The 144,179-nt window shown below is 41.6% G+C and overlaps 2 protein-coding genes and 1 pseudogene across 2 annotated transcripts; all 3 read right to left on the bottom strand.

The window, feature by feature from the left end:
- Positions 1-45,452: 45,452 nt before the first annotated feature.
- Positions 45,453-110,999, bottom strand: LOC132515427 (leucine-rich repeat-containing protein 37A3-like; the record flags this gene model as incomplete). Its single annotated transcript, XM_060141848.1, is given in 18 exon segments — positions 45,453-46,110; positions 46,441-46,553; positions 54,705-54,769; positions 96,375-96,423; positions 96,426-96,445; positions 96,990-97,061; positions 103,232-103,312; positions 103,944-104,015; positions 106,649-106,838; positions 106,872-107,410; positions 107,528-107,886; positions 107,889-108,056; positions 108,105-108,377; positions 109,212-109,322; positions 109,429-109,994; positions 110,100-110,394; positions 110,508-110,627; positions 110,718-110,999. Coding segments are annotated over 18 exon segments (3,480 nt in total), but the record flags the coding sequence as incomplete, so codon positions are not given.
- On the bottom strand, positions 110,998-123,064 carry LOC132515426 (leucine-rich repeat-containing protein 37A3-like). The gene is given in 8 exon segments (XM_060141847.1): positions 110,998-111,157; positions 112,666-112,715; positions 117,161-117,265; positions 117,690-119,226; positions 119,228-119,369; positions 119,372-119,482; positions 121,495-121,617; positions 122,851-123,064. Coding segments are annotated over 8 exon segments (2,442 nt in total).
- A 706-nt stretch (positions 123,065-123,770) lies between these two features.
- Positions 123,771-132,954, bottom strand: LOC132515866 (RAD52 motif-containing protein 1-like; annotated as a pseudogene).
- Between the last annotated feature and the right edge of the window lie 11,225 nt (positions 132,955-144,179).

Raw genomic sequence — 144,179 nt, 5'->3', positions numbered from 1 at the left:
GATATCTGTCTTTCGGTTTCTTTCTTACTTCAAGTAGGGTGATTATCTCTAGATCCTTCTATGGTGGTACCAACGGCATTGTTCCATGCTTTTCCATGGCTAATATTCCATTGTGTGCATGGACGACTTCTTTGTGCATTTTTCTGTTGATGGACATTTTGGTTTCTTCCAGGTCTTTGCTATGGTACATGTTGCTGCAGTGAAGGATTGCCAGCCTGTGTCTTTTTGATTCTGGTCTAGTCAGGTGATAGGCCCATCAGTGGGCCTACCAGATCACATGGTAGCTCAATTTTTACCTTTAAGCACACCTCCATTCTGTTCTCAGTACTGGCTCTTACCAGGTTACATCCCACCAGAAGCTAGAGGGTACACAGTTCTCTTAAACCCCTTCATCATTTATACTTTATAGAATTTTTTGCTGATGATCATTCTGACAGCTGTGAGGTGAACGTTCTTGTAGACTTGATTTGCATGTTTTATGTTGAGCGTTTTTCCATGCCCCTTTTTTAACAAAAAAAAAGAAAGAAAGAAAAAGAGAATACAAAATGTGCGTAAAATATACCTCTTGAAATTATCGTTTTGAAATATACACGTCTTCTGAGATTTTTGCTCGATTTACGACCCAAGGATTTGTTTTGAGGGCAGGTGTCATTTACAGGCCTGCAATTATTTTGAATATCAAGTAACCATTAGTGTTGGGTTTAGAGCTGCTGTTGTGTGAAACGGCCAGAAGGCAGCAGCAGTTCTCCTTTACCAAATCTGGTTACTAGGGCAACAGAGCCTCAATGGAAGTCGTGTTCTAGGTTGTAAATTAGAATGGAGTGTGCCAGGAAAAAGCCCCTTAAGTTTATATCTCACTACTTCTTGTTCGTTTTTTAAACTTAATTTTCAGTTTTTATCACAGCAAGTTTGATTACAATGTTTTGCTTGTTCTAGGTGTGCAAGATGTGGTTGTTTTACACATATACATATATCTATAGTTCTTTGGATCCTTTTCCCATGTAGGTTATGATACAATGTTGAGTAGTCTTCTCTTGGTATTCCGTAGGTCTTTGGTGATTATATACTTCACCTGTGTTTGTATATCTCTGTTAACCCCAACATCCTAATGTATCCAATCCTCACACCTTTCAGTTGGTGAACCATACGTTTGTTTAATGAATTTGTGATTGCCTTTCTCAGTGGAAATATCTTCAGTGGTATCAATTATTAGGTAACACCTATAAGTGATATCATCGGATATGTGTCTTTCACTTTCTGACTTACAAGTTGCGTGATTACTTCTAGACTCATCTACGGTGCTGCAAATGGCACTGTGTCACTTTTTTCCTTGGCTAATATTCCATCTGTACATATACCGGTTCTTCTTTGTCCACTCTTCTCTTGATGGACATTTTCGTTGCTTCCATGTCTTGGCTATTGTAATACTTCTACAGTGCAGATTTTCCTGCCTGTGTCTTTCCACTTCTGTCTTCTTAGGATATAGCCTGAGGAGTGGGCCTCCTGGATCATATAGTAGATCAAGGTTTACCTTTTAAAGGCACCTCCATTCTGTTCCCATTAGTGGCTCTTACCAGGTTACGTCCCACTTCAAATGGAGGGTATGCATTTCTCCACAACGTCTTCAGCATTGATCATTTGTAGTTTTTTTGCTGATGGTTATTCTGAGTGGTGTGATCTGATACCTCTTTGTGGTTGGATTTGCATGTGCCTCATACTCCCTTGAAATTGAGCTTTCAGGCATGTCCTTTTATTGTTCAAACTGTTATTACAGCTGACTTCTTCAAATTGTTTTCTTGAAGTATGTGCCACATTTTGAAATTTTTTGGCCTTTACCTGCATCAAGACATTTTAAGGGCAGGTTTCATTTGCAGCCCTGTAGTACTTGTGCATATGAAGTGCGCATTAGCACAGATTTCAAAGCTGCTGTTGCAGGTATTGGCCAGAAGGTGGCAGCATTTCTACGTTCCCCACTCTGGTACCTAGGGAAACAGACCTTCCTGCCAGTGGATTTCCTCAGTTATAAATTAGAGTGCAATGTGCCCTGATACACCCCCAAAAGCTTACGTCTCCTTACTTATGTTTGTTTTTTAAATTTAATTTATATATTTTATTGGAGTAATATTCCATTGTGTACATGGACCACTTCTTTGTGCACTCCTCTGTTGATGGTCCTTTTCATTGCTTCCAAGTGTTGCCTCTGGTAAATATTGCTGGAGTGCAGTATTGCCAGCCTGTGACTTTTGATTCTCATTTCCTCAGGTGATAGGCCCAACAGTGGGTATGATTCATTGACTGGTAGCTCAATGTTTACCTTTTCAAAGCATTTCCATTGTGTTTTCATTAATGGCTCTTACCACGTCCCAATTAACACCGAGGGTACGCATTTTTCCACAACCCCTTCAGCATCTATTGTTTGAAGAATGTTTGCTCATGGCCATTTTGACTGGTGTGAGCTGATAGGTTTTTGTAATTTGGTTTTGCATGTCTTTAATAATTCCTAATATTCAGCATTTTCCCACACCTTTCACTTTTCTTTAGAAAAAAAAAGTGTGAGTATAATATACCTGTTGAAATTGTCTTCTTGGAAGGTTGCACTCTTTTGAATTTTGTGGTCGATTTTCAACCCCAGGATTTGTTTTTGAGAGGAGGTGTCCTTTATATGCCTACAATGATTGTGACTATTTAGTGACCATTAATGAGTGTGAATATTTAGTGACCATTAGCACTGGGTTTAAAGCTGCTGTGTGGGAAACGGCCACAAGGCGGCAGCATTTCTCCATTCCCAAATCTGGTTACTAGGGCAGCACAGCCATTCTAGAAGTCGTGTTCCCAGGTTGTAAATTAGAATGGAATGTGCCAGGAAAAAGCCCCTGAAGTTTATTTCTCATTACTTCTTGTTCGTTGTTTTAATTGTTTTAATTGGGGTAATGATTAGAATACAGTTTGTCCTAGGTGTACACAGTCTGCTTCATTCGTACATCATATATATCTATTCATGTAAAGATCCTTTTCCCATGTAAAGGATTACAGAGTGTTCTGTACACCTCCCTTGCTATGTGCTCGGGCTTTTTGATATATGTAATTAATCTGTATTTGTATAGGTAAGGTAAACCTAATCTTAATTTATCCATTGCCACCACCTTTCCTTTTAGATACACACAGTTTATTTTTTAAGTCTGTGTGTGTCTTTCTCTGTGGAAATATGTCCATTTTTGTCAGTTGTTAGGTAACACCTATAAGTTATCATAGGATATATGTCTTTTGCTTTCCAACTTACCTCATGTTCTGTGATTATCTCTAGGCTCATCTATGGTACCTCAAAGAGCAGTGTTTCATTGTTCTCCGTGGCTAATATTCCATTGTGTACATGGACCATTTCTTCTTTATCCATTCATCTGTGGATGGACATTTTTCTTGCTTCCCTGTCTTGGCTATTGTGAATAAGGCTGCAGTGCAGTTTTTGCAGCCTGTGTCTTCTGGATTCCGGTCTTCTCAGGTGAGAGGCACAGCAGTGGGCCTGCTGCATCGAATGGTAGCTCAATTTTTACTTTTAAATGCAGCTCCTTTCTGTTCTCATTATTGGCTGTTACCACTTTACATCTCACCAGCAGCTAGAGGGTACACAGTTCTCAGAAACCACTTCAGCATTCATTATTTGTAGACTTTCTGCTGATGGTTAGTCGAACTGTGTGAGTTGAAACCTTTTTGTAGGTTAGAGTTGCATGAGTGTAATAATTCATGAGGTTGAGCTTTTATCCAGTTTCCTTTTTTTTAAAAGATAGTAAGTAAAGCTTACGCCTTCATACTATCTTCTTGAAAAATTGCCTGTTTTGATTTTTTTTGGCCATTCCCTACCTCAGCACAATTTTTTAGGGTAGGTGTCCTTTACAGCCCTGAGTCCTTGTGAATATTAAGTGACCATTAGCTGTGGGTTTAAAGCTGCTCTTGCGGGAAAGAGCCACAAGGCGGCAGCATTTCTACATTTCCAACTCTGAGTTTTTGGGCAGCAGAGCCTTCCTGGAAATCATGTTAGTAGGCTTCAAATTAGAGTGGAATATGCCAGTGAAAACCCTCAAGAGGCTTATATCTCCTTACTTGCTGTTTGTTTTTAAATTAATTTTTATTCGGTATTAGAGCAAATTTGATAAAAATGTTGTTTCTCCTAGGTGTACAGAATCTGGTTCATCATATCAATGTATCTGTCTATTCGTCTTTGGATCCTTTCCCATGTAGGTTATTACAGAGTGTTGAGTAGTTCTCTCTTGGTATTTCATATGTATTTTGCGATTATATATTTCATATGTGTTAGTACATGTCTGTTAACCCCCATATCGTAATTCATTCATTCCTTACAACTTTCCATTTCATTAAACATCATTTTATTTTTTTAATCCATGATTTCCCTTCTCTTGGAATTAAGTTCATGGACAATAATTTTTAGGTAACACCTAGAAGTGATGTCATAGGATATCTTTCAGGTTCTTTCTTACTTCAAGTAGGGTGATTATCTCTAGATCCTTCTGTGGTGGTGCCAACGGCACTGTTTCATTATTTTCCATAGCTAATATTCCATTGTGTACATGGACCATTTCTTCTTGGTGCAATTTTCTGTTCATGGACATTTTGGTTTCTTCCAAGTCTTGGCTATGTTAAATGTTCCTGCAGTGCAGGATTGCCAGCCTGTTTCTTTTCCATTCTGCTCTGCACAGTTGATAGGCACATCAAAGGACCTACCAGATCACATGGTAGCTCAATTTTTACCTTTAAACGCACCTCCATTATATTCTCACTACTGACTGTTACCAGTTTACATCCCCCCAGCAGCTAGAGGGTACACAGTTCTCTAAATGCCCTTCAGCATTTATTCTTTGTAGACTTTTTGCTGATGGTCAGTCGACTAGTGTGAGTTGAAACCTTTTTGTAGATAGGATTTGCATGAGTCTAATAATTCCTGAGGTTGAGCTTCTATCCATTTTCTTTCTTTTAACAAGAGAGTAAGTCAAAATACCTCTTCATACTACCTTTTTGAAAATTTTGCCTTTATTGAATTTTTTTGGCCATTCCTCACCTCAGGACATTTTTTTGAGGGCAGGTGTCCTTTACAGCCCTGAGTCCTTGTGAATGTTAAGTGACCATTAGCTGTGGGTTTAAAGCCGCTCTTGCGGTAAACGACCACAAGGTGGCAGCATTTCTACATTTCCAACTCTGGGTTTTTGGGGCAACAAAGCCCTCCTGGAAATCGTGTTAGTAGGCTGCAAATTAAAGTGGAATGTGCCAGGGCACACTCCTAAGAGCTTATATCTCCTTACTTCTTGTTTGTTTTTTAAATTTAATTTTTATTTATTATCAGAGCAAATTTGATGAAAATGTTGTGTTTGTTCTAGGTGTACAGAATCTGGTTCATTATATCTATGTATCTATCTATTCATCTTTGGTTCCTTTCCCGTGTAGGTTATTACAGAGTGATGAGCTCAATTTTTAACTTTAAACGCAGCGGCATTCTCTTCTCACTACTGGCTGTTACCATTTTACGTCCTACCAGCAGCTAGAGGGTACACTGTTCTGTAAAACCCTTTCAGCATTCATGTTTTGTAGACTATTTTGCTGATGATCATTCTGATGGTGGTAAGGTGAACGTTTTTGTAGATTGAATTTTCATGGCTTTATTATTTCCTGATATTGAGCATTATTCCATGCTCTTTTTTAAACAAAAAGAAAAAGAAAAAAAAATGTGCGTAAAATATGCCTCTTAATATTGTCTTTTTGAAATGTTGACATCTTTTGAATTTTCTGGTCGATTTATAACCCCAGGAATTTTCTGAGGCCCGGTGGCCTTTACAGTCCTGCACATATTTTGAAAATTAAGTGACCATTAGCGCTTGGTTTAAAGCTGCTGTTGTGTGAAAAAGCAACAAGGTGGCAGCATTTCTCCTTTACCAAATCTGGTTACCAGGGCAACAGAGCCTTAATGGAAGTCCTGTTCTAGGTTGTAAATTAGAATGGAATGTGCCAGGAAAAATTCCTTTAGGTTTGTCTCATTATTTCTTGTTTATATTTTTAATTTAATTTTTATTTTTTATCACAGGAAATTTGATTAAATTGTCTTGATTGTTCTAGGTGTGCAAGATGTGGTTCTTTTACACATATACATATATCTATAGTTCCTTGGATCCTTTTCCCATGTAGGTTATGACACAATGTTGAGTAGTCTTCTCTTGGTATTCTGTAGGTCTTTGGTGATTATATACTTCACCTGTGTTTGTATATCTCTGTTAACCCCAACATCCTAATGTATCCAATCCTCACACCTTTCAGTTGGTGAACCATACGTTTGTTTCATGGATCTGTGATTGCCTTTCTCTGTGGAAATATCTTCATTGGTATCAATTTTTAGGTAACACCTATAAGTGATATCATACGATAGGTGTCTCGATTTCTCACTTACTACAAATTGCGTGATTACCTCTAGACTCATCTATGGTGCTGCAAATGGCATTGTGTCAGTTTTTTCCTTGGCTAATATTCCATCTATACACGTAGCAGTTCTTCTTTGTCCACCCATCTGTTGATGGACTTTTGGTTGTTTCCATGTCTTGGCTATTGTAATACTGCTGCAGAGCAGATTTGCCTGCCTGTGTCTTTCCAATTCTGTCTTCTTAGGTTATAGGCCTAGGAGTCGGCCTCCTGGATCATATAGTTGCTCAAAGTTTACCTTTTAAAGGCACCTCCGTTCTGTTCCCATTAGTGGCTCTTACCAGGTTACGTCCCACTTCAAATGGAGGGTATGCATTTCTCCACAACCTCTTCAGCATTGATCATTTGTAGTTTCTTTTCTGATGGTTATTCTTAGTGGTGTGAACTGATACCTCTGTGTGGTTGGATTTGCATGTGTCTCATAATCCCTTGAAATTGAGCTTTCAGGCATGTCCTTTTAATTTTCAAACTGTTATTACAGCTTATTTCTTCAAATGGTTTTCTTGAAATATGGGCCACATTTTGAAATATTTTGGCCTTTACTTCCCTCAAGATATTATGAGGGCAGGTTTCCTATACAGCCCTGCAGTCCTTGTTCATATGAAGTAACCATTAGCACAGGTTTTAAAGCTGCTTTTGCAGGTAATGGCCAGAGTGTGGCAACATTTCATAATTCTATGAAATGTAATTAACCACACTATATATATATTTTTCTTTTAAATCTCCATTGTTATTTTATAAAGTACAATTATAATTCAAGTTCTTTGTAACAAGTGAAATTTAAAAATATTAAAGGAAAAGATAATATCTTACCACTTACCATCCTTTCCCATTCCCTGAGACGACCAGCATAATGTGTAGATTTCTCATTTTATCCAGGTGTTCTATACATCTGGAATATCATGTTTTTCACTGTATAAAAATAGATTTAGCTCTCAGACTTTTTATAGGCTACAAAAGAGTCCATAGGACAGAAGTACCAAGTATTTCCGACTTAGCTTTTTGAGGGACAATCAGGTTTCTTTCTGTTTTATTTTGTTGTTCTGCTAATTTGTTTAAACCTCAGAAAAATATTTTTTAAAGTACAAAAAGATTAAGTTAGGGGTAAGGATTAGGGTTTAGCTTATGGGTTAGGGTGTGGGTTATGGTTAGGATATGTGTTAGACTTAGTGTATGGGTTACCTTTAGGGTACGGGCTAGTGTTAGTGTACGAGTTAGGGTTTGGGTACGCGTTAGGGTTAGGGTATTTGTTAAACCTCTCCAACTCTCCAGATATCACTTAGCAGGGAAAGGAATATTATTTGGGGTCCAGCCATGGAGAAGACTTCAGACACTAGGATAAGACAAAGAACACACACATTATAAATAAATCACGTTAGGATTTTTTTTTAAGCTCTACATTAAAACACTAGTGCTTAGGACATCTAATGGAGGCAGAAGCAGTAAAGGGTAGTTTTATGGGAATAACATCATAGATTTTCTGTAGAATACACAAATTTTGACTGGTTAGAAAGTCAAGGAGGAATGTTTTTGTTTTGAAGATATAAACCCTCTTGTAAATTGAGCTGTCATTGGAAGTTAGAAATTTTTTGTTGCTGTTGTATTCCTTTGTGTTTTCATGATTATTCTTGCATCTCCCTTGTTAAACTTTTGATTTGGGGAAGAGTGCCATTACTGGAAATGAGTTTACAGAATTATTCTCAAAGCAGAAGGAAATGGTTCTCACCTAAATATTAAGAAATAATGTCTATACTGGTGTACTAACAGAATTATGATTCAGGGATAATAATTCTATGAAACGTAATTAAGTACACAATATATATATATTGTCTTTTAAATTTCCATTGTCACTTTTTAAAAGTACAATTATAATTCAAGTACTTTGTAACAAGTGAAATTTAAAAAGATTAAAGGAAAAGAAAATATTTTACCACTTGCCATCCTTTCCCATTCCCTGTAACGACCAGCATAATATGTAGCTTTCTCATTTTATCCAGGTGTTCGTTACATCTGGAACATCATGTTTCTGACTGTAGAAAAACAGATTTAGCTCTCACACTTTTAATAGGCTACATAACAGTCCATAGAACAGAAGTACCAAGTATTTCAGATTTAGCTTTTCGAGGGACACTGGGTTAGTTTCTGTTTTATTTTGTTGTTCTGCTAATTTGTTTTAACCCCAGAAAAGTGTTTTTTAAAATACCCCCCCCCCCCCAAAAATTAAGTTGGGGGTATGGATTAGGGTTTCGGGCACAGGTTAGCATACAGGTTAGGGTACGGGTTAGGGTTAGGATACAGGTTAGTGTAAGGGTATGCATTAGGGTTAGGGTACGGGTTAGGGATAGGTTTAGGTTTAGGGTTAGTGTACAGTTTAGGATACAGGATAGTGTATGGCTAAGGGTTAGGGTTAGGATAGGGGTTAGGGTACGGTTTATTGTTATGGTATGGGTTAGGATTAGGGTACAGGTTAGGGTACGGGTTAGGGTACGGTTTATGGTTAGAGTACGGGTTAGGTTTAGGGTACAGTTTAGTGTATGGCTACGGTTTAGGGTTAGGGTACGGGTTAGTGTTAGGACACGGTTTAGGATTAGGGTATGGGTTACGGTAGGGTTTAGGGTTAGGGTTAGGGTTAGCGTACAGGATACGTTTTGGGTACAGTTTAGGGTATGGCGACAGGTTAGGGTATGGGTTAGTGTTAGTGTATGGGTTAGGATTAGGGTACGGGTTAGGGTAAGGGTTACGGTTGGGGTTAGGGCATGGGTACGGTTTAGAGTACAGGTTAGGGTATGCCAACTGGTTAGGGTTAGGGTACATTTTAGGGTATGGCTACGGTGTACGGTTAGGGTACGTGTTAGGGTAAGGGTTAGTGTTAGGTTATGTGTTAGGATTAGGGTATGGGTTAGGGTATGGTTTAAGGTTAGGGTTAAGGTATGGGTTAGGGTTAGGGTACAGTTTAGGTTATGACTAAGGGTTAGGGGTAGGGTACGAGTTAGGTTTAGGGTTAGTGTCAGGGCACGGGTTAGGATTAGTGTACGGGCTAGGGCATAGTTTAGGGTTTGGGTTAGGTTTAGAGTTAGTGTAGGGGTTAGGGTTAGGGTAAGGGTTAGGGTTAGGGTATTGTTTACAGTTACAGTACAGGTTAGGGTTACGGTACACTTTAGCGTTAGGGTATTTATTAAACCTCTCCCACTCTCCAGATATCACTTAGCACGTAAAGGAATATTATTTGTGGTCCAGCCATGGAGAAAACTTTAGACAATAGGATAAGACAAAGAACACACACATTATAAATAAATCACATTAGAATTTTTTTTAACCTCTACATTAAAACACTAGTGCTTAGGACATCTAATGGAGGCAGAAGCAGTAAAAGGTAGTTTTATGGGAATAACATCACAGATTTTCTGTAGAATATACAGATTTTGACTGTTTAGAAAGTTAAGGAGGAATGCTTTTGTTCTGAAGATATAAACTCTCTTGTAAATTGAGCTGTTATTGGAGGTTAGAAATTTTTTGTTGCTGTTTTATTGCTTTGTGTTTTCATGATTATTCTGCTTGCAGCTCCCTTGTTAAACCTTTGATTTGGGGAAGAGTGCCATTACTGGAAATGAGTTTACAGAATTATTCTCAAAAACAGAAGGAAATGGTTCTCACCTAAATATTAAGAAACAATCTCTATACTGGTGTACTAACAGAATTATGATTCAGGGATAAAAATTCTATGAAATGTAATTAAACACACAATATATATATATTGTCTTTGAAATTTCCATTGTTACTTTTTAAAAGTACAATTATAATTCAAGTACTTTGTAACAAGTGAAATTTAAAAAGTTTAAAGAAAAGAAAATATTTTACCGCTTGCTATCCTTTCCCACTCCTTGAAACGACCAACACAATGTGTAGCTTTCTCATTTTAACCAGGTGTTCCTTACATCTGGAACATCATGTTTCTCACTGTAGGAAAACAGATTTAGCTCTCACAATTTTTATAGGCTACATAACAGTCCATAGAACAGAAGTACCAAGTATTTCAGACTTAGATTTTTGAGGGAGACTCAGGTGAGTTTCTGTTTTATTTTGTTTTTCTGCTAATTTGTTTTAACCCCAGGAAAATATTTTTTAAAATACAAAAAACAAAATAAGTTAGTTGTAAGGATTAGGGTTTCGGGTGCGGGTTAGGGTACGGGTTAGGTTTAGGGTACGGGTTAGGGTTAAGGTTAGGGTATGGGTTAGCATTAGGTTTAGCGTTAGGGAATGGGTTAGTGTCAGGTTTAGAGTTATGGCTTAGGGTACAGGTGAGGGTACGGCTACAGGTTAGTTGTAGGTTACGGGTCAGGGTATGGTTTAGTGTTAGGGTAAGGGTTAGTAGTAGGGTACAGGTTAGGGTATGGGTTAGGGTTAGGGTTAGGGTATGGGTTAGGGTTAGGGTAAAGTTTAGTGTATGGATACGGTTTGGGTTACTGTATGAGTTAGGGTACGTGTTAGTGTTAGGGTATGGGTTAGGATTAAGGTACAGGTTAGGGTACGGTTTAGGATTAGGTTTAGGGTTATGGTTAGGGTACAGTTTAGGGTATGGCTACGGTTAGGGTTAGGGTAAGTGTTAGGGTATGGGTTAGTGTTAGTGTATGGGTTAGGATTAGGGTACTGGTTAGGGTAAGTGTTAGGGTTAGGGCATGGGTATGGTTTAGGGTACAGGTTAGGGTACGGCAATGTGTTAGGGTTAGGGTATGTGTTAGGTTATGGGTTAGGATAAGGCTACGGTTTAGGATATGGGTACAGGGTAGGGTTAGGGTATGGGTTAGTGTTAGGGTACAGTTTAGGGTATGGCTACTGTTTACGGTTAGGGTACGGGTTAGTGTTAGGGTATGGGTTAGGGTATGGGTTAGGGTACAGGTTAGGGTTAGGGTACAGTTTAGGGTATGGGTACGGGTTACTGTTAGGGTACGTGTTAGGGTACAGGTTAGTGTTAGTGTACGGGTTAGGATTAGGGTACAGGTAGGGTAAGTGTTAGGGTTAGGGTGAGGGTTAGGGCATGGGCACAGTTTAGGATACAGGTTAGGGTACAGCAGCGGCTTGTGGTTAGGTTACGTGTTATGGGACGGGTTAGTGTTAGGTTACAGTTTAGGTTTAGGGTACGTTTTATAGTACGGGTTAGGCTTAGAGTTAGGGTTAAAGTACCAGTTACGGTTAGGGTACAGTTTAGGGTACGGCTATGGTTTATGTTTAGCGTATTGGTTAGGAGTAGGATACGGGTTAGGGTACAGTTTAGGGTTAGGGTTAGGGTTCGTGTATGGGATAGGGTTAGGGTACAGTTTAGGGTATGGGTATGGGTTAGGGTTAGGGTATGTGTTAGGGTACGGGTTAGTGTTAGTGTACGGATTAGGATTAGCCTATGGGTTAGGGTAAGGTTTAGGGTTAGGGTTAGTGTACTCTTTAGGGTTAGCGTATTTTTTAAACCTCTCCCACACATCCAATATCACTTAACATGTAAAGGAATATTATTTGGGGTCCAGCCATGGAGAAGACTTTAGACACTAGGATAAGACAAAGAACACACACATTTTAAATAAGTCACATTAGGATTTTGTTTTTAACCTCTATATTAAAACACTAGTGCTTAGGAAATCTGATGGAGGCAGAAGCAGTAAAGGGTAGTTTTATGGGAATAACAACACATATTTTCTGTAGAATACATAGATTTTGACTGGTTAGAAAGTCAAGGAGGAAAGCTTTTGTTCTGAAGATATAAACCCACTTGTAATATGAGCTGCTATTGGAAGTTAGAAAATTTTTGTTACTGTTTTATTGCTTTGTGTTTTCATGATTATTCTGCTTGCAGCTCCCTTGTTAAACCTTTGATTTGGGGAAGAGTGCCATTACTGGAAATGAGTTTACAGAATTATTCTCAAAAACAGAAGGAAATGGTTCTCACCTAAATATTAAGAAACAATCTCTATACTGGTGTACTAACAGAATTATGATTCAGGGATAAAAATTCTATGAAATGTAATTAAACACACTATATATATATTTTTTTTCTTTTAAATTTCCATTGTTACTCTTTAAAAGTACAATTATAATTCAAGTACTTTGTAACAAGTGAAATTTGAAAGGTTAAAGGAAAAGAAAATATTTTACCACTTGCCATCCTTTCCCATTCCCTGAAACGACCAGCATAATGTGTAGCTTTCTCATTTTATCCAGGTGCTCCCTACATCTGGAACATCATGTTTCTGACTGTAGAAAAACAGATTTAACTCTCACACTTTTTACAGGCTACATAACAGTCCATAGAACAGAAGTACCAAGTATTTAAGACTTAGCATTTTGAGGGACAGTCAGGTTAGCTTCTGATTTATTTTGTTGTTCTGCTAATTTGTTTAAATCCCAGAAAAATATTTTCTTAAATACAAAAAAATATAAATTAAGTTAGGGGTAAGGATTAGGGTTTGGGTTACGGGTTAGGGTATGGGTTAGGATTAGGGTACAGGTTAGTGTTAGGGTACAGTTCAGGGCTAGGGTATGGGTTAGGGTTAAGGTTAGGGTTTGTGTTACGGTTAGGGTTAGGTTTAGGTTTAGTGGGAGGTTTAGGGTACAGGTGAGGGTAAGGCTACGGGTTAGGATTAGGATACAGGTTAAGGCATGGTTTAGTGTTAGGGTACGGGTTAGTAGTAGGGTACAGTTTAGGGTATGGTTTCAGGTTAGGGTTAGGGTACAGTTAAGGGTATGTCTAGCTTTAGGGTTAGGGTACGTGTTAGGGTTAGGGTATGGGTTAGGGTAAGGGTAGGGTTGAGGGTATGGTTTAGGGTTAGGGTATGGGATAGGTTTAGTGTACAGTTTAGGGTATGGCTATGGTTTAAGTTTAGGGTACGTGTTAGGGTATGGGTTAGTTTTAGTGTATGGGTTAGTATTAGGGTACAGGTTACAGTAAGTGTTAGGGTTAGGGTTATGGAACGGGTATGGTTTAGGGTACAGGTTAGGGTACGACAATGGTGTAGGATTAGAGTACGTGTTAGGGTATGAGTTAGTTTTAGTGTACGGGTTAGGATTAGGGTATGGATTAGGGTAAGACATCGGGTAAGGATTAGGGTATGGATTAGGGTAAGACATCAGGTAAGGATTAGGGTTAGGGTTAGGGTTATGGTTAGGGAACGGGTATTGTTTAGGGTACAGGTGAAGGTACAACAACGGTTTAGGGTTAGCGTACGTGTTAAGGAATAGGTTAGTGTTAGTGTACCGGTTAGGATTAGGGTACGGGTTAGGGTAACGCTTTGGGTATGGGTTAGGGTTAGTGTTAGGGAACGGGTACGGTTTAGGGTACAAGTTAGGGTACGACAACTGTTATGGATTAGCGTACGCGTGAAGGTATGTGTTAGTGTTAGTGTATGGATTAGGATTACGATACGGGTTAGGGTAAACCGTCGGGTAAGGGTTTCGGTTAGGGTTAGGGTTAGGGAACGGGTACGGTTTAGGGTACAGGATAGGGTACGACAACGGTTTAGGGTTAGCTTACATGTTAGGGTACGGGCTAGTGTTAGTGTATGGGTTAGGATTATGGTACGGGATAGGGTAAGGTTTTGGGTAAGGGTTAGGGTTAGGGTTAGGGAATGGGTAAGGTTTAGGGTACAGCTTAGGGTACGACAACGGTTTAGGGTTAGAGTACGTGTTAGGTTATGGGTTAGTTTTAGTGTACGGGTTAGAACTAGGTTATGGATTAGGGTAAGACATCGGGTAAGGGTTAGGGTTATGGTTAGGGAATGGGCATGGTTTAGGGTATAGGTGAAGGTACGACAACGGTTTAGGTTTAGCGAACGTGTTAACGTATGGGTTAGTGTTAGTGTACCAGTTAGGATTAGGGTACGGGTTAGGGTAAGGCTTCAGGTAAGGGTTAGGGTTAGGGAATGGGTACGGTTTAGGGTACAAGTTATGGTACAACAACAGTTTAGGGTTACCGTATGAGTTAGGGTACAGGTTAGTGTTAGTGTATGGGTTAGGATTATGGTACGGGTTACGTTAATGCTTAGGGTAAGGGTTAGTGTTATGGTTAACGTTAGGGAACAGGTACGGTTTAGGGTACAGGTTAGGGTATGACAGCGGTTTAGTGTTAGTGTATGTGTTAGGGTACGGGTTAGTGTTAGTGTATGGGTTAGGATTACAGTTCGGGATAGTGTAAGGCTTCAGGTAAGGGTTTGGTTTAGGGTTAGGGTAAGGGTTAGCATTAGGAAACGGGTATGGTTTAGGGTACAGGTTAGGGTATGACAACGGTTTAGGGTTAGCTTATATGTTAGAGCATGGGTTAGTGTCAGTGTACGGGTTAGGATTAGGGTATGGGTTATGGTAACGCTTCGGGTAAGGGTTAGGGTTAGGATTAGGGAACGGGTACGATTTAGGGTACAGCTTAGGGTACGGCAACTGTTTAGGGTTAGCGTACATGTTAGTGAATGGGTAAGTGTTAGTGTATGGTTTAGGATTAGGATACGGTTTAGGGTAAGGCTTCAGGAAAGGTTTAGGGTTAAGGTTAGGGTTAGGGTTAGTGTTAGGGAATGGTTACAGCTTAGGGTACAGGTTAGGGAACTAAAAATGTTTAGGGTTAGTGTACATGGTAGAGTACGGGATAGTGTTAACATACGGTTTAGGATTACGGTACAGGATAGGGTAATGCTTCGGGTAAGGGTTAGGATTAGGGTTATGGTTAGGTTTAGGGAAATGCTATGGTTTAGTGTACATGTTAGGGTACGACAAAGGTTTAGGGTTAGCGTATGTGTTATTGTATGGGTAAGTGTTAGTGTACAGATTAGGATCAGGGTACGGGTTAGCGTAAGGCTTAAGGTAGGGTTAGTGTTAGGGTTAGGGTTAAGGAACGGGTACAGATTAGCGTACAGGATAGGGTACGACTACGGTTTACGGTTAGTGTACGTGGTAGGGTAATGTTTAGTGTTAGTGTAAGGGTTAGGATTATGGTACGGGTTAGGAAAAGGCTTCGAGTAAGGGTTAGGGTTAGGGTTAGCTTTAGGGATCAGGTACGGTGTAGGGTACAGGTTAGGGTACGACAAACCTTTAGGGTTAGTGAACGTGTTAGTGTATGGGTAAGTGTTAGTGTATGGTTTAGGATTAGGGTAAGGGTTAGGGTAAGGCTTCAGGTAAGGGTTAGAGTTAGGGTTAGTGTTAGGGTTAGGCATAGGGAATGGGTACAGTTTAGGGTACGGCTTAGGGTATGACGACAGTTTAGGGTTAGGGTTAGGTTTAGTGTTTCGGTTATGGAACAGATATTGTTTAAGGTACAGGTTAGTGTACGACAACGGTTTAGGGTTAGCGTACGTGTTATGGTACGAGTTAGTGTACGGGTTAGGATTACGTTACGATTTAGGGTAAGGCTTCGGGTAAGGGTTAGGGTTAGGGTAAGGGTTAGGTTTAGGGAATGGGTATGGTTTAGGGTACAGTTTATTATATGAGAACGGTTTAGGCTTAGTGTAAATATTAGGTTACGGGATAGTGTTAGTGTACGGGTTAGGATTAGGGAACGGGTTAGGGTAAGGCTTTGGGAAAGAGTTAGGGTTAGGGTTAGTGTTAGAGAATGAGTACGGTTTAGTGTACAGTTTAGTGTACGACAACGGTTTAGGTTTAGCGTACATGTTAGGGTACGTGTTAGTGTCAGTGTATGGGTTAGGATTCCTGTACAGGTTATGGTAAGGCTTCGGGTAACGTTTATGTTTAGGGTTAGGCTTCGGGTTAGGCTTAGGGAAAGGGTAAGGTTTAGGGTAGAGGTTAGGGTACAACAACGGTTCAGGTTTAGCGTACCTATTAGGGTACGGGTTAGTGTTGGTGTACGGGTTAGAATTAGGGAACCAGTTAGTGTAATGCTTCGTGTGTAAGGGTTAGGGTTAGTGTTAGAGAATGGGTACGGTTTAGGGTATAGGTTAGGGTACAACAACAGTTTAGTTTTAGCGTACGTGTTAGGGTAGGTGTTACTGTTAGTGTGCCGGTTAGGTTTATGGTATGGGTTAGGGTAAAGCTTTGGGTAAGTGTTAGGGTTAGGGTTGGGGTTAGGGTTAGGGAATGGGTATGGTTTAAGGAACAGATTAGGGTACGACAATGTTTTAGGGTTAGAATATGTGTTAGAGTATGGGTTAGTTTTAGTGTATGGGTTAGGATAAGGGTACGGATTAGGATAAGGCATTGGGTAAGGGTTACGGTTAGGGTTACGGTTAAGGAACAGGCATGGTTTAGGGTACAGGTTAGGTAATGACAACGGTTTAGTGTTAGTGTACGGGTTAGGATTAGGGTACGGGTTAGGGTAAAGCTTCGGTTAAGTATTAGGGTTAGGGTTAGGGGACGGGTATGGTTTAAGGTACAGGTTAGGGTACGACAACAATTTAGGGTTAGCATACGTGTTAAGTTACGGTTTAGTGTTAGTGTTCGGGTTAGGGTAAGGCATCGGGTAAGGATTAGGGATAGGGTTAGGTTTAGGGTTAGGGTTAGGGAACGGGGATGGTTTAGGGTACAAGTTAGGGTACGACAATGGTTTAGGGTTAGCGTACATGTTAGGGTATGGGTAAGTGTTAGTGTACGGGTTAGGATTAGGGTACGCGTTAGGGTAAGGCTTTGGGTAAACGTTAGGGTTAGTGTTATGGTTAAGGAATGGGGGCGGTTTAGGGTACATGTTAGGGTACGACAATGGTTTAGGGTTAGCCTACGTGTTTGGGTACGGGTTAGTGTTAGTGTACGGGTTAGGATTAGGGTACGGGTTAGCCTAAGGCTTCAGGTAAGGGTTAGGGTTAGGGTTAGGGAACGGGGATGGTTTAGGATACAGGTTAGGGTACAACAAAGGTTTAGCATTAGCGTATTTGTTAGGGTACGGGTTAGTGTTATTGTATGGGTTAGGATTAGGGTACGGGTTAGGGTAAGGCTTCGGGTAAGGTTTAGGTTTAGGGTTAGGGTTAGGGAACGAGGACGGTTTAGGGTACAGTTTAGGGTATGACAAAGGTTTAGTGTTAGCGTACGTGTTAGGGTATGGGTAGGTATTAGGTTACGGGTTAGGGTAAGGTTTCAGTTAAGGGTTAGGGTTAGGGTTAGGGAATGGGGATGGTTTAGGGTACAGGTTAGGGTACGACAATGGTTTAGGGTTAATGTACGGATTAGGGTACGTGTTAGGGTTAGTGTACGGGTTAGTATTAGGGTACAGGTTAGTGTAAGGCTTCGGGTAAGGGTTAGGGTTAGTGTTAGGGTTAGGGAACGGGGATGGTTTAGGGTACATGTTAGGGTACGACCACAGTTTAGGGTAAGTGTACGTGTTAGGGTTCAGTTTAGTGTTAGTGTACAGGTTAGGATTAGGGTATGGGTCAGTGTAAGGCTTCACGTAAAAGTTAGGGTTAGGGTTAGTTTTAGGGTTAGTGTTAGGGAATGGGGACTGTTCAGGGTACAGGTTAGGGTACGACGACGGTTTAGGGTTCACTTACGTGTTAGGGTACGGGTTAGTGTTAGTGTATGGATTAGGATTTTGGTATGGGTTTGGGTAAGGCCTCGGGTAAGGGTTAGGGTTAGGGAACCGGGACGGTTTAGGGTACAGGTTAGGGTACAACAACGGTTTAGTGTTAGCCTACCTGTTAGGGTATGGGTTAGTGGTGGTGTACGGGTTAGCATTAGGGTACGGTTTAGTGTAAGGCTTCGGGTAAGGGTTAGAATTGCGGTTATGGTTAGTGTTAGTGAACGGGGACGGTTTAAGGTATAGGTTAGGGTTTGTTAAAGGTTAGGGTTAGCGTACATGTTAGGGTACGGCTTAGTGTTAGTGTATGGGTTGGGTTTAGGGTACGGGTTAGGCGAAGCCTTCGGGTAAGGGTTAGAGTTAGGTTAGGGAACGGGGACGGTTTAGGGTACAGGTTAGGGTACGATAATGGTTTAGGGTTAGCGCACATGTTAGGATACAGGTTAGTGTCAGTGTAACGGTTAGGTTTATGGTACGTGTTAGGGTAAGGCTTCGGGTAAGGGTTAGGGTTAGGTTTAGGGTTAGGGTTAGGGAACGGGGACAGTTTAGGGTACAGGTTAGGTTACGACAACGGTATAGCATTAGCATACATGTTAGGGTATGGGTTAGTGTTAGTGTACGGGTTAGGGTTAGGCTTCGGGTTAGGGTTAGGGAACGGGGATGGTTTAGAGTACAAGTTACGGTATGACAACGGTTTATGGTTAGCGTACATGTTAGGGTACTGGTTAGTGTTTGTGTATGGGTTAGAATTAGGGTACAGGTTAGTTTAAGACTTCAGGTAAGTGTTAGGGTTAGGGTTAGTCTTAGGGTTAGGGAACGGGGACGGTTTAGGGTACAGGTTATGGTATGACAACAGTTTAGTGTTAGCGTACGTTTTAGGGTACAGGTTAGTGTTAGTGTATGGGTTACGATTATGGTACGGTTTAGGGTAAGGCTTCAGGTTAGAGTTAGGTTTAGGTTTAGGGTTAGGGTTAGGCAATGGGGACGGTTTAGGGTACAGTTTAGGGTACGACAATGGTTTAGGGTGAGCGTACGTGTTAGGGTACGGGTTAGGATTAGGGGATGGGTTAGGGTAAGGCTTCGGGCAAGGGTTAGGGTTAGGTTTAGGGTTAGGGTTAGGGGATGGGGACGGTTTAGGATACAGGTTAGGGTACGACAACGGTTTAGGGTGAGCGTATGTGTGAGGGTACAGGTTAGTGTTATTGTACGGGTTAGGATTAGGGGACGGGTTAGGGTAAGGCTTAGGGTAAGGGTTAGTGTTAGAGTTAGAGTTAGGGGACGGGGATGGGGACGGTTTAAGGTACAGGTTAGGGTACGACCACGGTTTAGGGTGAGCGTACGTGTTAGGGTACGGGTTAGTGTTAGCGTACGCTTTAGGATTAGGGGACGGGTTAGGGTAAGGCTTTGGGTAAGGGTTAGGTTTAGGGTTAGGGTTAGCGTTAGGGGACTGGGATGGTTTAGGGTACAGGTTAGGGTACGACAACAGTTTAGGGTGAGTGTACGTGTTAGGGTATGGGTTAGTGTTAGCGTACGGGTTAGTGTCAGCGTACGGGTTAGGATTAGGGGACGGGTTAGGGTAAGGCTTCAGTAAGGGTTAAGGTTAGGGTTAGGGGACGAGGCTGGGGCCGGGGACGGTTTAGGGTACAGGTTAGTGTACGACAACAGTTTAGGGTGAGTGTATGTGTTAGGGTACGGGTTAGTGTTAGCGTACGGGTCAGGACTAGGGGACGGGTTTGGGTAAGGCTTCGGGTAAGGTTTAGGGTTAGGGTTAGGGGACGGGGATGGTTTAGGGTACAGGTTAGCGTACGAAAACGGTTTAGGGTGAGCGTACGTGTTAGGGTACAGGTTAGTGTTAGCGTATGGGTTAGGATTAGGGGACAGGTTAGGGTAAGGCTGCGGGTAAGTGTTAGGGTAAGCGTTAGGTTTGGGGTTAGGTTTAGGGGATGGGAATGGTTTAGGGTACAGGTTAGGGTAGGACAACGGTTTAGGGTGAGCGTACATGTTAGGGTATGGGTTAGTGTTAGGGGATGGGTTAGAATTAGGGGACGGGTTAGGGTAAGGTTTCGGGTAAGGGTTAGGGTTAGGGTTAGGGGACGGGGATGGTTTAGGATACAGGTTAGGATATGACAATGGTTTAGTGTGAGCGTACGTGTTAGGGTACAGGTTACTGTTAGCGTATGGGTTAGGATTAGGGGACGGGTTAGGGTATGGCTTCGGGTAAGGGTTAGGGTTAGGGTTAGGGGACGGGGATGGTTTAGGGTACAGGTTAGGGTACGACAACGTTTTAGGGTGAGCGTACGTGTTAGGGTATGGGATAGTGTTAGCGTACAGGTTAGGATTAGGGGACGGGTTAGGGTAAGGCTTCGGGTAAGTGTTAGGGTTAGGTTTAGGGTTAAAGTTAGAGTTAGGGGACGGGGACTGTTTAGGTTACAAGTTAGGGTACGAAAACTGTTTAGGGTGAGCGTACGTGTTAGGGTACGGATTAGTGTTAGCGTACGGTTTAGGATTAGGTGACGGGTTAGGTTAAGGCTTTGGTTAAGGGTTAGGGTTAGGGCTAGGGTTAGGGGACGGGGACTGTTTAGGGTACAAGTTAGGGTATGAAAACTGTTTAGGGTGAGCGTACGTGTTAGGGTATGGATTAGTGTTAGCGTACGGTTTAGGATTAGGTGACGGGTTAGGTTAAGGCTTTGGTTAAGGGTTAGGGTTAGGGCTAGGGTTAGGGGACGGGGACTGTTTAGGGTACAGGTTAGGGTACGGCAACGATTTAGGGTGAGTGTATGTCTTAGGGTATGGGTTAGTGTTTACATACGGGTTAGGATTAGGGGACGGATTAGAGTAAGGCTACGGGTAAGATATAGGGTTAGGGTTAGGGTTAGTGATGGGGAGAGGGTTAGGGGTCGGGGATGGTTTAGGGTACAGGTTAGTGTATGACAATGCTTCTGGGTGAGCGTACGTGTTAGGGTACGGGTTAGGATTAGGGGATGGGTCAGGTTAAGGCTCCGGGTAAGGGTTAGGGTTATGTTTAGGTTTAAGGTTTAGGGGACAGGGACAGTTTTGGGTACAGGTTAGGGTACGACAACGGTTTAGGGTGAGCATATGTGTTAGGGTATGGGTTAGTGTTAGCGTACGGGTTAGGATTAGGGGACGGGTTAGGGTAAGGCTTCGGGTAAGGGTTAGGGTTAGGGTTAGGGAACGGGGATGGTTTAGAGTACAGGTTAGGGTATGAAATGGTTTAGGGTGAGCGTACATGTCAGGGTACGGGTTAGTGGTAGCTTACGGGTTAGGATTATGGGACGGGTTAGGGTAAGGCTTCGGGTAAGGGTTAGGGTTAGGGTTAGGGGATGCGGACGGTTTAGGGTACAGGTTAGGTTATGACAAAGGTTTAGGGTGGGCGTACATGTTAGGGTATGGTTTAGTGTTAGCGTACAGGTTAGGATTAGGGTACAGATTAGGGTAAGGCTTGGGGTAAGGGTTAGCATTAGGGTTAGGGGACGGGGATGGGGACGGTTTAGGGTACAGATTAGTGTATGTCAACAGTTTAGGGTGAGCATACGTGTTAGGGTACAGGTTAGTGTTAGCGTACGGTTTAGGATTAGGGGATGGGTTAGGGTAAAGCTTCGGGTAAGGGTTAGGGTTAGTGTTAGGGTTAGGGGTAGGGTTAGGGGACGGGGACGGTTTAGGGTACAGGTTAGGGTACGACAATGGTTTAGGGTGAGCGTACGTGTTAGGTTACATGTTAGTGTTAGCGTACGGGTTAGAATTAGGGGTCGTGTTAGGGTAAGGCTTCAGGTAAGATATAGAGTTAGAGTTAGTGTTAGGGTTATGGGACAGGGATGGGGATGGTTTAGGGTACAGGTTAGGGTACGACAACGGTTTAGGGTGAGCGTACGTGTTAGGGTACGGGTTAGCGTTACCGTACGGGATAGGATTAGAGGACGGGTTAGGGTAAGGCTTCGGGTAAGGTTTAGGGTTACTGTTAGGGTTAGGATTAGGGTTAGGGGACGAGGACAGTTTAGGGTACAGGTTAGGGTACGACAACGGTTTTGGGTGAACGTACGTGTTAGGGTACAGGTTAGTGTTAGCGTACGTGTAGGATTAGGGGACCGGTTAGGTTAAGGCTTCGGGTAAGGGTTACGGTTAGGGTTAGGTTTAGGGTTAGGGTTAGGAAACGTGGACGGTTTAGGGTACAGGTTAGGGTACGACAATGTTTTTGGGTGAGCGTATGTGGTAGGGTACGGTTTAGTGTTAGCGTACGGGTTAGGATTAGGGGACGGGTTAGGATAAGGCTTCAGGTAAGGGTTAGGGTTAGGGGACGGGGACGGTTTAGGGTACAGGTTAGGCTATGACAACGGTTTAGGGTGAGTGTACGTGTTAGGGTACAGGTTAGTGTTAGCCTACGGGTTAGGATTAGCGGACGGGTTAGGGTAAGGCTTTGGGTAAGGTTCAGGTTTAGGGTTAGGGTTAGGGGACGGGGATGGTTTAGGGTACAGGTTACGGTACGACAACGGTTTAGGGTGAGCGTATGTGTTAGGGTACGGGTTAGTGTTAGCGTACGGGTTAGGATTAGGGGACGGGTTAGTGTAAGGCTTCGCGTTACGGTTAGGGTCAGGGGACGGGGATGGTTTAGGGTACGGGTTCAGGTACGACAACGGTTTAGGATGAGCACGGTCCCCCAGCTTTGCAATGAGGACGCTTGTTGTGTGGGGGCTGCTGGCTGAATGGGAGACGATTCCCCACCACTGACCAACTTCAGAATTGTTTACAACTGGAGCAAGTGCCCTGATACGGTTTTCCTCTGTGTAACTGGTGGGTTCAGTTTTTTTTTTTTTTTCGTTTTTGGTTCAAGGTAGATTTTATTCCTCTTTTTTGCATTTACAGATATAAGCATGGAAATAATTTATTCATATAAATACATGTATGTGAAGGGAAGAATTTTTTTTCTGTTTTACTTTTTTTAATTTTATTTTTTTAATTTTTAATTTAATTTTTTTTTCATACAGCAGGTTCTTATTTGTTATCTATTTTATACATATAAACGTATACATGCCAATCCCAATCTCTCAATTCCTCCCACCACCACCCCTCCAACAGCTTTCCACCCTTGGTGTCCATATATTTGTTGTCTACATCTGTTGCTCTATTTCTGCCTTGCAAAACGGTTCATCTGTACAATTTTTCTAGGTTCCACATATATGCATTAATATACAAGATTTGCTTTTCTCTTTCTGACTCACTTCACTCTGTAGGACAGTCTCTAGATCCACCGACGTCTCTACAAATGACCCAATTTCATTCCTTTTTATGGCTTAGTAATATTCCATTTTATATATGTACCACTTCTTTATGTATTCGTCTGTCTGTGGGCATTTAGGTTGCTTCCATTACCTGGATACTGTAAATAGTGATGCAATGAACATTGCGGTGAATGTCTCTTTTTGATTTATGGTTTTGTCTGGGTATATGCCCAGTACTGGGATTGCTGTATCATATGATAATTCTATTGTTAGTTTTTTAAGAAACTCCATATTGTTCTCCACAGTGACTGTATCAGTTTACTTTCCCAACAATAGTGGAAGAGGGTTCCTTTTCTCCACACCCTTTCCAGCATTTGTTGTTTGTAGGTTTTCTGATGATGCCCATTCTAACAGGTGTGAGGTGATACCTCATGGTTGAGTCCATTTCGTTGAGCAAGGGGTAGGTCTTGTCTATTACATATTTGGCTTATGGAACGGTATCTGTGCTAATTTCAATCTCTGGTTTAATACAGCACCCCAACTCACCTTCCCTCTTAAGCAAGCATAAGTTTTTTATCTAAATGTGAGACTCTCTTTGGTTTTGTAATTCAGTTAATGTGTAGCCAAGTTTACACCCTCTATTAGTGATATGTAATGATAATTATCTTTCTCTGTGTGACATATTTCTCTTAGAATCATCGTACTTAAATCCACTCAATTTGCTGCTACAGGCCTGATGACACTGATTTCATTGCTGAGTGATATTCCATTGTACGTAAGTAGCACAACTTCTTTATCCATTTTTTTCTTTCTGGGATATTTAACTTGTACCTTAGACGAGGTTTTTGTAAACAGAGCCGTCCCAAACTTTGGGGTGGCTGTGTCTTTTTGATTTTAATTTCCCTAAGCTATAGGACCATAAGTGGAAATGCCCTAGGCTCTGTAGCTTTGTTTTTTAGATGTTTCAGGAAACACCATACACTTCTCCAGAGTGGCTGTTGGCAATTTACATCCCGCCCATCAGCATAACAAGGCTCCCAGTTCTCCTATGGCCTGTCCTGCCTTTCTGGATTTTACACTTTTTTCAGATGGCCCATTTGACCGGGGGGAAGTGAGACTTCATTGTAGTGCGGATTTCCATTGCATGCTTGCTTGGTTGGCCAAAAGGGACGTATGCGTTTCTTCCTGAATCAGGAAGAAACGCATACGCCCCTTTTGGCCAAGTGCATCATTGTCGACGTTCTGCCTCTTTTCCTCTGCTTTAAATGCAATTCCAGTCTACCTCCTGAAATCGGTTTCCTGCAATTCTGCCCCGCTTTCAAGTCCTCTTGGCAGCCTTACTTCAATATATTTTTGGACGATAGCTGTCATTTATAACTCTGCAGGTTTGTGAATTACTGTGCCCCTGAGCTCCATTTTTCAGCTCTTATTTTTGTGATCTGGCCTCATAACCGCAGGATTGCTTCAGGGCCTGCTCTTGTTCTGGGGCGCCTTGCTGTGCCTTTGGTTAGTTCTTCCTGATGTGAATTTGGAGGGACATGTGCCCATCAAAACCCCTACCGCTTGTTTCTCGCTGGTTTCCCCTCTTCCCGTTCATCCTCTGCACTAACTGCAGACTCTGCGATACAGGAACTTAAAGGCATTGACTCTCCAGGTGGGGATATTGTTAGTAAAGCAGCTGGAATGTCGATCCGGAGCCCCAGGAGAGGAAAAATGAGGTGCGTTTTAGAAACCTTTCCCGATCACATGGTATACCATCCGCTGGGTTTCCCATGCATGGTTTAGCTGTAGGAAGATTTCCTTCAACCTGGAGTGTTGGGACCCTTGGAATGAGTAGCATGAAGTATTGCATTAAAGGTTCGGCAGTTGCTCACCAAAGCTCACCAATCCTCTCAGCCGCAAGTGTCCAGCCTTATCTCTTATCCAGCTGTGGGTTTATATGTGGTCAATCCAGGTTGCATCACAGCCCCTGAGCGAATTTTGTAAGAATTTTTCTCTCTTTCATTGTTTCTGCGTTTTGGTTTTAAAATTTATTTCTATGATGGGGTTTAGCTCATTTTCACGTCTGTGTTTGTGCCGCTCGGCACACACTTGATTCCCTTATGGAGATATATCAATACATGGGTTTTAAGATTCTTATTACTCAGATATATTTCTCTGCAGTGTATAGGGTGTGTTGAGGCCAGTTCATTGAGCAAGGTGTAGATCTTGTCTAATACCTATTTGGTTTATTGAACGGTATCTGTGCTAATTTCAAACTCTGGTTTTATGCATCACCCCACCTCTCCTTTCCCCTTAAGCTGACATAAGTGTGTTTTCTAAATGTGAGACACTGTTCTGTTTTGTAATTCATTTTTTGTGCAGCCATATTTACACTCCCTCTATAAGTGATATCTTATGATATGTTTCTTTTTCTGTTTGACTTATTTCAAGTAGTATTATCGGACCTAAATCCACTCTTTATCCTTCTACTAGCCTTATTACATTGACTTCATGGTGAAGAGATATTCCATTGTACATAAGTACCACATCTTCTTTATCCATTGTTCTCTTTCCTGGATATTTAAGGTGTACTGAAGTCGAGGTTCTTGTAAACAGAGCAGCCCTAAACTGTGGTGTGCTTGTGTCTTGTTGATTTTTAGACTTCCCTAGATATACTCCCGTGATTGGAAGTGCCCTATGCTCTGTAGCTCTGTTTTTTAGATGATTTAGGAACCACCATACACTTCTCCAGAGTGGCTCTCGGCAGTTCACACACTGTCCATCAGCGTATAAAGGCTCCCTGTTCTCCATGGCCTGTCCTGCATTTCTGGTTTTTACAATTTTTTCGGATGGCCCTTTTGACCGGTGGGGAATGAGACTTCTTTGTTGTGCGCATTTGCATTGCTTGCTCGCTTGGTTGCCCATAAAGTGCGTATGCGTTTTTTCCTGGATATATTCAGGAAACAACACATACGCCCTTTTTGGCCAACTACATCATTGTCGAAATTCTGCCACTTTTCATGTGCTTTAAAGACGAGTCCAATCTATCTCTTGAAATCTGTTTCTTGCAATTCTGTCTTGCATTCAGATCCTCTTCTTTGCCTTACCTCAACATAGTTTTGGACGTTAGTTTTCATTTATAACTCTGCAGGTTTGTGAATTGCAGTGACCCTGAGCTCCATTTTTTAAGTTGCTCTTTTGTGAGCTGGCCTCAAAACTGCAGGATTGCTTCAGGTCCTATTTTGGCTCCAGCGAGGTGGGCTGAGCCTTTTTTTAATTCTTATTCTTAATGGGAAATTAGAGTGTCATGTACCCGTCCAAACCCCTACAACTATTCGGTCATTGGTTCCCCCTCTTCCTATTCATCCTCCTCACAATTTGCAAAATGTGCGAAACAGAAGTTTAAATGTGCTGATTCTCCAAGTGGGGAGATTCTAAGTAACGTGGCTGGAATGGTGAACAGGAGCACCAGGAGAGGGTAAATGAGGTACATTTTAGACACATCTCCCGATCACATGGTGTACAGTCCTCTGGGTTTTCCATGCATGTTTTAGCTGTAGGAAGATCCCTTGAACCTGCAGATTTGGGACCCATTGAATGGGTACCAGGTAGTATTACTTTAAAGGGTGTGCATTTCCTCATCCAACCTCACATTTCTCTTAGCGCGAACAGTTTCCAGCCTTATGTCTCATCCTGCTGTGGGTCTAGATGTGTTCAATCCATGTTGTGTCACCGTCCCTGAGGAAAAGTTGTAAGAGGTTTTCTGTGTCTCTCTGTCGTTTATTTTTTTCAATTTATTACTATATTGGTTACAGCTGATTTTCAAAGCTCTGTTTCTTGCTGCTGTACATCCACTTGATTCACGTACAGAGAGACATCAATAAATTCTTTTTCAGATTCTTACTAGTCGTATATATTCTTTTCCGGTGACTTGAGTGTGCTGAGTGCAGTTCTTTTAGCTACCGTGTAGGCCTTGTTGATTATCAATTTGGTATTTGGAATGGTATCTTTGCTAATTTCAACCTCCTGGATAATGCCTCACCCCTCCCCACCTTTCCCGTTTAGCAGCCTTATGTGAGTTTTCTACATATCTGACTATGTTTTCGTTTTGTGATTTATTTCATGTGTCGCCATTTTGGATTCCACCTTTAAGTGATATCTTATGATATGTGTCTTTTTCTTTTTGAATTATGTCACTTAGAATGATCATACGTAACTCCTCCGGAGTTGTTACAACTGGCCATATTTCATTGATTTCCAGGCTGAGTAATATTCCACTCTACGTAAGCACCACATCTCTATCAATTTTTTCCCTCCAGAGACATTTAAGTTATATCCTAGTCGAGGATCTTTTAAACAGAGAGGCGGTAAACATTGGGGTGCCTGTGTCCTCTCGAGTTTTGTTTTTCCCAAGATATACGCCCATGAGTGCAAGTGCCCTATGCTCTGTAGCTCATTTTTTAGATGCTTTAGTAAACACAATACACTTCTCCAGAGTGGCCATTGGCAACTTACATTTCCACTATAAGCCTCACAGGGCTCCCTTTTCTCCTTGCCCTGTCCTGCATTTCTGGTGTTTACACTTCATGAGGACGGCTCTTCTGACTGATGCGAAGTGATATCTTTCGTAGTATTGATTTTCAGTACCCACCTGTTTGGTTGGCTAAAAAAGTGTATGCCCTTTTCTTGAATATATACAGAAAAAAACGCATACGCCCTTTTTAGCCAACTGCAATGTTGGCAATGTTCAGCCCCTTTTCTTGTGCTTAATGGCGAGTCCTTTCTACCTCCTCAAATCCCTTTCCTGCCATTCTCCCTTGCTTACCAATCCTTTTCTCTGACTTTCCTCAAGACATTTTTCAGTGATAGATATTTTCAACTCTGCAGTTTCGTGAATTTTACTGCCCCTGAGTTCCATTGTTCAACTTGTGTTTATGGGAACTGGCCACAAAGCAGTGGGATTTCCTCAAGCCCTATACTGTTTCCATGGGCAACCCTAGCCTTTGGTCAATTCGTCTCCCTGATTGGAAATTAGAGTGACATGTGCCTGTCTGAACACCTAGGACTTGTCTCTCATTGTTCCTCATCCTTCCGCTTCATCCTCTGGACAAATTCCAAACTGTATGCAACAGGATATTGACAGTGCTGACATCTCCAAGTGGGGAGACTGTTAGTAAAGACGCTGGAGGGGTGAACCCGAGCACCAGGAGATGAGGAGATGAGATGCCTTTTCCAAACTCTTCCCGATCAGACAGTATACCATCCTCTGGGTGTGACAGACATGTTTTAGTAGTAGGAAGGGTCCCATTCATGTAAGGAGAACACCAGGGCTTTTTCAAAATCAGTGTCTGGGGACACTGGGGAATTCCCCCAAACTGGGGAATTTTTTAAGCTACGGCTACACATATGTTCATTAAGGACCTTGGGAAGTAGGCAGAGTCCAAACTTTAGATGATTGAAGTCTTCAGGGTCAGAAGCACTCACCACCGGCTTCCCTTAGGTTACACTTTAACTGTCATTGATAGATGATGTCAATAAAAATATCTATTCTTTTTCAGATTATTTCCCCTTATAGGTTATTGCAAAATATTGAGTGTAGTTCCCTGTGCTATACAGTAGTTCCTTGTTGATGACCTATTTTATACATAGCAGTGTGTATGTGTTAATCCCAAACTGTTAATTTATCCCTCCTCCCACCTTTCCCCTTTGGTAATAATAAATTATAAGATTTTATACTTCTCAGAAATGGGGGAGCTGAAAGAGAGGTATCATTTTCAATGGAAAAGCATTTAAAACAAGATTGAAGCTTTAACCAAGATTATTAGATGTACATCCTTGGAAAGAAATCACTTCATTTCTCTAATATTGACCTGACAAATAAGACAAACCTTTTCACTGAACTTGCTTGTAATAAAGTGATGGAAATATCAAATGGAAGTGTTAGAAACATCTTATTTTACCCGAGCCTTATACACTGCTCTATGTTAATTACAGTTTGACTCACACATCTGTTCATTGAAGTTACAATAGTCTCAATTTCTGTTACTGATCCTCCAGAGTGGACCCCAACAGTGTCCCCCTGCCCAGTGTCATTGGAGCCAACAGATCGAGACTGAGTTTGGTTCAGAAGCAAAGGAAACTTTATATTTTGATCAGAGAATGGAGAGGTGAGAGTGAGCGCTCCCCCGCGGGCTGTGGGCTGGGCTGCTGTGTAGGGATCCTGTCAGTGTCAGCAGGAGGGAGGGGGCGGAGCTCTCGAGGGCCGGGTTGGCTGCAGCTCAGGCTCTATATCTCGGAGTCTGCACTGGGCCCCAGGAGCTGAGGTGTCGATCCAGCCATTCTGCACTAGGAAATCTGGTCTGAAGTGCCGGGTGTGGAACCTCTGCATGCGGGACCCTAGGAGCACGTGAAATTAGACAAAGCACAAAGGAAAAAAAGGTTAGACTTTATTTTATTGCCCAGATTCTATTTTTATCTCCCAGGGATTTTAAATGGGCTTTGCTGGGGACAAACCCCTCCTCTGCCTTTTGTCCCGTTCCTCATTCTTGGGGTGCTGAGGGTGCAGACCCTTCTTCTGTAACTGCTGAGTGCTGAGTTGGGAGCCCTCATACCCGGGGACGAGGGTCAGAACTTCTCCCCAGCAGCCTCCAGGTGACGTTGATTGTCCCCAGGCCTCCTGCCTCCCTGCTCGTCCGCCTGAGCACCAGCATTGGAAGTGTTATAGATTCTAATGACCTTTAAGGGTCCAGGAAAGAGATGTGCAGAGACGCTGTGGGGTCCAGTTTCACCCCGCCCCACATTTGTTCGGCCACCTTAGGCTGGCCGTTTCTGCCAGCCTAGATGCTCTGACCAGTAGTCTGCTCTTTCTTCAATTAGGCCCCTGAATTAACGTAAAAACAGCACCAGGTGTCAGAGCCCTGCCCGCTCAACTCCCAGACAGTCCAGGGTCAGTGGTGATCAAGGACCATGATGGCCACTGAGTCAACAGCCTTTTGAAGTAAACAGGAGTCCAGCCGGTCTTATTGGCCACCATCATCACGGTGTCTGTAGGCTTTTCCATGGTGACAGCGTGATATACGGTTCCCCCGCCAAGATTATTAGCTCCCCTCCGGGTGCAGTAAGTCCTGCAAGCAGTAGTCTAGTCTTTTGGGACACACCCTTGTTGTTCTATGAGAGAAACTCCAGGTCAAGTGATGGTCACACGAGTCGTTATGGTGCCCCGTTGCCCCCGGTTATCTCTCTGGATGTTGGAGTTGGAGGGCCTCCTCGCTCGAGGTTGGTGTGCCCATGGAGCGAACCCTGCAACTTCAGGGCATGGTTGGTGGTTAGGATCACCACGTGGGGTCCTTTTCCCTTAGGAGGGAGGTGGCCTTTTGGGCTGCTGATTTCCAGGTTTTTAGATACCGCCAGTATCTTGGCCAGATGTGGCAGTGGGCCAAGCCCCTTGGTGACCGTAGTTTATCCTACCTGGATGGCATTCTTGCGTTGTTCCATTTCAAGTGGTCCCAGGTTTTGCACTAATTCTCCAGTGGCGATTCACCTTTCACCGGGAATGTAAAGGTCAAAGGGTTTAGCTCAATTAGGGAGTTCCAGGGCAAGGGTCTGTATTGACTGCTCTTTCCATTCTTGAAAGGCCACTTCTGGATTCTATTCAAAAGGATCATCATCTTTTCCTTTCAGTGTTTCATATAGAGGCCCAGCTAGTAGACTGTAGTTAGGGATCCAGAAGCAGCAAACCCTGGCCTCCCCAGGAACCCCTAAGCTGTCTTCTAGTTTTAGAAAGGGGTAAGGCTGCAAATGGCTTCTTCCCTTTCCTGGGATGGGCTTCTCCGACCTTCTGTGAGAATGAAGCCCAGGCAGGTCACCGCAGTTTGTGATATTTGAGCTTTTTCTTGGACAACTTCTATCCTTTATTGGCTTGGTAGTTCAGAGGCCTCCTTAGTAGGGCTGGCGATGAGAGTGTCGTCTGCATATTGAAGGAGGGTTTCCTTTTCCAGAGGTAGAACTTTTCGGTCTTTAGCTAAGCTTTCCCCAAAGATGGTGTGGGAATTTTTGAACCCTTGGGGCAAGATGGCCCGGAAGTATTGTTTTAGTTGTATGTTGACTTCTGCCACTCACAAGCCAAAATTTCTTGTGACTCTGGGACTAATGGAATACAGAAGAAGGCATCATTGAAGACTAATACAGAATACCATGTCCTGGTGGTTGGTAGAATGACCAGCAGGGTGTAGGAATTAGGAACAACTGGAGGTATATCCTCGGTGGCTTCACTGACTGTCCTGACATCCTTTACCATGTCCCCAGCAGCCCATGGGGCTCTCGTGGTCAGGCCAATCCCAGGATATGGAGCTCACCTGGGCAGGTACCCCACCCCCACCCCAGCCCACGGGGCTCTCGTGGTCTGGCCCCTCCCAGGACACAGAGCTACCCTTGCAGGTACCGTGGCAGGGCTGGGCACACAGGAACCGTGCACATAGCCCTCATTGCAGAGCACCCCCAGCTCACCTGTCGCTCAGAGCTGACACAGAGCACCTCAGAGCAGGACTTGAACTAACAAACAGCAGCTCCGACAGGTCTGTGACCCTGGGCATCATTCTGTGTGGCCTCCCTCCACCTGGTCTTCTGGAGACTTCCACTGCACCCGGGGCACCAGGCCTCTGTCTCCAACCACCACCCACCCCTCCTCTCCCTGACTCCTGGGTTCCTCTCATTAGGAGAGGGTTTTCTTGAAGTTGTCTCCCACTCATGGGCCAGATAAAATGATTAGAAAACAAGCCAAAGCTGCAGCCCCTTGTCTATCCTGACTCTCAGGAGCCCACACCTGTTCCTTGGACCTGGCCGGTTCAGCAAGTTCCATTTTCTGCAACTGTGAGCCCCTGAGGGGTGATGATTGGCTGACCTGGGCAGCCTTACCGTGCCGGCCAGCCCTCTCCAGGTGTGCCTGGGTTGAGATCAATATAAACACCGCTCCAGGCAGCAAGAGCCCCTGCAGCTGTGCCTGACGCCATTTTCTCTGCCCTGTCAGCAGTCTCGGGACTGGGCTGGTGGGAGGGAGTGAGAGGCCATGGCTTTGTGGGTGGCCCAGTGTGAGTGGGGCTCTGCTGGACTTTCTGCAGCAGTTGCCAGGCTGCCACCTGCTAAAGAAGAGGATGTGTCACCCATACCTGCCGCTGGAATTTCTCCCTGGGCAGAGGTGAGGAGGGAAAAAAGCAGTGGGGGCCGGGAGAGGAGGGGTATCTCAGGCAGGGAAATGGAAATCTTCCAGAAGAGCACCCAGGGCCAGGACCATCCTGGCTGGCCTGCAGGCACCAAGTCGGCCGGCATGCTGTCACTCGTGTGGCTCCATGGCCCTTCCTCTAGGCTTTCAAGTCCTTGTATATATTCAGGTGTTTTACCTGGGAAGGGTGGGAACAGTTCAGCAGCAACTGGCCTGGGGCTCAGCTCACGTTTACTCACAGATGCCTCGGCACGGTGTCCCAGCTTTGCAATCAGGACGCTTGTTGCGTGGGGGCTGCTGGCTGAATGGGAGATGATTCCCCACCACTGACCAACTTCAGAATTGTTTACAACTGGAGCAACTGCCCTGATACGGTTTTCCTCTGTGTAACTGGTGGGTTCTGTTTTTTTTTTTCTTTTTTTCGTTTTTGGTTCAAGGTAGATTTTATTCCTCTTTTTTGTATTTACAGATATAAGCATGGAAATAATTTATTCATATAAATACATGTATGTGAAGGGAAGAATTTTTTTTCTGTTTTACTTTTTTTAATTTTATTTTTTTAAATTTTGAATTTAATTTTATTTTTTTATACAGTAGGTTCTTATTGGTCATCTGTTTTGTACATATAAATGTATACATGCCAATACCAATCTCTCAACTCCTCCCACCACCACCCCTCCAACAGCTTTCCACCCTTGGTGTCCATATATTTGTTGTCTACATCTGTTGCTCTATTTATGCCTTGCAAAACGGTTCATCTGTACAATTTTTCTAGGTTGCACATATATGCATTAATATACAAGATTTGTTTTTCTCTTTCTGACTTACTTCACTCTGTATGACAGTCTCTAGATCCATCGACGTCTCTACAATTGACCCAATTTCATTCCTTTTTATGGCTTAGTAATATTCCATTTTATATATGTACCACTTCTCTATGCATTCGTCTGTCTGTGGGCATTTAGGTTGCTTCCATTACCTGGATATTGTAAATAGTGATGCAATGAACATTGCAGTGAATGTCTCTTTTTGATTTATGGTTTTGTCTGGGTATATGCGCAGTAGTGGGATTGCTGTATCATATGGTAATTCTATTGTTAGTTTTTTAAGAAACTCCATATTGTTCTCCACAGTGACTGTATCAATTTACATTCCCAACAATAGTGGAAGAGGGTTCCTTTTCTCCACACCGTTTCCAGCATTTGTTGTTTGTAGATTTTCTGATGATGCCCATTCTAACATGTGTGAGGTGATATGATACCTCATTGTTGAGTCCATTTCGTTGAGCAAGGGGTAGGTCTTGTCTATTACATATTTGGCTTATGGAACGGTATCTGTGCTAATTTCAATCTCTGGTTTTATGCAGCACCCCAACTCAACTTTCCCCTTAAGCAAGCATAAGTTTTTTATCCAAATGTGAGACTCTGTTCTGTTTTGTAATTCAGTTCATGTGTAGCCAAGTTTACACTCCCTCTATTAGTGATATGTAATGATAATTATCTTTCTCTGTGTGACATATTTCTCTTAGAATCATCGTACTTAAATCCACTCAATTTGCTGCTACAGGCCTGATGACATTGATTTCATTGCTGAGTGATACTCCATTGTACATAAGTAGCACAACTTCTTTATCCACTTTTTTCTTTCTGGGATATTTAACTTGTACCGTAAACGAGGTTCTTGTAAACAGAGCCGTCCCAAACTTTGGGGTGGCTGTGTCTTTTTGATTTTAATTTCCGTAAGCTATAGGACCATAAGTGGAAGTGCCCTAGGCTCTGTAGCTTTGTTTTTTAGATGTTTCAAGAAACACCATACACTTCTCCAGAGTGGCTGTTGGCAATTTACATCCCGCCCATCAGCATAACAAGGCTCCCTGTTCTCCATGGCCTGTCCTGCCTTTCTGGTTTTTACACTTTTTTCAGATGGCCCTTTTGACAGGTGGGAAGTGAGACTTCATTGTAGTGCGGATTTCCATTGCACGCTTGCTTGGTTGGCCAAAAAGGGCATATGCGTTTTTTCCTGAATATATTTAGGAAAAAACGCATATGCCCTTTTTGACCAAGTGCATCACTGTCAAAGATCTGCCGCTTTTCATATGCTTTAAATGCAATTCCAGTCTACCTCTTGAAATCTGATTCCTGCAATTCTGCCTCGCTTTCAAGTCCTCTTCGCAGCCTTACTTCAATATAGTTTTGGACAATAGCTGTCATTTATAACTCTGCAGGTTTGTGAATTACAGTGCCCCTGAGCTCCTTTCTTCAACTCGCTTTCTTGTGAGCTGGCCGCAAAACCACAGGATTGCTTCAGGCCCTAATCTGGTTGTGGCCCGGCACTCTGAACCTTTGGTTAATTCCTCTTCCTGGTGGGAAATTAAAGTTAAATGTGCCCGTCCAGACACCTACAGCTAGTCTCTCATTGGTTTTCCCTATTCCTGTTCATCTTCCGCAGAAATTGCAAACTGGGCCAAACAGGAGTTTAAAGGCACTGACTCTCCAAGTGTGGAGAGTGTTAGTAAAGCGTCTGGAATGAGAAACCCGAGTACCAGGGTCGAAAACTTAGATGCATTTAAAAACGGTTCCCGATCACACGGTGGACTATATACTCTGGGTTCTCCATGCATGTTTTAGGTGAAGGGAGAATCCCTTAAACATGGAGAGTTGGGTCCCATGGAATGGGTACCATTCCGTATGACTTGAAAGGGTGTGCATTTGCTCACCGAACGTCACTAATGCTATCAGCCCGAAGTGTCAAGCCTTATGTCTTACCCAGCTGTGGGTGTAGGTGTGGTAAGTAGAGGTTTCATCAGTAGCCATGAATGAATTATTTAAGAATTGCTCTCTATTTCACTGTCATTGTGTTTTGTTTCTGAAATTTGTTTTTATAATGGCATTTAGCTGATTTTCACTGCTGTGTTTATGCTGCTCTAGAGACAGTGGATTTTGTTACGGAGACATATAAATACATAGGTTTTTTTTTTTAATATCTGTATTGGGGTATAATTGCTTTACAATGGTGTGTTCGTTTTTGCTTTATAACCAAGTGAATCAGTTATACATATACATATGTGTCCATGTCTGTTCCCTCTTGTGTCTCCCTTCCTTCCACCCTCCCTATCCCAGCTCTGCAGGTGGTCACAAAGCACCGAGCCGATATCCCTCTGTGTTGCGGCTGTGTTTCCCTAGCTGTGTACCTTACGTTTGTTAGTGTATATATGTCCATGTCTCTCTCTCACCCTGTGAAAACTCACCCTTCCCCCTCTTCGTATCCTCAAGTCCATTCTGCAGTAGGTTTGTGTCTTTATTGTTGTGTTACCCGTAGGTTTTCATATTTTTTTAAAATTCCATATATATGTGTTAGCATACGGTATTTGTGTTTTTCTTTCTGACGTACTTCACTCTTTATGACAGACTGTAGGTCTATCTACCTCATTACAAATAGCTCAATTTCGTTTCTTTTTATGACTGAGTAATATTTCATTGTATATATGTGCTACATCTTCTTTATCTATTTATATGATGATGTGCACTTAGGTTTCCATCTGCAGGCTATTTTAAATAGAGCTGCAATGAACATTTTGGTACATGAGTCTTTTTTAATTTTGGATTTCTCAGGGTATGCCTAGTCGTGGGATTGTTGGGTAATATGGTAGTTTTATTAGTAGTTTTTTAAGGAACCTCCATACTGTTCTCCATAGTGGTTGAACCAATTGCCATTCCCACCAGCAGTGGAAGAGTGTTACCTTTTCACCACACCCTCTGCAGCATTTATTGTTTCTAGATTTTTTGATGATGGTCATTTTGAGTGGTGTGAGAGGATACCTGATTGTAGTTTTGATTTGCATTTCCCTAATGATTAATGATGTTGAGCATTCTTTCATGTGTTTGTTGGAAGTCTGTATATGTTTGGAGATATGTCTATTTAGGTCTTCTGCCCATTGTTGGATTGGTTTTTTTTTTTTTTTTGGTTATTCAGCAGCATGAGCTGCTTATAAATTTTGGAGATTAATTTTTTGTCAGTTGCTTCATTTCCAAATATTTTCTTCGATTGTGAGGGTTGTCTTTTGGTCTTGTTTATGGTTTCCTTTGCTGTGCAAAAGCTTTGACGTCTTATTAGGCCTCGCTTTGTTTTAAATTTCCATTTCTCTAGGAGGTGGGTCAGAAAGGATTTTGGTGTGATTTATGTCATACAGTGTTCTGCGTATGTTTTGTTCTAAGAATTTGAGAGTTTCTGGTCTTATATGTAGGTGTTTAATGCGTTTTGAGCTTATTTTTGTGTATGGTGTTATGGAGTGATCTAATCTCATACTTTTGCATGTATCTGTCCAGGTTTCCTAGCACCACTTATTGAAGAGGCTGTCCTTTCTCCTTTGTACATTCCTGCCAGCTTTATCAAAGATAAGGTGTTCATATGTGCGTGGGTTTATCTCTGGGCTTTTTATCTTGTTCCATTGATGTATCTTTCTGTTGTTGTACTAGTACCATACTGTCTTGATTACTGTAGCTTTGTAGTATAGTGTTTAGTTTGGGAACCTGATTCCTCCAGCTCCGTTTTTCATTTGCAAGATTGCTTTGGGTATTCGGGGTGTTGTGTGTTGCCATACAAATTGTGAAAATTTTTTTTCTAGTTCTGTGAAAAATGCTAGTGGTAGTTCGATAGGGATTGCATTGAATGTATAGATTGCTTTGGGTAGTAGAGTCATTTTCACAGTGTTGATTTTTTCAGTCGAAGAACATGGTATATGTCTCCATCTATTTGTATCATGTTTAATTTCTTTCATCAGTGTCTTATAAGTTTTCATACAGGTCTTTTGTCTCCTTAGGTAGGTTTATTCCTAGATATTTTATTCTTGTTGTTGCAGTGGTAAATGGGAGTGTTTTTTTGATTTCAGTTTAAGATTTTTCATCATTAGTATATAGGAGTGGCAGAGATTTTTGTGCATTAATTTTATATCCTGCTTCTTTATGAAATTCATTGAGTAGCTGTAGTAGTTTTCTGGCAGCATGTTTAGGATTCTCTATGCATAGTATCATGTCACTTGTAAACAGTGACAGTTTTATTTCTTCTTTTCCAATATGGATTTTTTAATTACCTTTTCTTCTCTGATTGCTGTGGCTAAAACTTTCAAAACTATGTTGAATAAGAGTGGTGAGAGTGGGCAACCTTGTTGTGTTTCTGATATTAGTGGAAATGGTTTCAGGTTTTCTTCATTGAGAATGATGTTGTCTGTGGGCTTTTCATATATGGCCTTTATGATGTTGAGGAAAGTTCCCTGTTTGCCTACTTTCTGCAGGGTTTTTATCATAAATGGGTGTTGAATTTTGTCAAAAGCAAACGGTTTCTGTGCATGTATTGAGATGATTATATGGTTTTTGTCCTTCAATTTGTTAATATGTTTTATCACATTGATAGATTTGCATATATTGAAGAATGCTTGTATTCCTGGAATTAACCCCACTTGATCATGGTGTATGATCCTTTTAATGTGCTGTTGGATAGTGTTTGTTAGTATTTTGTTGAGGATTTTTGCATGTGTGTTCATCAGTGATATTGGTGTGTAGTTTTCTTTTTTTGTGACGTCCTTGTCTGGTTTTGGTATCAAGGTTATGATGGCTTCGTAGAAGGAATTTGGGAGTGTTCCTCCCTCTGCTATATTTTGGAAGAGTTTGAGAAGGATAGGTGTTAGCTCTTCTGTAAATGTTTGAGGGAATTCGCCTGTGAAGCCATCTGGTCCTGGGCTTTTGTTTGTTGGAAGATTTTTAATCACAGTTTCTATTTTAGTGCTTGTGGTTGGTCTGTTCATGTTTTCTATTTCTTCCTGATTCGGTGTTGGCAGGTTGTGCATTTCTAAGAATTTGTGCATTTATTCCAGATTGTCTGTTTTATTGGCGTAGAGTTGCTTGTAGTAATCTCTCATGATATTTTTTAGTTCTGTAGTGTCAGTTGTTACTTCTCCTTTTTTATTTCTGATTGTATTGATTTGAGATTTCTCCGTTTTTTTTTTTTTTGATGAGTCTGGCTAATGGTTTACCTATTTTGGTTTTCTTCTCAAAGAAGCAGCTTTTAGTTGTATTGATATTTGGTATTGTTTCCTTCATTTGTTTTTCAGTTATTTTTGATCTGAGTGTTATGATTTGTTCCCTTTTGTTAGCTTTGGGATTTTTTTGTTTTTCTTTCTCTAATTGCTTGAGGTGCAAGGCTAGGTTGTTTATTTGAGATGTTTCCTGTTGCTTAAGGTGGGCTTGTATTGCTATAAACTTACTCGTTAGAACTGCTTTTGCTGTATCCTATAGGTTTTGGGTCGTTGTGTCTCCATTGTCATTTGTTTCTAGGTGTTTGTTCAGTTTCTGTTTGATTTCTTCAGTGATGACTTCATTATTAAGTTGTACATTGTTTAGTGTCCATGTGTTTGTATTTTTTACAGATATTTTCCTGTAATTGATATCTAGTCTTATGGCGTTGTGGCTGGAAAAGATCCTTGATACAATTTCAATTTTGTTAAATTTACGAAGGTGTGATATGTGACCCAAGATATGATGTATCCTGGAGAATGTTCCATGAGCACTTGAGAAAAATGTGTATTCTGTCGTTTTTGGATGGAGTGTCCTATAAATATCAATGAAGTCCATGTTGTTTAATGTATCTTTTAAAGCTTGTGTTTGCTTTTTTATTTTCATTTTGGGTTATCTGTACATGGGTGAAAGTCGGGTGTTAAAGTCCCCTACTATGAATGTGTTACTGTTGATTTACTGTTTTATGGCTGGTAGTATTTGCCTTATGTATTGAGGTGCTCCTATGTTGGGTGCATAAATATTTATAATTGTTATATGTGCTTCTTGGATCGGTCCCTTGATCATTATGTAGTGTTCTTCTTTGTCTGTTCTAACAGTGTTTATTTTCAAGTCTATTTTGTGTCATATGAGAATTGGTAGTTCAGGTTTCTTTTGGTTTCCATTTGCATGGAATATCTTTTTCCGTCTGCTTATTTTCAGTCTGTGTGTGTCTCTAGGTCTGAAGTTGGTGTGTTGTAGACAGCATATATAAGGTAGTTGTTTTTGTATCCATTTAGCCAATCTGTGTCTTTTGGTGGGAGCATGTAGTAAATTTACATTTAAGGTAATTATTGATATGTTTGTTCCTATTCCCATTTTGTATATTGTTTTGGTTTTGTTATTATAGGTCTTTTCCTTCTCTTGTGTTTCTTGTGTAGAGAAGTTTCTTTAGCAGTTGTTGTAAAGGTGGTTTGGTGGTACTGAACTCTCTCAGCTTTTGCTTGTTTGTAAAGGTTTTAATTTCTCCATCAGATCTGAATGAGGTTCTTGCTGGGTTGAGTAGTCTTGGTTGTAGGTTTTTCCTTAATCACTTTTAGTATGTTCTGCCACTCCCTTCTGGCTTGCGGGGTTTCTGCTGAGAGATCAGCTGTTAACTTTATGGGGATTCCCATGTGTGTTATTTGTTGATTTTCCGTTTCTGCTTTTATTATGCTTTTTGTATTTAATTTTTGACAGTTTGATTAATATGTGTCTTGGTGTATTTGTCCTTGTATTTATTCTGTATGGGACTCTGTGTGCTTCCTGGAGTTGATTAACTATTTCTTTTTTCATATTAGGGAAGTTTTCAAGTATAATGTCTTTAAATGTTTTCTCAGTTCCTTTCTTTTGTCTCTTCTTCTTCTGGAAGCTGTATAATTTGTATGCGTTTAATGTTGTCCCAGAGGTTTAATGTTGTTCTTACATTGTGTTTCATGTTGTCCCAGAGGTCTGTGAGACTGTCGTCCTTTCTTTTCATTCTTTTTTCTTTATTGTTGTTTGTAGTAGTTATTTCCCGTATTTAATATTTCAGGTCACTTATCCGTTTTTCTGCCTCAGTTACTCTGCTAGTGATCTCATCTATCATGTTTTCAATTTCATTTATTGTGTTGTTCATCATTGCTTGTTTCCTCTTTAGTTCTTCTAGGTCCTTGTTAAATGTTTCTTGTATTTTCTATATTCTATTTCCAAGATTTTGGATCATGTTTACTATCATTATTCTGAATTCTTTTTTAGGTAGACTGTGTATTTCCTCTTCATTTGTTTGGTCTGGTGGGTTTTTATGTTGGTCTTTTATCTGCTGTGTGTTTTTCTGTCTTCTCATGTTGCTTATCTTCCCGTGTTTGGGGTTTGCGTTCTGTAGCTTGTTGGTTCGTAGTTCCTATTGTTTTTGGTGTGTGCCCAGTGGTGAAAGATGGTGGAGTGGGTCGTGTAGGCTTTGTGGTGGAGGGGAGTAGTGCCTGTGTTCTGGTGGATGAGGCTGGAACTTGTGTTTCTGGTGGGCAGGTTCACGTCTGGTGGTGTGTTTTGGGGTGTCTGTGGAGTTATTGTGATTCTAGGCAGCGTCTTTGCTAGTGGGTGGAGTTGTGTTCCTGTCTTGCTATTTGTTTGGCATTGGGTGTCCAGCACTGTAGCTTGCTGGTTGTTGAGTGAAGCTGGGTGTTGGTGGTGAGGTGGAGATCTTTGGGAGTTTTTAGCCATTTGATATTACGTGGAGGTGGGAGGACTGTTGTGGACCAGTGTCCTGAAGTTGGCTCTCCCACCTCAGAGGCACATCACTGAGTCCTGGTTGTGGCACCAAGAGCGTTTCATGCAGACGCCTGATAGTAAAAGGGAGAAAATGCAGAAAGAAAGAAAGAAAGAGGAGAATAGAAAATATAATAAAGTAAGGTAAAATGAAATGAAGTTATTAAAATAAACAATAATTATTAAGAAAAATTGTTTTAAAAAGTAGAAAAAGCAAAGAAACAAAAAGGACAGATAGAACCCTAGGAGAAATGGTGAAAGCAAAGCTATACAGACAGAAACTCACAGAGAAGTATATACGTACACAGGAAAAGAGGAAAAGGGGGAAAAGTCATAAATCTTGCTCTCAAAGTCCAGCTAGTCAATTTGGGATGATTCGTCATGTATTTAGGTATTCCGCAGATGCAGGGTGTATCAAGTTGATTATGGCGCTTTCATCTCGTGGTTTTGAGACTGCTGTGGGAGATTTCTCTTTTCTATTTTTGTTCACAGAGTTTCTGGGGCTCAGGTTTGGATTTGGACCACCTGTGCATGTAGGTCGCTGGAGGGTATACGTTTTTCACTGAGACAGGAGTGTGTTAAAGGAGTCGCTGATTGGGGGGTAGGTTTAATCAGGCCGGGGGGGAGAGAGGGCCACGGAGTGCGGGGCAGGCCTGCGGTGGTAGAGGCCGGCATAACGTTGCACCGGGCTGAGGAGTGATGTGCATTTTCCTGGGGAAGTTGTCCCTGGATCCTGGGACCCTGGTTGTGGCGGGCTGCAGAGGCTCACTGGAAGGGAGGTGTGGATAGTGATGTGTGGTCGTATACAGGCTTCTTGGTGGTGGCAGCAGCTGCCTTAGCATCTCATGCCTGTCTTTGGGGTGTGCAATGTTAGCCGTGGCTCACGCCCATGTGTGGAGGTACTTGAAGTAGCGCTTTGAATACCCTCTCGTCACGTACTAGCAAACAAACAATGAAGAAAATGTCTCTTTCCTGTTCGGCAGGTCTAGACTTTTCCTCGGAATCCCTCCCAGGCAGCTGTGGTGCAGTAACACCTTCAGGTTGTGTTTAGGTCACTAACCCAAGTCTTCTCCCTGCGTTTTGAATGAAGCCCGAGGTCGTGCTCTGAGCCACGCTTGACCTGGCGGGGGAGCAGAGAAGCCTCTCTGGCTGGTGAATGTCTGTTGGCACCAATCCTCTGTGTGTGAATGTGTCCACTTTGTCCTCTGTACCCCTGTGGCTGTGCTCTCCTCCGTGGCCCTGAAGCTTTTCCCTTCTGGCACCCACAGTTTCCCCGCCGAGAAGGGGCTTCGTAGTGTGTGGAAACCTACCTCCCACTGGTGCAGGGTTTGTTTCCAGTCTTTTGTGTCTATTTATTTTTTTTGTCCTATCCAGGTATGTGGGGAGTTTCTTGCCTTTTGGGAGGTCTGAGGTCTTGTGTCAGTGGTCAGTAGGTGTTTCGTAGTTGTTCCATGTGTAGATGTATTTGTGGTGTGTCTGTGGGTAGGAAGGTGATTTCTGCATTGTACTCTTGCCATCTTTCCCCTCTCCCAAACATTTTAATAAGTTATTTTTGTGATGCATGAGCATGGAATGTTGTTTTGTATTGTGTCTTTAGTTTCTTTATCAATGGTTTATAGTTTTTTGAGTATAGGTGTTTCATGTCCTTGGTTAAATTTATTGCTAAATGGTTCGTTATTTTTGATGGAATTGTAAATGGTATTTTTCTAATTTTTTTTGCTGGTGGTTCATTAGTAGTGTATAGAAACTAAAGTGATTTGTGTATATTGATTTCATATTTTGCATCTGTACTGAATGTATTTTTTAGTGTATTTTTTGAAGTAATGTGAAAAACTGCAATACTAAAATCTCAGAGTTTCTCCTGCTCCCCAGGTAATCTACAGGACCCAAGAGATGGTAGCTACTAATATACTCTTTTCATGGTGCCTGTTCATACCATGCGGAGCGCTACAAGGGAAATAAGTATCACATCTTTGTTTGAACGTGGTGTGGGTAAGTCTTGGCCTCTATCACTAAAGTTTATGTCTCTCTTATCTGATATTCTGGCATGATATTGATATGGTTGTCTGTCTAGAAAAGTAATTTAGTTTCCAGTAATTTAAAAGGTAGCAAGAAGTTGCAATAATGGGAAAAAGTACTCACATTTGCCCAAGGAACCGGCATATAACCCCTACATGAAGTAATCCTGATGTCCATGTTATATTTTAATATTCAGCCCCACTTCAACTTTGATATACTGTGCCAATGTGTGAAAATGTCTTTTTCCATCGTCATCTAGTTTTGTTTTTCTGGAACCGTTACTGAGTTTCTCCCTTAGTTGGACCACCTTGATGCATTTGAAGCAGACAAGATGAGTATGGGATCTAGGTGGACTTTTCTGTATGGCTTTTTTTACTAAGAATGTTTTTAATGTTCATTTTTGTAACAAGTATCAGTGTTGCACTTTTTGTTAATTGTCATTAAAATTAGAAAAGACGACTTTAGCATTTAATTCACTTTATGTATACAGTTTTGTGGTATTAACTACCTTTATATAGTTGTACAAAGAAGTTAACTAAGATGTGTAACTTCTGTGTGCATGGTAGTTACCCAGGAAATTGAGTAACAGTCTGAAATGGCCGAATACATCACGTTAAATATCGTCTTCATCTAAAAGGAAAAAGAAGGAAGGCTATAGTTGTTTCTGTCAATATTCATTTGATTGTATATGGCTTCCAAGTGATGTTGTATAACTAGTTGTGGAGACGTTTTGGGATAGGTGGTTCTGTTTTAGTTTCAATTTTCAAATTTAGTGGACTTTGCAGGCTTGATACAAGGTTTACAAACTTCATAGTGGATCAGGTCATCCCATGGTGTAACTGGTATTCATCGTTTGTTCAATAATTAAAGTTTGTGTGATACAAGTTCTCTGTGGAGTAATGTAGGTTAGTTTGTGTTATAGATTTGTGTCGGGATTAAAGGGTAAGAGAAAGAAGACTTGATTTATTAAAGTGCTTTGAAAGTAATTGATAGTGAAGTATAGTTTATCTATCTGCAGCGTTGTGTCAATTTCTACTGTACAGCAAAGTGATTCATATGTACATATATTATATACATATATTTTTTATTTTCTTTTCCATTATGGTTAATTATAGGGTATTGAATACAGTTCCTTGTGCTGTACAGTAAGACCTTGTCTATCTGTTCTATATATAATAATTTACATCTACTAATCCCAAATTCCCAATTCATTCTTGTCCTATGTCTTACCCTTGACAACCACCAGTGTGTTTTTTATATTTGTGAGTGTTTTTGTTCTGTAGATAGGTTCATTTGGGTCTAATTTTATAATCCAGATATAAGTGATATCATATGGTATTTGTTGTTCTCTGACTTATTTCAGTTTGTATGATAATCTCTAGGTCTATCCATGTAGCTGCAAATGGCCTTATTTAATTCTGTTTTATGGGTGAGTAATATTCCATTTTATATGTGTACTATATGTTGTACATCCATTCATCTGTTGAGGGACATTCAGATTGCTTCCATGTTTTGGCTATTGTGAATAGTGTTGTTGTGAATGCTGAGGTGCACGTATGTGTGTGAGTTATAGTTTTGTTTGGATGTGTGCCCAGGAGTGGGATTGCTGGTATATATGATAATTTTATGTTTAGTTTTTGAGGAACGTTCATACTGGTTTTCATAGTGGTTGCATCAATTTACATTTTCCCCAGTAGTGTAGGAGGGTTCGTTTTTCTGCACAGCCTTTCTAGCATTTATTTCTAGACTTTTGAATGATGCCCATTGTTAACACTATGAGGTGATAACGAAGTGTAGTTTTTTTTTTTTTAATGGTACGTGGGCCTCTCACCTCTGTGGTCTCTCCTGCTGCGGAGCACAGGCTCCGGTCGCGCAGGACCAGTGGCCACGGCCCGCGGGCCCAGCCACTCCGCGGCACGCGGGATCCTCCCGGACCAGGGCAGGCAGACTCCAAACAACTGCACCACCAGGGAAGCCCCTAAGTGTAGTTTTGATTGGGATTCTCTAATAATTAGCGATGTGGAGCATCTTTTCAGGTGCCTCTTGGTAATCTGTATGTTTTTGGAGAAATGTGTAGTTAGACTTTCTAAAATTGTGTATATTTTTTGATTTTTTTTTGTTCTTTGAGTTGTATGAGCTGTTTGTATATTTTAGAAGTAAGCTCTTGTTGATCACATTATTTGCAGGTATTTTCTCCCAAAGTGTGAGCACAGGTTCTGGAACAACTGGATAGCCACATGCAGAAGAGTAAAGTTGGAACCTTACCTACCCTTCCGCCATATGCAAAATGAACCGAAAATGGACGGAAGGTCTATATGGCAGAAGCAAAATTATAAAACTCGTAGAAGAAAACATGAGAGTCCGTGTTCATGACCTCGGATTTGATCATGATTTTGTAGATCTACGAAAAGCAGAAGGAACAAAAGACAAAATAGATGAATTGGACTTTTGAAAATGAAAAACAGTTGTGTATAAAAGGAGCAAGGAATAAGATAATCCATTATCGAAAATGGCGAAGATGTTTGCAAAGCATGTATTTGATAAAGGATTTTAGCCCATCAGCCAAGCCCTTGGTGGTCCAGTGGAGTGTCTGTGAGGCCCTGCCGTCCTCAGTGATTAGGGGATTTCAGGCCCCACAGCAGCCGAGGGGTGGACACGGGTCATCCTCAGCACCCTTAGGGTGTGAGTGTTGGATGGTTTTGAGCTCAGATGCCCTCCCATTACTGCCGTCTAAGGCTGAAGGTTTCAATATGCTTCTAGAAGGACACAGAGTATTTGCAAGTTTTTGAGAAGCAAGAGAACAGTCTTCAGTTTTCTGAAAGGGTATGTTATTCTTTCATATCATGACCATTTTCAGTTTGACTGTTAGGGATGCTCTCCCTGATTTCTGTGAGAGTGGCTATGGGGGTTTCGCTGTCTCCAGTCTCCTCACCAGGTGACAAGGGTAGTGGGGCTAGACCCTGGTGGACATTAGCTTCGCTGGAGACTAATGTAGACTCTCTGTTTGCGATTGAATGTGGATGCCCGTGGTTCTCTCCGTCAGCGATTCTCATGTCCTCCTGTGTCTCTCTTCCTGTTGTCCTTTAGTCTCAGATTTACGTGAAGGCCACCACTCACAGCTTCCGCGGAGCGAAGAGATTTCTCCTGGAAGGAAAGGTTCAGGAAAATCAGAGGGAGAAATAAAGGATGCAGCTGATTCCTGATTTGTGGTGATGCCCAAGCGGGTGTGGAGAGTGAGTGTTTTTTTATTAGAATTTTAAATCCTCCAAGTAATAGATTATTGGGGGGGCATCCAGTGTTTTCCTGCTCATTGTAAGAGCGTCATTACTGGATTTTAATGTGGCAAATAATTTATATTATAAATATGCGGGGGGGGGGAACATACAGTTAAAAATGTTAGAGGTAACTGCAAGGGGTGTACAACAAACAAGGACCCAGAACCCTGTGTCCAGCCAGTGGCTGAGAGGTTCCTACTGTGAGTCGCAGTCTCTTGGAGGGTGGAGTGGCCATGACTTTCCTCCTGCAGGTGACCGGACACAGGCAGATCGCACGTGGGACCACTGTACTGCAGAATGTTAGAGTGGCTGCTGGCACATAGTTGGGTGGAGATGCGGACAAGAGAGAACTGCTCAGTAGCCTTGGAGAACCCCGGAGTGAGGCCTTAGTAAGGGCCAGTGTCATGTCATTACTTAGGGCCAGCATCAGGGCCAAAGGTAAGACCATTGTCAGGGCATTAGTGCGGGATATAATTAGGGTGTTTGTTTGTTAGGTAAAGAGTCAGGTTATTAGTTACAGACAGTGTTAGGGCCTCAGGTAGAGAATTTGTTTAGGCGTTAGTGAAGAAGAGCATCGGAGCTTCACCCATATTAGGGAAAACGTCAGGTTATTAGTTAGGGGCAGCTGCTAGGCCTTAGTTAGCGATAGTGTCAGGACCTCAGAGAAAATTTGACGGCTTTAGTATAAGCCTGTTGAGGCCGTTAGTTAGAGACACATGAAAGACTTTCTTAGGGATATATTCCGGGCCTTAGTAATGGTCAGGATAGGGGTATTATTTAGTGACAGTAAATGTTATGCGTGACAGCTTGAGGGCCATAGTTAGGGAGAGCATCAGGGCCTCACGTAGAGATAATGTAGGGCCTTAGTGAGAGAGTTCAGGTCGTTAGTTAGGGACATCGTAAGAGACCTTCTTAGGGACATAGTTAGGGCCTTAGTTATGGACAGCATCAGGGCATTATTTAGTGACAGCTTAGACTATAAGGGACAGCATCAGGTCCTAAGTTAGGGAGAGTGTCAGTGTTTCACTTAGAGATAACGTGAGAGGCTTAGTTAAACAGAGTTCAGGCTGTTGCTTAGGGATATATGCAGGACCTTAGAGGTAGTATCATGGTCATAATGAGAACCAGTGTCAGGGCATTAGTTAGGATGAAAACTAGGGTGTTAGTTAGGGAAAGAGTCAGGTCATTAGCTACAGAGAATGTCAGGGTTTTAGGTAGGGACAGCGGCAAGTCGTTACTTAAGAAGAGTGTCAGGGCGTTACTTATGGGTAGCGTCAGGATGTTAGTTAGGGAGAGTCAGGAGATTAGAATTTCAGATTCTGAGGTAGAGATAGTATCAGGGCGTTAGTTAGGGACAGTGTCAGACACTTTGGTAGGGATATATTCAGGGCTTTAGTTATGGACAGGATCAGGGTGATATAGAGGAACACCTAAGGGTATTAGGGACATCTTCAGGGCCTCAATTACCGACAGCATCAGGGTATTAATTAGGGAAAGAGTCAGGCTATTATTATAGATAGTGTCCGTGCCTTACATAGAGAGAGTATTAGGGCCTTAGTTAAGGACAGCTTCAGAGACATACTTAGGGACATATTCTGGGCTTTAGTTATGGAGAGGATTAGGGTGTTAGGGAAAGAGTTGGACATTATTATAGACAGTGACAGTGTCTCAGGTAGAGACATCGTTTGAATGTTAGTTAGGAAGAGGGTCAGGGTCTTTGTGAGGGACAGGGTAAGGCTAACAGTGAGGGACATCTAAGGCTGTTAGGGACATTGTCAAGGTGTTAGATTGGGCCAGCATCAGGGCTGTAGTGTCGACTAGTGTCAGGGCATTAATGAGGGAAAAAAGTAGGGTGTTAGTTAGGGAAAGAGTCAGGTCATTGGTTACAGACAGTTTTAGGGACTCAGGGAGAGTGAGCATGAAGGAGTTAGTTAGGAAGAGCATTAGGGTCCCAATTAGATTCAGCATCAGGACGTTATTTAGGGCCAGCAATAGGGCCTTAGTTAGGGACAGCGTTGTCAGGACCTCAGAAATAACTTGAGGGCTTTAGTAAGAGACAGTTCAGGCTATTAGTTTAGTTAGGGACACTTCAGAGACTTTCTTAGGGATATATTCAGGGCCCTAGTAACAGAATCTGGGTGTTATTTTGTGACCGCTTAGGCAGTAAGGGAGAGTATCAAAGCCTAAGTTAGGAGGGTGTCAGTGTTTTGGGGATAGTGTTGGGGATTTTGTAATTTATAGCTTAGGGCATTAGCTAGGGACAGTGTCAGAGTTTTAATGACGGACATCTTCAGGGCATTAGTTAGTTATGCAGAGGAGCAGGTCCATACTTGGGATCAGTGTGAGGTCGTCATTTAGGGGCAGTGTGAGGGCCTTCTGTAGAGAGAGCATCAAGGCCCTTAGTTCGGAAGAGGATCAGGGCCTTAGGATAGGGTCAGAGTTGTCTTCAGGCATATATTCAGGGCCTTAGTAATGGAGAGGTTCAGGATCGGAGTGAGGGACATTGAAGTCTATTAGAGATATCGTCAGGGCCTTAGATAGGGTTAGTGTCAGGGCTGTAGTTAGGACCAGTGTTAGGGGGTTATGTAGGGAGGAAATTAGTTATAGACAGTGTCAGCTTCTCAGGCAGAGACTTCAAGGTCTTAGTGAAAGAATCAGAATCTCAGGTAGGAGCTGTATCAGGGTATTACATACAGACAGTGTGAAGGCCTTAATTAGGGAGAGTTTCAGGGCCTCAGAGAAAAACTTGAGAGGCTTAGTAAGAGACACTTCAGGTTGTTGGTTAGGGACATCATCAGGGCGTTAGTTATGGACACGGTGAGGGTATTATTGAAAGACAGCTCAGGCAATTAGGCACACCGTCAGGGCTTTGGGTGGGGGCAGCGTCAGGGAGTATTTGGGGAAAGAGTGACTCAGGGTTTTAGTTAGAGACAGTGTCAGGTTCTTCATTAGGCACACTGTCATGGCCTCTGGTAAAGATAAATTGAGGGCCTTAGAGACGTTTTGGGTCATTAGTGACATTGTCTGGACTTTAGTGTTGTCTTTTGTTCATCATGTATGGCGTGAATCAGGGCATTAATGAGGGACAGGGCAAGTTATTAGGGATTGTGTCAGGGTGGTAGTTAGGGAATGTGTTAGGAAGTTGGTTAGAGAAAGAGTGATGCCAGTAGTTAAAGACAGAGTCAGGGAGTTAGTCAGAGACATTCTCAGTTTTTAATTAGGGAGAGTGTCAGTGCATTAGTTATAGATAAGTTGAGGATCTTTGTTAATGACAGCCTGCAGGCCTCAGTTGGAGCCGGGTTGACGGGACAGCATTAGGGATTTAGTTAGCATAAGAGACTTGACGTTATGTAAAGAGAAGGTTAGGTTGAGGTGTAGGAATAGCGTCAGAACATGACGTAGGTTTAGTGTGAGGACCATACCTACTTAGAGTATCAGTTCCTAATTTAGGTGCAGTGTCAGGGCTTCAGGAAGGGACAGCGTTAGAGCCTGAGTTAGGGAGAGTGAGAGGGCGTGATTGAGGCCTGGAGTCAGTGTCAGGGCATGATTAAGGAGCAGCATAAGGGCCTCGGTAGGAACAGAATAAGGGGTTTGTTAACGATATTATCAGGGCCTGTGGTAGAGAGAGCGTCATGGGCTCAGGGACAGCGTCAAGGCTTTCTGTGGGACAGTTTCAGGACTTTAATAAAACATAAGTCAGGATATAAGAAGCTCAGGATTCTGTCAGGACTTTAGATATTGACGGTAGCAGAGCTTTAGTCTAGTCAGGGAAAGTGTCAAGGCCTGAGATAGATAGGAGTAGCATCTGTGTCTGTTTTATGTACTGTGGCAGGGCCTGAGTTAGGAATAGTGTTAAAGCGTTAGTTAGGGACAGTGTCACGGCTGTGGGACTAAATTCAGGGCCTGAGGTACTCACAGCATAAGGGCTTCAGTTAGCATAAGAGGTAGGAAAGTTGCTAAGTTTTGGGATCGTCTGAGGAAACGACCTAGGGCAATTGTGAAGACGTTAGTCACTGAGAGTATCGGGGACGTATTAAGAATTAGTGTCATGGCTTCAGGTAGGGACAGAGGGAGAGTGCCAGGGACTGAGTGAGGCTTTTTGTCAGGCCGTTAGGTGAGGACACTGTCAGGGCATGTAGGAGGTGTATCAGCGCCTTTGTTGGGTCAGCAAAATGGTCTTAGTTAAAGACATGATCAGGGTTTGAGTTAGTTACAGCATGAAGAGGTCACTTAAGCATAGCTACAGGGCCTGATTTAGGTAGAGCCTTAGGCCTTTACTTACGGACAGGGCTTCCTTAAGGACAGTGTGTGGGCCTTAGAGAAAGTGTCAGGGACTTAATTAGTTAGGGGGAGCATTAGGGCTTCAGTGAGGATAAGAGGCAGGTAATTAGCTTGGGACAGAGTTAGTTTACAGGTCAGGGATAGTGTCACGAAATGACCTAGGGACAGCGTCAGAGCCTAAGTAAGCTATGCCAACAGGGCCTAGTGAGGCCTATCTGTAGGGCTTGAGTGAGGGACAGTGTTAGGGTAAGATGTAGCAGTAGTACAGGTGTCTGTGTAGGATCAACCTTTGTGTGTTCGTAGAAGATAGTGTCAGGGCCTCACTTAGTTATGGACATTGTCAGGGTGTACTTTGGGATAGTTTTAGGAGATTGGTAAGATACGGGTCAGGATATTACCTCCGAATAATGTCAGGACTTTAACTTATTGATGCCTGAAGGGCATTACAGGGGGAGCATCAGAGCCTTTGTTAGCTCCAGTGTGAGTTAGGAGGAGCCCGCAGGCCTTAGTTAGGGACAGGTTCACGACTTTGGGACTAAGAGTAGGACTAACTATAACTTGAACACTTACCTGTACCGTCGAATGCTAATGCTAAACCGTTGTTTTACGGAAACCTGTACTGTCCCCATCCCCTAACCCGTACCCTAACCCTAAAATGTTGTCGTACCCTAACCTGTACCCTAAGCCGTCCCCGTTCCCTCACCCTAACCCGTACCCTAATCCTAACCCATACACTAACACTAACCCATACCCTAACCCTAAATCGTCGTCGTACCCTAAACTGTCCCCGTTCCCTAACCCTAACAACACTCACCCGAAGCCTTACTCTAACCCGAACCCATTTCAACACGTACGCTAGACCTAAACTGTCGTCGTACCCTAACCTGTACCCTAAACCTTACCCTAACCCGTCCACTAACACTATCCCGTACCTAACACGTACCTCACCCTAAACCGTTGTCGTACACTAACCTGTACCCTAAACGGTCCCCGTTCCCTAACCATAACCCTAAACCTAACCGTAACCTTTACCCGAAGCCTTTCCCTAACCCGTACGCCAACACTAACCAGTAACCTAACATGTACGCTCACCCTAAACCATTGTCGTACCCTAACCTCTACCCTGAACCATCCCCGTTCCCTAACCCTTACCCTAACCAATACCCTAATCCAAACCTGTACACTAACAGTAAACCATACCCTAACACGTACGCTAACCCTAAACCGTTTTTGTACCCTAAACCATACCAGTTCCCTAACCCTTACCCGAAGCCTTACCCTAACCCGTACGCTAACACTGACCCGTACCCTAATACGTACGCTAAGCATAAACCGTTGTTGTACCCTAACACGTACGCTAACCCTAAACACTTGTCATACCCTAACCTGTACCCTAAGCCATCCCCGTTCCCTCTCTCTAACCCTAATCTTAACCCAGCACTAACACTAACCTGTACCCTAACCCTTACCCCAAGCCTTACCCTAACCCGGACCCTAATTCTAACCCATACATTAACACTAACCCATACCCTAACCCGTAGCTAACCCTAAATCGTCGTCGTACCCTAAACGGTACCCTAAACCATCCCCGTTCCCTAACTCTAACCATAACACTTACCCGAAGCCTTACTCTAACCCGAACCCATTTCAACACGTACACTAGACCTAAACTGTCGTCGTACCCTAACGTGTACCCTAAACCGTCCCTGTTCCCTAACCCTAACACTTACCCGAAGCCTTACTCGAACCCGTACACTAACACTAACCCGTACCCTAACCCTAAACCATCGTCGTACCCTAACCTGTACCCTAAACCGTCCCCATTCCCTAACCCTAACACTCACCCGAAGCCTTACCCTAACCTGGACCCTAATCCGAACCCATACACTAACCCGTACCCTAACACATACGCTAACCCTAAACCGTCGTCGTATCCTAACCTGTACCCTATACCGTCCCTGTCCCTTAACACTATACCTAAACCTAACCCTTACCCTAACCCATACCTAAGGCTAACCCGTACACTAAACCTAACATTAACCCCGAACATAAACCATACCGCAATCCTAAGCCATACCCTAACACTAAGCCATACCCTAAACTGTACCCTAACACTAACCCATACCATAACCCTAACCCTGAACCATACTCTAAACCGTACAATAATCCTAACCCGTATCCTAACCCTAACCCGAAACCCTAATCCTTACCCCAGCTTAATTTTGTTTTTTTGTATTTCAAAAAAATATTTTCTTGGGTTAAAGCAAATTAGCATAACAACAAAATAGGGGGCTTCCCTGGTGGTGCAGTGGTTGAGAATCTGCCTGCTAATGCAGGGGACACCGGTTCGAGCCCTGGTCTGGGAGGATCCCACATGCCGTGGAGCAACTAGGCGATTAAGCCACAACCACCAAGCCCACGCATCTGGAGCCTGTGCTCCGCAACAAGAGAGGCCACGATAGTGCGAGGCCACGATAGTGCGAGGCCACGATAGTGAGAGGCCCATGCGGTGAGATGAAGAGCGGCCCCCCGCTTGCCACAACTAGAGAAAGCCCTCGCACAGAAACTCAGATCCAACACAGCAATAAAAAATTAATAAACTCCTACCACTCCCGAAAAAAAAGAACAACAAAATAAAACAAAGTAACCTGAGTGTCCCTCAAAAAGCTAAGTCTGAAATAGTCGGTACTTCTGTTCTATGGACTGTTATGTAGCCTATTAAAAGTGTGAGAGCTAAATCTGTTTTTCTACAGTGAGAAGCATGATATTCCAGATGCATAGAAAACCTGGATAAAATGAGAACTCTACACATTATGCTGGTCATTTCAGTAAATGGGAAAGGATGGCAAGTGGTAAAATATTATCTTTTCCTTTCATCTTTTTAAATTTCACTTTTTACAAAGAACTTCAATTATAATGGTACTTTAAAAAATTAACAGTGGGGCTTCCCTGGTGGCGCAGTGGTTGAGAGTCCTCCTGCCAATGCAGGGGACACAGGTTCGTGCCGCAGTCCGGGAGGATTCCTCATGCCATGGAGCAGCTAGGCCCGTGAGCCATGGCTGCTGGGCCTGCACATCCGGAGCCTGTGCTCCACAATGGGAGATGCCACAACAGTGAGACGCTTGCGTACCGCAAAAAAAAAAAAAAAAACACAAAAAAAACCAATGGAAATTTAAAAGAAAAAAAAATATTTTGTGTTCAATTACATTTCATAGAATTATGAAATGCTGCCACCCTCTGGCCGTTACCTGCAAAACCAGCTGTAAAACCTATGCCAATTGTCACTTCATTTGAACAAGTACTGTAGGGTTGTAAAGGAAACCTGCCCTCATCATGCCTCGAGGGAGGTAAAGGCCAAAATATTTCAATATGTGGCACATATTTCAAGAAAACCATTTGAAGAACTAAGCTGTCATAACAGTTTGAAAAATAAAAGGACATGCCTGAAAGCTCAATTTCAAGGGATTATGAGACATATGCAAATCCAACCACACAGAGGTATCAGTTCACACCATTGAGAATAACCATCAGGAAAGAAACTACAAACGATCAATGCTGAAGAGGTTGTGGAGAAATGCATACCCTCCATTTGAAGTGGGACATAACCTGGTAAGAGCCACTAATGGGAACAGAACGGAGGTGCCTTTAAAAGGTAAACATTGAGCTACCATATGATCCAGCAGGCCCACTCGTGGGCCTATAACCTAAGAAGACAGAATCGGAAAGGTACAGGCAGGCAAATCTGCACTGCAGCAGTATTACAACAGCCAAGACATGGAAACAACCAAAAGTCCATCAACAGATGGGTGGACAAAGAAGAACTGCTACATGTAGAGATGGAATATTGGCTCGGGAAAAAATGGAACAATGCCACTTGCAGCACCATAGATGAGTCTAGAGGTAATCACGCAACTTGTAGTAAGTGAGAAAGCGAAAGACACCTAACGTATATCACTTATAGGTGTTACTGAAAAATTGATTACCAACGAAGATATTTCCACAGAGAAAGGCAATCACAGATTCATGAAACCAACTTACGGTTCCCCAAATCGAAAGGTGTGAGGATTGGATACATTACGATATTGGGGTTAACAGAGATATACAAACACAGGTGAAATATATAATCACCAGAGGCCTACAGAATACCAAGAGAAGACTACACAACATTGTGTCATAACCTACCTGGGAAAAGGATCCGAAGAAGAACAGATATATGTATATGTGTGAAAGAGCCACATCTTGCACACCTAGAACAAAACAAACAAACAAACATTGTAATCGAGTTTGCTGCAATTAAAAAAAAAATAAATTGAAAATATGAACAAGAAATAATGAGACATAAACGAAGGAATTTCTCCTGGCACGTTCCATTCTAATTTTCAACCTAGAACAGGACTTCCATTAAGGCTCTGCTGCCCTGGTAACCGGATTTGGTAAAGGAGAAATGCTGCCGCCTTGTGGCTGTTTCACACAACAGCAGCTTTAAACCAAGAGCTAATGGTCACTTAATAAATATCCAAAATATGTGCAGGACTGTAAAGGACACCGGGCCTCAAAAAATTCCTGGGGTTGTAAATCGACCAGAAAATTAAAAAGACGTCAACATATCAAAAAGACAATGTCAAGAGGCATATTTTGCACACAATTTGTCTTGTCTTTTTATTTTGGTAAAAAAAAAAATGCATGGAATAATGCTCAATATCAGGAACTAATATAGCCAGGAAAACGCAATCTACAAAAACGTTCACCTTACCACCGTCAGAATCATCACCAGCAAAATCGTCTACAAAACATGAATGCTGAAATGGTTTTAGGAACTGTGTACCCTCTAGCTGCTGCTGGGACGTGAACTGGTAACAGCCAGTAGTGAGAAGAGAACAGCGGTGCGTTTAAAGTTAAAAACTGAGCTCATCACTCTGTAATAACCTACATGGGAAAAGAACCAAAGATGAATAGATAGATGCATAGATGTAATGAACCAGATGCTGTAAAACTAGAACAAACACATTTTTATCAAATTTGCTCTGATAATAAATACATATTAAATTTAAAAAACAAACAAGAGGTAAGGAGATATAAGCTCTTGGGGGTGTGCCCTGACACATTCCACTCTAATTTGTAGCCTACTAACACTATTTCCAGGAAGGGCTCTGCTGCCCCAAAACCCAGAGTTGGAAATGTAGAAATGCTGCCGCCTTGTGGCCGTTTCCCGCAAGAGTGGCTTTAAACCCACAGCTAATGGTCACTTAACATTCACAAGGACTCAGGGCTGTAGAGGACACCTGCCCTCAAAAACTGTCCTGAGGTAGGGAATGGCCAACAAAATTCAAAACAGGAAAATTTTTCAAGAAGATAGTATGAAGATGTAAGTTTTACTCACTGTCTTTTAAAAAAGAGGCAAATGGATGAAAGCTCAACCTCAGGAATTATTACACTCATGCAAATGTAATCTGCAAAGAGCTTTCAACTCACACAGGTCGACTGACCATCAACAAAAAGTCTACAAATAATAAATGTTGAAGTGGTTTTCGAGAACTGTGTACCCTCCAGCTGCCAGTGAGATGGAAAGTGGTAACAGCCAATAATGAGAACAGAAAGGAGCTGCGTTTAAAAGTAAAAATTGAGCTACCATTCGATGCAGCAGGCCCTCCGCTGGGCCTCACACCCAAGAAGACCAGAATCCAGAAGACAGAGGCTGCAAAAGCTGCACTGCAGCCTCATTCACAATAGCCAAGACAGTGAAGCAACCAAAATGTCCAGCAACAGATGAATGGATAAAGAAGAAGCGGTCCATGTACACAATGGAATATTAGCCATGGAAAACAATGAAGCACTGCTCTTTGAGGTACCATAGATGAGCCTAGAGATGATCACAGAACATGAGGTAAGTTGGAAAGCAAAAGACATACATCCTATGATATCACTTATAGGTGTTAACTAACAACTGAAAAAAATGGACATATTTCCACAGAGAAAGACACACACAGACTTAGAAAACATATACGCTTATCTAAAAGGAAAGGTGGTGGCAATGGATAAATTAAGATTAGGTTTACTGTACCTAAACAAATACAGATTAATAACATATATCAAAAAGCCCGAGCACACAGCAAGGGAGGTCTACAGAACACTCTGTAATCCTTTACATGGGAAAAGGATCTGTACATGAATAGATATATATGATGTACTAATGAACCAGATTGTGTACACCTAGGACAAACTGTATTCTAATCATTACCCTGATTAAAACAATTAAAACAACAAACAAGAAGTAATGAGACATAAACTTCAGGGGCTTTTTCCTGGCACATTCCATTCTAATTTACACCCTGGGAACACTACTTCCAGAAAGGCTCTGCTGCCCTATTACTCAGATTTGGGAATGGAGAAAAGCTGCCGCCTTGTGGCCGTTTCCCACAACAGCAGCTTTAAACCCAGTGCTAATGGTCACTAAATATTCACACTCACTGCAGGCCTGTAAATGACACGTGCCCTCAAAAAAAATTCCTGGGGTCGAAAATCGACCACAAAATTCAAAAGAGGGCAACCTTCCAAAAAGACAATTTCAAGAGGTATATTGTACTCACCATTTTTTTCTAAATAAAAGAGAAAGGTGTGGGAAAATGCTGAATATTAGGAATTATTAAAGACATGCAAATCCAAATTACAAAATCCTATCAGCTCACACCAGTCAGAATGGCCATGAGCAAACCTTCTAAAAACAATAAATGCCGAAGGGCTTGTGGAAAAATGCGTACCCTCGGTGTTAATTGGGACGTGGTAAGAGCCACTAATGAAAACACAATGCAGGTGCTTTGAAAAGGTAAACACTGAGTTACCAGTCAGTGAATCGTACCCACTGCTGGGCCTATCATCTGAGAAAATGAGAATCAAAAGTCACAGGCTGGCAATACCGCACTCCAGCAATATTTACCATAGGCAACACTTGGAAGCAACGAAAATGTCCATCTGCAGAGGAGTGCACAAAGAAGAAGTGGTCCATGTACACAATGGAATATTACTCCAATAAAATATATAAATTAAATTTCAAAAACAAAGTAAGGAGACATCAGCTTTGGTGGGTTTATCCGGGCACATTCCACTCTAATTTATAACTGAGGAACACCACTGGCAGGAAGGTCTGTTTCCCTAGGTACCAGAGTGGGGAACGTAGAAATGCTGCCACCTTCTGGCCGATACCTGCAACAGCAGCTTTGAAATCTGTGCTAATGGGCACTTCATATGCACAAGTACTGCAGGGCTGCAAATGAAACCTGCCCTTAAAAAGTCTTGATGCAGGTAAAGGCCATAAAGTTTCAAAATGTGGCACATACTTCAAGAAAGCAATTTGAAGAAGTCAGCTGCAATAACAGCTTGAAAAATAAAAGGACATGCCTGAAAGCTCAATTTCAAGGGACTATGAGACACATGCATATCCAACCACAAAGAAGTATCAGCTCACAACACTCAGAATAACCATCAGCAAAAGAAACTACAAACGATCAATGCTGAAGAGGTTTTGGAGAAATGCATACCCTCCATTTGAAGTGGGACGTAACCTGGTAAGAGCCACTAATGGGAACAGAATGGAGGTGCCTTTAAAAGGTAAACTTTGAGCTACCATACGATCCAGCAGGCCCACTTCTCGGGCTATATCCTAAGAAGACAGAAGTGGAAAGACACAGGCAGGAAAATCTGCACTGTAGAAGTATTGCAATAGCCAAGACATGGACGCAACCAAAACGTCCATCAAGAGATGAGTGGACAAAGAAAAACTGCTACATGTAGAGATGGAATGTTAGCCAAGGAAAAAAATGAAACAATGCCATTTGCAGGACCATAGAGGAATCTAGAGGTAATCAGGCAACTGGTAGTAAGAAAGAAAGTGAAAGACACATATCCTATCATATCATTTATGGGTGTTACCGAAAAACTGATACCAATGAAGATATTTCCACAAAGAAAGGCAATCACAGATTCATTAAACCAACTTATGGTTCACCAAACGGAAAGGTGTGAGGATTGGATACATTACAATACTGGGGTTAACAGAGATATACAAATATACAAACACATGTGAAATATATAATCACCAAAAACCTACGGCATACCAAGAGAAGGCTACTCAACCTTGTGTCATAACCTACATGGGAAAAGGATCTGAAGAAGAATACATATATGTATATGTGTAAAAGAACCACATCTTGCACACCTAAAACAAACCAAACATTGTAATCTAATTTGCTGTGATGATAAAGAATAAAAAATTAAAGAAACAAACAAGAAGTAATGAGACATAATCTTAAGGGGCTTTTCCTGGCACATTCCGTTCTAATTTACAACCTACCACACAACTTCTATTATGGCTCTGTTGCCCTATTAAACAGATTTGGTAAGGAGAAGTGCTGCCGCCTTCTGCTCGTTTCACACAACAGCGGTAATGGTCACTTAATATTCAAAATAATTGCAGGACTGTAAATGACACCTGCCATCAAAAAAAATCCTGGGGTCGTAAATCAACCAGAAAATTCAAAAGATGTCAACATTTCAAGAAGACAATGTCAAGAGGCATATTTTACGCACATTTTGTCTTTTTTTTTAAATAAAAGGGAATTGAAAAATGCGCATCAGCAATTAATAAAGCCATGCAAATCCAATTACAGAAATGTTCACCTCACAGCCGTCAGAATGTTCTTCAGAAAAAAAGTCTACAAAGAATAAATGCTGAATGGGGTTTCAGAGAACTGTGTACCCTCTAGCTGCTGGGGGGATGTAAACTGGTAACAGAAAGTAGTGAGAACATAATGGAGGTGCGATTAAGGGTAAAAATTGAGCTACCACGTGATCTGGTAGGTCCTTTGATGCGCCTATCACCTGAGCAGAGCAGAATGGAAAACACACAGGCTGGCAATCCTGCACTGCAGGAACATTTAACATAGCCAAGACTTGGAAGAAACCAAAATGTCCATCAACAGAAAAATGCACAAAGAGGAAGTGGCCCATGTAAACAATGGAATATTAGCTATGGAAAACAATGGAACAGTGCCGTTTGCACCAGCATATAAGGACCTAGAGATAATCACCCAACTTGAAGTAAGAAAGAAACTGACAGATATCCTATGACATCACTTATAGGTGTTACCTAAAAATTGATACTCATGAACTTATTTCCAAGAGAAGGAAAAGCATGGATTAAGAAAAAAAATTATGTTTAACCAAATGGAAAAGTGTAAGGAATGTATGAATTAGGATATGGGTGTTAACAGACATGTACCAATACATATGAAATATATAATCACAAAATACGTATGGAATACCAAGAGATGTCTACTCAACACTCTATAATAACATACACGGGAAAGGATCCAAAGAGGCATAGACAGATACATTGATCTGATGAACCAGATTCTGTACACCTAGAACAAACACAACATTTTAATCAAATTTGCTCTAATAATTAATAAAAATGAAATTAAAAAAACAAACAAGAAGTAAGGAGATATAATCTCTTGGGGATGTGCCCTGGCACATTCCACTCTAATTTGAAGCCTACTAACACGATTTCCAGGAAGGCTCTGCTGCCAAAAAACCCAGAGTTAGAAATGTAGAAATTCTGCCACCTTGTGGCCATTTCCCGCAAGAGCGGCTTTAAGCCCACAGCTAATGGTCTCTTAACATTCACAAGGACTCAGGGCTGTAAAGGACACCTGCCCTAAACAATTGTGCAGAGGTAGGGAGTGGACAATAAAATTCAAAACTGACAAATTTTTCAAGAAGATAGTATGAAGAGGTAAGTTTGACTTTTTTTTTTAAAAAAAGGAAAATGGGTAAAAGCTCAACCTCAGGAATTATTAGACTCATGCAAATCTAATCTACAAAAAGATTTCAACTCACACCAATCGACTGACCATCAGCAAAAAGTCTACAAACAATAAATTCTGAAGGGCTTTTAGAGAACTGTGTACCCTCTAGCTACTGGTGAGATGTAAAGTGGTAACAGCCAATACTGAGAACAGAAAGGAGCTGCGATTAAAAGTAAAAGTTGAGATACCATTCAATCCAGCATTCACACCACTGGGCCTCTCACCTGAGAAGACCAGAATCGAGAAGACCCGGGCTGCAAAAGCTGCACTGCAGCCTTATTCACAATAGCCAAGACAGTGAAGCAACCAAAATGTCCATCAGCAGATGAATGGATAAAGAAGAAGTGTTCCATGTACACAGTAGAATATTAGCCATGGGAAACAATGAAACACTGCTATTTGAGGCACCATAGATGAGCTTGGAGATAATCACAGAACATGAGGTAAGTCAGAAAGCAAAAGATCTATATCCTATGATATCACTTATAGGCGTTATCTAATAACTAACACAAATGAACATATTTCCACAGAGAAAGACACTCACAGACTTAGATATTAAGTATGCTTATCTAAAAGGAAAGGTGGGCGGAATGGATAAATTAAGATTAGCGTTAGCATACGTATACAAATACATATTATAAACATATATCAAAAAGACCGACCATATAGCAAGGGAGGTCTATGGAACACTGTAATATTTTACCTGGGAAGAGGATCTGAACATGAATAGACATACATATTGTACAAATGAACCAGATTGTGTACACCTGGACAAACAATATCTAATCATTACCCGGATTAAATAAATTTTAAAAACCAAGAAGAAGTAACGAGACATAAACTTATGGGCATTTCTCCTGGCACAGTCCATTCTAACTTACAACCTAGGTACACAACTTCCAGACAGGCTCTCCTGCCCTAGTACCCAGATTTGGGAATGGAGAAATGCTGCCTCCTTGTGGCCATTTCCCACAACAGCAGCTTTAAACCCAGTGCTAATGGTCACTAAATATTCACCAAACTTGCAGTTCTGTAATGACACCTGCCCTCCAAAAAGATCCTGGGGTAGAATATCGACCAAAAATTCAAAAGAGGGCAACCTTCCAAGAAGAAAATTTCAAGAGATATATTGTACTCACACTTCTTTTTTTAACAGAAAAAAAAAGGTATGGAAAAATCATGAATTTTAGGAATTTTTAAAGACATGCAAACCCAAATTACAAAAACCTATCAGGTCACAGCAGTCAGAATGGGCATTAGTAAAAATGCTGCAAACAATAAATGCTGAAGGGATTGTGGACAAATTCGTACCCTTGGTTCTAAGGGGGACGTGGTAAGAGCCACTAATGAAACCAGAATGGAGGTGCTTTGAAAATGTAAACACTGAGCTACTAGTCAATGAGTCACCCAGTGCTGGGCCTATCACCTGAGAAAATGAGAATCAAAAAGTCACAGGAGGGCTTCCCTGGTGGTGCAGTGGTTGAGAGTCCACCTGCCGATGCAGGGGAGACGTGTTCGTGCCCCGGTCCGGGAAGATCCCACATGCCACGGAGCGGCTGGGCCCGTGAGCCATGGCCGCTGAGCCTGCACGTCCGGAGCCTGTGCTCCACAACGGGAGAGGCCACAAGAGTGAGAGGCCCGCGGACCGCAAAAAAAAAAAAAAAGTCACAGGCTGGCAATCCTGCACTCCAGCAATATTTAATATAGCCAACACTTGGAAGCAACAAAAATGTCCATCAACAGAGGAATGCATCAAGAAGTGGTCCATATACACAATGGAATATTACTCCAATAAAAATATAAATTAAATTTAAAAAACAAGCAAAATTAAGCAGACATCAGCTTTTTGGGGTTTATCCGGGCACATTCCACTAATTTATAACCGAGGAAGACCACTGGCCAGAAGGTCTGTTTCCCTAGTACCAGCATGAGGAATGAAGAAAGGCTGCCGTACTCTGGCTGTTACCTGCAAAAGAAGCTTTAAAGCCTGTGCTAATGGTCACTTCTTGTGAACAAGTACTGCAGGGCTGTAAGTGAAACCTTCCCTCAAAATGTCTTGAGGGATGTAATGGCCAATAAATTTCAAAATGTGACACATACTTTAAGAAAACACTTTGAAGAACTAAGCTGTAATCACAGTTTGAAAAATAAAAAGGACATGCCTTATGAGTCACATGCAAATTCAACCACAAAGATCTATCAGCTCACACCAGTCAGAATATCCATCAGCAAGAAAACTACAAACAATAAATGCTGAAGGTGTTGTGGAGAAATGCATACCCTCAACTTTAAGTGGGATGTAACCTGGAAAGAGCCACTAATGAGAGAATCGTGGTGCATTTAAAAGGTAAACGCTGAGATACGATATGATACAGGAGGCCCACTCCTGGGCCTATAATATAAGAAGACAGAATTGGAAAGACACAGGCAGGCAAATGTGCACTGCAGCAGTATTACAATAGCCAAGACATGGAGGCAACCAAAAAGTCCACCAAGAGGTGAGTGGACAAAGAACTGGTACATGTACAGATGGAATATTAGCCAAGGACAAAAATAGCACAATGCCATTTGCAGCACCATACATGAGTCGAGGTTATCACGCAACTTGTAGTAAGTGAGAAAGCGAAAGACACATATCCTATGATATCACTTATAGGTGTTACCTAAAAATGGATACCAATGAAGATATTTCCACAGAGAAAGGCAATCACAGATTCATTAAACAAAGTTATGGTTCACCAAATGGAAAGGTGTGACGATTGGATACATTACGATATTGGGGTTAACACAGATATAGAAACACATGTGAAATATATAATCACCAGAGACCTACGGAATACCAAGAGAAGACTACTCAACACTGTGTCACAAGCTACATGAGAAAACGATCTGAAGAAGTATAGATACATGTATATGTGTAAAAGAACCACATCTTGCACACCTAGAACAAACAAAACATTTTAATCAAATTTACTCTGATAAAACATAAAAATTAAATTTAAAAAAGAAGAAGTAATGAGACATAAACTTAAGGAGCTTTTTGCTGGCACATTGCATTCTAATTTACAACCAGAACACGGCTTCCATTAAAGCTCTGACATCACTAATAAAGCAGCTTTATAAGCAATGTTGAAGGTAGCTTAAAAGAAGTCTCACTAATTATTGATAGTAACAAGAAAACAAACAAAAGTAACAATCTCACTGCAAAAAGTATACATAGAGTAAGGGTAGTAGATCAAACATTTATTAAACTTCTGTAAAGAATAAAAGACAACAGTAGTATGTTTTGTTAAAAAGAGAGGGCCCAAATAAATCAGAAATGAAAGGGATGATGTTACAACAGCCACCACAGAAATACAAAGTATCCTAAGATACACACAGGGTAACTCAGGGCGCAGACTGGACAGAGTCCACTCTCCATTCCCCTGTACATGACTTACAGGAGCCTCAGGAACTGAGGAGGGGGTCCCTGAGGAAGGGCACAAGATAGAAGGTGTTAGGCATTAACATGACTGCATTCATCTTAAACGTGCCTGAACTACATTCACACGAGATGATTTTGTCCTGCATGTACATCGGCACCTCTCGTTGGAACTGCAGATCTTTGGCTTCACCACCTCTACTGACAGCATTAGCTTGACCTGCTGTGGACCGTCTCCTATAGGATTTCTAGAACCACAAAGCATCGAAGCTTCACAGGACCCGGAGTCTGTGCGACTCCACTATGAGTCTCAGAGTCTCAACAGAGACTCCACTCTTGGAGGGCACACACAAAGTAGTGTGCACATCAGGACCTAGGGGAAGGAGCAGTCACCCCATAGGTGAATGACCATACCTAACTGCTAGTGTTAGAGGGTCTCCTGCAGAGGTGGGGAGTGGCTGTGGATCACCATGGGGACAACGACACTGGCAGCAGAAGTTCTGGGAAATACTCCTTGGTGTGAGCCCTCCCACAGTCCACCATTAGCCCCACCAAGAGCGAGGTAGGCTCAAGTGCTGGGTCGCCTTAGGCCAAACAACCAACAGGGAGGGAACCAAGCCCCATGCATCAGCAGACAAGTGGATTAAACTTTTTATTAAACTTTTATTTAATCCACAGACAAGCAGATTAAAGCTCTGCCCACCAGAGCAACATGCAGCTCTACCCACCACCAGTCCCTCCCATAAGGAAGCTTGCACAAGCCTCTAAGATAGACTCAATCACTGGAGAGCAGACAGCAGAAGCAAGAAGAACTACAATTCTGCAGCCTGTGGACGGAAAACCACATTCACAGAAAGAGAAAATGAAAAGGCAGAGGACTTTATACCAGATCAAGGAACAAGATAAATCCCCAGAAAAACAACAAAATGAGGTGGCGATAGGTAACCTTCCAGTAAAAGAATTCAGAATAATGATAGTGAAGATGATCCAAGACCTTGGAAAAAGAATGGAGGCAAAGATCGAGAAGATGCAAGAAATGCTTAACAAAGACCTAGAAGAATTAAGGAACAAACACCTAGAAGAATTAAAGAACACACAAACAGAGATGAACAATACAATAACTGAAATGAAAAATACACTAAAAGGAATCAGTAGCAGAATAACTGTGGCAGAAGAACGGATAAGTGACCTGGAAGACAGAAAGGTGGAAATCACTGCCATGGAACAAAATAAAGAAAAAGAATGAAAATAAATGAAGACACCCTAAGAGACCTCTGGGACAACATTAAACGCAACAATATTCACATTATAGGGGTCCCAGATGGAGAAGAGCAAGAGAAAGGACCCAAGAAAATATTTGAAGAGATTATAGTCGAAAACTTCCCTAGCATGGGAAAAGAAATAGCCACCAAAGTCCACGGAGCACAGAGAGTCCCAGGCAGGATAAACTAAAGGAGAAAAATGCTGAGACACACAGTAATCCAACTGACAAAAATTAAAGACAAAGAAAAATTATTGAAAGCAACAAGGGAAAAATGACAACATACAATGGAACTCCCATACAGTTAACAGCTCATTTCTCAGCAGAAAATCTACAAGCCAGAAGGGAGTGGCATGATAAATTTAAAGTGATGAAAGGGAAGAACCTACCACCAAGAGTACTCCACCCAGCAAGGATCTCATTCAGATTTGATGGAGAAATCAAAAGCTTTACAGACAAGCAAAAGCTAAGAGAATTCAGCACCACGAAACCAGCTCTACAACAAATGCTAAAGGAACTTCTCTAAGTGGGAAACACAAGAGAAGAAAAGGATCCACCAAGACAAACCCACAACAATTAAGAAAATAGTAAGAGGAACATACATATCGATAATTACCTTAAACGTGAATGGATCAAATGCTCCAACCAAAAGACACAGGCTCACTGAATGGATACAAAAACAAGACCCATATATAAGCTGTCTACAAGAGACCCATTTCAGACCTAGTGACACATACAGACTGAATGTGAGGGGATGGAAAAATATATTCCATGCAAATGAAAATCAAAAGAAAGCTGGAGTAGCAATACTCATATCAGATAAAATAGATTTTAAAATAACGATTGTTACAAGAGACAAGGAAGGACACTACATAATGATCAAGGGATCAATCCAAGAAGATATAACAATTATAAATATATATGTACCCAACATAGGAGTACCTCAATACATAAGGCAACTGCTAACAGCTATAAGAGAGGAAATCGACAGTAACACAATAATAGCGGGGCACTTTAACACCACACTTACACCAATGGAGATCATCCAGACAGAAAATTAATAAGGAAACACGAGCTTTAAATGACACACGAGACCAGATAGATTTAATGGATATTTATAGGACATTCCATCCAAAAACAGCAGATTACATGTTTCTTCTCAATGGCACACAGAATATTCTCCGGGATAGATCACATCTTGGGTCACAAATAAAGCCTCAGTAAATTTAAGAAAACTGACATCATACTAAGCAGCTTTTCCGACCACAATGCTATGAGATTAGAAATCTATTACAGGGAAAAAAACGTAAAACACTCAAACACATGGAGGCTAAACAATACGTTACTAAATAACCAAGAGATCACTGAAGAAATAAAAGAGGAAATCAAAAACTACCTAGAGACAAACGACAACAAAAACATGGTGATCCAAAACCTATGGGATGCAGCGAAAGCAGTTCTAAGAGGGAAGTTTATAGCAATACAAGCCTACCTCAAGAAACAAGAATATTCTCAAATAAACAATCTAAACTTACACCTAAAGGAACTAGAGAAAGAAGAACAAAACCCAAAGTTAGTAGAAGGAAAGAAATCATAAAGATCAGAGCAGAAATAAATGAAAAGCAGTAGCAAAGATCAATAAAATTAAAAGCTGGTTCTTTGAGAAGATAAACAAAAATGATAAACCTTTAGCCAGACTCAAGAAAAAGAGGGAGAGGAGTCAAATCAATAAAATTAGAAATGAAAAAGGAGAAGTTGTATCAGACACCACAGAAATACAAAGCATCCTAAGAGACTACTACAAGCAACTCTATGCCAAACAAATGGACAACCTGGAAGAAATGGACAAATACTTAGAAAGGTATAACCTTCAAAGACTGAACCAGGAAGAAATAGAAAATATGTACAGACCAAGCACAAGTAATGAAATTGAAACTGTGATTAAAAGTCTTCCAACAAACAAAAGTCCAGAACCAGATGGCATCAGAGGTCAATTCTATCAAACATTTAGACAAGAGCTACCACCCAACCTTCTCAAACTATTCAGAAATTTTCAGGGGAAGGAACACTCCCAAACTCATTCTATGAGGCCACCATCACCCTGACACCAAAACCAGACAAAGATACTACAGAAAAAGAAAATTAGAGACCAATATCACTGATGAATATAGATGTAATAATCCTCAACAAAATACTACGAAACAGAATTGAACAACACATTAAAAGGATCATACGCCATGATTAGGTGGGGTTTATCCCAGGAATGCAAGGATTCTTCAATATACACAAATCAATCAATGTGATACACCATATTAACAAATTGTAGAATAAAAATATGATCATGCCAATAGATACAGGAAAAGCTTTTCACAAAATTCAACACCCATTTATGGTAAAAAGTCCCCAAAAGTGGGCATAGCGGGAATCTACCTCAACATAATAAAGGTCATATATGACAAACCCACAGCCACCATCATTCTCAATGGTGAAAAACTAAAAGCATTTCCTCTAAGATCAGGAACAAGACAAGGATGCCCACTCTCACCACTATTATTCAACATAGTTTTGGAACTCCTAGACACATCAATCAGAGAAGAAAAAGAAATACAAATTGGAAAAGAAGTAAAATTGTCACTGTTTGCAAATGACACGATACTACACATAGTGAATCCTAAAGATGCCATCAGAAAACTACTAGAGCTAATCAATGAATTTGGTAAACTTTCAGGATACAAAATTAATGAAGAGAAATCTCTTGCATTCCCCTACACTAACAATGAAAAATCAGAAAGAGAAGTTAAGGAAACAATCCCATTAACCATTGCAACAAAAAGAATGAAATACGTAGGAATGAACCTACCTAAGGAGGTAAAAGACCTGCACTCAGAAAACTATAAGACACTGCTGAAAGAAATCAAAGATGATATAAACAGATGGAGGTATAAACCATGTTCTTGGATTAGAAGAATCAATATTGTGAAAATGACTGTACTACCCAAAGCAATCGACAGATTCAATGCAATCCCTATCAAATTACCAGTGGCATTTTCTACAGAACTAGAAGAAAAAAAATCTTAAAATTTGTATGGAGACAGAAAAGACCCCGAATAGCCAAAGCAGTCTTGAGGGAATAAAACAGAGCTGGAGGAATCAGACTCCCTGACTTCATAGTATACTACAAAGCTACAGTAATCAAGACAATATGGTACTGGCACAAAAACAGAAATATAGATCAATGGAACAGGATAGAAAGTCCAGAGATAAACCCATGCAACTATGGTCAACTAATCTGTGACAAAGGAGGCAAGGATATACAATGGAGAAAAGACAGTCTCTTCAGTAAGTGGTGCTGGGAAAACTGGACAGCTACACATAAAAGAATGAAATTAGAACACTCCACAACACCATATACAAAAATAAACTCAAAATGGATTCGAGATCTAAATATAAGATCAGACACTATAAAACTCTTAGAGGAAAACATAGGCAGATCATTCTATGACATAAATCACAGCAAGATCCTTTTTGACCCACCTCCTAGAGAAATGGAAATAAAAACAAAAATAAACGGGACCTAATGAAACTTAAAAGCTTTTGCATAGCAAAGGAAAACATAATAAAGAGGAAAAGACAACCCTCAGAATGGGAGAAAATATTTTCAAATGAAGCAAATGACAAAGGATTAATCTCCAAAATTTACATGTAGCTCAATATCACAAAAACAAACAACCCAATCCAAAAATGGGCAGAAGACCTAAATAGACATTTCTCCAAAGAAGATATACAGATTGCCAACAAACACATGAAAGGATGCTGAATATCACTAATCATCAGAGAAATGCAAATCAAAACTACGGTGAGGTATCACCTCACAGCAGTCAGAATGGCAATCATCAAAAAATCTACAAGCAATAAATGCTGGAGAGGAATTTACTGGAGAAAAGGGAACGCTCTTGCACTGTTGGTGGGAATGTAAATTGATATAGCCTCTCTCTCACTAGGGAGAACAGGATGGAGGTTCCTTAAAAAACTAAAAATAGAAGTACCATACGACCAGCAATCCAACTACTGGGCATTTATCCTGAGAAAACCATAATTCAAAGAGAGTTATGTACAACAATCTTCATTGCAGCTCTATTTACAATAGCCAGGATATGGAAGCAACCTAAGTGTCCATCGACAGATGAATGGATAAAGATCTGGTCCATATATAAAATGGAATATTACTCAGCCATAAAAAGAAACAAAACTGAGTTATTTGTAGTGAGGTGGATGGACTTAGAGTCAGTCCTACACAGTGAAGTAAGTCAGAAAGAGAAAAACAAATACTGTATGCTAACAGAGACATATGGAATCTAAAGGAAAAAAAGTTTATGAAGAACCTAGGGGCAGGACAGGATTAAGGACAGAGACGTAGATAAAGGAATTCAGGACACGGGGATGGGGAAGTGTAAGCCGGGACGAAGTGAGAGAGTGGCATGGACATATATACATTACCAAATGTAACATCAATAGCTACTGCAAAGCAGCCACATAGCACAGGGAGATCAGCTTGGTGCTCTGTGACCACCGAAAGGGGTGGGATACAGAGGGTGGGAGGGAGATTCAAGAGGGAGGGGATATGGTGATATATGTATATGTATAGCTGATTCACTTTGTTATACAGCAGAAACTAACACTCCATTGTAAAGCAATTATACTCCAATAAAGGTGTAAAAGGAAAAAAAAAAAAAAGAAAGCCCAGAGATAAACCTACACACCTATGGTCAACTAATCTATGACAAAGGAAACAAGACTATACAATGGAGTAAAGACAGTCTCTTCAATCAGTGTTGCTGGGAGAAATGGACAGCTACATGTAAAAGAATGAAAACAGAACACTCCTTAACAGCATACACAAAAATAAATTCAAAATGGATTACAGACCTTAATGTAAAACCAGACAGTATAAAACTCTTAGAGGAAAACATAGGAAGAATATTGACATAAATCACAGCAAGATCTTTTTTGATCCACCTGCTAGAGTAATGCAATAAAAAAGAAAACTAAACAAATGGGACCTAACGAAACGTAAAAGCTTTTGCAAAGAAAAGGAAACTACAAACAAGACTAAAAGACAACCCTCAGAATAGACGAAAATATTTGCAAACGAATCAATGGACAAAGGTTTAATCTCCAATATATATAAACAGCTCATGCAGCTCAATATTAAAAAAACAAACAACACAATACAAAAATGGGCAGAAGATCTAAACAGACATTTCTTCCAAGAAGACATAGAGATGGCCAAGACACACATGAAAAGCTTTTCAACATGACTAATTATTAGAGAAATGCAAATCAAAACTACAATGAGGTATCACCTCACACCTGTTAGAATGGGCGTCATGAGAAAATCTACAAACAACAAATGCTGGAGAGAGTATGGAGAAAAGGAACCCTCTTCCACTATTGGTGGGAATGTAAATTGATACAGTCACTATGAAGAACAGTACGGAGGTTCCTTAAAAACCTAAAAATAGAATTATCATATGATCCAGCAATCCCATTACTGGGCATATACCCAGAGAAAACCATAAATCAAAAAGACACATTTACCACAATGCTCATTGCAGCACTACTTACAATAGCCAGGTAACGGAAGCAACCTAAATGCCCACGGACAGACGAATGGATAAAGATGTGGTACATAGATAAAATTGAATATCACCCAGCCATATAAAGGAATGAAACTGGGTCATTTGTAGAGACGTCGATGGATCTAGAGACTGTCATACAGAGTGAAGTAAGTCAGAAAGAGAAAAACAAATATTGTATATTAATGCATATATGTGGAACCTAGAAAAATGGTACAGATGACCTGGTTTTGCAGGGCAGAAACAGAGACACAGATGTAGAGAACAAACATATGGACACCAAGGGGAGAAACCCGTGGGGGTGGGGGTGGTGGGATGAGTTGGGAGATTGGGATTGACATGTATACATTTATATGTATAAAATAGATAACCAATAAGAACCTGCTGTATAAAAAAATAAAATTCAAAAATTAAAAAAAAAATTAAAAAAATAAAACAGAAAGAAAAGTTCTTCCTTTCCCATATGTATTTATATGAATGAATTATTTCCATGCTTATATCTATAAATACAAAAAAGAGGAATAATATCTACCTTGAACCAGAAAAGAAAAAAAACAAAGCCAGAACCCACCAGTTATACAGAGGAAAACCCTATCAGGGCACTTGCTCCAGTGGTAAACAATTCTGAAGTTGGTCAGAGGTGGGGAATCGTCTCCCATGCAGCCAGCAGCCCCCCTCCCCCCCACGCAAGGAGCATCCTCATTGCAAAGCTGGGGGACCATGCCGAGGCGTCTGTGAGTAAACGTGAGCTGAGCCCCAGGCCAGCTGCTGCTGAACTGTTCCCACCCTTCCCAGGTAAAACACCTGAATATATACAAGGACTTGAAAGCCTAGAGGAAGGGCCATGGAGCCACACGAGCGACAGCATGCTGGCCGACTTGGTGCCTGCAGGCCAGCCAGGATGGTCCTGGCCCTGGGTGCTCTTCTGGAAGATTTCCATTTCCCTGCCTGAGATACCCGTCCTGTCCCGGCCCCCACTGCTTTTTTCCTTCCTCACCTCTGCCCAGGGAGAAATTCCAGCGGCAGGTATGGGTGACACATCCTCTTCTTTAGCAGGTGGCAGCCTGGCAACTGCTGCAGAAAGTCCAGCAGAGCCCCACTCACACTGGCCACCCACAAAGCCGTGGCCTCTCACTCCCTCCCACCAGCCCAGCCCCGAGACTGCTGACAGGGCAGAGAAAATGGCGTCAGGCACAGCTGCAGGGGCTCTTGCTGCCTGGAGCGGTGTTTATATTGATCGCAACCCAGGCACACCTGGGGAAGGCTGGCCTGCACGGTAAGGCTGCCCAGGTCAGCCAATCATCACCCCTCAGGGGCTCACAGTTGCAGAAAATGGAACTTGCTGAACCGGCCAGGTCCAAGGAACAGGTGTGGGCTCCTGAGAGTCAGGATAGACAAGGGGCTGCAGCTTTGGCTTGTTTTCTAATCATTTATCTGACCCATGAGTGGGAGACAACTTCAAGAAAACCCTCTCCTAATGAGAGGAACCCAGGAGTCAGGGAGAGGAGGGGTGGGTGGTGGGTGGAGACAGAGGCCTGGTGCCCTGGGTGCAGTGGAAGTCTCTGGAAGACCAGGTGGAGGGAGCCCGCACAGAGTGATGCCCAGGGTCACAGACCTGTCGGAGCTGCTGTTTGTTAGTTCAAGTCCTGCTCTGAGGTGCTCTGTGTCAGCTCTGAGCAACAGGTGAGCTGCGGGTGCTCGTCAATGAGGGCTATGTGCACGGTTCCTGTGTGCCCAGCCCTGCCGGGGTACCTGCCCAGGGGAGCTCCGTATCCTGGGAGAGGCCTGACCACGAGAGCCCCGTGGGCTGCTGGATAGCTGCACAGGTGAGCTCCATAACCTGGGAGGGGACTGACCACGAGAGTCCCGTGGGCTGCTGGGGACCCCGTAATAGATGTCAGGACAGTCAGTGAAGCCACCGAGGATATACATTCAGTAGTTCCTAATTCCTACACCCTGCTGGTCATGCTACCATCCAGCAGGACATGGTATTCTGTATTAGACTTCAATAATGCCTTCTTCTGTATTCCATTAGTCCCAGAGTCACAAGAAGTTTTGGCTTCTGAGTGGGAGGACTCAACATACAACAAAAACAACACTGTTGGGCCGTCCTGCCACAAGGGTTCAAAAATTCCCACACCATCTTTGGGGAAACGTTAGCTAAAGACCTAAAAGTTCTACCTCTGGAAAAGGAAACCCTCCTTCAATACGCAGATGACATTCTGATCGCCAGCCCTACTAAGGAGGCCTCTGAACTACCTAGCCAATAAAGGATAGAAGGTGTCCAAGAAAAAGGCTCAAATATCACAGACTAAGGTGACCTGCCTGGGCTTCATTCTCACAGAAGGTCGGAGAAGCCCATCCCAGGAAAGGGAAGAAGCCATTTGCAGCCTTACCCCTTCTAAAACTAGAAGACAGCTTAGGGGTTCCTGGGGAGGCCGGGGTTTGCTGCATCTGGATACCTAACTACAGTCTACTAGCTGGGCCTCTATATGAAACACTGAAAGGAAAAGATGATGATCCTTTTATATAGAATCCAGAAGCGGCCTTTCAAGAACGGAAAGAGCAGTCAATGCAGACCCTTGCCCTGCAACTCCCTAATTTAGCTAAACCCTTTGACCTTTACATTCCTGGTCAAAGGTGAATCGCCCTTGGAGTATTAGTGCAAAAACTGGGACCACTTGAAATGGAACAACGCAAGAATGCCATCCAGGTAGGATAAACTACGGTCACCAAGGGCTTGGCCAGCCGCCCCATCCGGCCAGGATACTGGGGGTATCTAAAAACCTGGAAATCAGCAGCCCGCAAGGTCAGCTACCTGCTAAGGGAAAAGGACCCCACGTGGTGATCCTAACCACCTACAATGCCCTGAAGTTGCAGGTGTCGCTCCATGGGCACACCGACCTCGAGTGAGGAGGCCCTCCAACTCCAACCTTCAGAGACACAACCGGGGGCAACAGGGCACCATGATGAATCGTGTGAACATCACTTGACCTGGAGCTTCTCTCAGAAAACAACAAGAGCGTGCCCCAGAAGAGCAGACTACTGCTTGCAGGACTTATTGCACCCAGAGGGGAGATAAGAAGCTTGGCAGGGGAACAGTATATCACGCTGTCACCATAGAAAAGCCTACAGACACCGCGGTGATGGCGGCCAATAAGACCGGCTGGACTCCTGGCTACTTCAAAAAGCCGTTGACTCATTGGCCGTCATGGTCCTGGATTACCACCGACCCTGGACTCTCTGGGAGTTGAGCGGGCAGGGCTCTGACACGTGGTGCTGTTTGTACGTTAATTCAGGGGCTTAATTGAAGAAAGCGCAGACTACTGGTCAGAGCATCTAGGCTGGCAGAAACGGTCAGCCTAAGGTGGCCGAACAAATGTGGGGCGGGGTGAAACCGGCCCCCACAGCGTCTCTGCACATCTCTTTCCTGGACCCTTAAAGGTCATTAGAATCTATAACACTTCCAATGCTGGTGCTCAGGCGGACGAGCAGGGAGGCAGGGGTCCTGGGGCCAATCAACGTCACCTGGAGGCTGCTGGGAAGAAGTTCTGACCCTCGTCCCCTGGTATGAGGGCTCCCAACTCAGCACTCAGCAGTTACAGAAGGGTCTGCACCCTCAGCACCCCAAGAATGAGGAACGGGACAAAAGGCAGAGGAGGGGTTTATCACCGGCAAAGCCCATTAAAAATTCCTGGGAGATAAAAATAAAATCTGGGCAATAAAATATAGTCTAACCTTTTTTTCCTTTGTGCTTTGTCTAATTTCACGTGCTCCTAGGGTTCCGCATGCAGAGGTCCCACACCCGGCACTTCAGAGCCGATTTCCTAGTGCAGAATGGCTGGGTCGACACCTCAGCTCCTGGGGCCCAGTGCAGACTCCGAGATATAGAGCCTGAGCTGCAGCCAACCCGGCCCTCGAGAGCTCCGCCCCCTCCCTCCCACTGACGCTGCCGGGATCCCTACACAGCAGCCGGACCCACAGCCCGTGGGGGAGGGCTCACTCTCACCTCTCCATTCTCTGATCAAAATATAAAGTTTCCTTTGCTTCTGAACCAAACTCAGTCTCGATCTGTTGGCTCCAATGACACTGGGCAGGGTGACCCTTGTTGGGGCCCACTCTAGAGTATCAGTAACCGAAATTGAGAACATTGTAACTTCAGTGAACAGATGTGTGAGTCAAACTGTAATTAACATAGAGCAGTGTATAAGGCTCGGGTAAAATAAGATGTTTCTAACACTTACATTGGATATTTCCATCACTTTAATATAAGCAAGTTCAGTGAAGATGTTTGTCCTATTTGTCAGGTCAACATTAGAGAAATGAAGTGATTTCTTTCCAAGGATGTGCATCTAATAATCTTGGCTGAAGCTTCAATCTTGTTTTGGATGCTTTTCCATTGAAAGTGCTACCTCTCTTTCAGCTCCCCCATTTCTGAGAAGTATAAAGTCTTATAATTTATTATTACCAAAGGGGAAAGGTGGGAGGAGGGATAAATTAACTGTTTGGGATTAACACATACACACTGCTATGTTAAAATAGATCATCAACAAGGAACTACTGTATAGCACAGGGAACTACACTCAATATTTTGCAATAACCTATAAGGGGAAATAATCTGAAAAAGAATAGATATTTTTATTGACATCATCTATCAATGACAGTTAAAGTGTAACCTAAGGGAAGCCGGTGGTGAGTGCTTCTGACCCTGAAGACTTCAATCATCTAAAGTTTGGACTCTGCCTACTTCCCAAGGCCCTTAATGAACATACGTGTAGCCGTAGCTTAAAAATTCCCCAGTTTGGGGTTCGGGGAGACACTGATTTGAAAAAATCCCTGGTGTTCTCCTTACATGCACAGGACCCTTGCTACTGCTAAAATATGCCTGTCATGCCCAGAGGATGGTACACCGTCTGATCGGGAAGAGTTTGGAAAAGGCATCTCATCTGCTCATCTCTTGGTACTCGGGTTCACCCCTCCAGCGTCTTTCCTAACAATCTCCCCACTTGGGGGTGTCAGCACCGTCAACATCCTGTTGCACAGAGTTTGGAATTTGTCCAGAGGATGAAGCAGAAGGATGAGAAACAATGAGAGACAAGTCCTAGGTGTTCGGACAGGCACATGTCACTCTAATTTCCAGTCAGGAAGACATATTGACCAAAGGCTAAGATTACCCATGGAAACAGAATAGGGCTTGAGGAAACCCCGCTGTTTTGTGGCCAGTTCCCAAAAACACAAGTTGAAAAATGGAACTCAGGGGCACTAAAATTCACGAAACTGAAGAGCTGAAAATATCTACCGTCGAAAAACATCTTGAGGTAAGTCACCGAAAAGGACTTGTAAGCAAGGAGAATGGCAGGAAAGGGATTTGAAGAGGTAGAAAGGACTCGCCATTAAAGCACAGGAAAAGGGGCTGAACATCGCCAACGATGCAGTTGGCCAAAAAAGGCGTATGCGTTTTTTCTGAATATATTCCAGAAAAGGGCATACGCCCTTTTTAGCCAACCAAACAGGTGGGCACTGGAAATCAATACTACAAAATGTATCACTTCGCATCAGTCAGAACAGCCATCCTCATAAAGTGTAAACAGCAGAAATGCAGGACAGGGCAAGGAGAAAAGGGAGCCCTGTGAGGCTGACAGTGGAAATGTAAGTTGCCAACGGCCATTCTGGAGAAGTGTATTGTGTTTACTAAAGCATCTAAAAAATGAGCTACAGAGCATAGGGCACTTGCACTCATGGGCGTATATCTTGGGAAAAACAAAAATCGACAGGACAAAGGCACCTCAACGTTTACCGCCTCTCTGTTTAAAAGAGCCTCGACTTCGATATAACCTAAATGTCCCTGGAAGGAAAAAATGGATAAAAGAGATGTGGTACTTACGTAGAGTGGAATATTACTCAGCCCGGAAATCAATGAAATAAGGCCAGTTGCAACAACTCCAAAAGAGTTACGTACGATCATTCTAAGTGACGTAAGTCAAAAACAAAAAGACACTTAAAGGTGGAATCAAAAATGGTTACACATGAAATAAATTACAAAAGATAAACATAGTCAAATATGTAGAAAACACAGATAAGGCTGCTAAAGGGGAAAGATAGGGAGGGGTGAGGCATTATCCAGGAGGTTGAAATTAGCAAATATACCATTCCAAATACCAAATTGATAATCGAAAAGGCCTACACGGTACCTCAAAGAACTGCACTCAGCACACTCAAGTCACCGGAAAAGAATATATACGACTGGTAAGAATCTGAAGAAGAATTTATTGCTGTCTCTCTATAGGTGAATCAAGTGCATGTACAGCAGCAAGAAACACAGCTTTGAAAATCAGCTGTAACCAACATAATAATAGATTTTTCAAAAAAAGACAGTGAGACAGAAAAACTCTTACACCTTTTGCTCAGGGGCTGTTAATCAACATAGATTGAAAACATACAGACTCACAACAGGATGAGACATAAGGCTGGAAACTGTTCGCGCTAACAGAATTAGTGAGGTTGGGGGAGGAAATGCAGACCCTTTAAAGTAATACTGCCTGGTACCCATTCCATGGGTCCCAAATCTGCAGGTTCAAGGGAACTGCCTACAGATACAACATGCAAGGGAAATCCAGAGGACTGTACACCGTGTGAACGGGAAATGTGTCTAAAATGCACCTCATTATTCATCTCCTGGTGTTCGGGTTCACCATTCCAGCCACTTTACTAAAAATCTCCCCATTTGGAGAATCAGAGCCTTTAACCTCCTGTTTCGCACAGTTTGCAATTTGTACAGAGGATAAACAAAAATAAGGAGAACCAATGAGACACTAGCTGTGGGTGTTTCAACAGGCACATGTCAGTCTACTTTCCCATCGTGAAGAAGAATTAACCAAAGGCTCAGCCTGCCGCCCCGGAACCAGAAAAGGGCCTGAAGCAATCCTGCGGTTTTGCGGCCAGCTCACAAAAAAGCGAGTTGGAAAATGGAGCTCAGGGGCAGTGCAATTCACAAAGCTGAAGAGTTATAAATGACACCTAACGACGAAAAATATATTGAGGTAAGGCAACGAAGAGGCTCTGAATGCAAGGCAGAATTGCAGGAAACGGATTTCAAGAGGTAGATTGGTCTATCCTTTAAAGCACATGAAAAGCATCAGAACTTCGACAATGATGCAGTTGGCCAAAAAGGGCGTATGCGTTTTTTCCTGAATATTCAGGAAAAAACGCATACGCGCTTTTTGGCCAACCAAGCAAGCGGGCAAACAAAATACGCACAACAAAGAAATCTCACTTCCCACCACTCAAATGGGCCATCTGAAAAATGTGTAAAAAACAGAAACGCAGGACAGGCCATGGAGAACAGGGAGCCTAATTACGGGGATGTACGCGGTGTAAAATGCCGAGAGTCCCTCGGGAGAAGTGGATGGTGTTTCCAAAAACATTTAAAAACAGAGAGACAGAGCATAGGGCACTTCCAGTCACTGGCGAATATCATGGGAAGACTAAAAATAACACACAGGCACCACAAAGTATAGGGCTTCTGTGTTCAAGAAACTAGATTTCGGTTCAATTCAAATATCCCAGGAAACAGAACAATGGATAAAGAAGTTGTGGTACTTATGTACAATGGAATATCACTCAACCATGAAATGAATGTATTAAGGGCAGCAGCAGCATAATGAGTGGATTTAGGTACGATGATTCTAAGTGAAAAAAGTCACGCAGAAAAAGAAACTAATCATAAGATATCACTTATAGAGAGATTGTAATCATGGCTACACATAAGCTGAATTACGAAACAAAATGGAGTCACACATTTAGAAATCGCAGTTATGCCTGCTTAAGAGAACAGGTGAGGTGGGGTGATGCATAAAACCAGAGTTTGAAATTAACAGAGATACCCTTCCATAAACCAAATATGTAACCGACAAGAACTACACGTTGCTCAATGAACTGGACTCAACACCCCCTAGGCACCGCAGAGGAATATATGTGACTAGTAAGAATCTTAAAACCTACGTATTGATATGTCTCTGTAAGGGAATCAAGTGTGTGCAGAGCGGCACAAACACAGCAGAAACACTGCAGTGAAATTCAGCTAAACACCATAATAAAAAAATTTTCAAAAAAAAAAAACACAAAGAGAGTGAAAGAGAGAGAAATTCTTACAGAATTCGTCCAGGGGCTGTGATGCACCCAGGATTGACCTTACAAAAACACACAGGTGGATGAGACATAAGGCCGGACGCTTGGGGCTGAGAGGACTGGTGAAGTTGGGTGAGCAAATGCATACCCTTTAAAGCAATACTGCGTGCTCCGCATTCCATGGGTCCCAGCTCTCCAGGTTTAAGGGAATCTTCCTACAGCTAAGAGATGCATGGGAAACCCAGAGGATGGTACACGGTGTGGTCCGGAAAGGTTTCTAAAACGCACCTCATTTTTCCTCGCCTGCTGCTCGGGTTCGGCATTCCAGCCGCTTTAGTAACAATCTCCCCATTTGGAGAGTCAGCGCCTTAAACCTCCTGTTTCGCACAGTCTGCAGTTAGTGCGGAGGATGAACGGGCTGAGGGGGAACCAGTGAGAGAATAGCTGTAGGTGTTTGGATGGGCATATGTTACGCTGATTTCCCATCGGAGGAAGAATTAACCAAAGGCTCAGCCTGCCGCCCCGGAACCAGAATAGGCCCTGAAGCAATCCTGCGGTTTTGCGGCCAGCTCACAAAAAAGCGAGTTGAGAAATGGAGCTCAGGGGCACTGCCATTTACAAGCCAGCAGAGTTAAAAAGGACAACTTTCGCTGAAAATTATATTGAGGTAAGGCAACGAAGAGGAGCTGAAACCAAGGCAGAATTGCAGGAAACAGATTTCACCAGGTAGACTGGAGTCTCCTTTAAAGCACATCAAAGGCGGCCGAACTTCGACAATGATGCAGTTGGCCAAGAAGGCCGTATGCGTTGTTTCCTGAATATATTCAGCAAACAACGCATACGCCCTTTTTGGCCAACCAAGCAAGCGGGCAATGCAAATCCCCACAACTAGGAAGTCTCTCTTCCCTCCGGTCCAAAGGGCCATCCGAAAAAACTGTAAAAAGGAGAGAGGCAGGACAGGCCATGGAGAACAGGTAGCCTTGTTACCCTGATGGGCGGGAGGTAAGCTGCCAACAGCCACTCTGGAGAAGTGTATGGTGTTTCCAGAAGCACGTAAAAAAGAGAGTTACAGACAATAGGACACATCCACTCATGGGCATGTATCTTGGGAAACCTACAGATCGACAGAACACAACCACCCCAAAGTTTAGGGCTCTTCTGTTTACAAAATCCTCGACTTCGGTACACCTTAAATATCGCAGGAAAGAGAAAAACGGGTAAAGGAGTTGTGGTGCTTATGTACAATGGAATATCGCCCAGCCATGAAATCAATGTCATAAGGCCAGCAGCAGCATAATGAGAGGATTTAGGTACGATTCTTCGAAGTGAAAGAAATCACACAGAAAAAGAAACTTATCGTAAGATATCCCTTATATACGGAATGTAAACATGGCTACACGTGAGCTGAATTACAAAACAGAACACAGTCACACATTTAGAAAACGCACTTATGCCTGCTTAAGGGGAAAGGTGAGGTGGGGTGATGCATAAACCCAGAGTTTGAAATTAACAGAGATACCATTCCATAAACAAAAGATGGAATAGAAAAGACCTACACTTTGATCAATGAACTGGCCTCAACACCCCCTATGCACCGCAGAGGAATATATGTGACAAGTAAGAGTCTTAAAACCTATGAATTGATAACGTCTCCGTAAGGGAATCAGGTGTTTGTACAGCGGCAGAAACACTGCAGTGAAAATCAGCTAAAGCCCATTATAAAAGTAAATTTCAAAAAACACAAAGAGAGTGAAAGAGAGAGAAATTCTTACAAAATTCGTCCAGGGGCTGTGATGCACCCAGGATTGACCTCATCTACCCATACAGCTGGATGAGACGTAAGGCGGGACACTTGGGGCTGAGAGGATTGGTGAGGCTGGGTGAGCCAACGCAGACCCTTTAAAGCAGTACTGCGCGCTACCCATCCCATGGGTCCCAGCTCTCCAGGTTTAAGGGAATCTTCCTACAGCTAAAACATGCATGGGAAACCCAGAGGATGGTACACCGTGTGATCGAGAAAGGTTTTTAAAACGTACCTCATTTTTCCTCTCCTGGTGCTCGGGTTCGCCATTCCAGCCGCTTTACTAACAATCTCCCCATTTGGAGAGTCAGCGCCTTAAACCTCCTGTTTCGCACAGTCTGCAATTAGTGCGCAGGATGAACGGGATGAGGGGGAACAAATGAGGGAATAGCTGTAGGTGTTTGGACGGGCACATGTTACGCTAATTTCCCATCAGGAGGACGAATTAACCAAAGGCTCAGCCTGCCGCCCCGGAACCAGAATAGGGCCTGAAGCCATCCTGCGGTTTTGCGGCCAGTTCACAAAAAAAGCGAGTTGAAAAATGGAACGCAGGGGCACTGCAATTCACAAAAGTGCAGAGTTAAAAAGGACAACTTTCGCTAAAAAATATATTCAGGTAAGGCAACGAAGAGGAGCTGAAACCAAGGCAGAATTACAGGAAACAGGTTTCACCAATTAGATTGGAGTCTCCTTTAAAGCACATCAAAGGCGGCAGAAATTCCACATCGCTGCAGTTCGCCATAAAGGGCGTATGCGTTCTTTCCTGAATATATTCAGCAAACAACGCATACGCCCTTTTTGGCCAACCAAGCAAGCGGGCAATGCAAATCCCCACAACTAGGAAGTCTCCCTTCCCTCCGGTCCAAAGGGCCATCGGAAAAAATTGTAAAAAGGAGAGAGGCAGGTCAGGCCATGGAGAACAGGTAGCCTTGTTACCCTGATGGGCGGGAGGTAAACTGCCAACAGCCACTCTAGAGAAGTGTACGGTGTTTCCTGAAACATGTAAAAAAGAGAGCTACAGAGAATAGGGCGCTTCCACTCATGGGCACATATCTTGGGAAACCTAAAGATCGACAAGACACAGCCACCCCAAAGTTTAGGGCTCTTCTGTTTACAAAATCCTCGACTTCGGTACACCTTAAATATCGCAGGAAAGAGAAAAACGGGTAAAGGAGTTGTGGTACTTATGTACAATGGAATATCGCCCAGCCATGAAATCAATGTCATAAGGCCAGCAGCAGCATAACGAGGAGATTTAGGTACGATTATTCAAAGTGAAGGAAATCACGCAGAAAAAGAAACTTATCATAAGATATCCCTCATAGACGGAATGTAAACAGGGCTATACGTGAGCTGAATTACAAAACAGAACACAGTCACACATTTAGAAAACGCACTTATGCCTGCTTAGGGGGAAAGGGGAGGTGGGGTGACGTGTAAAATCAGAGTTTGAAATTAGCACAGATACCATTCCATAAACCAAATACGTAATAGACAAGACCTACTCTTTGCTCAATGAACTGGACTCAACACCCCCTAGGCACCGCAGAGGAATATATGTGACTAGTAAGAATCTTAAAACCTACGTATTGATATGTCTCCGTAAGGGAATCAAGTGTGTGTAGAGCGGCGGAAACACTGCAGTGAAAATCGGCTAAAGCCCATTATAAAAATAAATTTCAAAACACAAAAAAACATAAAGAGAGTGAAAGAGAGAGAAATTCTTACAGAATTCGCCCAGGGGCTGTGATGCACCCTGGATTGACCATGTCCACACCCACAGCTGGATGAGACATAAGGCCGGACGCTTGGGGCTGAGAGGACTGGTGAAGTTGGGTGAGCAAATGCATACCCTTTAAAGCAATACTGCGTGCTCCGCATTCCATGGGTCCCAGCTCTCCAGGTTTAAGGGAATCTTCCTACAGCTAAGAGATGCATGGGAAACCCAGAGGATGGTACACGGTGTGGTCCGGAAAGGTTTCTAAAACGCACCTCATTTTTCCTCGCCTGCTGCTCGGGTTCGGCATTCCAGCCGCTTTAGTAACAATCTCCCCATTTGGAGAGTCAGCGCCTTAAACCTCCTGTTTCGCACAGTCTGCAGTTAGTGCGGAGGATGAACGGGCTGAGGGGGAACCAGTGAGAGAATAGCTGTAGGTGTTTGGATGGGCATATGTTACGCTGATTTCCCATCGGAGGAAGAATTAACCAAAGGCTCAGCCTGCCGCCCCGGAACCAGAATAGGCCCTGAAGCAATCCTGCGGTTTTGCGGCCAGCTCACAAAAAAGCGAGTTGAGAAATGGAGCTCAGGGGCACTGCCATTTACAAGCCAGCAGAGTTAAAAAGGACAACTTTCGCTGAAAATTATATTGAGGTAAGGCAACGAAGAGGAGCTGAAACCAAGGCAGAATTGCAGGAAACAGATTTCACCAGGTAGACTGGAGTCTCCTTTAAAGCACATCAAAGGCGGCCGAACTTCGACAATGATGCAGTTGGCCAAGAAGGCCGTATGCGTTGTTTCCTGAATATATTCAGCAAACAACGCATACGCCCTTTTTGGCCAACCAAGCAAGCGGGCAATGCAAATCCCCACAACTAGGAAGTCTCTCTTCCCTCCGGTCCAAAGGGCCATCCGAAAAAACTGTAAAAAGGAGAGAGGCAGGACAGGCCATGGAGAACAGGTAGCCTTGTTACCCTGATGGGCGGGAGGTAAGCTGCCAACAGCCACTCTGGAGAAGTGTATGGTGTTTCCAGAAGCACGTAAAAAAGAGAGTTACAGACAATAGGACACATCCACTCATGGGCATGTATCTTGGGAAACCTACAGATCGACAGAACACAACCACCCCAAAGTTTAGGGCTCTTCTGTTTACAAAATCCTCGACTTCGGTACACCTTAAATATCGCAGGAAAGAGAAAAACGGGTAAAGGAGTTGTGGTGCTTATGTACAATGGAATATCGCCCAGCCATGAAATCAATGTCATAAGGCCAGCAGCAGCATAATGAGAGGATTTAGGTACGATTCTTCGAAGTGAAAGAAATCACACAGAAAAAGAAACTTATCGTAAGATATCCCTTATATACGGAATGTAAACATGGCTACACGTGAGCTGAATTACAAAACAGAACACAGTCACACATTTAGAAAACGCACTTATGCCTGCTTAAGGGGAAAGGTGAGGTGGGGTGATGCATAAACCCAGAGTTTGAAATTAACAGAGATACCATTCCATAAACAAAAGATGGAATAGAAAAGACCTACACTTTGATCAATGAACTGGCCTCAACACCCCCTATGCACCGCAGAGGAATATATGTGACAAGTAAGAGTCTTAAAACCTATGAATTGATAACGTCTCCGTAAGGGAATCAGGTGTTTGTACAGCGGCAGAAACACTGCAGTGAAAATCAGCTAAAGCCCATTATAAAAGTAAATTTCAAAAAACACAAAGAGAGTGAAAGAGAGAGAAATTCTTACAAAATTCGTCCAGGGGCTGTGATGCACCCAGGATTGACCTCATCTACCCATACAGCTGGATGAGACGTAAGGCGGGACACTTGGGGCTGAGAGGATTGGTGAGGCTGGGTGAGCCAACGCAGACCCTTTAAAGCAGTACTGCGCGCTACCCATCCCATGGGTCCCAGCTCTCCAGGTTTAAGGGAATCTTCCTACAGCTAAAACATGCATGGGAAACCCAGAGGATGGTACACCGTGTGATCGAGAAAGGTTTTTAAAACGTACCTCATTTTTCCTCTCCTGGTGCTCGGGTTCGCCATTCCAGCCGCTTTACTAACAATCTCCCCATTTGGAGAGTCAGCGCCTTAAACCTCCTGTTTCGCACAGTCTGCAATTAGTGCGCAGGATGAACGGGATGAGGGGGAACAAATGAGGGAATAGCTGTAGGTGTTTGGACGGGCACATGTTACGCTAATTTCCCATCAGGAGGACGAATTAACCAAAGGCTCAGCCTGCCGCCCCGGAACCAGAATAGGGCCTGAAGCCATCCTGCGGTTTTGCGGCCAGTTCACAAAAAAAGCGAGTTGAAAAATGGAACGCAGGGGCACTGCAATTCACAAAAGTGCAGAGTTAAAAAGGACAACTTTCGCTAAAAAATATATTCAGGTAAGGCAACGAAGAGGAGCTGAAACCAAGGCAGAATTACAGGAAACAGGTTTCACCAATTAGATTGGAGTCTCCTTTAAAGCACATCAAAGGCGGCAGAAATTCCACATCGCTGCAGTTCGCCATAAAGGGCGTATGCGTTCTTTCCTGAATATATTCAGCAAACAACGCATACGCCCTTTTTGGCCAACCAAGCAAGCGGGCAATGCAAATCCCCACAACTAGGAAGTCTCCCTTCCCTCCGGTCCAAAGGGCCATCGGAAAAAATTGTAAAAAGGAGAGAGGCAGGTCAGGCCATGGAGAACAGGTAGCCTTGTTACCCTGATGGGCGGGAGGTAAACTGCCAACAGCTACTCTAGAGAAGTGTACGGTGTTTCCTGAAACATGTAAAAAAGAGAGCTACAGAGAATAGGGCGCTTCCACTCATGGGCACATATCTTGGGAAACCTAAAGATCGACAAGACACAGCCACCCCAAAGTTTAGGGCTCTTCTGTTTACAAAATCCTCGACTTCGGTACACCTTAAATATCGCAGGAAAGAGAAAAACGGGTAAAGGAGTTGTGGTACTTATGTACAATGGAATATCGCCCAGCCATGAAATCAATGTCATAAGGCCAGCAGCAGCATAACGAGGAGATTTAGGTACGATTATTCAAAGTGAAGGAAATCACGCAGAAAAAGAAACTTATCATAAGATATCCCTCATAGACGGAATGTAAACAGGGCTATACGTGAGCTGAATTACAAAACAGAACACAGTCACACATTTAGAAAACGCACTTATGCCTGCTTAGGGGGAAAGGGGAGGTGGGGTGACGTGTAAAATCAGAGTTTGAAATTAGCACAGATACCATTCCATAAACCAAATACGTAATAGACAAGACCTACTCTTTGCTCAATGAACTGGACTCAACACCCCCTAGGCACCGCAGAGGAATATATGTGACTAGTAAGAATCTTAAAACCTACGTATTGATATGTCTCCGTAAGGGAATCAAGTGTGTGTAGAGCGGCGGAAACACTGCAGTGAAAATCGGCTAAAGCCCATTATAAAAATAAATTTCAAAACACAAAAAAACACAAAGAGAGTGAAAGAGAGAGAAATTCTTACAGAATTCGTCCAGGGGCTGTGATGCACGCTGGATTGACCATGTCCACACCCACAGCTGGATGAGACATAAGGCTGGAGGCTTAGGGCTGAGAGGATTGGTGAAGTTGGGTGAGCAAATGCATACCCTTTAAAGCAATACTGCGTGCTCCGCATTCCATGGGTCCCAGCTCTCCAGGTTTAAGGGAGTCTTCCTACAGCTAAGAGATGCATGGGAAACCCAGAGGATGGTACACTGTGTGATCGGGAAAGCTTTCTAAAACGCACCTCATTTTTCCTCGCCTGCTGCTCGGGTTTGCCTTTTCAGCTGCTTTACAAACAATTTCCTCATGTGGAGAGTCAGCGCCTTTAACCTCATTTTTGCACAGTGTGCAATTAGTGCGGAGGATAAACCGGATGAGGGGGAACCAATGAGCGAATTGCTGTAGGTGTTTGGACGGGCATGTGACTCTAATTTCCCATCATGAGAAGAATTAACCAAAGGCTCAGCCTGCCGCCCCGGAACCAGAATAGGACCTAAAGCAATCCTGCGGTTTTGTGGCCAGCTCACAAAAATGCCAGTTGAGAAATGGAAATCAGGGCACTGCAGTTCAGAAACCTGCAGAGTTATAAAGGAGAACTATCGTTGAAAAATATATTGAGGTAAGGCATAGAAGAGGATTTGAAACCAAGGGAGAACTGCAGGAAACAGGTTTCAAGAGATAGATTGGAGTCTCCCTTAAAGCACAGGAAAAGCGGCAGAACTTCAAAAGATTGAAAGATTGAAAAGGATTCAATCTCCTCAGGGCTTTGTGGATGCTGAGCAGGGGGCTCCTGCTGGGGTAAAGTTTTAGCCTCCTCATTAAGCTCTGGATGAAGAGGTTGGGCCTCCCGCTTGGATGGAGAAGTTTCAGCTTCCTCTGGGGGTTCCATAGTTTTATCTGGGCTCCCAAAAAAATCCCTACGTATGCTCTCCTCAGGTTAAATGGCATCCATAATGGGATCTAAATAATCACCCTGCAACTGTTGTTCTAGACCCTGAGTGTTGTTTTTTGAAATTGGCCTGTAGTTCCAACAACAACTTTGGCAAGCCACTGATGCTGAACTAGATCTTTCTTCATGTTTGGGGGTGAAACCATAAACTTCATTGGTTTTGAGCTCTTACTACCTAGAGGTGGAACAAGTATTTCAAACGACTGATGATCTTCAGCCTGATCTAGACCTATGTCTTTAGTCTTACTTTTGTGTCCAGAAGGCAGAAACAAGGGCTAATTCTGATCCCAGTCTAGAATTGGAACTGCCTCTGGGAGCTTTTGCACTGGAACTGCCTCTGGAAACTTTTGATACTGGGTTTGCTTGTTATTCAGATTCTGATGTGGAACAGCAAACTGATCTGGCCCTGTAGGCAGCTCTCCAACCAAATCCGTGTCTGGGTATGGAACCCCAGTCTCAGTCAACTCCTGATGAGGTGGGGCCAACATCTGGACTGGAGACAAGGACATCAAGTAATTAAAGCCCCCGACTTCTGCCAGGGATGTAAGGGCATGGGGCAATTTGGGAGGGGTTCTGAGACGTGTGAATACAAAGCCTCGGTCAGACTTGCGGGGTTGGGGGTCACCTGCACGGTGCCCATGGCCCACCCCGGAGGCTGAACTGCCTAGACTAGAAACCACAGGCCTTGCCATGTGAGGAAGAGCCATGGGACGCAGCCACGACACAGAGGCACAGCCAGGACATAACATGCGGCGGCTCCCAGGCGCAGGGACCCAGGCCAGTGAGGAGCCAGAGCCACATCCTCCTTCAGAGCCAAACCGAACTGCTATGCCAGCACCGGGACGCGAGGGCTCACGTTAGCAACCGCGGACCCCGGCCCCGTCTAACATCCCACCCGTTATTTATGACATCTTTAGTTGCACCACAGTTATTAGGCTCGTGCGGAGATCCAATCCGCGCCACCAGAGTGGGCCTTTTTCCCAGAGTCCCCAGGGCGCAAGCCATCCTTCCCCTTGCAAAGGCAACAATTACCTCCTGCCGGGCCCTCTTCCCAACCCCGCCCTGCCCTCCCTGGCCCCAAACAATGAGGCGGGATTTGGCCTGCAGACCCGAGTGGCCCCAAACTCCAGCAGCCCAGGGGTGGAGGGGGGTTGGGAAGGATGCAGAGCTTCCCGTGGAAACCAAAGGACCTGGCATTCTGGGAAATTCAAAAGGGCTAGTCCAGTTCTGGCAATCTGAACTCTTCCTCCTCAAAGCTGAAGTCTGAGAGACATTCTTCCTCCCTCTGGCCACACGGCTGACAAGAAAAGTAGCTGACCTGCAAAATGAGCACCAGATAGGGTGGCGGGAGGGGGACACTCCTTACAATTATGCGAAAATGTTGCCATTTCCTCCAAACTCTCAGTATTCACGTCTCATTATTCATACACCACTCTGTTATTAGGGGTCACCACTGAATCAGTGATGACTCCAGAACTTCTGTAGGAGGGGTTTGGGGCAGGTGAGCAATTCATTCTGGGAAAGAGTCTAAAACCAAGTGAATGGCCCTTTACATTAGCATGGGAAGACTTCCCCCATCCCAACTTGTCCCAACAGAGCCATTAATCTAGAAAAAACTACAGTGTCACTTTTCAGAGGTCTACCCTGTGTGCACATATGGAGAAGACACTTAGAATGTTAAAGTCAGCATGTTAAGTAATGTTCTTGAAATACTGTAACTAGCACCCAGTTTGCTTTCTTCACAGTCCTTCTTATAATCTATTTAATTTTAGTTCTTTTTAATTGTCTGCTACACCTTTAACACCTAAACTCCAAGAGAGAAGGAGCTTCATCCTATTTCCAGTGCCTAGCACATAATGGTTTCTAAATGGAACTGATTCCAAGATTGGCCTCATTTAGGAGTGGATCTGTTGTTATAATCAGGTTTCCAAAATCTTTAGTATCAATACGGAATCCTTTCCTCTCACATTTCACAGGAAGATAGACTTCTTAAAGCCCAAACATGGATACGTTTGAAGTGTCCTTGACTGATTAAAATTGAACTGAAATAATTATTTTGTACAGGAAAAACTTTCAAAATGTTTTCATTTTTCAGAACATAACCACCTTTTCTTTCTCTACTTTCTTCCCTTCCAAACAAACTTTAATTGGACCCTGTATCAAAATAAAACAGACTTGAATGTTATTGGCTCTGGCCAAGATGAAGTAACAAGGACCAATTTAACCTCCCACCTGAAACAATGAAATCATCAGACAGAACATATGAAACAACAGTTTTCAAGAACTGGACCTCAGGCAATAAAGTTCAGTGATCCCCAGGAGATGGGAAATAAATGAAGTGATCCCTATAATTGCCCTAACTTACTTCTCTGAGAGAGTTTCCAGGTCATGGTACAGGGAAAAGAAGTGCAGGCAGAGACTGGTGGATTCCCTGACTGAGGAAATAGAGCTGAGAGTCTGGGAAAATCAAGGTAACTAGAGTTCACAAAGCAGACAATCAGAGAGAAAAGAAGTGCACAGACAAAGAACTCTGGAGATATGCAGAGGGATCTCTTGAGAATTCAACAAAGTATTTGTCAGTAAATTTGTGGGAGGAATTACTTGATGCCAGGAAAAGAAACACATGAAAGGATTAATAATAAGAATATCTGGATATCACATAGGGTTGTAGGAATAGTACCTGTTCCTACAAGTCAAACTGGAAAACCTCATGATACTCAGAAAAGACTTGTCTCCGTAGTTGCAAATAATGAGCTCCAGACTAAAGGCTACTTGGACTCCTACCCAACGAATCTTAAAAGCTAGACCTAAAAGAATAAAATTGTTTTGAGTAACTTAATTCCACCCAAAACAAAGCCCAAGCATTTTACAAGAATTTAAATATATATAGTACACAAGAAACAAAAACGCACAGTATCGGGGATCATATGAAATATTGGCAAGCATGCAAAGAAGTAGGAAAATATGCCCCATAGTGAGGAGAAAAGGCAACCAATCAAAACTAACCCATGATCTATACAGATGTTAGAATTGGCAGAAAAGGACATTTAAAAAGTTATTATACATGAAGAAAAGTTATTATAACTGTATTTCATATGTTCAAAAACCCAGACAACACACTGAAAATGTTAAGTACAGGCACGGAAAACATAAAGCAGTCCCAAATTGAGCTTCTAGCAATTAAAAACAATGGCTAAATGAAAAAGACATTGAATGAGGTTAATTGCAGATTAGACACTGCAGAAGAAAGGGTCAGTGAACATTAAGGTATAGTAATAGAAACTATCCAAAATGAAACAAAAAGAGTAACAAAACAAAACAACAACAAAAAAGAATACAGCATCAGTGAGCTGGGCAACAACTTCAAGTGGCCTAATACATGTGAACTTAGAGTCCATGAAGGAAAAGAGAAATACAAACATTTGAAGAAATAAGAGCCAAAATTTTTCCAAATTGGTCAACACTACAAAGCCACAAAGTCAAGAAGATCAATGAACTTTAAGCATAAGAAACATGGACAAAACTACACCAAGGCACAAAAAATAATCAAATTGCCCAGAACCAGGAATAAAGAGAAAAATTTAAAAGCAGCCAGAGGAAGAACCTATACACTACATACAGAGGAACAAAGATATCAATGACAGCAGAATTTTTGTTGGAAACAATGTAAATGAGAACTCAGTGGAATAACATCTTTAAAGTAGTGAATTGAATTCTATCAAGCTAGAATTCTATACCCAGATGTATCAAAACAAAAGCAAAATAAAGACTGTCTCAGACATACAAAAGCTGCAAGAATGCTTTACAAGTAGAATTTCACTATAAGAAATGTTAAAAGAAGTATTTTTAAGCAAAAGGAAAATGACACCAGATTGGAATATGGATCTACACAAAGATTAAGAATACTGGAATAGGGACTTCCCTGGTGGTTCAGTGGTTAACAACCTGCCTGCCAATGCAGGGGATATGGGTTCAATCCCTGGTCCGAGAAGATCCCACATGTCGCCGAGCAACTAAGCCCGTATGGCACAACTACTGAGCCTGCACTCTAGAGCCTGTGTGCCACGACTACTGAAGGCCACGCACCTAGAGCCTGTGCTCTGCAACAAGAGAAGTCATCCAATGAGAAGCCAATGCACTGCAACGAAGAGCAGCCCCTGCTTGCCACAACTAGAGAAAGCCCAGGCGAAGCAATGAAGACCCAACGCAGAAAAAATTAATTTAAAAAAATACTTTAAAAAATTTTTGAAAGGATTTTAGTCATTCAATATATGTCTCTGACCACAATGGAATTAAATTAGAAATTAACAAATCCGAAAAACTTCCAAATATTTGGAAACTAAACAACACTCTTCTGAGTAACTTTGTGGTCAAAGAAGAAATCAAAAGGGAAATCAGAAACTATTTTGAACTCACTGAAACTGAAAACATAATATGTCAACATGTGGGTTATTGCTAATGCGGTACTCAGCTTCCTCAACTTCCACCTTAAACTGGAAAAACGAGAGCAAATTAATCACAGAGTAAGAGAAGAAAGAACACAATAAAGATCAAGGTAGAAATAAATAAAATGGAAACAGAAAAATACTATTGATATTAAAAGGATAATAAGAGAATATATAGAATACTTTATACCAATAAATTCAAGATGAAATGGACAAATTCCTTGAAACACATGCACTACCAAAGTTTATTCAAGAATACAGATATTAAAGAAATTGGGTGTGCAGTTTAAAACCTTCCAACAAAGAAAGCTTCAAGTCCAGGTGGCTTAGCTGATAAATTCTACTGAACATTTAAGGAATAAAATAATGCCAAGTCTACACAAACTCTACCAGAAAGTTGAAGAGAAGGGAATATTTCCCAACTTATTTATAAGGCCAACTTTCACCATATCAAGATTAGACAATGACATTACAAGAAAACTATAGACCAATATCTCTCATGAACACAGAGGCAAAAAATCTTAACAAAATTTTAGCATATCAAATCCAATAATATATAAAAAGATGATACATCATGATCAAGTGGGGTTTATCTCAAGAATGAAAGGTTGGTTTAATATTTGAAAATCAATTTACCAACTTACTACACTAAAAAAGAAAAATCAGGACATCTCTAGTGGGGCAGTGGTTAAGAATCCACCTGCCACTGCAGGGGACATGAGTTTGACCCCTGGTCAGTGAAGATCCCACATGCCACGGAGCAACTAAGCCCGTGCACCAGAACTACTGAGCCTGAGCTCTAGAGCCCGTGAGTCACAACTACTGAGCCCATGTGCCACAACTAGTGAAGCCCGTGCACCTAGAGCCCATTCTCTGCAACAAGAGAAGCCACCGCAATGAGAAGCCTGCATACTGCAATGAAGAGTAGTCCCTGCTCGCCACAACTAGAGAAAGCCTGCGTGCAGGAATGGAGGCCCACTACAGCCCAAAAATAAATAAACAAATTAAGAAAACAAAAGAAGGGAAAAATCACATAATCATTGCAATAGCTGCAGGAAAAGAATGAAAAAATCTAACATCCATTCCTGATTAAAGAAAAAAAACAGCCCTCAGCAGACGAGGAATGGAAGGACACTCCCTCAACTTGATAAATGACTTCTACAAAAAACTTACCATCATATTTAATGGTGAAGGACAAAGAACTTGCTCGCCAGTATCAGGACAAAGGCAAGGATGTCTGCTCTCATTATTTCTATTTTACATTGCACTGAAGGTTCTAGCCAGTGCAATAGGGCAACAAAAAGAAAAGAGATATTCAGAAAGGAGAGGAAGAACTAAACCTATGTTTATTTCCACATAACAGGATGATAGAGAAAACCTGATAGAATCTACAAAATTGCTACTGGAACTCATCAATGAGTTTCTCAAGTTTGCAGGGTACAAGATGAACATACAAAAAGATTAATTTATCTCAACAAACAATCAGAGATCAAAGTTTTAAAATACTACTTATAATAGAATCAAACATATAAAATACTTAGAATAAATCTGACAAAACATGTAAAAGACTTGCAAAGTGAAAACTGTAAAATATTGCTGGGGGAAAGTAAGGAAGACCTAAATAAATGAAGAGATAAAATGTATTCATGGATCAGAAGATTCAATATTGTTAAGACATCATTTCTCCCCAAACTGATTTATAGATCAAAATACCAGTAGGCTTTTCTATAGAAATTGAAAACCTAATTCTAAAATTCATGTGGAAATAAAATTTAGGATAACTAAAACAACGTTGAAAAAGAACAAAGTTGAAGAACTAACAGTAACTGATTTCAAGGCTTATGAAGTAACACTTTGAAGACATTGTGATAGTAGTGTAAAGATAGACAAAAGGATCAAAGGAAGAGAGCAGAATGTTCAGAAGTACAGAGACGTGAACAACTGACTTTCAGGTTCAAAGGCATTTAAGTGGAGAGATGATAGTCTTTTCACCAAATGATGCTGGAACAATTGAATATACAGGTGCAAAAACCAAACAAAAAAAAGAACTTCCATCCAAACCATATACAGAAATGAACTCAAATTGGTTCAAAGATCTAAATGTAAAACATAAAAGTATAAAACTTCTAGAACAAAACAGGTGAAAATTTTATGACCTTGAGTTAGGCAAGATTTCTTAGATACAACACCAAAAGCATAATCCATGAAAGAAAAAAATAGATAAATTAGACACTATCTAAATTAAGAATTTCTGCCCTGCAAAAGACACTACTGAGAGAACAAAAAGATGAGTCACAGAATGGGAGAAAATACTTAGCAACTTACATATTGGATAAAGGAGTAATTTCCAGAATATATAAAGAACTCTCAAAACTCCAGAAAAATATAGATAAAAGATAAAAAGATATACAGATGGAAAATAAGCATATGAAAAGACGTTTGACATGATTAATCATTAGGAATTCTACAGTGAGATACAACTACACACCTATTAAACTATCTGAAATTAAAAATACTGAGCATAGCAAGTGCTGGCCGCAACGTGAAGAAAATGCAATTCTCATACACTGCTGGTAGAGATGTAAAATGATCAAACCACTATAGAAAATAGGTATTTTTTAAAAACTTAAACATACACTCACCAATGATCCAGCCATTCTACTTGCAGGTATTTGCCCAAGGGAAATGGAAGTATACATCCATACAAAGACTTGTACACAAATATTCATAGCGACTTTATCTGTAATAGACAAAGTCTGAAACAACTCAAATGTTCATCAATGGTGAATAGATAAATTGTGGTTCATCAATATAATGCAATACTATTCGGTAATAAACAGAAATGAATTACTGATATATACAACAATATGGATGAAAATTAAAATAATCATGCTGAGTTAGAAACCAGTTAGAAGAAAGTATACACTGTATGATTCCATCTACATACAATTCTAGAAAATGCAAACAGAAAGCAGAGCAATGGTTGCATGGTGATTGGGAAGGGCAGGAACAATGGGAAGGAAGAATTACAAAGAGATGTTAAGAAACTTTCTGAGGAGATGGACATTTTGATTTTGGTGATGTCTTCATGGTGTTTATATATGCGTGTGTGTGAACACAGATTACTGTATGTCAGTTATACCTCAAAAACCTGTTAAAAGAAATGATGTTATATGAGAGAGACACTTGGGGAAAATTGAACAGCAACTCTTTATTAGGTAATATTATTGTGCAGGAATTTAATTTCTTCAATACTGTGTGTTAACAGTATTGTAGTTACATAGGGAGATAATTTTTAATATCCAGAGAGGAAGGCATCTAGCTGACAAGAGAGGGATCGCAATTGTGGCAGATGCTGTTGGAGGCTGAGGAAGATGAGGCTAGAGCAGTGACCAATGTGTGATGGCATGGTGAAGACACTCATTTGTCAGCTGACCTGACAAAGACGGTTGGAACAGACTGCTAAATACAGTGCCCTTTCTGGATACTAATCTCATGCAATCCCCTCACCTAGCCTTGGCATAACAGAAAGTTTCTATTCGCTTGCCATATTGGAGGGGGGATGGTACAGTTTAAGGTGCAGTAAGTTGTGTAATAAACTGTCACAATAGGGTCCTACAGAAATAGTTTTTAAACTGCAAAAAAATGAAAGTTGACCCTTCCCTCACAACATAGATGAAAATTAACTCAAAATGAATCATAGACCTAAATGGAACTATACAACTTCTGGAAGAAAACATAGGAGAAAATCTTTGTGATTTTGGGTTAGACAATGGGGTCTCAGACAAAGATTTCTTAGATAAGACACAGAAAAGCACAAACCATCTAAGAAAAATTGCTAAGGGATTTCCCTGGTGGTTAATACTCTGAGTTCCCAATGCAGGGACCCGGGTTCGATCCCTGGTCAGGGAACTAGTTCCCACATGCATGCCGCAACTAAGGAGTCCATCTGCCGCAACTAAGACCCAGAACAGCCAAATAAACAAATATGAAAAACAAGAAAAATTGCTAAATTAGAGATCATCAAAAATTTAAAACTTCTAGTCTTCAGAGACACTGTAATACAATGAAGATAAGTCACAATCTGGGAAAAGATATTTACTAAACACATATCTGAGAGAAAGGACTTTTTCCATTGCTTTTTATATAAAGCACTCTTAAAACTCAATATAAATATCCAATTTAAAAATGGATTTGAACAGACACTTCTTTAAAAAGATATTTGCACATCAATAGACACTCAACATCATCACCTATTACAGAAATGCAAAATGTGGCAAAAACCACGAGATGCAACTACACACCTACGAGAAAGGCTAAATTTTTTTAAAAAACAAATATAAGGATCAGGTGACGATGTGGAACAACTGAAGCTCGCATAAACTGCTAGTGGGAAAGCAAAATGGCACAGGCACTTTAGAAAACAGTTTAGCAGTTTCTTAAAAAGTTACATATGTGCTTAGCATATGATGAAGCAATCCCACCCTTAAGTATTTTACCCCAAAGAAATGAAAACATATGCTCGCACAAAACATATGTTCACACACACATGTGTTTTCAGAGGCTTTGTTCAAAACTACCAAAAAACTAGAAAAAACTCAAATGTTCATCAGTCACTGAATGCGTAAACAAACTCTGTATCCACCCAACTAGAATACTGCTCAGCAATAAAAAGGAATGAAATACTGACAGGTGCAACAAAACAGATAAATCTCCAAAGAGACTGGCTAAGTGAAAGAAGCCAAAAACAAAAGGCTCCATTCCACATGATTTGTTATAAGACTTTCTGGAAAAGGCAACACTACATGGACAAAAGTCAGACTGGTTTTTGCCAGGGGCTGGTAGTGGGAGGAGGATGGATTGACTACAAAGGGACATGAGGGGTCTTCTGGGAGTGCAGAAATGTTCTTTACCTCAAATGTGGTGGTGGCTACAGAACTAACTATACGTTTGTCAAAACACAGCACACTGTACATTTAAAAACAGTGAATTTTGTGAAATGAAAATGTACATAAGTAAACCTGACTTAAGAAAATAATAAAACAAACATAAAAAAAACAAATGAGTGAAAATAAATGTAAGAAAAATCAACTTACAGTTTTTCCAATTCAAGGGTCATCATGAGGATGCTTTCAATTGCTGTGACACTTGTGTTGTTCCCATGTCTCTGAAGGAGAAGCCCAAACATGCATGATATAAAACCCAAAGACAAAAATTCTACACTTAAGAAGATACTTAACATGTGATTACTTCAATTCTGGCTTCTGACTTGCCATAGACGATAATTCCAAAAAGCTCTTATTGAAGAAATTTAAATTTGCATCATCAAATGAATGACCTTGGTGCTGAACAGCAGAATCATTTTTTATTATCCGAACTTCTCATTTTCAATTGCATCTACCTCTTTGATCACTGTTTTTTTAAAAAAATAATGTCCCCTTATTCCTTTTTGCTTTCTGGGTTAAATAATATTCCTACATTCATCTACATCTTCCATAACTATATGTGTTCTTCAACACTGTTCTCATTCTCTGCTGGCTGTCTTACCCGTATATATTCTTTCTTAATCCTTTTCTTTGCCAATAATTCTTATTTTCAATAACCCAGGTAAAATCTAAATTATGACTTTTTAGCCAAAGTACTCAATCTTTGACAAAAGAAAGAAGGAGCAGAAATTATCTCATGAGCCATGAAACTGTTGCAATACTTACAAATATTTTAATGCTGGCAATGTAAAAACATAAGAATCTTCAACTGCTGTCAAAGGATTACGATTGAGAATTCTGAAAAATGGAATGGAATGAAAATTATCTGCATTTTCAATTACTTCCATGAAAGCTTATATTCAATTTTTTTGGTATGGAACTTGAAGGTCAAAAAAAAAACCATTTTCTCACTTTACCTATAAATCACCATTAGAATTTGTAAAACACCCTTTCATTGGGCACTAGGCAGGTCTCTAGATGATAAAGTGGAGGAGAGAAACAAACAAAAAAATAGAAAAAAACTGGCTAGCATAGAAAAAATATGCCAAAGAACTTTTCAGGTTCAAAACCCTCGAAGTGACTATACTGGTAGGAAGCCCTTGCTCTGTAAAAAAGTACTATTTCTAATGTCCTCCATAATTCAAGGTGATTTCTTTCATCGCTACACATTTTTTGAAAATTTCATGATTTAAACTACCTAATTAAAGACAAAAATAGGTCTAATTCCTTGCTTCTGGAGCCAAAGAAGAGATAAATCCAAGAGGAACTGGTGAAAGCCATACTACCATCACATAGTCCCATGTGTATTCTAGTATCATAGCCTTTGTTACTGTGTATGTAATCACTGGTTTACTTGTCAGTGTCCTAGACTGTCAGCAACTTCAGAGCAGGGACCACACTTTATTGTCATTATTATTACTGTGCCTGACATAGTGGCTATATATTTACTAGGTATTTAATAAATCTTTGCTGAATAAATAAATAACATTTTGTTTATATATCAATAAAATAAACAAATTAATTTTGGGGAACAAAATTTTATTCCAAAATGCTGGAATAGATTTTCTTCTTAGTTCTTTCTTTTTTTTTTTTCTTCCCTTGCTCTGTAAACCAAATAAGGGAAAAAAAAAACCCAAAAGAAACAGGAAGAAAGAAAAGAATATATGACTTTAGGTTAACTCTACTCAAGAATTATTAGTGTACTTTTGCAGAATATTATAAAGATAATCATCAAAACTAATATCTTTTGGGTTGCCAGGGATCTGTGATCAGCATTTAACGTTTAATCCTCACAGTAAACTTATGTGATAGATATATTACCCCACTGTACAAATGAGGAAACAGAGGCACAGAGAAGTTACATAACTTGTCCTAAGTCATCAAGCTAGTAAGAAGCAGAGCTGGAATTTGAACTCAGTTCTGACTCTAAAGCCTGTGTTTAACATGAATGAAAAAAATAAAGGGGGGTTTTTAAAATATCTGTCATTTTAACCTTAATTTGGAGAGCACTAAATATAGAAATACCTTTTCAAACTTCATCTACCCATCTGGGAAAGCCTCTATGAGAATTATATTTTCTCTTTTTATTTATTTATTTATTTTTCTTTTTATTTATTTTTTCCTTAATCATCTCCCATAATAAATATTTAATTAGCCTATGGTCATTGAGACTTTAGAGATTTTAAAAAACATTGCAGGAAAATCAGTAATAAAATGATGGAGGAAGGACATCTAAAAATTCATCCCTCCATAGAACCAACAATAACAATAACAACAACAACAAAACTGGCAAAAATGGTCAGAATCAACTTCTTCTGAACTCTGGAAATTTAACCAACAGGCTCGCAACACAGTGGGGAGCAATTTATTCAAGGAAAACAAATTACTTTCTGTAAGAACAATGAGATCTGTGTTGCTTGAACTTGTCCTTGACCTTTGCTCTCCATGCCAGTGGTAGCCTTGAAAAACAGCCCACATCCCTGGTATCAGAAGGAGCAGCATGGTCTGGGAGGTCCTTCAAAAAGACTCATTCCCAAGGAACTGTCATTGTTTTACATGTCTGGTGGTCCCCTGGAAGACCTCACGTGAAAGGCTTGTCTTTGACCTGACCACGAGCAGGCTAGTGAGAAAAGCCTCTCCTCAGGTGGCATTTCAGAAAACATTTTGAAGCAAATATTTTAACATGGCACTTGCATGAGACAATGGATAACAGTTTGGGGCAAAAAACAGCCCAACCAAGAAGCTTAAAAACAAAAGCTGAGGAATGAGATGTCCACAGAGACTGAAATGTTCCAATGTATTCCTGGGAAACTGGAAGACCACAAGACATATTCCTGGGAATCTAGGAAAATAACTGTTAGCATTAATAAATGAATTCAGCGAGGTTTCCGGATATAAGATCAATATTATTTCTAGGGCTTCCCTGGTGGCACAGTGGTTGAGAGTCCGCCTGCCGATGCAGCGGACACAGGTTCGTGCCCCGGTACGGGAGGATCCCACATGCCGCGGGGCGGCTGGGCCTGTGGGCCATGGCCGCTGAGCGAACGTCCGGAGCCTGTGCTCCGCAACGGGTGAGGCCACAACAGTGAGAGGCAGCATACCACAAAAAAAAAAAAAAAAAAAAAAAGATATCTACACACCAGCAATGAGTAATCCAAAAGTGAAATTAAGAAAACAATTCCATGTGTAACAGCATCAAAACAAATAAAATACTTAGGGAAAAATTTAACCAAGTAAGTACAAGATTCACACTGAAAAGTAAAAAACTGTTGAAAGAAATTGAAGAAGATCTAAATAAATAAAAAGACATGCTGGATTCATGGACTGGAAGATAGTCATATTAAAATGTCACTACTTCCCAAATCGACCCATGGTTCCATTGCAAATCCTATCAAAATCCCAGCTGACCTCTTTCCAGAAATTGCCAAGCTAATTCTAAAATTCATATGGCAATTCAAGGAAACAGAATAACCAAAACAATGTTGGTAAAGAACAAAGTGGGAGGACTCACACATCCTGGTTTCAAAACTCAGTTCAAAGCTACTGCAATCACAGTGTGGTACTGGCATAAGACAGGACATGTAAATCAATGGAACAGAAATGACAGTATAGAAATGAACCCTCATATTTATGGTTTATTGATTTTCAACAAGCATGCCAAAACAATTCAATGTGGTAAGAAGAGTCTTTTCAAATGATGCTGGGACAACTGTACATCCACACGCAAAATAATGAAGCTGCACTCCTACACTTCACACCATATATGAAAATTAACTCCAAATGGATCAAATATCCAAATGTAAGAGCAAAGCCTATAAAACTCTTAAAACACAGGAGTAGTCCTTGCATTAGACAACAGTTTCTTAGATGTAATACCCGAAGCACAAACAACCAAAGGAAAAATAGATGAATGGGATTTTATAAAAACTAAAAAGTTTGTGCTTCAAAGGACACTATCAAGAAAGTGAAAAAAACATATAGAATGGGAGAAAATACTACAGGTGGGAAGAATAAGATGCAGTTGGGAGAAGAAAATATAGTAGCTGCTAGGTGTGACAGTCTCAAAATTTTGAACTATTACAAATAAAACAGCCACCCTAAATCATGGCAAAGGGCAGACCCAAGTTATTTTTGTTTTTAGCGTTTACGCCTTTCTAAATCTGAGAAGCTGCCAGGATTCTAGTACATAGCAAAAAGTGATGACAACACCCTGAAGTGTGTAAACTTTTGCGTGTACATAGCTATCTAAAGGAAACCAATGCTAGTTGACTGGGGGAGCGTTAGGGCGGCTCTGTGACCACAGCTCAGTTTGCCTTCATAGTGTGGCCCCCCCTCCCTCACTGATATTCTCCAAAATGGGGTAAATAATTTAAAAGGGATAAAGCTTTGATTTTCCTCTTATTCTCTCTTGTTCTTGGTTCAATATTGGCGTACCACAGACAAGACAGCATGTGAATGCACTCTGTCTGGTTAAATTATATAGCCTTTATACATTGTAGAATCCTTCAGTTTCTAAAATCATGGAGCTTGTATTGTTAGAACCAATGAAGTGACTAAAAGAATTTTTAAAAATAAGCCATCAGTCTGGACCTGCCTAGGTGAATAAAGGAGAAACACTATAAAATCAGAAAGAAAAAGTATACTTAACATTTAGGATTATCAACCACTGTTCCTTTTCCATAATATATTTCATTCCTGATTTTATCTGAGAGAGATATGATTACTACCACCAGTCAAAAAGTGGTACTTTAGTAATTAATAAACTCTTGGTTCATCTTTGAGGTAGATTTCGGATTTAAAATAGACTACCACACTGCTAACTACTTCACCTGATGTTTGTCAATAACATAGAAGCATCATTCAAGAAACCTACTGACTTATAATTACCTGAAACCCGGTGATGAATCAAGGTTTTGTGGGGCCTGAACCTCATGTACTTCGGGAAATCCTATCTAATAAAAACATGCAAAGTTGTGAATACAAAAATCGCTAGGACCCCTCTCAAGACTTTGGAAGGGACCTATGCAAGTGAGGAGCCCTGAAGCCTAAGCTTCATTGAATTCATGATAAATCCACCTCAGCTGAGGCCCTTTTCCAAACTTATTTAATGCAGGCAACTTATAAACACCCCAATAATACGTCATTATAGGTAGTAAAATGACTTAACTCGAGGGTGGCATCTTCCCTGGGTGGCTTGCCTTTGGAGAGAGATGCAATAAAGTTTTTATCTCACCATGGCAAATGTTTCCTGAATCAAATTAGCTTTGTCTATTAGAAAGACTTAGCCCAAAACAAAGACTTACTATACTGTGACAATCTTTTGAAAGGAACTGTGAATGAGTTTTAGGAGTACAGTACTAATTTATTTCCAACTCCAGATAGTTCTGATTCTTTCACTAACTTTTTCGGTCATTAGAGAGGAAAACAAATTCAAAAGGAACAAGTTGGTGCCTCTTCCATTACAAATCTTTTCTAACCTACCACCCATTTTCTACTTCATCCACCCCCTCCCTCACCTTGTTACCCTGCTGCATAGATGCCAGAATGGCTCTCATCTATGTTTTCCCATCAACTTTCATCTTTCTTCTCCCAGTATGAAAGCTTCTTGGGGACAATGTCCTTGCCCTATGTGTCTTTGTATCGCCAGCACGTAGTACACTGCTGACACACAGTGGGCATGGTACTCAGTGAATGTTTTTGAATGAATTCATTAATTTTTAAACTGTGATTGATTGATTGATTTCCACAATATATTTTCCAGTGTTGCCTACATAACTATAGTGAAACTCTGACTCTTATAAGGAACTCTTGGTGTTATAGGATGTTTAGGAAAGGTGGTGAGTTTAAGACCCTGTATTGATGCTACTAAAACCTTCTGGTGAAGGGACCTCATCAGCCTGCTCTCCGATGTGCTGGAAAAGAAAAACTGACCCTTGGTGGTCTCTCCCCAAGGTAGGCATCAGCAAAGTAACAAGGGAAAGGAAGGAGGCCACTAAAGATAGGCATCTGCAGGAATTTCTAATCCAGTTCCAGACACAGCCTCAACACCTTCATTAACCCAAAATGTGTGAACTGTGTGAAACTGGATTTATGACCCACAAGACAGGTAAGAGAGTCTTTTCCAAAGCCAGGTGTAGAAGAGCTCTTTTTTGCCTTGAGTCTAAAATCGCCTTCGGTCCATTGAATGTACCCACTATCATTTCCTTGTGTCATGAGAAATTACAGAATTTTTGAGCTGAAGGGGTGTAAAACCCACACTTCTTATTGAAGAGTAGTCAGCAAAGAACGTATATTGTATTAGGCTACAGCAATGTATTTTCTTTATATTTTTCACACTACAGCTGAACACAAACAACGTCTTTTTCCATATCTCAAAGGTTCCTATTGGCCACAAACATTACACTTCAGAGATATATGCTTTTTGAAAAATAATGTTCTGGGTGACTGGGGAATGCCCTGTGGTGCGTGTTCAGGAATTCTTTCTGCTTTACCATTTAAAAGAGCTAATAATGGTTGGGGAAGCACCCACACCTTTTGCTCCCTGACGAATTCGGTGCTAAACTTAGTTCTTTGCAGCTCTGTGTTGCATACATTTTAAGCAGTTAGGAACTTTGCACATGAGGAGGATTCAAAGTTAAATTCAAAAGTGGAACTTCATGGGCCATTCGCATATTGGAGAGGCATCGGTGGGTTTCCATGACAATGCTAATTTGAGTGTTTTGGCTTGGTGCCTTTTATTGCCCTAGCCAAAGTTCAGTAATATGGAAAGCAGAGGGTTTCATATATGAGTTAAACAAGTCTCTTGGCCTCTTTGTACCTAAGTTTCCTCATTTGAAAAAAATAAAAAATAAATGGCTCTCAAGACATCCTTACCAGAATTCATACTGGGCTTACACCCAGCTAACCAATAACTGCATGATGTTTTTATACACAGTTTCTTACATGTATTCATCTTCTATTTCACTTACTACTTGTGTAAAAACTTCATTCCATGCCAGGCCTGAAACGTTCCAAAGCTCAGTTCTGTGAGTAAACTGCAACCAAGATTTCTACAAAGAAAGACACAAGCAAAATAAAAAGAAAAATATATATACTTTCAGAATATTTATCCTTTGGCAGTAATTCTAATTTATATACGATGAAACATAACATCACTACTCCCTCCATGCACTAAAGAAATCTCACTGTGGAAGATATTATGATTTATACTTTCATGATTATATATGTGGTGCATTAGATACAAAATAGTAAATGCTCATTAAATACTTGTGTTAAGTGATCTTTATTTCTCTAGAAAGGCAGCACTACAGACATCTTGGGCTGGATAATTCTTTGCTGTGGGAGGCTCTCCTGTACACTCTTGGATGTTTACTATCATCTCTGGCCTCTGTCCACTAGATGTCAGTAGCATATACAGATCTGACAAGCAAAAATGTCTCCAGACACTACCAAATGTCACCTGCGTGCAAAATCACCCTGGGTGAGAACCACTGCTCTCTAATGATTCACTCTGACCTGTGTAATAATTCTCACACTAATCTTTGCTAGAGACAAAAAGAATTTGCTACAAAATTTTACTGGTAATTTTAATCATCTTTCAAAATGAGTAACAAATTAATTTTATAAAAAATTAAGCTTTATAAAAATTCCAAATATAATGAAGTTATATTTGTAACTTACATAAACTGCAAAAAAGGTAGTAGTTCTAATGTAATTTTTTCGACAGATGCTGTTTTATTGCAGGAAAAATCTCTAGGAAAATTAAAAGGAATATATTGCTTCAATTTGCTATTAGATATCTAATTAGTAGGAATAACTAGTAGAGGTTAGAATGATAATAATAAATAAGAAGCTTTGGTCTAAACTCCAAACCTTAGGAATTACTATTTGAACCTTTCAGAGTTCCTAACCTTGCCTTCACCTCTCTTAAAAGTCTCACATTCAGGATCTTCATAAATTAAATATACAACTATAGATCCTGACAGATTTTGGAGGTAATCTTTCCTGAGAGAAGCAGCATTGATTAGATTCCACCTTTTGTGGTCTGATCAAATTCTAGATTATGAGCCCAAAGTTTTTATCTCTATATATCATTATAATTTCTTCTATTAAAAGGAATATTCTTATATTTACGCACTTCCCAGTATAGTTCTGCTTTTCTACGCCAATTCATTACCAGAAGAAATAAAAGATAACCTTTCACACAACTTGAAAGGAAGTTATTCCTATCATTAATATGTAATGTTAATTCAGGATTACACTTTCTAACATTTTGACTTTTATTCGAAAATACCTACTCTTGACTATAGCTGACTATCTTATTTCCATTGATTCCAGCTTAGTCTCTCATTTCACCTGGATGGGTATAACTGTCTTCTGACTGGTGTTTCCATCTCTACCCTCTCCCTTTCTAAGCCACCCTCCACGCGATCCCCAGATTAACTCGCCGGAAGTGGTTCTGAAATACCAGCATCACTTGTGAATGAATGAAGATACAAATACTCAGCCCTACTCTGGACCTCTTGAATCAGTAACTGTGGGGGTGGAGCTTGTGTTTTCACAAGCCCTCCAAGTGGTTGGTTCTGTTGCAGGCTAATGCTTGTCCTAAAGCACTGCTGTGGTAACATGCTAGCTTGGCATGTTATCCTTGGCTTGGCCTCCAAAGCCCTAGATGATCTGGCTCTAATCCCCTACTCTTCCCACTTGTACTCTACAGGTACTCAGAGTATTTTTCCTGTGTTTTGCCTTTCTCCCACTTTCCTTTTGCAACCTTATTCTTCCCAAGATGTCTGTCATTGATACCCAATGGCCCTTCGAGGTCCCGTTTAAACAGCATTGCTCTAGTAACATCTTCCCTGATCCAATTTGAAGTCTTTTATCCTTCTTTTGCGCTCCAGTACCAACTTGTAGCTCTCATTGCCCATATTCATTTCTTTCTTTAAATATAGCTCTTTTTGCAACCCATTTCCTCTGAGTATAAACTCCTTCAAAGTATGGACTAGGTCCTGCTTATGTGCATTGTCTATCATACTTAAAGCCAACGCGTGGACATAAAGCAAACTCAAATATTTATAAAATCAACAAATAGCTGGGGAATGGATAGAAGGAGGAAATGACTGTTTTAGAAGAAATGTAGTTTTATTACTTCATGGTGCCTCCACAGCACTTTGTCATTATGGTTTGAGCTTATATGCTTATTTTGCCTATGAGATCATGAGTTGCTAAAAGGAATCCTGTCTTACCCATCTTCGTGTTTAAAATAAGCCTCTTGTCTTCATCATTTGTCTCTCTTGCTTGAAAACTTGCAGTGGCTCCCCATATCTTACAGCGGAACTTTCAAACCTGCATTGCCGATAGCCAAGGTTTTTCATAATCCTATATTTCATTGTTACCTAACCCAATTATTTACAGCCAGGCTAATCTATTAAATTCTGATCATCCCTGCAGTCAAACCTTTGCCTAGACTGTACTGCCTATTATTTTTCTGACAAATCACAGCCAATCTTTAAGTCCCAGCTAAACATTGAGCTTATCCATGCAGCCTTCCATGACCTCCACACTCCTGTGATTACAGGTTCTGGTGAATTACACCACCTATCTGTATTTCTCTTCATACTTAATTATGTATTACCTCCCTTTTAAGGCATATCCCCTTTCTTCCAACTTGTCACTGTCATTTCTGGAGACAATGCCATATACTTCTGTGGCTCCCAAAGTACTTAGCCCTGGGTTGGGCACAAAATGGGTGCTACATATAGAAAGCCAGGGGACAAAGTTGAGTTCTAGATATAACTGAGGGATGGAATGATAATAATAGCTACACTAAAATATATGCTAGGCACTGATAGAAGAGCTTTACCTATATTAACTCATCTAAATCTCCCAATGAGATTGGAGTCATTGGGAGATTGAGGAGTCATAGGAGTTATACTATGACATGATGACTACCATAATCCCCATTTTACAGATGAGGAAATTGAGTCATAAAGCTAATAAATGACAGACCTGGGTTCAAACCCAGTTAGTCTGGCTCCGGAATTTCTACCCTTAACCACTTTGTTGTATTACCACCAATGAGATGGGGACAGGGACATGTTGCTGTAAAGACGATGGAATAAAGATGAGAGAAGATTAGGTGTTAAGGAATTAAATAATGGGGTAAAAAATGGAGAAGGAAAAAATAAGGGCAAGTAAAAGTAAAAGACTGGAGGAGAGGGAAAAATGGTAAGGAGGAGAAGGAAGATAGGAAGCATTGACAAACAAAAGGTGAAAACAGAAAGTCAGTCAATGTGGATTGGGGAGAAAAGAAGGACCCAGGAAGACCTGAAGAAAGGCTGCCATGTCAGGCAGGATGCAGAGAACAAATGAGGAGAGGCGATTCTTACCTGATGGTGAAGGTGCCGCTGTAGGCGTCAGGCTCTGGCTCAGGCACTCTGTGGAGCTTCTGCTTTGGGCTGAGACCAACACATGACAGCATCTCATTTTTGCAGGTACACAGCTCACATATGCTGAAGTTTGTGGTGGCATTCTGTTCCGGCTGCTTCTTTTCTGGGGTATATTTTACACCAGGAAGGCCTGTGGATACTGAATACTAAGTCAAAGGAAAAAGAACTGTCTCAGATGCCCTTGGTTGCTGAGATATGTTAACTCCCAGGCCCACAGGTAGAACTGTGACTTGAGTCAGGTTTGGTTGTGCAAGTGTCACCTCAGGGTGTTTTGGAGGGGAAGCTGTAGTCTGCTGGAGGGATGTACAATGTCCAGCCTCCATAGTGGATTCTGGAGTGGTGGTTTGCTCTAGGTCCACATAATGAACTCTGACGCTGGATGATGTTGAATGCTGACCTTGATCCTTGCTTGGATTTGGAACTGTCACCTCCTGCTGGAATGGAGATTGAATTACTACATCCTGAGGTGCCTCTGGAGGCTGAGTTGGGGTGTGCTGCATGATTGGAGAAGGTACAGTCTCCATATTGCATCCTGCAGTAATGGTAATTTCCACATCCATAGGTTGAATTGTGAGTTGAGTCAGGTTTGGCTGTGCAAGTGTCATCTCAGGGTGTTTTGGAGGGGGAGCTGTAGTCTGCTGCCGGGCTGCAGAATGTTCAGACTCTGTAGTAGGTTCTGGAGTTGTGGTAAGTTCCAGGTCCAAAGGTTTAACTGTGATACTGGGTGATATTGGATGCTCAGCATGATCCTGATCTGGTGCTGGAACTGTCACTTCGGAGTACAATGGAGACTGAGCTACAACTTCCTTAATGAGCTCTGGAGGCTGAGCTTGGGTCTGCTGCATGGTTGGAGAAGGATCAACCTCCAAAGTGGATTCCAGAGTTAATGTAAGTTCCAGGTCCAAAGGTTGAACTGTGACCCCAGTTAAGGTTGGATGCTGAGCCTGAACTTGCTCTGGATTTGGAAGTGTCACCTCGTGGCATGTTGGAGGATCTATAGTCTCCTGCAGGGGTGTGGAATGTTCACCCTCCACAGTAGCTTCTGGAGTTGTGGTAAGCCCCTGGTCTAAAGGTTGAACTGTGACACTGGGTGATGCTGGACGCTCAGTGTGATCCTGTTCTGGTGTTGGAACTATTGGGTTCTGATATACTGGAAGCTGAGCTACAAAAACCTCTTAGGTGGTTCTGGAGGCTGTGTTAAGTTATCCTGCATGGTTGGAGAAGGTTCATCCTCCTTAGTGGGTTGTGGCCTTATCGTCAGTTCAAGGTTCAAAGGTTGAATTGTGACCTCTGTCAAGGTTGGATGCTGAGCCTGAACTTGCTCTGCATTTGGAAATGTCACCTCGAGCTATGTTGGAGGAAATGCAGTCTGCTGCAGGGCTGCAGAATATTCAGCCTCCGTTGTAGGTTCTGGAGCTGTGGGAAGGCCCTGGTCCAAAGGATTAACTGTGACTCTGGGCAAGTTTAAATGCTGAGCTTGATCCTGTCCTAGTGTTGGAACTGTCATCTCATAATGCACTGGAGTTTGTGCTACAACCTCCTTAGGTGGTGCTAGAGGCTGAGATGGGGCCTCCTGCTCAGCTGGAGAAGGTTCTGTCTCTTTAAGGGGTTCCAGATGTAGGCCTGGGAACGCCTGTTGGACTGGAGAAGATTCCATGTTCTCAGGGGGCTGTAGAAGGTGAGGAGGGTCCCTTGAGGGACTGGAAATGGTTCCACCTTTGCAGGGAGTTCTGGTGACTGAGCCTGAAGCTCCTGCTCTGTGGGAGAACGTACCACCTCCCTAGGGGGCTACGGACATATAGCTGAGCTCCCCTGCGGAACCGGAGACTGAGCTGGGGCCTCGTCCTGGATTACAGCAAGCTCTATCCCTCCAGGGGGATCTGGAGTCTGAGTAGGGTCCTCCTGCTGCACTGTAGGATGTTCAACCTCTTACTGGGCTCTAGAGTTAAGACAACCGCAGGATCCACGGGTTTAACTGTGATATTAGGCAACACTGGGTGTTCAACTTCACCTGGACCTAGAGGTGAGAATGTCACTTCATTATGTACTGAAGGTTGAGCTGCACCATCTGTAGAGGCCCCTGGAGGCTGAGTTGGGCGCTGATGCTGGACTGGAGAAGGTCCAACCCACTCAGTGGGCTTTGGATGCTGAGCTGAGCTCTCCTGCTGGCTTGGAGAAGGGTCAGTTTCCTGAGGAAGCTCTTCAGGTTGAGTTGGGGCTGCCTGCTGAACTGCAGAAGGTTCATCATTTTCAGAGGGGTTGGATACTGATCTGAAAATTCTTGCTGGACTGACAATGGTTCCAACTGCTCAGGGGACACTGTAGACTGAGCTGAGGTTTCTTGTTGGGGTGGAGAAGTTTCAACATCATTAGTGAACGCTGGAGTTACGGTAAGTGCAAGATCCACAGGTTTAACAGTGACATCGGGCCGCTACAGAAGCTGAGCTTCCTCCTGACCTAGAGGAGAAACTGCTGTCCCAGGATGCTCTGCAGAGAAAACTACAGTCACATTAGAGAGCTCTGGAGACTGAGTTGGAGAGGATTCCACCTCACCATGGGACTCTGGATGCTGAGCTGTGGCTTCCTGCTGAGGTGGAGAAGGTACGTCAGGAGCCTGTGAAAGCTGATCTGGACTCTACTGCTGGCTTGTGGCAGGTATAACCTCTTCACGATGCTCCGGATACTGAGCTGGGGTCTCCTCTTGTACTGAAGGTTTATTATGTGTACTGTCTTCTAGAGTTCGGCTGGAGCCTCCTGCTGAACTGGCAAAAGTTCAACCTCCTCAGGTGGCTGTGAAGGCAGTGTGGGGGCCTCACGTTGCATTGTAGAAAATTCTGCATTAGTAAGGGGCACTGAGGCTGAGCTGAAGGCTTGCGCTGATTTGGAGAAGGTCCCACCTCTGGAGTGGGTTCTTTTGTTATGGTAAGCTCCACATCTGCATGTTTGACAGTGACACCGGATAAGTCTGAATGCTGAGCATGAGGGTGACTTGGAGGTGAAACTGTCATTTCATGATGCTCTGGAGGTTGAGCTGGCTGTTCCTGTTGAGTCGGAGAAGGTTCCACCTCCCCTGAAGAAGGCTCTGGAGGCTGAGCTGGTTGCTCCTGCAGGGCTGCAGAAGTTTCTATCTCCGCTGGAGACAGAGCTGGGATCTCCTGCTGGGTTGCAGAAGATTCTGCCTCATTAGGGGTCTCTGGATACTGAGCTGAGGCTTCCTCCTTGGTTGCAGAGGTTTCAGGTTCTCCAAAAGACTCTGAAAACTGAGCTGGAATGTCCTGCTGGGTTGCTGTTTTCACCTCCTAAGGAGGCTCTGTAGGCTCAGAAGGCTGAGTCGGTTGATCCTGTTCACTTGGAGAAGGCTCAGCGTCCACAAGAGGCCCTGGGGGCTGACCTGTGGGCTCCTGCTGGGTTGGAGAAGGTTCAACTTCCCCAGGAGGCTCAGAAGGCTGAGCTGGTTGCTCCTGCTCCCTTGAAGGCTCAACCTCTCCAGGAGGCTCTGGAGGCTTAGCTGAAGTCTCTTGTTGGGTTGGAGAAGATTCTGTCCCCTCAGGATGCTCAAGCGGTGGAGTCAGGTGCTCCTGCTGAGTTGTAGGAAATTCAGCTTCCGTAGTGGGCTCTGGAGTGATGCTAAGTTCCAAATTCAGAGGTTGAGGTGTAACACTGGGTAAGTTGGAATGAGCGTGACGCTGAATGCCAGGTAGAGATGCTACCTCTTCACTCACTGGAATTTCATGTACATACTCAGTAGGGAGACCTGGAGCCTGAGTTGGGGCATCTTGATGGAGTACAGAAGGTTCACCTCCTCAGGGCTCTCTGGAAGCTGAGATGGTGCCTCCTGCTGGACTGGCGGAGGTTCAACCTCCTCGTGGCTCTCTGGAGGCTGAGATGGGGTCTCCTGCTGAACTGGAGAAGGATCAACCTATTTAGTGACCTGTGGAGTTATGGTGAGTGCCAGATCCAGACTTTTATCAGTGACATTGTACAAGTTTGACTGCTGAGCTTCATTTACCCCATGATGTGCTACTGCTCGAACTACAAGCTCCTTAAGTGTCTCCAAAGGCCGGGCGACGGCCTCCTGAGAACTTGGAGTTTCTAGTTCCTCAGGGGCCTCTGAGGGCTGAGATGGAGCCTCCTGCTGAAGTGGAGGTGGTTCTACCTCTTCAGTGGGCTCTGGATGCTGAGTCTGGGCCTCTGCCTGGGGCGAAAAAGATTCAACCTCCTCAGGGGTCTGCGGATGCTGAGCAGGGCCCTCCTGGGGAAAAGATTCAGCCTCCTCAGTGAGCTCAGGATTATGAGTTTGGGCCTTCTGCTGGGATGGAGAAATATCTTATCCTCATCAGAAGACTCCCTGTCGTGTAGCTTTTGTGCCATATTTTCCTTGCGTGTGGCGTTGAGAGGCCTATACGTATCCCTATGTCAAAGTGGCCATCTTCTGCCGAAAGGGTCCTCCTAGGAACAGAAAGGGAAATATTAATTCTGCATCTCCCCTGCTTTCTCTGGCCACAGTACTTTCTCCTCCTCAAACTTACCTGACTCTCACTTTCCCCTGAGCTTCTCTTACGCAGCAGAAATCGATAAAAGCCCCTTGGAAGAAAACACACACAGTTAGCGTTACATGTCATTTTTCATCTGTCTCACAATGTGTTATCTCTGGTCGTATTAGGACTAAATGAGTACCTCAGTCCATAATCGCAATGAGCAAAATCACCACAGATCCGGGATCTTGAAAATCATTGCATGCCTGCTGGCCTTCCAGAAGTTCTCTGTGTCTGTCCAAAATGGCCCTCTAGTGTCTTTGGGGAGACCTTTACATGTAGCTTAGCATGGAGTATAGGCAGGATTTTCAGCCCCACTCACCTTTCTTGGTCCTTGGCCAAGTGACATCGTGCAGAGAAAACACTGCACAACGGCGCAGGGCAGAAACATGTTACTCTCTAGATGCGCTTCACACCAGTCCGTTTCGGACTTAGTCGCACATGCAGCATTTGCTGGTGGTGTGGGTGTGGGGAGAAGGTGCTTTTATTTTCCTGGCTGCTCTATCCTAAAGTTGAATCACACCAAGTAAACACATGAAACCAAGGAGCAAAGTTATCTATACCTCTCTGACTTTCATACTGCAGGCTGTCACTGAGGTGTCAGTGAATTGTGGAATCAGTTTAAAGGCCATGACCAGCAGGGAAACACAAAATACTCTTTCTGAATACAAACAGAACAGAAAAAAATCAGAGTGCACAATAAGTTTGTTTCAGAAACTACTCATGTCCATATAGTACGTGTATACTGAATTGTGACATAAAACGAAGCTCACAGCCCAAGCACAGTGTGATCAGTAGAGAAGTCCTCAGTGGAAAGGGACCCTCTTCTTTTTGATAATCACTAGCAGTATGACCATGGGGCAAGATATTTTCCCTTTCTGTTTCTCCAGTTCCTTATTATAAAAGGAAGAGACAAACTACTGTCTAAAGTTTCTCCCGGTTAAAATTCTATGAGGTTTAGATAAAGGGAATACAGAGTAAGGCCCTGAAAAACAGTAGGATGAGAAGGGATGTTTTCTTGCCACTTTACAAAAGGGACTCATATATTCTACCTTTCATCAGCTTTGAGTGAGGCCAGCGCCTAAATCCCCAGCCATGTGGCCCTCCTACCCCAGAGCCTCCTAGAAGGCCTCTGGCCTGGCCTGATGCCTAGGAACCAGGCATCAGGCCAGCAGGAACAGGTACAACCAAAACCTCTCCCCGTCCACCCTCTTTCCTTAAAGGACAAGTGAAAGCAGATGAATCGGTGCCAGTCCTGTTCTAAGTCAGCTTGGGCTGGGGAGCTAATTCTGCTAATAAATAAATTAGGGTAAACCATTAGGGTAATTAAACATTCTTCCTGCTTTTGGTCAGGAAATTGAAATAGATGAGTTCTAAGTTCTCCTCTAGTTGTAAAATTCTGCTTTCAAAACCAATATTTACCTTCTGCTTCTCTTTTTCACTTCCTCTTTTGCAATTCTATGAGAACAGATCTGTTTTTAAAGAAAACATGATCATGATTAGCCATTACAAGTATTTCCAAATCCTTATTCATTCCTTTTTACTTTAAATCTTATCTACCCAGTGAGATGATAACGTTTTTAAGGAAAGGAAATCTACCCTGTTTAATAATCCTTTGACTCTTCCACAGTACCTAACATAGGGACTTGCATGCAGCAGGCGATATATTTTATTGACTGTTTTAGATAATGTTCAACAGATAACTCCTAGTAAATCTGTTAGAAGTAGGAAAAGAAAATAAAAGTATCTAGCAGAAACCTAAGCATTGTTTTAAAGTCAAGAACAACAGTAGGATGCCCATGATTACTGCTACTATTGATCATTGTGGAGGAGGTCTTAATCAGTATGGTAAGAAAAAGGAAGTATTGGAAAGGAAAAGACAAACATATTTGCACATGAAATGAGGGACCTAAAAAGACCAAAAGAATCAACCGAAATTTTATTGGAAGTAAAATGAGTAAGATGGCTCCATACAAAATCAAGAGATCCACATATAAGCCTCAAGAGCTTTCCCATATAAAACAAATAACTAACGAAGAAACAGAAGAAACATCCCACTTACTAAATCAATAGAAATGCATAACGTACCTAGGAATAAACTTAACCAAAAATTTGTAAGACCTATGTGCTGAAAATATTAAAAATTTTCTGAACGACATTAAGAAGATGTACTTACATGGCATGAGATACCATCCTCCTAGAAGGTTGTAAAGAGGTCAATTCTCACATTAACCTCCAAATTCAATGCAATGCAAATTCAATTCAATTCAATTCAATGCAATAGCCAAAATAATTTTTAAATAAAACTTGGCCAGCAGACATTTGGTAGAGAATATATGTAAGAATAGTTATGAAATGTATGAAAAAGAAGGTCAAAGAGTAGGACCTTGTCCTACCAGATATAACATGTGTTATAGAGCAACTGGAATTAAGCAGTGTGATATTGGTACTGGTACAGGACAAGATAACTGGATTAGAGAATAGAGTCCAGATAAAGAAAGAATATTAGACCAGGGAAGAAAGACTAAACCATTCAGTGAAATGTTTGAAAACAATTAGATCTTCATATAGGGGGAAAATGTTAGATCCCCTACCTCAACCTCACGAAAAAAACAAATACAACAAATTCTAGACAGATTATTAAATTACTTGAAGAAAATATTATGGATTATTATTTCGTCATGAGGTGACAAAGGCCTGGCTAACAAAACCCACCGCACATGAGCCATGAGGAGATGTCGGGCAGATATGGTGGCTGACTGTCAACACACATCCTACTCTTCACAGCCCTTGCCCCCTTTTTCCCTGGACCGTTTGTCTTCTTCTTGTTGACTTATGAAACTCTTGGGAGTTCCCTGGTGGTCCAGTGGTTAGGCCTTGGCTCTTTCACTGCTGTGGCCCGAGGTTCAATCCCTGGTCAGGGAACTAAGATTCCGCAAGCTGCATAGCATGGCCAAACCCCCCACGCCCAAACAACCAACCAAACAAACAACAAACTCCTTATAGTAAAGAAATACTGGCTTTCATTGAATTTCAGTGATTCGAATCTTTCCAGTTTTTTTGTCTCTGAGGAGACAAGACAAAAGAGTGGAGTAGGGAGCACAAGCTTTGCAGTCGGGTGAAACTGGCTTCTGCTTTTGGTTTGGCCACGGGGTCTTACATTGATCTCCTTCATCTATGACAGAGGGATAGTCATATCAACCTTACAGGACTGTGGGCATTAAATCAGACAATATATGGAAAACTCTTCCTCTTACGCTTGGCATGAATCAGTGTTAAGCTGGTGTCACAGACAAGATGGTGGAATATATCAAAGGCTCTGCTTGTGGCATCAGGCTCTGAAGGCTCTTTCCCACCATAAGATTATAAAAATATTGCTTTTATTTTCTTCTAATACCTTTATGTGGTCTTTCTTCACATTTATGGAAATATGTTTATTTAAGATGAAAAATGGGGATCCGCTATTATTTACCCCCCAAATAGTTAGGCAGCTATTCTATCACCATTAATTCATTTTTTCCCACTGATTCGAATATTAAAACATGACATTTCAAAAGTCTTAAGAAAACATGGGTCTATTGCTGGACTCTATGCTACTTCAAATAAATATTCGGCTGCATTATTCCTCACTGTGGAATTGACATAACGCCTCATCTCTCTTCCGTTGAACACCATTATTGTCTACCATAGGAAGAGCACTGCATGTCCCCTGTCCTCAAAAAGCCTATCATATAAGTGGGGAGAGGAAATAATGGTTAGGACTCCTCGGTTTCACTGCGGAGGCTACAGGTTTAATCCCTACTTGGGGAACTAAGATCTCGCTGGCGAAATCAAAACAAAAGAAAACAAATGCAAGGTTAAACTACATAGAAGTTAAAAACAATAAAAAGGGGACTTTACAAAAACTGTAAAAAAGCAAAAGGCCATATGCCACCTGGAGATGTAGAAGGTACAGTCTGGGCAATGGCCAATGACTAGCAAGCTGACCCCATGCTAGTCTCCACCCTCCTAGGCTCAGAAATCATACTCTTCCTCACCAAGAGAGAACTCATGTCTTCCTGTTGTGGCGGTCTCACTTTATCAATATCACAGGATTGATAAAAAATCAGAATGCCAAATTATTACTGGACAATGAGAAATACATCTGTTCTACACACAGGTCATCCGTGTCTGCACAATCAGTGAATTACCTTTTGTAGATACAGGCCTCAGTAGCACACTCAAGCACAGTCACAAAATCGAAGGCTACTTGGTGAGAACAGAACTAGAAAAGGAATCAGCTGAATTGAGAATTTAATGGGAAGGCCTGAGGTAGCTGGATCGGCCCATCTCCTCAATAGGCACAGCCTGGCTAGTGGGCCTGACTCTTCAGTTATGCTGCCTAAGGTGCCATCTCTACTCTCGGGCAATGTGAGGATGGGCACTGCCCATGTTGGTCTCTCCTCACCTTTTCTGTGCTTTCACTACTGACCAACCCTCCTGCAGATAGACACATTTCTCTTGAGAAGTTAGTACATCATGTCAGGTTTTATTCAAGTCTGATAGGCCAGGAAGCCATTGGTCCTTACACATCTCTGCTCAGCTCCGTGATGTGCTAACATTGGTGTTTCTCTCCTGGGCGGCTGCCTTTTAAAAAACTGCTTACCACTCTTGCTAGTTCTGAGGGGAAGTGACTATTTGCTATGACCCCTAAGAAATGGTGACAAACCTTACAGGACAAGGATCAGGAGGGCTGGAGTATTCAGGGAACGCTTTATGAAGAAAGATATCTGAACTTGAGTTGGTCTTTGAGAGATTCATAGGACTTCCACAGGCAAAGCAAAATAAAGGAATTTTAGATGGTCAAAGGCACAGACAAAAGTAGGAATGGGTTTGGTGTAACTACCGTATAGTGAGGAGCTGCTTTGGCTGGAATGCGGGGCTGCCATTACAAGAGAAAAGGTCAATAAAGTAGGTTGGATTGGTAGGGTAGAATCAAGATTATCAGCTTATTAAAGTCACTCTTTTAATGTTAGCAACTGCCTGTTGGGAAAAGTAATAAACCATTATGTAACTGAACAAAAGGTAAACAGGTTAGCTCCAGGAATAGGCTACTATAAATATGACATACTTTAGGGTAGCCTGCTGCAGGATTTTACTTGCAGTGTTTTAATGGAAGCTATCTACACAATTCCTAATACACCGGAGAAGAAAGCTGCTAAGTAAACCTAAGGAATTGAAGAGATCACACTTTTATCTTTTAGCCACGTCCTTTTAGACCTCCCAGGGTGATTGATAGCTCCATGAGTATGGAGATCCTATATCTCTCATCATTTCAGCCAACAAGCAAAGAAATCAACAGTAGAATGAGACTGACTGGTGAGTACATCAAATCAGCATACTTTTTTGTGTTGAAGAAATTTTACTATCATGTCAACTCTGGCCTTTTTATAAACTTCACTTGTCAAAATAGTCCAATGGCTTGTTACCATGGATCCAATTCCATAGAGATCTCCTGGGAGTGGGGTTCCTTTAAAAATCCTGTGGGGACTTACCTGGTGGCACAGTGGTTAAGAATTCGCCTGCCAGTGAAGGGGACCCGGGTTTGATCCCTGGTCTGGGAAGGTCCCACATGCTGCGTAGCAACTAAGTCCATGAGCCACAATTCCTGAGCCCGCGCACCTAGAGACTGTACTCCACAACAAGAGTAGCCACCACAATGAGAAGTCCGCCCACTGCCATGAAGATCCAATACAGACAAATAAACAAACAAAAACACAAACAAACAAACAAAAATCCTGGGAATATACTTTTCAGTAAAAGAACAAAGTGTATTCAGTCCTCATGATTAAAGAGAAAAATCAAATAGTAGTAGGAGGAAAGGTGGCTTTGATTCTCAGTTTGTGGGTTCTGAATCTGAATTAATTATTGTCCTTACCTCAGTGAGACACAGAATTGTAACCAAAATCGTCACTACTACAGTTACAGATATTGCCAAGATGAGTTTGTTGTTATAGCCATATCCTGGAACTTCTTCTGTGAGCTAAAAAAAATAAATAACAATTTTTTAAAAACAAGGAGATGGAAGGGATAAAAGCTAACTATTTTTAATCCTATTCTAAATGATAGTTAACTATTCTTAAAATACTATAAAACCCAATCCTTTCAGGCAAGTCGCTTCTATAAGAACAAGCCAAATTGAATGTTATTAATCTTATCATTAGCATTTCCTTCTACAATTTATTTATTTACACATTATTTATCTTGTGTTATGCGTTTTCTAGTCTACCCTAGGAATAGTGGCACACTCTCTAAACGAGCAAAATGGGAGATCACTGTTGTAGGCAGTTTCATGGCTGAAGATAAGGTACAGACTAGGAGCCCGTGGTATTCCTGCTTGGGCACGTTAATGGCATGTCCTAAACTGAGTGAAAGTCCAGCTCCCATGTGTCAGGGGTTATCCTCACCTCACTTGACTCCTGCTCTTTCTGCTCACTCTGGGCTTCTGTGCTCTCACTGATATAGTTGTCAGTTTTCCACTGGTCCGTATGCCATTCCGCTTTGGAAACATTTACTTCTTGCTGCTTGCTGAGAAGTTTCATCAGGAGGCCTGTTTGAGACATGAGGTTGGCACAGGCCAGCTGCACGTGTGTCTCTGAGCAGTCCATTTTCAAAGTCTGGATAACATGAGAAATGAGCCTTCGCATGTCATTGTTGGGGATGAGGGACCGTAGCTGCTGGTTTAGCTGAGTTTCAACTTGATCACCTGGGGATGTGAGCCCTGGGAACGTGAAGCCTGTGGGCTCGGAGGATAATTCAGTGCCCGTGTTGTGGTACTCCCATTGTGTTTTGTTGGTGTGTTGAACAGTTGGCATACTATTGTCTGCAGCAACAGCAGAATGTGCAGTGAAGATGTTCCTATGGGTAGTGTTTCCAGGGCCGTTTCCTCCTGGCAGAGTAGAGTTTCCTCTAGAAACAATTTCATCAGAAACATTTTTTGCAGTATTGTTTTCTGAAGTAGTGTGTTCTGGAGGATGGTCTGAAAGAGAAAATAATGCTAGAAAAGGATTTTCCTAAGAAGTCACTTCTCTTGAAGGTGAAACAGCCTCTCGTGGAGGGGAATTTATGAGACTCCTCGCTACAGAGAACGGAGAGCTTGCAAGCATCATTCTACTGAGTGAACTTTTCTTTCTGAACTTTCGACTCCTTTTGACTTTGGGTTTTCTGTGAACCCGATGAGACTGAGTTTTATGCAAGATGTATTTTTCACCAGAAGGTGAGATTAGTTCAGGAGCCTCAATATTTCTAACTCTAGCCTTTACAGCTTCTAAAACAAAAATAGTGTGGGATAAGTCTTTTGATTTGCTTTTAACCTCAGATGGAGATTTTGGATGGATGGAGGCAAAAGGCCTGCCCTTGAAGTACTGTTTCAGGGAAGAGGAGCCTGCTGCCTTGTGTTCCTTTATGAATGAAGGCTCTGTATTGGACGACTTTCCCACCAGCTTCCTGGGCCTCTGCACCATGAGAAGCTGTTTCAGCTTTCTTGGGGATGGCCTCCTGAGCCTTCTTTCTTCGGCAGTGTTTGCCACAGATTGCTGGGCATTCTGTTTCCTCCTGACGCTCTCATCTCCCACTGCTTTGAGGTGCATTTTCTGTATGCCCCTTGGGCCCCTGAGGACCCTGTTCACTCTCAACAGCTTTTTCTCCGTACTCTCAATATTTGTTAGGCTGTCTTTCTCTGGTTGGGCAGCTTCCAATTTCTTTTGAAAGATGTGGAGTTTAAACATGGCACTTAAATGGTTGGAACGCGTATGCGGGGCAGGTTTATCTTCCTTTTTAACCTCATCAAATTTTTCTTCGGTTTCTGCATCTAACAAATTTTCCAGAAAGTGAAGTTTCTTCAATTTATTTTTATTAGTTGAATTGTTGGGTACAGCTTTAACAGAAGGGCTCCTTGTATTGATTTTCAAAATGCCCAGTGGCATATCTCCATCTTGTGTATTGAATGAATGGTAATAATATTGATTCCACATCTCCTAGATTTCCATCTGAGATAAGAGGCAGTATGTAATTCAGTGCACTGATAATATCACTTTTATTATTAAAGTCCAGCTGCTCATTCATGAAGCCTGACAAGCTGACAGCACTTTATCTGAGGATGCCCTCTCTGACTCAATAGTCAGCTCGCTGCTGTTCTTCTTCCAGGCTTGTAACACCTTCATCAACGATTCTTCTGCATTCCCTATAGATGTTTCTTCATCTGTCAAAAATAACTGTTTTTGATCATTGAAGACTGATGGGACAGCTTTTAGTCAGTCCACAGCCAAATAAATTAGGAATCACTCAACGTTTGAGTGCCACTTAGGAGAAAAAGAAACACACACTTAACTCTATGACTGGCAACAGCAAAATGATATCTCTTGAAAAAGTGGCTATCTACTCAGAAAATTCTGTAGCATGAAATATAGTAACTGTATTCAGGATTACTCCACTGGTTCCCAGGGGCCAGAACTGAAGAAAAGCCAAGGGTGGAAGACAAATATTCCCCTACTCAGCTGGACTCTCTGCAGATCTACTGTGACTCCTCAAATTTATATACCCCATCCTGTCCTTCCTCAGAGGCAGAGGAGTGTGAGGCTTCCTCTATCCACCTCTTTAGTGTGCTTGTGTCCTTGCTACCATCACAGATGGCCACGACAACAACCGCCATTAACGGGTCGTCATCTGGACATTTTCTTCTCCACCCACCCACCAAGTCCTTTGCACACTCCCTGCTTCCATATATCCCAGCCCTCATAAGAGAAGGCTCTATACAGAAAAAAACCACTATGTCCACCCGAGCTCTTTGCTAAAATTTGGGCAGGGATCTGGGGTATAAGTTAAGAGATTTGCCCAATTGTAGGCCAACATGGAATGTTCAACAAATCAATGGAATAATACTTGAGGTCCAAAATGCAGAAGGGAAAAAGCAACTTCTGTCAGATGGCTACTTTGCCTTCATTTCATTTTACTTCTAATATTTCCAGCTTCACTTGGGGAACCATCCAAAGCTTCTGACTGTGTGAAGGTAATGTGTACCATTGTGTAGCTGGGCTTCACTTCCAAAAGGATTAAAAGTATTTTTCCTGAGGGTCAAAGGAGGAGGGAAGGGTCATGAGAAAGGAGGAGCATGGGCTTGCAGAGAGCCCCAAACTGGAGAGAGGAGATCGGGGCACTAGGGTCATAGCACTTAACATCTCTGATCTTGTTTCTCCTCACCTGTAAAAGGAGATTAAAAATGCCTTTTCTGCCCACTTCTGGGGTAGAAGGGAATAATACAACTAGTAAAAAAATTGTTTGGGGGAGTTCCCTGGTGGTCTAGTGGTTAGGACCCGGCACTTTCCCTGCTGTGTCCCGGGTTCAATTCCTGGTTGTGGAGCTAAGATCCCACAAGCTGTGTATCACAGACAAAAACAAATTGTGTTGAAAAATCAGCGATATTGTCTTTATATAAGTAGCAAAGTGTTATTATTTATGATGTGCTCTAGATCAGCGATAGAGACCTGTATTCAAGCTACGTGGGCATGAAAGCACATTTTGGAAGTCACCAAGTTAATGCCAATAAATCTAATATATAGAAAAATAGTTGAAAGCCCCTGAGTGTTTTGTGGATAGAAAAGCTTGAGATTCAGAGCAAGTTCAGAGCTGGACAGCCTAAGAATAAACTAGCTCTCCATTCCATTAGAAGGGCTAGGTAGCAGCTTCTGGTTATGGAACCAGAAATCTCAGCCTCCAAATAGGACATAAAACAGCATCACTTGTACTCTTTATAAAATTGCAGAAACAAACAAAATAAACAAAAACATATTTACACCTGTCCTATAACACAAATGGCACTTGAGACCTAATGTATATAAAATCAGTTTACAAACTGTGATGCACTCTATCAATAAGTTCTCATTTGCAGAGAGAATAGCATAGGATATGTGGCCATTAATGTTAATTCCCTTCCCGCTTCCATTCCTTTCTCTTGTCCCTTTATGTAGGTGGATCAGTAACATTATTAAGCTAAAAATGTAACTGAGCAACTATTAGCTTAATAATGTAACCAACACTCTGATTCTTACCAAGGGGGTAGTTCTTAGAAACTTAGGGAGCTGGAACTCTGAATGAATGAATTAAAATAATGAAATTACATCATTAATTTTAATTTTAAATTAATTTTAAAAATTATCATCATTGATTAAAAATAAAATTAAATTAAAAATTTATTATCCCGCAGTTGAGACTCACCACAATGTGTGAAGTCTGTCAGGCATCCACTGTCAGAACACAGCTTGACTTTCTTACAGACAACCTCAATGGTATTTTTAAATTGGCAGAGGCAGCAGGCCATATGGCTAGCTAGGTAAGATCCTATAAACGGAAACACACATAATTAAATTCATAGTAAAAGAGTTACTTGAGTAGGTAGAAGAGGTAGGCCAAGGCCACCACAGACCAGTTAAAAAAGGAGTTCTTGGGGCATATGGACTGCAGAACTGAATAGGGGCCGGTTAGCCAATTGCTGCTCTTGACTGTTGTAAATAAATATAGAAGAGGAGAGATGTGCCCAACAGAAGGATTAGAATGGCAGTAGGTATGGTATGCCTAGAAAAAAGGGAATAGGGATTAGAATTGGGTGACACTGATCTGTACTTTAATTCAGAATTATCTCCTTCCAACGCGAAAGCCTCACTTTGGGTTGAGAGTACACAGGAAGAAGGCACACTTCTAAGAAGAGTCTGAATAAGACCGCACCTTCTGGAATCCCTTTCTCAGTTCCTATTTGTGAGTAGTAATATATTAGAAGTTATTCTAGTAATAAAAAAGCATCGTGTGGTTAAACAATAACAGAGATCGCATTGGCCAAATCTGGACAAAAGGAATATTCCAAAGAATAACATTATTATTATAATAAGGTATAACATAGTTAATTTTAAAAAAAGCACATGAGTTCATAGTGATACTCAAAATGAAAAGTGGGGGAGCTCTTCTGTATAGAATAGTGTCAGCTAATAAATGCAAAATGGATGATAGAATAGGAAAGTGTCATTTTGCAACTATCGATGTAATAATTGATTCAGACACAGATTATCATTGATGCAGAGTTGGGTGAAGAGTTGTTTGAAAGTAGGATCTTCACTGATCCCAAAGTATCACCCCACAGATTATTTATCAATTACCAAGGGGAACAATAACTTTACAATACAGAGATATGGAAGAAACCACCTTAATCAAGTGATCAAACTTAGCACTGGGCCATCCTGCTGGGATGGAGAAATTTCAGCTTCCTCAGGGGGTTCCGTAGGTTCATCTGGGCTCCCAAAAAATCCCTAGGTAGGCTGTCCTCAGGATAAATGGCATCCATACTGGGATCTAAATAATCACCCTGCAACTGTTCTACACCCTGAGTGTTTTTTTGAAATTGGCCTATAGTTCCAACAATAATTTTGTCAAGCTGTTGATGCTGAACTAGATCTTTCTTCAGGTTTGGGGGTGAAACAATAAACTTCATTGGTTTTGAGCTGTTACTACCTAGAGGTGGAACAAGTATTTCAAATGACTGGTGACCTTCAGCCTCCTCTAGACCTATGTGTTCAGTCTTACTTTTGTGTCGAGAAGGGAGAACCAAGGGCTGATTCTGATCCCAGTCTAGCACTGGAACTGCCTCTGGGAGCTTGTGATGTTGGGTTTGCTTGTTATTTAGATCCTGATGGGGAACAGCAAACTGATCTGGCCCTGTAGGCAGCTCTCCAACCGAATCCGTGTCCGGGTATGGAACCCCAGTCTCAGTCAACTCCTGATGAGGCCAGGCCAACATCTGGACTGGAGACAAGGACCTTAAGTAATTAAAGCCCCGGCTTCTGCCAGGGGTGTAAGGGCACGGGGCAATTTGGGAGGAGGGTCTGAGGCCTGTGAAGACCAAGCCTCTGTCAGCCGCGGGGAGTTGGGGGTCACCTGGACGGGGCCCAGGGCTCACTCCGGAGGCTGAACTGCCTGGACTAGAAGCCACCGTCCTTGCCATGTGAGGAAGAGCCGAGGCAACCAATGGCACAGCCGGGACATAACATGCGGCGCCTCCAGGGGCAGTGACCCAGGCCAGTGAGGAGCCAGAGCCACATCCTGCGTCCGAGCTGAACCGCTATGCCAGCGCCGACGCGACGGCTCACCTTAGCAACCGCGCGCCCCGCCCCCGGCTAACGTCCCTCCCGTTATTTATGACGTCTTTAGTTACGCCACCGTTATTAGGCGTGTGGAGATCCAATCCGCGCCACCAGAGTGGGACTTTCTCCCAGAGTCCCCAGGGCGCAAGTCATCCTTCCCCTTGCAAAGGTGACAATTACCTCCTGCCGGGCCCTCTTGCCAAACCCGCCCTGCCCTCCCTGGCCCCAAACAATGAGGCGGGATGTGGGCTGCAGACCCGAGTGGCCCCAAACTCCAGCAGCCCAAGGGTTGAGGGGGGAGGGAAGGATGCAGAGCTTCCCGAGGAAACCAAAGGACCTGGCATTCTAGGAAATTCAAAAGTGCTAGTCCAGTTCTGGCAATCTGAACTCTTCCTCCTCAAAGCTGAAGTCTGAGAGACTTTCCTGCTCCCTTTGGCCACACGGCTGACAAGAAAAGTAGCTAACCTGCAAAATGAGCACCAGTTAGGGTGGCGGGAAGAGAACACACCTTACAATTATGCGAAAATGTTGCCATTTCCTCCAAACTCTCAATATTCACGTCTCATTATTCATACACCACTCTGTTATTAGGGGTCACCACTGAATCAGGGATGACTCCACAACTTCTGAAGGAGGAGTTTGGGCAGGTGAGCAATTCATTCTGGGAAAGAGAGTCTAAAACAACGGCCCTTTACATTACTATGGAAAACATCCCCCAATCCAACTTTTCAAAACAGAGCCATTAATCTAGAAAAAAACTACAGTGTCACTTTTCAGAGGTCTACCTTGTGTGCACATATGGAGAAGACACTTAGAATATTAAAGTCAGCATGTTAAGTAATTTTCATGTTAAGTAATTTTCTTGAAATACTGTAACTAGCACTCAGTTTAATTTCTTCACAGTCCTTTTCATAATCTATTTGATTTAATTTTAATTGTCTGGTACACCTATAACACCTAAATTCCAAGAGAGAAGGAGTTTCACCTTATTTCCAGCGCCTAGCACATAATGGTTTCTAAATGGAACTGATTCCAAGATTGGCCTCATTTAGGAGTGGATCTGTTGTTATAATCAGGTTTCCAGAATCTTTAGTGTCAATACGGAACCCTTTCCTCTCACATTTCATAGGAAACTAGACTTCTTAAAGCCCAAACATGGATACGTTTCAAGTTCCCTTGACTGATTTAAATTGATTTAAAATAATTATTTTGTACAGGAAAAAACTTTCAAAATTTTTCAGAACATAACCACCTTTTCTTTCTCTACTCTCTTCCCTTCGAAACAAACTTTGCAACATTGGGGTGAGTTAAATAATCAGAAATCTAGCCAAAAATTCAGGTCTCAATGACACGAAACACATTTTTTGCTCCTTTTAAATAAAAATCCTATATGCAGTACATTAATGTTTTCTTTCAGAAATTACGTTGACAACTTAATCCGTAACTCGAGGCATCCATATAACTGTTTTACAGAAAGATTCTTTGGCAAAATATTTAACACAAGATACATATGAGATGCTGAGATCTGGGTAATATACCTTACTTGAAAGGCATGAATAGTTTTTAAACAGTGTAGCATAATCACACTTAAGACCATAGTTACTCTGTTCCCAAATCCCTGCAATTCTAACTGAGGGGAGTTCTAAAAGGCCTGTGTCTTCTCCTGTGTCCACAACCGTAGACGTACACTGGTGGCCCTCAATCCTGCTCTCCAAACTTCAAATAAGGGGCCAGAGACAAGGCCCGGGACTTGGAAAAGTCCTAGAAATTCCCTGCCTCAAAAGCAGTTTCACCTTTTCCTAAGGAAGACAGAACTGAGTAGATATGCTGAAGTCTTCCAAATCCTGCTGGGTGTTTTGAATTATGTCTACACTGGCTGTGTACACCTTGAGCTTTTATCTCCACATACTTGAATTAAATCCTGTAGTTCCTCTTCGGTTCTAGCATCTGTGACCTCTTCACAGGGTCTATATGCCACAGCTGTTTTACCACTTTTGTAATAAAGTTAACAAGGATCAATTCAGAAGTTTTCTTGTTCTAAAACTTCCTATATACAATGGTAGCACTGAATAATTAGACATTCTTTTGACTTCTAAAAACAGAAAATAAGAGCATTTTCCTAGAAGTTGCCTCATCTGACACTTCAGTTTTTATTATAATTATTTGTGAAGACATATATAAGAAGTATCAACTTTATGATAAAGTTTTCAAAAACTTTATGATCTTAGAAATAAGAACTAAGGGGACTTCCCTGGTGGCACAGTGGTTGGGAATCTGCCTGTCAGTGCAGGGGACATGGGTTCGAGCCCTGGTCTGGGAAGATCCCACATGCCGCGGAGCAACTAGGCCCGTGCGCCACAACTACTGAGCCTGTGCTCTAGGGCTAATGAGCCGCAACTACTGAAGCCCACGTGCCACAACTACTGAAACCCCAGCACCTAGAGCCCATGCTCCGCAATGAGAGAGGCCACAGCAATGAGGAGCCCGCACACCACAATGCAGAGTAGCCCCCACTCGCCCCAACTAGAGAAAGCCCATTTGCAGCAACAAAGACCCAACACAGCCAAAAACAAATAATAAATTTATAAAAAAAAAAAGAAATAAGGAATAAGGACATAGAAATTAAAAGCTGTGGAAACAAAAATGTTGAATCAAAATACAATTAAATAGGAAGGCATTAGGTGGGGGTCAAAGTGAGTTCAAACCTGGTAGAGATACCACTGGACTATAACGGATACTTCCTATTAGAAGCAAGGCAAGTGCCTACTCCTTGGGACAAAAATTCTACCAGATAAAATTAACAACGCTTTGGAGACAGAGACAGAGAGAGGGAGCATTTGAACACTCTACTGGCAGAAACTGGCCCATGTACCCTTTGGACAATACAGCTTTCCTCAAGGCAAGCTAGAGCCACCAGGCTTTTTGGTCTAAGGAGTTTTGGGTACATATAAGGAGTACCCTGGCATATTAGGCACAAACAACCCAGGCATTTAGTTTGGTTCTTAAAGGTTGTTACCCAGAGTTGACAGCTGATGGAGATTCTGCCTGACGACCAGAGAAGTCAAACTTCACTGGAACGACTTCCCAGGCTGGAAGACCAAGACCAATCAAGGGTCAACTCTTACAAGCCAATAAGGTCTCTGACAACTTAGCTAGGATTTCTCAGTCTCTAAGCCTGCAGGGCTGTGAAGCAGGGGAGCAATTCTGTTCCGGGAATCTACTAATAGATAGAAACTACATAAAGTTTCCTTTGGGCACAGCCTGTGACATTCTCACCGCTGTATAACTCGATAGGGAACACAATCAACGCTATTCAATAGCATGACCAGTTTCAAGGCTCACAAAAACATAGCCGATTATTATATAAGAATCATATTCACCCAATACATTAGAAATGAAAACTGAAATTCAACTGATTCCAAAAAGATTGCCTAATAAACACTTCAACAAGAAAACAACGGTAATAATAATAGTCAATATACTTTGTCTGCTTACTATGCTTCAGGCATAGTTCTAAGCTTTTTACATTCATCATCTCATTTACTCTTACAGTATCCCCCATTTGGTGGTAAGCTGAATTACTAACCCTATATGCAGATAAAGAAATTGCAGCTTAGACATATTAAATACCTTCAAATGTCTCTGGCTAGAAAAACCTACAATTGGGACAACAACAGCAACAAAATCTAAGAGACAATGTTAGGACTCAAACACAGGTGTCCAAGGCTTATAATCACTACACTACTCTGTATGATAAGCAAGCAATTGAGGAAGAACTGGATCAAACACTTTCTGTATGAACTGAGGCAAGTCATTCTACATCTAAACACTGGGGACAATAATATTTGCTGTCGTTCTTCTCATAAATGCCACAAAGAACAAATTTAAGACTGTTGCTATGAAAGCATATGGGGAATGAAAGAATATGTAATGTTTTAGATAACCATTATATTCATCGAATTAACTTTTCAAATAAGTTTATTTGCTCACTGAAACTGAAGCACTTCAATGACAATCAAAAAGGTCTTACCTAAAAGCACAATCAGTAATCTCTGAAATGCATCTGTCATAGCTTTCTGAATAGCAAGCTTCTGGGTTATCTTCCTTTTCATAAACAACAATAATGACCCTAAATCCAACCAAAACAGATGAATTTAAAATGCCTATATGAATAACTGATTTCTAGATTATATGTTTAAAACTAAAAATGCATCTGTGATTCTTAGATCATTACCTTAGTGATTAAGGACAGGCACAACACTGGGGTACGGGTGAATGTCTCCATTGCAGGTATACCCTGGCATGGCATATTTTTACAGCTCAGATCTATTCTGGAAGTTCCTAAAATACTAGACGGGAAATGCAAACTAAAATCGTGGCCGAAATCTCACATTACTCACAGATTTCAAATGGACAAGCTGAGGCTGCACTGCTACAGACCCTGCTCTCCTCTGCGTAAAGGGCTGGATTCATACCGTGAGACAGATTTGGTTGTAGTGCAGATGATCTGGACTCTACTCAACCATCACCCACTCAGGTGGATGGTGGAGCCTCCTCCACCCCATTCGCTAACAGCCCTGCCTCTGACTTAAAACCCTAAGCCCAAGTGCCATGGATTCTAGGAAAAAACTCAGTACCAATCGGAATCCCCTTTCTAGGGATCTACATTTACCTATTCTGCTCAGGCCCTTTTATAGGAGACAAAGGACTGAACATTTACACAAGAGTTTATTTCAATCTTTAGACAATGATTTTGTTAGGATAACTGAAGGACAGAAGACATCTATATTTGAAGGACTATTTTAGCACAAAAATAATTATTAACCACAAAAAAAAAAATTCCTAACTAATTTACCCTCCTCCTAAGATTCCTGACAGGCAGTCAGTTCTAAAATTCTAAAGGTTAAGGTGCTGTCAGGTATTGCCTAAGATGAAAACCTATATTTTCGGGCAGAACCATTCTGCCCAGGGCTTTAGTTGCTTAGAAAAGGTGATGATGTATCTGAAAAGTTGAGTTTCAGAAAGAAAGGAAAAAAGAGAAATCCCACTGCCTCACCTCCCCACACACACACATACTGGAAAACAGACCTTCCTCCAACTTATCCAAAGGTTCCTCAGCCATGCCAACTCAGGGACTCCTGCACTTGTGGGAGGGCAACACCACCTCTAAAGCACAGAAGACCTTCAGGCTTTGCTTCTGAAGTTGTGTCACAATATCTTCATTTTCCCTTTCTTCAAGGTTAGAAAGATCCTGAAGCTGTTAGGATTTTGAATTAAACGCTAGACTTCAACATATTCTGTTGTTAGAAATAAAAGATAAACTCCAGGAATCCCAGGTAATAGTTTAGGTATGCTACCCTTTCAAAATCAACTGAGACTTGCAAATGAATGACTAGATATGGACACCTATTTTTTATGATATACCATACAAATACTGGAGAAAATTTTGGACACCACCATCCAAGTCATTGAGATTATCACTAATTCTAGGTGGAAGGCCAATGCTCAGATACTTCCATGTGGAAGCCTCCCACATCTCCTCCCTATAGCCATGTTCTATTCTTCTCTCTAAAGTCTAGGAGTTCAATGTTGAAAGGAGTCTGGTTAGTCAAAGAAAGTCTACAGAGTTTACCTTGATGATCCTTTTTCACCACCCATGGAAACCAAAGAAGTAATTTGCCAATTCTTGGCATCTGGAGCTGTTTAGGGCAAGCGTATTATGATGAACCTCCTTATGTCTGGCGCCGAGATGAACCTAAAGACATAAAAGACCTAAAAATATCACAACCCTACATAGAGATTTATTTTGGATATACCTGAGATTCATCAATACCAATTTTATAGAGTGGTTGTGAAGATTAAGTAGGACATTTTAAGCAATGAGTTCACAGTGAGCCCTAAATAAATGCTATTTATTATTTTTAAGTCAGTACTTTTCTGCATCATTTCCAGGACCCCTGATTAACCAGAAGGTTCCCTGACATCCGGTGGTGAAAGTGATGATGAAAGCATCCAAGGAAGCCCAGCAGAAGCCTATTATGGGGCTGGGGGTAAGCAAAGGAATGGACTGTTTTACTCGTCTCATCCTGTAGCTCCTGCTTGAGAATATGACCTGAAGAGGAGACAAGATGGACCTGCCACTGAATTAGGACCTTAATCTGTAGCACTCCCTCCCCAAGTTACTAACCCCTGTTAGAAGAGGGAATATGTATACCTCTATAAATGTAAATAAAGCATCAAAAAGAATTAGAGATTCATCTGCATTAACAAGCTTCTTTGAGAGTGCAAATATTTCCAGTCTTAACTCTGTAAATAACTTACATATTACTGTGGATTTTATACATCACTACTTCTTTCTGAAACGTCTATTTCCATTTGAACAGGGTGTAGTATATAAATTTAGTCATAAAAATTCAAATAATACAAATAAAATCAAAGCATTGTTAATTCTTTGTTGATTTGTTTGTGCATCTTCCTCTGTCACTAGTTTATGAGCTCCTTCAGTGCTTGAAGGAACCATATATTATTCTTTCCTTGTTACCAGAAAGAAGAATACATATTGGCATATAATAGAGGAGTGATGTTCTGTTGACTGAGTGAATGAATGAGTACATAAGAAAATGAAGTTACTTTCTCCAACTGAAGCTGCCTGCTGGGAAGGAGAAATGAAGATTAATTTTTAAATATTGAGTGTCGCATGGGATGCTAGGCCCTGTACGGTGAGTCATAATGGAGCTGTCCTGGACAATTAGGAGTCTTCAGAAGGGCTCTGAGCCACTGGGTAGTAGAGACAGTTGACATCTCGGATAACCTTGCCACAGTTCTTGCTGGCAAACCTTTCCCTTCGTGCTACTGAGAAAGACTCAGATACATTATGCCTTTCCTTCATTCTATTTTAAGATGTTATTCTCTTTTCTGTATTTATAAAAAACACGGGGAAAAAAGATAGGAAGATACCTGACAATGAATAAAAGAACACATAATTGGAACTTCCGTGCTGGTGCAGTGGTTAAGATTCCGTTATCCCAATGCAGGGGGCCAAGGTTCAATCCCCGGTCAGGGAACTAGGTCTCACATGCATGCTGCTACTAAGAGTTCGCACGCCACATTTAAGGAGCCTGCCTGCTGCAAATGGGGAGCCCACATGCCACAACTGGGGAGCCCTTGAGCCACAACTAAGGAGACCGCCTGCTGCAACTGAGACCCGGTGCAAGCAAATAAATAAATAAATAAATAAAATTGAAAAAGAACGCATAAGTAAAGTACAGAAAAATTTTGGGGTTGTGGGTAGTAAACTAACGCTCTGCATTAAATAAAGAAATCTAATACGAATCCCCTTTCCTCTCAACTCTATAGTGACTTGGAGAACATTTTCTTCATTACGCTATCAGTGACGGGCTATATGCTGTGAAAATCTCACAACCTACGCTTATGGAATGGTCTTTATGTCAAATATAAGAAAAGAACTCATTACTCACAACTGATACTAAGTAACTGTTTCATATTCTTTCCAGGACCATCTGTCATATCTGAGTGGTACATGAAATGGTCGCAGGGTCCGCAAATAAAAGCATGTCTGACAAAAATCATTTCAATCCCAGGAAGTACAGCCAGGATTGAAGAGGGTGTTAAACAGGGTACAGAACTGAGAGTTAGTGTACCTGGAGTCACATCTGAGGAGAGTTCTCAGATTCAATAAAGGTGAAATCAGTGAGTAAAGAAATATGGGTGAGAAGAGGCAGCAAGGTCAGTAGGAAGTAGCTAGAGCAAGAAGCCAATCAGAGAAGACACACAATTATAAAGGGAAAGGTCTGGGAAGTCTAAGCCTCACTCCCTTATTCAGAGGAATTGAAAAGGCCCTTAACATAATGAAATGTTAATTCTGGGGAGGTAAAACTGGATGGCATGTTAATATGGAATAAGGTTTCTACAATGCATTAAAGAATATTTAACCATTCTCTGGAATCTGAAGTGAGCTCTTAATAGGCAGTTTGAGAGTGATGATGATGATGAAGCCTCCTTTACCTTACATCTGACAAAAGTTTGTCAAGCTCGGGACTTCCCTGTTGGCACACTGGTTAAGAGTCTGGGTGCCAATGCAGGGGACAAGGGTTCGATCCTTGTCCGGAAAAATCTCACATGCCGCAGAGCAACTAACCCCGTGTGCCACAACTACTGGGCCTGTGCTCTAGAGCCCGTGAGGCACAACTATTGAAGCCCGTGTGCCTAGAACCCGTGCTCCACAACAAGAGAAGCCGTCGTGATGAGAAGCCCATGCACTGCAACGAAGAACAAACTCCACTCGCCGCAAATAGAGAAAGCCGACACGCAGCAACAAGACCCAACGCAGACAAAAATAAATAAATAAATTCATTAATTAATTAGAAAAATTTGTGTCAACTTCACATATTTAAAATCCACATAAATGTATATATAAATAAGATTCTTGTGAAGATTTCTTAAATTAAGGGGCAGCAGAAAATGACATGGGGTTTAACATCAGTTAAGTTTGGGTTTGGCCTCTAGTTTCCACGTTTACTGTCATGAACCTTAAGTAAGTCACTTAAGCATCCTGAGTTCGAGTTTCTTCATCTAAAAAAAAAGAAACAAACAACTGGGGAACTGGGGGATCAGTGGAGCAGTGCATGTGAGAGCATTCTGTACACCACAGTGCTGTACAAACGCTGGCTGTTGTTTTTGTTTGTCGGTTTGTTTGTTTTTTCCCTGGGATCTTAGTTCCCAGACCAGGGATTCAACCCGGGCCCTCAGCAGTGAAAGTGCAGAGTCCTAACCAGTGGACCACCAGGGAATTCCCGATGGCCTATTAGTTTTAAATTCAGCACATCATCCTAGTAGAGCGAGGAATTCCACATTTGGACCCACCTTCACTGGAGATGTGTGAAAAAGCTGCTTCTGGTCGCATGGCTTTTGGGCTCTGTGGGCATCCCTTGCTGAATAAAACTTGATGATGGCAGAGAACCCAGTACCTCCCACTGCTGCGTTTGGGAAGAGTCGGACCGAATACAGAAGGCCAAACTAAGAGAAGACTGTAAACAGAGAATGCTTTAGGGTGGTCTCACACTAAGTAAGTGCAGTAAATTTCAGGCCTAGGAAACAAAACCGCCCATTCCTTTATATTCCCCCAGCCCTTCACCACAGGCATGTGGTGAACCTGGAACTCCAAACACTTCTCATTTCATGAACAAGTTTCCTTCTGAAATCCTAAGCTTCGAGAAGCATTAGGAGGCAATTCCTTCTCTTGGGGACTAACTCTCAAAAATCTATGGGGGTGAGCTGACTGTTCAGGTCGTCTCTGGAACTAAGATTCCTCTCAGCAGAGACCACAGGCAGATGAGGTACTGAAGCAGTACCCCGGGGCGCCCAGTTACTGGGGCACGGGGTGTCTTCCTCCACCCTTCCCTTCCCTTCCCTCCCCTCCGGCACGGCTCAATTGCAAAGCCTCGGGGGTGGGTCCAGAGCTCAGCTCCCACACCAGCAAGGTTTTGTCACTCTCGATGGGAACCGCAAAAGGTACCAACTGCACCATCCCACCGTCACCGCACGTGCGCTGCTCGGGGCGCAAGCGGACTACGCTTGCGCACGCGCACTACGCTTGCGCACGCGCACCCGTGCTTTTTAAATACTTAGTGCCAATAAATCTAATATATAGAAAAATAGTTCAAACCCCCTGAGTGTTTTGTGAATAGAAAAGCTTGAGATTCAGAGCAAGTTCAGAGATTGACTGTCTAAGAATAAATTAGCTCTCCATTCCATTAGAAGGGCTAGGTAGCAGCTTCTGGTTATGGTATCCGAAACTCTCAGGCTCCAAATAGGACATAAAACAGCATCACTTGTACTCTTTATAAAATTGCAGAAACAAAATAAACAAAACTATATTTACACCTGTCCTATAAGACAAAGGGTACTTGAGACCTAATGTATATAAAATCAGTTTACAAACTGTGATGCATTATATCAATAAGTTCTCATTTGCAGAGAGCACAGTATAGGATATGAGGCCATTATGTTAATTCCCTTCTGTAGTGGGATAACTGAGGACATGAAAAGGAGACGTGACCCATGAGCTCCCCCCCCCCAGCAAACTGAGGGCTGGCGAATAAGCCAGAACTGCAAACAGTCCTGATTGCTTTGAGCCCCCCTGGCAAACCGGGTGCCTGCAAAAGAAGCATTGAGTGCTTTGGGCACTGATCCATGAGATGTCCTCAGTATAATCAGAGTGGTGGGAACGCAAGGAAATGTCCTTGTGCTACTTCAGTATAATCAAAATAATGGTGGGAACTTTGTGCTGTTCTTGCGCTCAAGGACGAAGCACGGCAGGTGCTCACGAAAGCCAATTATTGCTTGTATAATTAATAAAAACATAGGTTGCTGCTTTGGCACTTCTGAAATGTTAAGAAAACAAGTCTTAAAGTGTAAATCTAGATAATGCTTTAATAAAAGTTACCACAGCAAGACAGACGGCGCTGTTTTGCCTCAGCGAGCGGCAGCCCTCTACTGCTGTGCTTTGGCACAATTCATCTCGTGTGATGAGCTTACTTTCGGCCCTGTCCTAAGAAACTACAACATTTGGCGCCCGAACAGGGACCTGAAGGTAAGTAAGTAATCGCGTGATCGCGGGACCGAAGGGGAAATTGGTCCGCTCAGAGTAAGCGAAACCTTCGGCAACAATAGAGTAACTGTAATGGGGAATTCCCATTCAGTAGAATTCCAATATAGTAAACTCCTGAAACAGTTATTATGGAGTTCAGGAGTAAAAGTGAAACAGGAATCTTTTGATGAATTGTTTGCACTGGTACGTAAACATTGTTACTGGTTTCAACCTACTGGTCACAACCAGTTAAATTTAAAAGTTTGGAAACAGGTTATGCGAGCCTTAAGAAGAGCTCATCAGCATGGAGACCCTATATCTGCCCGTGTTTGGTCTCTTTGTAAATTAATTTCCCTTGCCCTGAAACCATTACAATCTGAAACGAAAAGTGACAATGGGGTGCGTTCTCAGCGTCCGAATTCTGCTCCCCATCATTCTGCTGCTTTTCGTACTTTGTTTCGTGAGTCTCCTATAGAGGACCTTCCTCCACCCCCTCCTCCCCTTGTGTCTGAGACAAGAGAGAATTTTTCAGATTCCAGTGATAAAGGGGCTTTTTATGATGGTAATAAAGATCGGAAGCAGGTTAGCAAACAAAATGAAATGCCACTTTCTCAACAGAATGAGATTTCTGACATACTTTCAAAGTTAAAAAATTTGATGACTAAACTGGGAGAAAATAAAAGCAATACTACTACTCCTTCATATCAGGAGCCATGTCCTACTATTCCTTCGGCTCCTCCTTTAGAATTAGCAGCTTATCCTGTTGGAGCCTCTCGTCAGTTTCGCTTTCCTCTAAAACCTGAATCTAATAGAATATTGTTGGAAGAAGAGATGAATAAACAAGAAAAGCAATATTCTAAATCATTTTTTGCTTTCCCTATTGTTAGACAAGCTATGCCTGCTAATGATCAATTTCCGAATGGATATGTAAATGTTGATTATAACCATCATGATATAAAAATTTTTTAAATGTTAAAAGAAGCCATTAATGCATATGGGATGCATTCTAATTATGTTCAAGGACTTTTGTCTGGGTATGTTACTGAAAACATGTTAATTCCTCATGATTGGGAAGCGATTGCCAAAACTGTTCTTGAACCTGGACAATATATGCAGTTTAAAACTTGGTGTAGAGAGGAAACTGAAACCAAGGCAAGGACTAATGCGGTCCGCAATCCTCCAGGGCCACTTTTAGATGAATTAATAGGAGCAGATGCATTTAGTAATCTACAAGCTCAAACTCAATTTGATAATTTACTAATCATTCAAATACGTATGTGTTGTTTACGAGCATGGTTACGAGTGGAACTCCCCGGAAAAACAGCACAATCTTTTACTAAGTTAATGCAAGGGCCTGGTGAGCCTTACACTGATTTCTTGTCTAGACTGCATGCAGCCATTCAAAGAGCTGTAGCACAAATAGACATGCAAGATTTATTATTACAATCTTTGGCTTTTGAGAATACAAATTCTGAATGCCAGAAGGCATTGCGGCCTTTACGGGCTGTAAACGCTCCAGTTGAGGAGTATATAAAAGCTTGCCATGATATTGGATCTCCTACTTATCAGGCCAATTTACTTGCAGCTGCCATAAATGAAGGGTTGGAAAGATAATCGTATTAAATGTTACAATTGTGGAAAGTATGGACATGTGATGCGAGATTGTCGAAAAGGGCAAGGCCAGATATCAAAACAGGTTAAGAATGAGCAGCTACCTGGTATGTGTCGCCAATGTGGTAAAGGACGACACTGGGCTAATAAATGCCGTTCAAAAAGGAATAAGTTAGGAAATCTTTTGCCTCCACGAGATAATGTCTCGGGAAACGGGAAGCTAGGCCCAATCCGGGGCCACAACAACAATACGGGAAAAGTGACAGTAAACTCTCAACAGTATCCAGTAAGCAATGCCAGCTTTTATCAGACATTACAGGACAGTCTCAACCTCGGCTCTTAGTTACTGATCTCATGCACGCTACCAGCGGCTATGCTGCCGTTGACTTAATTGCTCCTTGAGATTGTATCCTTACGCCAGCAGGAGGAGTACACAAATTAGCTACAGGAATTTATGGCCCTATACCTGCAGGAACTGTGGGACTATTATTAGGACGAAGTAGTTTGACTCTGCAGGGTGTAACAGTTCATACTGGAGTTATTGATGAGGATTATAATGGAGAAATTTCTAGTATGATTTCTGTTTCAAAATCTATAGAATTTAATAAGGGACAAAGAATTGCTCAATTGTTATTGTTACCATATGTAAAACAAGCAGCCGCCCCCGTAAAGCGTACAGGGGGGTTCAGCAGCACGGGAAAAAATGTTTTTTGCCAATCCTTTCTCAATGACCAACGTCCTCAATTAACGATTACTTTTAACAATAATGTAAAATTTACGGGTCTTGTTGATACGGTAGCTGATGTGTCTATAATAAAACAGTCTGAATGGCCTTCATATTGGCCTTTAGAAAAGGTGGAAGTTACTTTTACAGGAATAGGAACATTGCATATGATTTGGCACAGTAAGGAATTGTTGGGATGTAAAGGCCCGGAAGGACAAAAAGCTGTGTTGCAACCATATGTGGCCAATATTGGAATTAATTTATAGAGAAGAGATATACTACAACAATGGGGAACCTCTGTCTCCATACCAACAATTTCCCCTGAAACAATGCAAATGATATCAAATAAGGAATATGATTATTCGCAATTAAATGCTACTGAACCCCAATATGTAACTAAAATGGGAAAAGATTATACTGGGCTTGGATATCCAAATTTAGTGTAGGGGCCACTGCTCAAAAATTTGCATTACCATTAAAATGGTTGAAAGATAACCCTATATGGACAGAGCAGTGGCCCTTAACTCAAGAAAAATTACAAGCATTACACCAATTAATACAAAAACAATTAATAGCAGGACATATTAAAATATCCACTAGCCCTTGGAATTCACCTGTTTTTATAATTAAGAAAAAATTAGGTAAATGGAGAATGTTGACAGATTTACAAAAAATTAATGAGACTATTCAACCTATGAGGGCATTGCAATCTAGAATTCCATCTGCTGCAATGCTCCCTCGCAATTGGGAACTTATAATTATAGATTTAAAAGACTGTTTTTTTACTATACCATTACAATCTCAAGATTGTGAAAGATTTGCATTTACTGTACCAGCCTTAAATCAAGAACATCCAGCTCAGAGATTTCAATGGAAAGTTCTCCCTCAGGGGATGTTAAATAGTCCAACTATATGCCAATTTTTTGTTAATCAGCCTCTGGAGGAATTACGTCACATGTATCCTGAGGCACGTATTCTTCATTATATGGATGACATTTTATTTGCTCATCCTCATCAACAAACATTACAGCAGATGTTACAACAAGCAGAGTTAAAATTTAAAGAATGGGGTTTACAGATAGCTCCTGAAAAAATTCAAAAATGTGCTCCCTGACAATATCTTGGACAAATTGTAACCAATACTCAGATTATTCCTCAAAAAGTACAAATTAGATGAGATTCTCTTGTAACATTAAATAATTTTCAAAAATTATTAAGAGATATTAATTGGTTACGTCCTAGGAATTCCTAGTAGGAATTCCTACTTATAAGTTACAAAATTTATTTCACACCTTAGAGGGCGATCCAACATTAAATAGTTACCGTAAACTTTCTCCCCAGGCTGAACAAGAACTTAAATGGATAGAAAAACATATACATGATGCACAATTGGATCAGATCGAGTCTCTGGATCATTTACGACTTATTGTATTTCATACTCCTCATTCTCCTACTGATTTACTACAACAACAAGATAATCTCATAAAATGGATATTTTTAGCTCATAAAGCTCAAAAGAAATTGCAATCTTATGTACAAAAAATAGCTGATATTATTATTAAAGGTAGGTTACGATTAAGGCAACTATGTGGTCAGGACCCACATAAACTTATAGTCCCTTTTTCAAACAAAAAAATACAAACTCTTTCAACTAGAGGATAACTGACAATTGCCTGTGCTCATTATATAGGTAAAATACATAATCATTATCCTTCTGATAAACGTTTACAGTTTTTGAAAAAGACTAATTGGATTTTGAAAAACATAGTTCAATTATATCCTGTTATAGGACCAACTTTTTTTTACCGATGCCAATAAAACGGGAAAAACAGGATATGCTAACAGTCATGATCATACGGTGTTACAATCTCCATATGTTTCAATTCAAAAAACAGAACTATTTGCTATAATACTATTGTTACAAGATTATCCAATTGCTCTTAATATAATTACAGATTCTCAATATATGAAATTTACAGTTAAAAATATTAAAACCGCTTTTATCCCAGATAATGGATCAGAACTACATTCTTTATTTTTACAAATACAACATATAATTAGACTACGTACTACACCACTTTATATTACTCATATTCGTGCTCATACTCATTTACCCGGTCCATTGGTAGATGGAAATGATTTTATTGATACTTTAGTGAGTACTATACAATTAGCTACAGCAGAACATAATAGATATCATACTAATGCCAGAGGATTAAAAAATAAATTTAATCTTACATGGAAACAAACAAAAACTATTCTCTGTACATGCCTGCAATGTGCTGCTATTAATCAACCTTATTTGAATATTGGAGTTAACCCTAAAGGCTTATCTGCTAATACTATCTGACAAATGGATGTAACTCAATATTGTGGTTTTAGAAAGTTAAAATATATTCATAATTCTGTAGATACCTACTCTCATTTCTCATGGGCAACTCCATTATCTTCTGAAAGCTGATGCTGTAATAACTCATTTATTAGAAGCTTTTGCTGTTATGGGAATTCCCAACAGCATAAAAACTGATAATGCTTCTGCATATCATTCTCAAAAATGTCAGACATTTTTGCCACACATAATATACAACATGTTACAGGTATCCCAGGAAACAGTACGGGACAAACGGTTATTGAACGACAAAACCACACTTTGAAAAAAATGCTTATAAAACAAAAAGGGGGAGATGAGGTACAAAGTCTTGTTTTATTTACTCTTAATTTTTTAAATCATGGAGAAGATGATCTTAGTGCAGCTGACAGACATTGGACAAAAACAAGTACACAAGAACTTAGACAGTCTGTTTTTATATTAAATGAAAATACTAACACTTGGGAACCTGGCGAGGTTCTTCGTTGGGGTCGAGGATATGCTTTTATTTCTGCAGGAGCTAAATCCTATTGGGTGCCGGCTAAGATAAAGCTTCCGGATGGCAACTAAGCGTAACCTTGATGTGACGGGAATGACAAAGGGATTTGCAGAGATGGATTTGAGCAAGAGAACACTCCGTGTGCCATTGGATCAAACAAAGAGGGCGTCTCAATTGACTTGGGGGCAAATGAAAAAGTTTGCAGGCACTGCTGAAAATCTTCTCATTTCACAGGGTAAACCCCTCACTAGCACCAATCTTTTTGTGGCTATGTTGGCAATGTTGTCTGCACAGGTAATAAGCATATCAGCCAATGAGATAAATTGTACTAACCATACTTATTGGACTTATATTCCTAACCCTCCTCTTAATATGGGGGTTACCTGGTGGGATGCCCCAATTCTTGTATATGTAAATGAGTCTGGATGGTTGCCTGGTCCTTTTGATGATAGAGGCCCTTTGAAGCCAAAAGAAGAAGGAAGGATAATAGAAAATTACACTGTGGGTGTTAACGGACCTCCTATTTATATGGGAAAAGGAGATCATTGCCTTAAAATGAATTATCAGGCATGGTTAAGTGTTGTCAAAAATAAAAGCAGATATCATGGGTTATATCTTTTGAGTGCTTATACTTTTAAAAGTTTTAATTCCACTCTTAATGAAAATGTTTCTGCACCTTATTTGCCTCCATGCCAGGTGCCTCTTGTGGATCGATTATCAGATTGGGTCCATTGGACTCAATGCCGAGGAGAAATGGCTCAGGTTCTTGTTAATACTTCTTGGGGAAGCGTCATTGATTGGAGCCCTTTTGGCTCCGCCCAAGGAAAAAAGCGTTTGAAGGATTTATACTGGCATAAAGGAGATAACACTATTTATAGAGATACTATTAATGATACCATACTATGACACGCTGGAGGGTTTTCTCCTCCTGGTCCTCATTTAAATGGATATCCTATCCAAAAGGACTTGTGGAAGCTTATGGCAGCTCTAAGATTAATGCCTGGGTAGGACATATGGTTAATAAATCTGAAAATCATAGTTTGATTTTTCATAAAGATATTACTCGGTATACTCGTAGTTGTGTGAAATTACCTTATATATTGTTAAAGGGACCAGCTGTATGGAATGAGACTCAAGGTATTATAATGTGTAAAAATTGCTCTCTGTATACCTGTATTAACTCTAGTATATCTTTTAACATATCTACTGAAAGTTTGTATATCTTAGGAGCTTGGACAGGTCTTTGGCTTCCTGTCAGTCTTGGAAGGGAATGGCAAAAATCTCTTCCTATGGCTGTTTTTCAATATTTAGTTGATGCACTAAAAAGAAGTAAAAGATTTGTAGGAATGTTGATTGCAGCTGTCATGGGTATTATAGCCATGACAGCTTCTACTGCAGGATTGTTAATGCTCATTATAATAATAATTATATGTTTAATTGTAGTTCAACGACGAGTGAAAGCTACCCGCCATGCAACATCGCAACAAGCTGCTGTGTTTTCCTTGATGCTGCACAAGCTGCAAAATAATTCCATGTAGTTTAGTACCGAGAGTAATGCTGCCGTGTTCTCCTTGATGCTACAAAAATTATGAAACAAAAAGGGGGAAATGTAGCGGGATAACTGAGGACATGGAAAGGAGACGTGACCCATGAGCCCCCCCCCCCCAGCAAACTGAGGGCTGGCGAATAAGCCAGAACTGCAAACAGTCCTGATTGCTTTGAGCGCCCCCCCCCCCCCCCGCCCCGGCAAACCGGGGGCATGCAAATAAGCCAGAGTTGTGAACAGTTCTGAATGCTTCGAGCGCCCCCCCCCGGCAAACCGGGTGCCTGCAAAAGAAGCATTGAGTGCTTTGGGCACTGATCCATGAGATGTCCTCAGTATAATCAGAGTGGTGGGAACGCAAGGAAATGTCCTTGTGCTACTTCAGTATAATCAAAATAATGGTGGGAACTTTGTGCTGTTCTTGCGCTCAAGGACAAAGCATGGCAGGTGCTCACGAAAGCCAATTATTGCTTGTATAATTAATAAAAACATAGGTTGCTGCTTTGGCACTTCTGAAATGTTAAGAAAACAAGTCTTCAAGTGTAAATCTAGATAACGCTTTAATAAAAGTTACCACAGCAAGACAGACGGCGCTGTTTTGCCTCAGCGAGCGGCAGCCCTCTACTGCTGTGCTTTGGCACAATTCATTTCCTGTGATGAGCTTACTTTCGGTCCTGTCCTAAGAAACTACAACACCCTTCCCCCATCCATTCGTTTATCTTGTTTCTTTATGTATGCGGTCAGTTACATTGTTAAGCTAACAATGTAACTGAGCTATTATTAGCTTAATAATGTAAACAAGAATCTGATTTTTAGCAAGGGGGTAGTTCTTAGAAACTTAAGGAGCTGGAATTCTGAATGTATGAATTAAAATAATGCAATTACATCATGAATTTTAAAATTTATCACCATTGATTAAAAATTAAAATATTAAATTAAAAATTTATTATCCCGCAATGGAGACTCACCACAACGTGTGACGTCTGTCAGGCATCCACTATCACAACACAGCTTGACTGTCTTTCAGACAACCTCAATAATATTTTTAAATTAGTAGAGGCAGTAGGCCATACGGCTAGGTAAGAACCTATAAATGGAAACACAGGTAATTAAATTCGTGGTAAAAGAGTTACTTGAGTAGGTATAAAAGGTAGGCCAAGACCACCACAGACCAGTGCAAAAAGGAGTTCTTGGGGCATATGGACTGCAGAACTGGATAGGGGCCGGTTGGCCAATTGCTGCTCTTGACTGTTGTATATAAATATATAGGAGTAGAGAGGTGCCCAACAGAAGGACTAAGATGGTAGTACATATAGTATGCCTAGAAAAAAGGGAATAGGGATTAGAATTGGGTGACACTGATCTGTAGTTTAAATCCAAAGTATTTCCTTCCAACCTGAAAGCCTCACTTTGGGTTGAGAGTACACAGGAAGAAGGCAAACTTCTAAGAGTCTGAATAAGACCATTCCTTTTGGAATCCCTTTCTCAGTTCCTATTTGTGAGTAGTAATATATTAGAAATTATTCTAGTAATAAAAAAGCATCATGTGGTTAAACAATAACAGAGGTCACTTTGGCCAAATCTGGACAAAAGGAACATTCCAAAGAATAACATTATCATTATAATAAGTTATAATATAGTTAATTAAAAAAAAGCACATGAGTTCATAATCATACTCAAAATGAAAGTGGGGGGTGTTCTTCTTTATAAAATAATGTCAGCTAATAAATGCAAAAGGAATGATAGAATTTGAAAGTGTCATTTTGCATCTAACAATGTAATAATCGATTCAGACAAGGATTATGATTGATGCACAGCTGGGTGAAGACTTGTTTGAAAGTAGGATCTTCAGTGATCCCAAAGTATCACGCCACATATTATTTTTCAATTACCAAGGGGAAAAATAACTTTACAATGGAGAGATATGGAAGATACCACCTTAATCAAGTGATCAAACTTAGCACTGGGCCACCTGAAGTGATGAAGTATGAAGACTACATCACCTATATAGTATTTTTCCCCCAAAGGTTTACTTTGAATCTAATGAGGAAATGGACAAATCCAGATTGTGGGGCAATTTGCAAGACAACTGGCTTAGACTCTTCAAGAATGCCAATGTCATAAAAGACCAAGAACAAAAATAGCAGGGAAATATTGTAGATTAAAGGAAACAAAGACAAGACATGCAATGTCTAATCTTATTTGGACCCTGTATCAAAGCAAAACACACTTAAAGAATGTTATTGGATTCTGGCCAAGATGAAGTAACAAGGACCAATTTAACCTTGCACCTGAAGCAAGGAAAAAATAAGACAGAACATATGAAAAAACAGTTTTCAAGAAACTGGACCTCAGGCAATAAAGTTCAGTAATCCCCAGGAGATGGGAAATAAATGAAGTGATCCCTATAATTGCCCTAATTTACTTCTCTGAGAGAGTTTCCAGGTCACGGTACAGGGAAGAGAAGTCCAGGCAGAGACGGGTGGACACCCTGACTGAGGAAATGGAGGTGAGATTCTGGGAAAACCAAGGTAACTAGAGTTCAAAAAGCAGAGTATCAGAGACAAAAGAAGTGCACAGACAAAGAACTCTGGAGATATGCAGAGGGAACTCTTGAGAATTCAACAAAGTATTTGTCAGTACATTTGTGTGAGGAATTACTTGATGCCAGGAAAAGAAACATATGAAAGGATTAATAATTAGAATAACTGGATATCACACAGGGTTGCAGGAATAGTACCTGTTCTTACAAGTCAGACTGGAAAACCTCATGATACTCAGAAAGGACTTGTCTCAGTAGTTGCAAATAATGAGCTCCAGACTAAAGGGTACTTGGACTCCTACCCAACGAATCTTAAAAGCTAGACCTAAAAGAATAAAATTGTTTTGAGTAACTTAATTTCACCTAAAACAAATCCCAAGCATTTTACAAGAATATAAATATATACACACAATAAACTAAAACTCACAATATCCGGGATCATATGAAAAATTGCCAACCATGCAAAGAAGTAGGAAAATATGCCCCATAGTGAGGAGAAAAGGCAATCAATCAAAACTAACCCATAATCTATACAGATGTTAGAATTGGCAGAAAAGAACATTTAAAATGTTATTATACCTGAAGTAAAGTTATTATAACTGTATTTCATATATTAAAAAACATAGACTAAAAACTGAAAATGTTAAATAAGTACAGGCATGGAAAAGGTAAAATATACCAAAATTGAGCTTCTAGCGATTAAAAACAATGTCTAAATTAAAAATATATTGAACGAGGTTGATGTCTGATTAGACACTGCAGAAGAAAGGGTCACTGAACATTAAGGCATAGTAACAGAAACTATCCAAAATGAAACAAAAAGAGTAACAAAACTAAACAACAACAAAACTGAATAAAGCATCAGTGAGCTGTGGA

Source organism: Lagenorhynchus albirostris, chromosome 2 (assembly GCF_949774975.1).
Source record: "Lagenorhynchus albirostris chromosome 2, mLagAlb1.1, whole genome shotgun sequence".
In the NCBI taxonomy this organism is placed as follows: domain Eukaryota; kingdom Metazoa; phylum Chordata; class Mammalia; order Artiodactyla; family Delphinidae; genus Lagenorhynchus; species Lagenorhynchus albirostris.
This window is presented reverse-complemented; position numbering and strand designations above follow the sequence as displayed.